This window comes from Halichoerus grypus, chromosome 15 (genome assembly GCF_964656455.1).
Source record: "Halichoerus grypus chromosome 15, mHalGry1.hap1.1, whole genome shotgun sequence".
Lineage (NCBI taxonomy): Eukaryota > Metazoa > Chordata > Mammalia > Carnivora > Phocidae > Halichoerus > Halichoerus grypus.
Window position 1 is genome coordinate 40039003 of NC_135726.1, and position 144179 is coordinate 40183181.

The following is a 144179-nucleotide window of genomic DNA, read 5'->3' on the forward strand; positions in this document are numbered from 1 at the left end:
AAAAAAAAAAAAAAAAAAAAAAAAACCCAAAACCAAAAAACTAAAGATGACCGGTGTCAGTGAAGATGTGGAATAATCGGAACCCTTGTGCACTGTTGGTAGAAATGTAAATGGTACAGCTGCTTTAGAAAACAGTACGAAGCTTCCTCAAAAATTATAAAAGAATTGAAATCGAGATCTCAGAGATATCTGCATTCCCATGTTCATTGCAGCATCATTCCCAATAGCCAAGATGTGTAAATAACCTAAGTGTCCATCTATGGATAAAGGAATAAAGGAAATGTGGTGTATACATACAGTGAAATATTCAGCTTTTAAAGAAGAAGGAAATCCTGCCATTTGAAACAACTGGATGGACCTGGAGGACATTAGACTAAGTGAAGTAAGTCAGGCACAGAAGGACAAATACTGCATGATCCCACGTATATGAGGAATCTAAATAGTCAAACATGTATCAGCAGGGAGGGACACTTGGGTGGTTCAGTAGGTTAAGCACCTGCCTTCGGCTCAGGTCATGAACCAGCCCTGTGTCAGGCTCCTTGCTCAGCAGGGAGTTCTGCTTCTCCTTCTGCCCGCGCCCCCCCCCCAACTTATGCACGCACGCGCACTTTCTCTCTGTCTCTGTCTCTCTCTCTCTCTGACAAATAAATAAGATCTTAAAAAAAACCAAACCACGTAGAAGCAAGGAGTAGAAGGGAGGTTGCAGGGGCTGGAGAGAGGAGGAAATGGGAAGTTGCTCTTCAAGAGGTATAAAGTTTCAATTATGCAAGCTGATTATGTTCTAGAAAGCCGCTGTGTAACACTGTCCCTCTAGTTAACAATACTGTATTGTGCACTTAAAAATCTGTTGGGGGGTAGAGCTCATATTCAATGTTCTTACCACAATTTAAAAAAGGAATTATTATAACTATTTTTCCTTAGATGTGGTGATATTCAGGTTATATTTTTTACAAAGTCTTTATCTTTTAGAGATACATGATGAACTATTTACAGGTGGAATGATATAATGTAGGGGGTTTGTTTCAAAAGAACTAGGTGGGGAGGCAGTAGATGAGGGTACAGATGAAACAAAATTGGCCATGAGTTGATGGTTGAAGCTAGGTGAGGGAGATGTGCAGTTCATTATGCTGTTCTGCTCTATTGGTCTGAAATGTTCTGTAAAAAAAAAATCTCCCCAGGTGATTCTGATGATCGGCCTGAGATGGGAACCCTGGGTTGGCTGATCTGCAGTCTGTTTCCCAGTTAACTGTTCTCCGATCCTGTCCAGGGCACGAGTAAGGAAAATTAGCCAGGCCTGGGCCATGTTCCCACCCCAGTTGGAGGAGCAGGGAGGAGGAGTCGTGAGATACATTCACAAGAAAAGGGTCTGGGGAAAAATTTCCAGACAGACAGATACGGTCCATGCTATCACCTGAACTGCATTCGGCTGGGGCTAGCATTCTGGGTCAAGGTTTCATTGTTCCCTAAATAAATGGCCTCTTTTCCCATAAAAAGATAGGAAGAGACCTGTTTTATTTTGAAAAAATGAAATAAATTTAAAAAATACTTATTAGTTCATCTATTTATTCAACAATTATCTATTGAATTCCTACTCTGTGCCAGACACTGTGCCAAGTTCTACTGAAATGGTTCTCAAAGTGTGATCCGTAGATCCTTGAGGGTCCCTGAGATATTTGCAAGGTAAAAACTATTTTACAATTTACAATGATTTATGGCAATACTAAGATGTTATTTGCCTTTTACACTCTTTTGATCTTCGCGCTGATGAGAGCAAAAGCAAAGTGTGTAAAGCTGTCGACGCCTGGGCGCTCACTGAGCCGGGACCCCCAAAGTACTAGTGATCATTGTGTTCTTCATGCCACTAGCTCATAAGAACAACAACAACAACAACCCACTTTTACTTAAGAAAGTCTCTAATGAAGCGGTAAACAGTGTTAGTAAATTTCGGTCATCGAGGACTCATCTTTTGAAGATTTTATGTGACAAACACAGAGCCATCCTGCCACATGCCAGGATGATGGTCTCCCGCTAAGGCGCTCTGCAAGTGTTTACACTGGGAGCTGGATTGGCTGCTTCTTTCTCATGGAATGCTATTTTCACTTCAAAGAAAACCTGACATGTAAAACTATGGTTATTCAGACTTGGGCGTTTGGCAGACATTTTCTCAAAAATAAACAAAATGAGCCTGTCAGGTCAAAGAAAAAAACTGGCAGTATGTGTGGCCGATGATAAAATTCAAGATTTCAAGTTAAATATTAGAGTTTTGGGAAGACTCTACCACCATGAGCTTGACAGCTTCTCAATATTTAACGGCTTTTCTGATGAGATTAGTGGTGATATTAAAACATTTGATTTTTGGGGCGCCTGGGTGGCTTAGTTGGTTAAGCATCTGCCTTCGGCTCAGTCATGATCCCAGGGTCCTGGGATGGAGCCCCACGTTGGGCTCCCTGCTCAGTGGGGCCTGCCTCTCCCTCTCTCTCTGCCCCTCTACCCACTCATGCTCTCTCTCTCTTTCTCTCTCTCTCTCTCTCTCTCTCTCTCTCTCTCTCGAGCTCTAGTGTTCACACTCTCTCTCTTGCTCACTCTCACTCTATCTCAAATAAATAAATAAAATCTTCAAAAAAAATGCCAGAAAAAATGACCCACCATCAAGGTACAAAACTATCAACAGAATCAGCTTTTTGATACCAAATAAAAATCTTTCAACATTTTTATTTTGTTCCAATATAAAAACTACTTCAGACAAACAAAAGCTGAGGGAATTTATTACCAACAGACCTACATCAGAAGACTTGTGAAAGAAAGTTTTCTAGGCAAAAGGAATATAGCATCGTGGTATAATAAATAATATATTTGTCTTTGTCCTCAGTACCTGGCAGAGCTCCCTAAACCCTTGGGATTTCCTCAGCAATGGGAGTGCCTTTTGTTATTCACATTGAACCTCTTGATCACACCTGAGTTTATGCTAATGAGGTGTCTTCATTGTGGGAATTCTCAGGATGGGGCTGGTCACCAAAAAGCCAGAGTGGTTAGAGGGCTGGAATTTCCTGCCCCATCCACAGACCTCCCAGGAGGGAAGGGGGATGGAGGTGGAGCTCTACAAAACTCCTGCAGGATGAGACTTAGGGAGCTTCCTGGGTGGTGAACACATCAAGGTGCCGGGACAGCACCAAAGAGGGCATGAAATCTCCATACCCTCCCCCCATCATCTCCCACCCTATGCAGCTCTTCCTTTGGCTCTTCCTGAGTTGTATCCTTTATAATAAATTGGCAAATGTACATATTTTCCTGAGTTAAGTGAGCTGTTCTAGGAAATTATCGACTGGGGGGGTCATGGGAACCCCAAAATTTGTAGTTAACTGGGCAGTGTGTGGGTAGGCTGGGTACGCCTTTTGCAGTTGGCATCTGAAGTGGAAACTGAGCCTTAACCTGTGGGGTCTTTGCTGATTTAAGGAGTTAGCGTCAGAATTGAATTCAGTTGGTGTCAGAGAAGTTGATGCAAAACTGTGAAATCATAAATTTTAAAAGTAATTTTTTAGTAAAAATATTTTGTATGTGCTAACATATTGTGGGTTTATTATTGTTACTTTTAAGGGAATTAATAAACATATATGTAAATTCTGTTTCGGTTTATAGTAAATATCAATTGATAAACCAACATAAACAGAAGGTCTTTGGTATCCTCGATAATTTTTAAGCATGTAAAGGGGCTGAGACTGATATATTTGAGAATGCTGCTCTAAAAAAACAGAGATGAAGGAGGCAAAGGACTGGAAACGACATACATTGTCATCAACGTCTTCATCTTCATCATCCGCCACTGAATCATCACATGATTCTGCTGTGCCGAGCACTACCCGAAGCTCTTCCCGTGCATCATCTCATTGACTCCTCACAATCACTCTGTGAGATGAGTGTGATTGCCATCACCCCATTTTCCAGATGAGGAAAGTAAGGCTCAGAAAGGTCTGGTAACTTTCGCGGGGTCCCATAGCAGGAAGGGGTAGATGCCAGGTCTGTCTGATTCCAGGGCATCACTTACGCTCTGGTCTTAGAGTAGGAGACTGGCACCTGTGGAGTTGAAGGTAATATGGGCTTCCCACTCATTTATTCCTTCTTTGGTAAATATCAGTACCAGTGTATGCCTTCTGTGCCTTAAAAGAGCCTAAACTGTTTTGGACATAACAGTTCAGATGAAACATAGACGCAAGCACTCACGTACATACACCAAACCCTGGCGTACTCGGATAGCTTCATTTCTCTGGAAAAGAAAGGACCCTTTGGGACCAGCTCCCTTCTCCACCACCCTGGGAGTTACAAGGGCCCCCATTATGATGTCAGGCCCCCATCAGAACTAAAGGCCATCAACACACTAGCATCTGTGGTCCTGGCTTGTTCTTGGGCTCACTGTCCCCTGAGGAATGGGTTTCTAAGAGGAGCTAACCAGACCTGGCAGAAGATGTTGAAATCCCCATTCACAAAGGGCCTGGGGTTCGCGTGACAAGCCCCCGACGACAGCTCTATTAAGTGCAGTGCCGCCCAGGAGAGGCCCTCGTAGAGGGAGCAGGGCCCTGGAAGGAAATATGCCCAACCCGAAGAATCAGCGTGCTAGCAACCACAGGCGTGTTCCCATGGAATTGCGACACCTGCTTGAAGCCCAGGGACCTCAGCTCCCGCTAGAGACGGGAGACCCAGATCTGGGAAACAAATGGCCTCCTCTGGAAACCCATGTGCTTCCCCGGGCTGCTCACAGCTTTTCCCCTGATACCTCGATGCTGTGCGGGAGATGTGACTGCCTATTCCCTGCTGTCCCGGGACAGCTCCGCATGTGCCTCCTTCCCGAGCTCCGCCCGGCCCCACCCGGGAAGCCTCCGTGCAGAAAACTCAGCAGTTCCCCGGGAGACACTCTACACCTGGTTGAGGGTCCGCACAGGTGGGTCTTACCCTTCAGACTGAGCCTTTCCAAGCGCAGGGAGAGAGAGGATTTTGTGTGTGCTACAGGAAGGCAAGTTTTGCCCTCATTTTGTTTTGCTTTTTGCTTAATAGCTACTATTGTAGCAATAATGTTTCCTTCCTTTTGCTCCTTCTTTCTAAATATTGAATATCTAAAACTGCCACTTCTCATAGACATGAAGGGTATGAAGAACTGTCTACCTGCCATCCTGCCTAAGAGAGAATACGACGCTGTGTGGCCGCCCCACTCCCATTCCCTCAACCCCACCCGCGGTGTCTGCTCTCCTGAATCGTGTGCCTCTCATGAGGATGACTCTTCTGAGCTTCACCTCACACCTCACTTGTTCAGTTTGGGCAGGTTTTGATTTCTAGAAATGGATTCCCGCTCTCCGTACTCTACCATGACTTCTCTTTCTTCGGCAATGTAATACATTTTGTATCCTAGAGGTTATATGCTTATTTTCCTGTGGCATTAGATAAAAATATACATAACTAGCACATAAGCTCATGAGTTCATGGACATTATTGCTAAATTAAATCTTTACATTAAAAAATATGAGCTGAGTTAGATTAAAAAAATACCAAGTAAATATTAGTACAGGTGGCAAATGGATATGGCAGGAAAAAAAATGATCCCATTGGAATGTGAATAAAGTTCAGGAAACATGGTTTTAAGTAAAGACAGATACATCTAAGATTGCTCTGGATTTTTGGAACAGGCCTGACCCTGGTAGTCTCCTCTATAAGCCAGGGCCCCCTGTCACAAGCCCTACCTGGGCACAAGGAAAAGGTGGTTGGGTCCATGCTTACTCCTTGCTTGCTTCAGGTCACTTTCGGCCAGCCAGCTTGGCGGCCTCTTTCCTCCCTGGTCTCTGCTCCCTGCCTGGGACTGCTCCACAGTGTGGCCCTGCTCCCAGCTCCTCCATGCATGGCCCGGGCCAACCCGCGCAGCCCACCTTAGATCAAGCTTTCTTCCAGGGCTCCACTCACTCAGGTGGGAGACTGCATTCACCGCCCCGTTCTTTACCACGCTTTCTGCCACATAACCGCAGTGCCCTCTCCTGCTGCCCCTGGGTGGGCCACAAGATCTGTGTTGGCTAACAGAATGAGGCTGAAGTCACAGTGTGCCCATTCTGAGCCTACACCTCAAGGGGTCCTGCCGGTCTGCTTGCTCTCTTGTGAACTTCTGCCATCGCTGGTCCTAGGTGGAAGATGAGAGACATGAGCCACCTGAGCCGAGCTGACCCAGCTAAGGTGTTCCGGCCGGGCACCACCATAGCAGGGCCCAGCTCACCCACAAACTCATGACGAATAAGAAATTATCGTTCTTTCAAGCCACTGAGCTTCGGGATGGCTTGGTACCCGGCAATAGCTAACTGGTACGTGGCTAAGGAGCATCTGGCTCCAGTCCCCATTCGTGGCCGTGCTCCACCCAGACCTAGAGCAGGAAATGCTTCCATAAGGGACTCGAGCATGTCCACACTTTCACAAACGTGCCCCGTGGCTGAGCCAGCATTAGCCTGCCTAGCGGCAGGGAGGGGGGACAGTGAGGGCAAAAGGAGCCCTTTTCGCTCAGTCCCAGGAACAAGTGGCCGCTCTCTTCCACAGCCTGCATGGTCCCTGACCATCTGCTTCTCAGCAGACAGTCCTGCTGGTGGGGACTGGAGCTGAGGCAGGATGAGAGGTTGGGGCCATGCGGTGTCCTGGGGATGCCAGGTGAGGCCTGGTGACATGCCCCTGCCCGGGACAGAGAACTGGAATCCTCATGTCTGCCAGATTCTAGAGCCCTCTCTGGGTCACAGGTGGGTATTCTTTCTGGGTGACCGTCCAGCTCTTTTCTGGGCTCCTTGAAGATCAGCCCCGAATGTTAACATGGTTCTTCTCCCCAGGACGCCGTGCCCCTGAGCTGCTTTCAGCCTGTGCGTTGGTGAGCTGAAGCTTACCTGCCTGACGGCTGCTCGGCTGGAGGACCATGTGAGCCCTTCTTCAAACATTGGGGTGTTTGCACTCATCTTCTGTCACGGCTCTGCCCGTTTCTCCACAAGCAGGGGCAAAGTTACCTGCAAGGTCGCGAGCTCCCGGCTCTTGTTCCGAGTACTGGCTCTGTAAGGAGACGAGGTGTGTTGTAGGACATTTTGCCACATTTTAGCCACCCAGCATCCACTCCCTGGTCCTAATGACATTGATTTCATTCTGGTGAATCTCCTCCGTCCCGCTGTGGGAACCAGAGGAGCCAGGGCCTCCCTCTCCCAGCCCTGGGACAGCCAGGGCTTGGGCCCCTAGCAGCTCCACTAATCCGACCTTGTCCTGGAACTGGGAGCTAGGGACAGGGACGCTGAAGGGGCAGACGGCGCCTGTGTGAGCCAGGCTGGGGGCTCACTCCTTCTGTTCACTCCCCCCAGTCCCACTCAGCCCTGGTAACACTATCCTGACTTCTAACCCTTTAGATGAGTGTCACCTCTTTTTAAGCTTCATACAGATGGACCCACACAGGATGTGCTCCCCCCCCCAACCCCGCCCCGGGTCTGGCTTCTTCCATCCGGTGTCAAGTTACCTCAGATGGTATTTTCCTCAGAGCTGGCTACAGAATTGGTGGGACCCAGTGCAATATGAAATGCAGGACCTCTTGTTGAAAAATTAAGAATTTGGAAATAGTGACAGTGGAGCCTAAGTCAAGCCTGGGGCCCTTCTGAGTGCCCGTGGGAGCCTCTTAGCCACATGCCCATGAAGCTGGCCTTGACATCAGTCAACTCTTTGCTTGTGCGTCCCCTCCTTGGGAGCAGAGGCTGGTCTGATGTGGATGGTGTGGCTGCTGTGAATGGAGCATGGAAAAGTGGGTGTTTCTTCAGGACTTCCATCGGAGCCTCACAGAGGCCCTGAGGCCCGCAGGGCTGGCAATCATTATAAGCATCAGGCCACTTCATAGATTAAGAGCCTGGACTAAAGATGCCTCGGGACCACCCCAGTCCCACAGTGAGTGCAGGGGCTGAGGCTCACCCCCAGGCCCTCTGGCTCTAGAGCCCCCTCTTGCCATTAAGCCATGCCCAGCTCTGCTTGTGCCAAGTGCTAGACTCAGGGTAAAGGGAAAAAAGACTTCTTGCCCACAGGAACTTACAATCCTAATGGAAAACAAAGGACTTACATGCATTGAAAATTATTATTAACCAAAACATTTCTTCCTTCAAGGGGGTCTTGTAGCTGCAAAAACTACAGGTGCTCTCTGTGTCTCCAGGCAAGAGGAATCAGTTGGCGAGGTCTGTGGGAGGACAGGAGACTAAGGGCAGGCAGATGTCCCCGGAATGCTGAAGGCTGAAGAATGGGACCCCAGCCTGGCTCACACAAGTGCGGGGCCAGGGTCGCTAGCTCACAGGCCCGGGACAGAGTCTGCATAGTGGAGCAGGTCAAGGGCCCAATCCCTGGCTGTCCCAGGGCTGGGAGAGGGAGCCCTCCCCCGCCCCCGGTTGTCACGGTGGGAGGGAGGAAATTCACCCTCTGTGTTTCTAGAAATGTTCTATTTTCTTGATCTGAAAGCTGGTTATATAGGTATGCTGACTTCATGAACATTCATCAAACTATGCACAGGATGTATGCATTTTTCTGCATGAACGTTACACTTCAATACCAAGTTAAGAGACAATTGGTGAAAGGGCCTGTGCGTAGTCAAGGGACACATGGGGTGCTGTGTTTGACCCACCTTTGGGTGCTCAGAGAAGGTTTCCCAGAGGAGGGTCTGAAGAAAGTCCTGAAGGAGGGAGCAAGAATTCCTTGTCAAGGGGAGATATGCCTGTAATTTGAGAGCTAAGCAATGCGCGGCACAGGGGAGCATGGGTTTGTAGGTGAGATTGGCTTTGCCTCTGAGCTTGAGGAGCTGGACAGGGCAAGAGGCACAAAGGCCAGCCTGTGTGGGCCTCCTAGGCCTTCTGGAGGCCTAGGATGGTCAGGTTGCCACAAATAGTTCTGAGCTTGAGACTCCAGTTCAGGGGTGGGATAGATGGGGTGGGCAACGGGAGGCAGGGAGACGCTGCCAAAAAGGCCACCAGACTCTTCTAGGTGAGCAGTGATGGTAGCTGGGGCTGGTGGAGTGTAGAATAGGGAATGAATCCCAGAGACCTCTTTTTTCAAATGGTACGTTTGGGGGTTTTAACATACAATGACAAGTTCTTTGACATTTGTCCCATCAAGAGAGCGAGTCTAATCGCCCACCTCTTGCACGTGGGCTGGCCTCAGGGACTTGGGATGAACTGGAAGTGACCGAAGGAGAGCTTAAAAAATTCCCAACACCCAGGCCAGATCCAAGCATTGATATTCTTTCAAGCTCTCAGTGTTCAGCTGAAGTTGAGAATCTAACCTAAGACCAAACCTAAGATGCCCTCCCATTTCTCCCACTTCCCCGCCTCCAGCTTCCTTTTGTCCTTGTGCCCTCGTTTCCATCTTGGGTTCCTGGCCCACGAAAGTGAAAGTGATGCTATTCTGCGGCAGGGATTTGAAATCAGTGCTTTAGTCCCCGCTGCCCGAGGTGTTTATTTTGAAAGCAATGTAGGTAAATGGATGTGGAGGGAGAGCAGGGAGACTCCCACAGGTGGGAGTGTGAAGAGGATTGCCAGATCGAATACAGGAGGCCCAGTTAAAGCTGAATTTCAGATAAACGACAAATTTGTTTTTAGCACACATAGGTTCCAGATAGTACATGGACATAATAGAAAATTATGTATTGTTACCTGAAATTCAAATTTTACTGAGTGTTCTATATTTTTATTTGTGAAATCTGGCAACCCTAAGTGTGAAGCCAGGTCAAGGTGATATTCGGGCTTCACCTGGGGACATCTATAGATTCCTGAGTCCTTCAACAGCAGGGTAGGATATACCTCAGAAATCCTCAGGTCACTGCCCTTTTTGGGGGAAAGTGAAGCTCCAAGACAGGAATTAATAAATCCAAAACAGGCTGTTCTTGATTTGCACAATATTGTGTTAACTAAACCCAACATGTTGGCACTGTGTCCTTGCTTTGCTGCAATAAACATTTACATGCACGTTTTTGTGTCGACATAAATGTTCAGATTTGCTGGGTGATGCCTGGCAGTATGATTGCTGAGTTGTATGTTAAGTCTGTGTTTACCTTTGTACAAAAGGGTCAAACTGTCTTCCAAAGTGGCTGCACCATTTTGCATCCCCATCAGCAGTAAGAGAGAGTTCCTCTTGCTCCATATCCTAGCCAGCAATTGGTATCGTCTCTTGCTTGGATTGTAGCCATTCTAATAGGTGTGTAGTAGTGTCCCTTGTTATCTTAACTTGCACTTCCCCAAGGACAAATGGTGTTGAGCATCTTTTTATATGCTTTTTGTTATCTGTATATCTTTGGTGAAATGTCTGTTCAGATCTTTGGCCCATTTTTAAATTGGATTGTGTGTTTTCCTATTGCTGAGCTTTAAGAATTCTTGATGCCTTCTAGATACAAGTCCTTTATGAGATACATGGTTTAAAAATATTTTTCTCCTGGTCTGTGGCTTGTTTTTTTCCCTCATGCTTTCAACAGTGTATTTTGAAGAGCAAATGTTTTTAATTTTGATAAAGTACAATTCATCAATTTTTTCATTGCCCAAATCATGGTCACACGGATTTTTTTGTATGTTTTCTTTCTAGAAGTTTTATTGTTTTGTATTTTGCATTTAGGTCTGTGACTTAACTTTTTGAGTTAATTTTGTGTAAAATATGAGGTAGGTATAGTGTCCTTTTTTTTTTTTTTTTGCAAATAGACATCCAGCTGTTCTAGGATCATTTATTGGAAAAAACGATTCTTTCTCCATTGAATCGCCTTTGCACCCTTGTAAAAACTCAGTTGGCTGTATTTGTATGAGACTATTTCTGGGCTCTCTACTTGCCCCACTGATCTGTGTGCCCACGCCTTTGCCATTTCCTCACTGCTGGGATTACTTTAGCTTTACAGCTCAATATACTCCTGTAGTACATCTTTTTAAAAAATATTTATTTGTTTATTTATTTGATGTAGTGTTCCACGATTCATTGTTTGCGTATAACACATATCTTTGACTTCAGGTAGTGTGAATATCTTTCCGGATGAGGGACCCACTTAAATGCACTCAAGAAGAAAAGGAGATTTGATTGAAAGGAACCAGGGACTTCTCAGATTGCTGCAGGCTAGCGGGTCACCTGCTCTCCCAAGAGTGGTACTGGGCTGAGTCAAGACCAGCTGGTTCTCTTGGGGGCGCTGCTTTTGGGCCTCATGGCCCAACATCCCTGCAGCCTCCCCCGCCTTTGTATCACTCTCCACTCTCTGCGGGCCTGTCTCAGCACCTCTGGCCCCAACGCCTCAGCCTACCCTCAACATGGACCGACCTCTCATAAACCCCGCAGACCTGTGTTTTTGTCTAGTACACAGTTTTGTTTTGTTTCTTAAGTTGCCGATATTTTAAAATTGGGTGATTTCACCAAGAAGTTGAGAAATCGGCTTCTCCTGGAGAATGGGATCATGCTGGGCCTGAATCCCATGAGCAGGCTGGAGCTAAGTAGCAGTAGGTCCCTGAGATGAACTGGATCTCCAGTTGGCCACCTCCCCCAGCCCTCCCCCCCCCCCCCCCCCGCTCATTTAGGGAACGGTCTGTCCCCTGCAGACCTGAGTGTACAATCTCTGGCCTCAGGCTTCAGGGTTCCAGTCTGACAGAGAGATCCAAGCAGAGCAGCCTGTTGAAATACCCTCCCCACAGTGACTGAGCAGTGGAGTGTGGCAGCCAGGTCTCTGCAGAACTTGTAATGCCCCAGGTGCTGATATGCTTGAAAGCCATTGTGAAGGCCATGCCTCCCATCTCATCACTGGGCATGGTGGGGATCCTATCAGGCCCGTTCCTGGGAGGCGTAGGACTCCTTGCATGGCCATCTTTGGCTTGAGGACTCCTCAAAACAGCCTTGTTGAACTTTCCTTAGAACTGTATTGCAGTGTTAGGTGTTTCTACCCAAATTTCTTTACTGGGTATAAATTTCGTACATGTTGATCTTGTTTTGGCATCTGCTTCTCAGAGGACCAGGTTTTAACATAGGGGCGGGGCTCACTCGGCAGGTAAGACAGAAGCAGATTCTTGGAGAAGGGGCTGTGGGGTGGGGAAAGCAGAGACCCTGACCAACAGGCTCACTCCACCCTGTCATTTGCTGGTAAAGGATAGAATTGGATTGGACCACAAATCTCCCCAGTCCCATCCTGGCTTCTTTCTTCCCCCGTGTTGAAACCATTCTGAGTTAGAAAGGCTCAGAGAAACCACAGGGCCTGAAGTGGGGAGGTGGGAAGCACAGCCATCAAGCCTAAAGTCCCAATTTGCCAACCAAATGCCCCAACTAACCATCTTTACCAAACTCCTGTGAGTACATGAGGTATCACAGACATTTGTTTGATTTTTCGGTCATGCAGCATCCCTCCCTCTCCCCTACAGGGCCTGAGCTTCCGGGGTGCATGGTGTTGGGTGCTAGTCCAAATTTCACTGTCCTCGAGCCACGTTATTGGCTCAGGACAGGGCATGTGACCCAGTTCAGAGCCTATGGGATGCTCTGAGCCTTTGGCTGGGAAAACCCGGAGACTGATGCTTCTCTTTCTCACTCAGAGCAGACAGAGTTACCCACTTGACCCTAGAGGTTGGGAGCCTGGAGCTCCCAGACAGCTGAGAATGATGTAGACACAGCAGAAGGCAGGGCTCAGAGAAGAGAAAGCAAGCCCAACTGTTGTTGTTGAAGCCACTTAATCAAGCCACACCTGAAAGCTGACCCACTCCTGAACTTTTCAGTATTAAGAGCCAATAAATTGTCTTTTAAATTAAGGCAGTTTGTAACACATTTGCAACTTAATAAATCCTAATTGACACAGGCATTTGATCATCCACTAAGTGGATCGTTTAGGACTCTCATCTTTCTTCTTCTGGTATTACTTATCATTTTATGGTTGGCTAACTTCTACACCAGGGAAAAGATAGGTTAAAAAAATAAAAATTTTGAAAAGGCAAGGAATATCCAGGCTCCTGGGGGCCAGCAGCTCTTGTTGAAGCCCTGAAGCTTATAGTGGGCATTTGAGGGTTTGCCTGCATAGCATCCTCTCCTATGTCTTCAGATTTTCTTTGGGAAGACACCTCATACCTGTAATCATTATGTTTGGAATGGAGTTGACCCATCCCCTCCTCTTGGGCTCTAGCTGTGGACAATGAAGCCCGCCGATCTAGGAAGAAAGAGGTATCTTCTTCCCAGAGTACGTTGATGATTTGGAATGTTGGGAGCCTCCATGTTTAAGGAAACTGCTTCAGAATAAAGCCAATGCAGAAGAAAGCACAAAGAGGAGCAGAAAGGCCTGTCCATGATGCTATAGATTGAGCTCCTGGGTCTAGCCTTATCTGAAATTATCACTGAACTTTTCAGTTACACGAGGCAACAAAGCTCATTGTTTCTTTGTGTTTTTTTTTAAGATTTTATTTATTTATTGGAGAGAGAGAGAGAGAAAAAGAATGAGTGGGGGAGTGGGAGAGGGAGAAGCAGGATTCCCGCTGAGCAAGGAGCCCGATGTGGGGCTCGATCCCAGGACCCTGGGATCATGACCTGAGCCGAAGGCAGACGCTTAACCGACTGAGCCACCCAGGCGCCCCTCATTCTTTCTTTCTTTCTTTCTTTTGGAAAATATAACATAAAATCTATGATTTTAGCTATCTTTAAGTGTACAATTGAGTGGCATTGAGTGCATTCACAATGTTGTATAACAACATTTAACCAATGTTGTTTCACCACTAGTTCCAGAACTCTTTTATTATTCCAAACAGAAACTGTAACCATTGAGCAATGACCCCCATCTCCCTTTCCCCCCTAGGCCTTGGTAACCTCTCATCTACTTTCTGTCTCCATGAACTTACCTGCTTTAGATATTTCATATAAGTGGAATAATACTATATTTGTACTTTTCATCTGGCTTAGTTCACTTATGTTTTCATAATTTCATATTTATTTTACATTATTTCATGTTTTCAAGATTCATCAGTGTTGCAGCATGTATCAGAACTTAATTCCTCATTATGATGATTAAATAATGTTCATATGCATATGTATACACACAGTATAAATATACACACCACATTTTCTTTATCTATTTATCTGTGGATGGAAACTTGATTTTTTTTTTTTCACCTTTTGTTTGCTTGAGTAATGCTGCTATGAACATAGATGTATTTGTTTGAGTATCTGTTCTCACTTCTTTGGGGTGTATGTCTAGGAGTGAAATTATTGGTTCATATGGTAACTCTACATTTAACTTTTTTTTTTTTAAGATTTTATTTATTTATTTGACAGAGAGATAGCACAAGTAGGCAGAGAGGCAGGCAAAGGGAGAGAGAAGCAGACTCTCCACTGAGCAGGGAGCCCGACATGGGGCTCGATCCCAGGACCCTGGGATCATGACCTGAGCCAAAGGCAGCCGCTTAATCGACTGAGCCACCCAGGCGCCCCTGCATTTAACTTTTTGAGAAACTGCCAAACTTTCCCATAGCAGCCATAACATTTTATATTCCCAACAGCAATGACAGAATGTTCCAATTTCTCTACATCCTTGCCAAAACTTGTTATTTCCTCTTTCCTTCCTTTCTTCTTTCCCTTCCTCCTCCTTCATAGTATTCATCCTAGCGGCCTTGAAGTGGTATCTCATTGTGGTTTGGACTTGCATTTCCCTAATGGTTAGGGTCAGTGAGCGTCTTTTCATGTGTTTATTGGCCATTTGTACCATCTTTTTTGGAGAAATGTCTATTCAAGTCCTTTGCCAATTTTTGAATTGTTTTCTGTTGTTATTGTTGAGTTGTAGGAGATATAAGCTTATATAGAGAGATAAACGTAGGTATAGGTAGATATTCTTGATATTAAACCCTTATAAGATATGATTGGCAAATATTTCCTTCCTATATTGTCTTTTCATTCTCTTGATAGTGTCATTTTTTTTTAATTTTGATGAAATCAAATATACCTATATTTTTTTTGTTGCCTGTGCTTTTGGTGTCATAGTTAAGAAATTGCCAATTCCAAAATCATGAAGATTTTCCCCTATGACTTCTTCAAGGAGTTTTAAAGTTTTAGGTCTTATGTTTAGGTTTTATTCATTTTGAGTTAATTTTTGTATATGGTGTAAGGTCAGGGTCCAATGTCATTCTTTTGCATGTGGACATCCAGTTTCTCTAGTGCCATTTGTTGAAGTGACTGTTCTTTCCCCATTGAATGATCTGGGAACTCCTGTCAAAAATCAATTTACCGTGGGGCACCTGGGTGGCTCAGTCGTTAAGCGTCTGCCTTCGGCTCAGGTCATGATCCCAGGGTCCTGGGATCGAGCCCCACATCGGGCTGCTCTGCGGGAAGCCTGCTTCTCCCTCTCCCACTCCCCCTGCTGTGTTCCTGCTCTCGCTATCTCTCTCTCTCTGTCAAATAAATAAATATCTTTAAAAAAAAAAATCAATTTACCGTATATGGGAGGGTCCATTTCTGGGCTCTTTATTCAATTCCATTGGTCTATATGTTTATCCTTATGCTAGTAACAGTGTTTTGATTACTGTAGATTTGAAGTAAGTTTTGAAATCAGTAAGTGTGAGATCTTTTCCAACTTTGATCTTTCTCAAGATTATTTTGGCTATTGAGGGCCCCTTGCAATTCCATGTGAAATTTAGGATGCGTTTTTCTACTTCTGCAAAACATGTCATTGGGATTTGATAGGGATTGCTTTGAATCTATAGATTGCTTTGAAGAGCATTGTTTTATTAATCTTCTTGGGCTATGATCCCAAAATACCACCGATTGGGTGGTTTAAGCAACAGGAATTTATTTTCTCAGAGTTTGGGAGGCTAGAAGTTCCTGATCAAGCAAGTTCAGTTTCTAGTGACAGATCTTTTCCTAACTTACAGATGACTGCTTTTTCACTGTGTCCTCACATGGCCTTTCCTCAGTGTGTATGAGGAGAGAATGAGCTTTCTGGTGCCTCTTCTTGTAAGGACACTAATCCTATTGGGTGGGGCCCATTCTTATGACCTCACTTAACCTTAATTACTTCCACAAAGGATCTCTCTCCAAATTCAGTACCTTGAGGGTTAGGTCTTCAACATAATAATTTTGGGGAAACATTCAGTCCATGACAATTCTCATGACCCTGAGATCCTGACCTGAGCTGAAACCAAGAGTTGGATGCTTAACTGACTGCATCACCAAGGCGCCCCTCTATTTACACTTAAATTATTGATAAAGAATGACTTAATTCTGCCAAATAGCTATTTGTTTTTGTGTATCTTTTATGTTTTCTGTTCTTCACTTCCTACATTTTTGTATTTATTAGATTATTTTGTAGTGTATCATTTTGATTCCCTTCTTTCCTTGTCTGTATACATTTTAGTTATTGTCATAGTACTTGCCTTGTGAACTATAATTAACATCTTAAACTTATAACACCCCAGTTTGAATAAAACCAACTTAGTTTCAATAGTATACACTGGGCTCCTCTACAGTTTTGCCCTTCTCCTTTATATTGTTATTGTCCCAGATCACATTTCTATACATGGTGTGCCCAATTAACATAGATTTATTATGATTGTTTTATGCATTTGTCTTTTAAATTGTAGGTGAAAAAAGAAGAATTACAAACCAAACCTACAATGATACTGGTTTTTATGTTTACCTATGTAGTTACTACTTTTATCAGTGTTCTCTATTTCTCATATGACTGAGTTACTGTCTAGTGTTCTTTTATTTCAGCCCAACAGACTCACTTTAGCAATTCTTGCAAAGCAGGTCTACTAGTAAGCAGGTCTACTCCTTCAGCTCTTATTTATCTGGACATGTTTTTTTTTTTTTTTAATTTTTTTATTGTTATGTTAATCTCCATACATTACATCATTAGTTCTAGGTGTAGTGTTCCATGATTCATTGTTTGTGCATAACACCCAGTGCTCCATGCAGAACGTGCCCTCCTCAATACCCATCACCAGGTTAACCCATCCTCCCACCCCCCTCCCCTCTAGAACCCTCAGTTTGTTTTTCAGAGTCCATCGTCTCTCATGGTTCGTCTACCCCTCCGATTTCCCCCCTTCATTCTTCCCCTCCTGCTACATTCTTCTTTTTTTTTTTTTTCTTAACATATATTGCATTATTTGTTTCAGAGGTACAGATCTGAGATTCAACAGTCTTGCACAATTCACAGCGCTTACCAGAACACATACCCTCCCCAGTGTCCATCACCCACTCACCCCATCCCTCCCACCCCACCCCCCACTCCAGCATGCCTCAGTTTGTTTCCTGAGATTAAGAATTCCTCATATCAGTGAGGTCATATGATACATGTCTTTCTCTGTTTGACTTATTTTGCTCAGCATAATACCCTCCAGTTCCATCCACGTTGTTGCAAATGGCAAGATCTCATTTTCTTTTGATGGCTGTATAATATTCCATTGTATATATATATACCACATCTTCTTTATCCATTCATCTGTCGATGGACATCTTGGCTCTTTCCACAGTTTGGTTATTGTGGACATTGCTGCTATAAACATCGGGGTGCACGTACCCTTTCGGATCCCTACTTTTGTATCTTTGGGGTAAATACCCAGTAGTGCAATTGCTGGATCATATGGTAGCTCTATTTTCAACTTTTTGAGGAACCTCCATACTGTTTTCCAGAGTGGCTGCACCAGCTTGCATTCCCACCAACAGTGTAGGAGGGTTCCCCTTTCTCCACATCCCTGCCAACATCTGTCTTTTCCTGACTTGTTAATTTTAGCCATTCTGACTGGTGTGAGGTGGTATCTCATTGAGGTTTTGATTTGTATTTCCCTGATGCCGAGCGATATTGAGCACTTTTTCATGTGTCTGTTGGCCATTTGGATGTCTTCTTTGGAAAAATGTCTGTTCATGTCTTCTGCCCATTTCTTGATTGGATTCTTTGTTCTTTGGGTGTTGAGTTTGATGAGTTCTTTATAGATTTTGGATACTAGCCCTTTATCTGATATGTCATTTGCAAATATCTTCTCCCATTCTGTCAGTTGTCTTTTGGTTTTGTTGACTGTTTCCTTTGCTTTGCAAAAGCTTTTTATCTTGATGAAGTCCCAATAGTTCATTTTTGCCCTTGCTTCCCTTGCCTTTGGCGATGTTTCTAGGAAGAAGTTGCTGCGGCTGAGGTCGAAGAGGTTGCTGCCTGTGTTCTCCTTTAGGATTTGGATGGACTCCTGTCTCACATTGAGGTCTTTCAACCATTTGGAGTCTATTTTTGTGTGTGGTGTAAGGAAATGGTCCAGTTTCATTCTTCTGCATGTGGCTGTCCAATTTTCCCAACACCATTTGTTGAAGAGACTGTCTTTTTTCCATTGGACATTCTTTCCTGCTTTGTCAAAGATTAGTTGACCATATAGTTGAGGGTCCATTTCTGGGCTCTCTATTCTGTTCCATTGATCTATGTGTCTGTTTTTGTGCCAGTACCATACTGTCTTGATGATGACAGCTTTGTAGTAGAGCTGGAAGTCCGGAATTGTGATGCCACCAGCTTTGCTTTTCTTTTTCAACATTCCTCTGGCTATGCGGGGTCTTTTCTGGTTCCATACAAATTTGAGGATTATTTGTTCCATTTCTTTGAAAAAAGTGGATGGTATTTTGGTGGGGATTACATTGAATGTGTAGATTGCTCTAGGTAGCATTGACATCTTCACAATATTTGTTCTTCCAACCCACGAGCATGGAACGTTTTTCCATTTCTTTGTGTCTTCCTCAATTTCTTTCATGAGTATTTTATAGTTTTCTGAGTACAGATCCTTTGTCTCTTTGGTTAGATTTATTCCTAGGTATCTTATGGTTTTGGGTGCAATTGTAAATGGGATCGACTCCTTAATTTCTCTTTCTTCTGTCCTGTTGCTGGTGTATAGGAATGCCACTGACTTCTGTGCATTGATTTTCTATCCGCCACTTTACTGAATTCCTGTATGAGTTCTAGCAGTTTTGGGGTGGAGTCTTTGGGGTTTTCCACATAAAGTATCATATCATCTGCAAAGAGTGAGAGTTTGACTTCTTCTTTGCCGATTTGGATGCCTTTTATTTCTTTTTATTGTCTGATTGCTGTGGCTAGGACTTCCAATACTATGTTGAATAGTAGTGGTGATAGTGGACATCCCTGCCATGTTCCTGACCTTAGGGGGAAAGCTCTCAGTTTTTCCCCATTGAGAATGATATTCGCTGTAGGTTTTTCATAGATGGCTTTTATGATATTGAGGTATGTACCCTCTATGCCTATACTCTGAAGAGTTTTGATCAAGAAAGGATGCTGTACTTTGTCAAATGCTTTTTCTGCATCTATTGAGAGGATCATATGATTCTTGTTCTTTCTTTTGTTAATGTATTGTATCACGTTGATTGATTTGCGCATGTTGAACCAACCTTGCAGCCCAGGGATAAATCCCACTTGGTTGTGGTGAATAATCCTTTTTTTTTTTTTTTTTTTTTTTAAATTTTTAAAAATTTTTTATTATTATGTTATGTTAATCACCATACATTACATCATTAGTTTTAGATGTAGTGTTCCATGATTCATTGTTTGCATATAACACCCAGTGCTCCATGCAGAATGTGCCCTCTTTAATACCCATCACCAGGCTAACCCATCCTCCCACCCCCCTCCCCTCTAGAACCCTCAGTTTGTTTTTCAGAGTCCATCGTTTCTCATGGTTCATCTCCCCCTCCGATTTCCCCCCGCTTCATTCTTCCCCTCCTGCTATCTTCTTCTTCTTCTTCTTCTTCTTCTTTTTTTTTAATTTTTTTATTGTTATGTTAATCCCCCATACATTACATCATTAGTTTTAGATATAGTGTTCCATGATTCATTGTTTGTGCATAACACCCAGTGCTCCATGCAGAACGTGCCCTCCTCAATACCCATCACCAGGCTAACCCATCCTCCCAACCCCCTCCCCTCTAGAACCCTCAGTTTGTTTTTCAGAGTCCATTGTCTCTCATGGTTCTTCTCCCCCTCCGATTTCCCCCCCTTCATTCTTCCCCTCCTGCTACATTCTTCTTCTTCTTTTTTTCTTTCTTAACATATATTGCATTATTTGTTTCAGAGGTACAGATCTGAGATTCAACAGTCTTGCACAATTCACAGCGCTTACCAGAACACATACCCTCCCCAGTGTCCATCACCCAGTCACCTCATCCCTCCCACCCCACCCCCCACTCCAGCAACCCTCAGTTTGTTTCCTGAGATTAAGAATTCCTCATATCAGTGAGGTCATATGATACATGTCTTTCTCTGTTTGACTTATGTGGTGAATAATCCTTTTAATGTACTGTTGGATCCTATTGGCTAGTATTTTGGTGAGAATTTTTGCATCCATGTTCATCAGGGATATTGGTCTGTAATTCTCCTTTTTGATGGGGTCTTTGTCTGGTTTTGGGATCAAGGTAATGCTGGCCTCATAAAACAAGTTTGGAAGTTTTCCTTCCATTTCTATTTTTTGGAACAGTTTCAGAAGAATAGGTATTAATTCTTCTTGAAATGTTTGGTAGAATTCCCCTGGGAAGCCATCTGGCCCTGGGCTTTTGTTTTTTGGGAGATTTTTGATGACTGCTTCAATTTCCTTAGTGGTTATAGGTCTGTTCAGGTTTTCTATTTCTTCCTGGTTCAGTTTTAGTAGTTGATACATCTCTAGGAATGCATCCCTTTCTTCCAGGTTATCTAATTTGCTGGCATATAGTTGCTCATAATATGTTCTTATAATTGTTTGTATTTCTTTGGTGTTGGTTGTGATTTCTCCTCTTTCATTCATGATTTTGTTGGTTTGGGTCCTTTCTCTTTTCTTTTTGATAAGTCTGGCCAGGGATTTATCAATCTTGTTAATTCTTTCAAAGAACGAGCTCCTTGTTTCGTTGATCTGTTCTACTGTTCTTTTAGTTTCTATTTCATTGATTTCTGCTCTGATCTTTATTATTTCTCTTCTGCTGGGTTTAGGCTTTATTTGCTGTTCTTTCTCCAACTCCTTTAGGTGTAGGGTTAGGTTGTGTACTTGAGACCTTTCTTGTTTCTTGAGAAAGGCTTGTATTGCTATATACTTTCCTCTTAGGACTGCCTTTGCTGCATCCCAAAGATTTTGAATAGTTGTGTTTTCATTTTCATTGGTTTCCATGAATTTTTTAAATTCTTCTTTAATTTCCTGGTTGACCCATTCATTCTTCAGTAGGATGCTCTTTAGCCTCCATGTATTTGAGTTCTTTCCGACTTTCCTCTTGTGATTGAGTTCTAGTTTCAAAGCATTGTGGTCTGAAAATAGGCAGGGAATGATCCCAATCTTTTGGTACCGGTTGAGACCTGATTTATGACCTAGGATGTGATCGATTCTGGAGAATGTTCCATGGGCACTAGGGAAGAATGTGTATTCCGTTGCTTTGGGATGGAATGTTCTGAATATGTCTGTGAAGTCCATTTGGTCCAGTGTGTCATTTAAAGTCTTTATTTCCTTTTTGATCTTTTGCTTAGATGATCTGTCCATTTCAGTGAGGGCGGTGTTAAAGTCCCCCACTATTATTGTATTGTTGTCGATGTGTTTCTTTGCTTTTGTTATTAATTGCCTTATATAATTGGCTGCTCCCATGTTAGGGGCATAGATATTTACAATTGTTAGATCTTCTTGTTGGATAGACCCTTTAAGTAGGATATAGTGTCCTTCCTCATCTCTTATTACAGTCTTTGGTTTAAAATCTAATTTGTCTGATATAAGGATTGCCACCCCAGCTTTCTTTTGGTGTCCATTAGCATGGTAAATGGTTTTCCACCCCCTCACTTTAAATCTGGGGGTGTCTTTGGTTCTAAAATGAGTCTCTTGCAGACAGCATATCGATGGGTCTTGTTTTTTAATCCAATCTGATAGCCTGTGTCTTTTGATTGGGGCATTTAGCCCATTTACATTCAGGGTAACTATTGAAAGATAGGAATTTAGTGCCATTGTATTGCCTGTAGGGTGACTGTTACTGTATATTGTCTGTGTTCCTTTCTGGTCTATGTTGCTTTTAGGCTCTCTCTTTGCTTAGAGGACCCCTTTCAAGATTTCTTGTAGGGCTGGTTTCGTGTTTGCAAATTCCTTTAGTTTTTGTTTGTCCTGGAAGCTTTTTATCTCTCCTTCAATTTTCAATGACAGCCTAGCTGGATATAGTATTCTTGGCTGCATATTTTTCTCATTTAGTGCTCTGAATATATCCTGCCAGTCCTTCCTGGCCTGCCAGGTGTCTGTGCATAGGTCTGTTGCCAATCTAATGTTTTTACCATTGTAGGTTACATATCTCTTGTCCCGAGCTGCTTTCAGGATTTTCTCTTTGTCCCTGAGACTCGTAAGTTTTACTATTAGATGTCGGGGTGTTGACCTATTTTTATTGATTTTGAGAGAGGTTCTCTGTGCTTCCTGGATTTTGATGCCTGTTTCCTTCCCCAAATTAGGGAAGTTCTCTGCTATAATTTGCTCCATTATACCTTCTGCCCCTCTCTCTCTTTCTTCTTCTTCTGAGATCCCAATTATTCTAATGTTGTTTCGTCTTATGGTATCACTTATCTCTTGAATTCTGCCCTCGTGATCCAGTAGTTGTTTATCTCTCTTTTTCTCAGCTTCTTTATTTTCCATCATTTGGTCTTCTATATCACTGATTCTCTCTTCTGCCTCATTTATCCTAGCAGTTAGCGCCCCCATATTTGATTGCACCTCATTAATAGCCTTTTTGATTTCTACTTGGTTAGATTTTAGTTCTTTTACTTCTCCAGAAAGGGTTTCTCTAATAACTTCCATGCTTTTTTCAAGCCCAGGTAGTATCTTTAAAGTGATGATTCTGAACTCTAGATCTGACATCGTACTAATGTCCATATTGAGTAGGTCCCTGGCAGTCGGTACTACCTCTTGTTCTTTTTGTTGAGGTGATTTTTTCCATCTTGTCATTCTGTGCAGAGGAGAGTAGATTAATGAGAGAACAAAATGCTAGCAGGGTAACAACATCCCCAGAAAATATACTCTAAAGAAATCAGAAAAGACCTGAAGCAGTGGGAAAAGAAAGGGGAGAGAGAAAAAAGAAAAAGAAAAAGATAAAAACAAACAAAAACAGAACAAAACAAAACAAAATGAAAACAGAATGTGATCAAATATGATCAGGTTGGTATATAGATCAGTGCCACACACTAGATTTTGGGTGTATTTTGGTCTGTTAAAATAAAGTGCCTCCCAAAATTTTAAAGAAAGAAAAACTTATATATGTACAAAAATAAGGGTTGATATGATGAAGGGATGGAATATGACTGTAAAGATGGAAATTATAAAAAATTTTATAAAAGGAATTGATAAGTTGTTTGAAAAAAGGAAGAAGAGGATTTAAAAAAAAGAAAAAAAAGGGAGAGAATGTGATCAGGCAGGGGAGTAGAAAAAAAACCATACATTAGAGATTTAGGGTATATTTTGATCTGTTAGAAGAAACTATCTCAAAATTTTAAAGAGAGAACAACTTATATATATATGCCAAAAATATGGGTAACTACTATGAATGGATAGAATATGACTCTAATAATGAAAAATAAAAATGTTTTTTAAAATAGGGATTGATAAGATGTTGGTTGAAAAAGGGAAAAAGAAAAATTCAAAAAAAAAGAAAAGAAAAAAAGACAGTTAAAAAAAATAATTAACTTTGAAAGACTACAGAATCATGGTAAAAAAGCCATGAATTCTATGTGCAGTATTCCCCTAGCGCTGGAGTTCTGCTGTTCTCATTGATCGGTAAACTTGGTCTTGGCTGGCTGTTCTCGCTGATCTTCTGGGGGAGGGGCCTGTTGCCGTGGTTCCCAAATGTCTTTGCCGGAGGCGGAATTGCCCCGCCCTTGCCGGTCCAGGCTAAGTAATCTGCTCGGGTTTGCTCTCGGGAGCTTTTGTTCCCTGCAAGCTTTCCGTACAGCTTTGGAGGCCGAGAGTGAAAATGGCGGCCTCCCAGTCTCCGCCCCGGAGGAGCCGAGAACTCGGGGCCCCGCTCCTCAGTGCGCCCCCAGAGAAAAGCAGTCAGTCACTCCCGTCTCCCCGGTCTCCGGCCGCACTCTGTGCTCACCCGGCCTGTGACCGCGCGTTTCTATCTCTGGCACCCGACCCCATGTGGAGTCTCCAAACCCAGCAGATCCCTGCGGTGCGCTTCCGCGCCGCTCCTCCCGGGGGAAGAAGGGGAGTCTCCCCAGATCTGCCGCTTGTCGGGTCCCTGCTGGAGGAGCAGTGGCCCGACTGTGCCGCGGATCATGGTTTATAGCAACCCCGAGCTGAGAGCCCGCGCCTCGGCTCCGTCTCTGCAGCCGGCTTCCCCGCTCCGATACCTGGGAGCTCTGCCGCACTCAGGCCCCCCCGGTCTTTCTGTGACCCTGAGGGTCCTGAGACCACACTGTCCCACAAGGGTTCCACCCCCCACTTAGCCACTGGAGTGACGTCCCTCAGCGGAGCTGACTTCTAAAAGTTCCGATTTTGTGCTCCGCGGCTCTATCACTTGCCAGAAGCGGCCGACGGAGGCCCCTCCCCTGCCGTCTATCCTCCCGAATATCGCCTCGGATTCACTTCTCTTCACGTCCTAACTTCCAGAAAGTGGTCGCTTTTCTGTTCAGAGTGTTGTTGCTATTCTTTTCTTCGATCTCCTGTTGAGTTTGTAGGTGTTCAGAATGGTTTGATCCCTATCCAGCTGAATTCCTGAGACCAGATGAAATCCAGGTCTCCTACTCCTCCGCCATCTTGCTCCTGTGTTTCCCTATCTGGAAATGTTTTAATTTCTCTTTCATTCTTGAAAGATAGATTGTCCAATATAGAATTCTTTGTTGAGAGGTAGTTTTTCCCTTTCAGGACTGAATATGCTCTTTGGCCTCCATGATTGCTGATTAGAAATTGTCTGTTAATCTTATTGAGGATTCCTTGTATATGACAAGTCACTTGTTACTTGTTGCTTTCAAGACTGTCTTTTTGTTTTTATGTTTCGACAATCTGACTATAATGTATCTCAGTTATACACATCTCTGAGTTTATCCTGCTTGGAGTTGCTTAGTCCTCTTGGATGTGTGTATTCAAATCTGTCATCAAATTTGGGAAGTTTTCTGCCATTATTTTTTCAAAATTTTTGGTCACTTTCTCTCTTTCTTCTCCTGGAACTCCTGTTGTGCAAATGTTGGTATGCTTAGTGGTGTCCCTTGGGCTCATAGGCTCTATTCCTATCTCTTCACGTTTTTTTCTTTCTGTAACTGACTGGATAATTTTGAGTGTCTTATATTCAGGTTTGCTGATTATTTCTTCTGCCTGCTCAAATCTGCTTTTTGGCTCCTCTAGTGAATTTATTATTTTATTTTTTGTTTATTGTGTTTTTCAGCTCTAGTGTTTCCATTTTGTTCCTTTTTATAATTTTGATCTCTTTATTGCCATTCCCTATTTGTTCATACATTGTTCTTGTGGTTTCCTTTAGTTCTTTGTCTATGATTTCCTTCAGCTTATTAAGTATATTTAAGACAGTTGATTTAATGTCTTTGACTAATATTTCCAATGTCTGGGCTTCCTTAGGGATGGTTTCTAATTATTGTTTCTTCTGTGAATTGGCTTTACATCCTTGTTTTTTGGAATGTTTTATAATGTTTGCTGAGGACTCGGCATTTTGAGTATTATTATGCGGTAACTCTGGAAATCCAATTTTCCTGCTCCTCAGAGATTGCTGAGTTTTGCTTGTTGGAGGTTGCCACCATTTGGTTAGTGATTTTCCAACCTTTTTTTCAAAGTGTATTCCTTGGTATGTACGGTCACTGAAGTTTCTGTTCTGTTAGCTCTGCAACGATTCAGTGATTTGACAAAGATTTCCTTAAAAAAAAAAAAAAGTGTTCTGTCCCTTAAATCTTCCAATAGATGCTGTCAGGGGAAACTGCCAGGATTCCAGAAAGCTAAAACCCAGACAAGAGTTGGTGCTGTCTCCACCAGTCTCTCAGGGAGCTGGTAGATTGACCAAAATGCATAACCCCAAAGTTTTGGAGAACAAGGATCTTACTGCTCACCCTGGCATCAGCCAACCACTCCAGGAATGCTGGCTGCTAATCCCACAGCTGCATGGTGGGGTGGCGGCTGAGGAATGGGGCTTGGCAGCTGGTTCTCACAAGCCCCTCCCCACCACTATCCTCTTACCAACAGTTAGCATCTCTTCCTTCATCAAGCACTCTCCTGGTTTTTGTATCTGTTCAGGTTCCAGAGTTGCAAAATAGTTGACTCTGAAGTGTTTCCTGTTTCTAGTTGATAGAAACTAGATGTTGTTTTGATGAAGGGACTGATCCGTAGGGCCTCCTACTCCACTATTTGCCTGATGTCCTCCTGAACCCTGCCTTTAAAGTTTTTTTTTTTTTTTTTTTTTTGCGTAAGTCACTCTAAGTTGGGTTTCTGTCACTGGCATCTGAGAGATGGCAACAAACTGCAGCAACTGCCATGCCTGTTGCTATGTATTTTTCAGATTTAAGGAAGATTTCATCCTTTCCTTGGAGGGGAGGCTGAAATGTACAGAAAAACCACATACTACAAGGATTAAAGTGATCAGTGTCAACCTAAGAATAAGCAGATGAAGTACTAGGGGAATTTCCTCGAGGGGATGATCTTTTGACCTGGGGGTTAAGGACAACCTTCCTATAGAATTGTTAGAACCTCATCTAAGGTCTGCAGCCCTCCCTTGACTCCAAGATCCGTGGACAATTCTGGTGCCTGCCTTGCTCCCCTCATGTCCCCTGTGCCCAGTGGAGGGCCTGGTACATGGAAGGGGGTCAAGAATATTTGCCGAAATTTCACTTTCTTTTGTTGAAGGTGTTTTGGGGTGCCTGATGTTCACCTGGATGAATGATTATAATTTGAAGGATTTTAGATGGATGGAGGAAGTTTTACAATTGTGATCACTCTCATTCTTCAAGCCAACCCCGCAGGTAGCACTCTAAGACCTGTTGTACAAGTTAATGAAGTTCAGAAGGATGTTAAGTGTCTTGCCTAAGGCTTGTCAGCAGGCAAGTGGCAGAGTTGGGATCACAACTTGGGTCTGTCTGGGTTTATAGTTCAAGTTCTTCTACTGTCACTTCTGAGCTCTAGGAAGCAGAAAGTGTCCATGGAATGTCTACCATGTCCCTGCTCTCATGGAGCTGGTGTTCTAGTGTGAAGAGATGGTAACTAGCATGGAAGCAGATAAAAGTGAGAATCCTAAAAAGTAGTAAGTGCTATGAACATTTAAAAAGTGAGGTGCTGGAGGATGCTTGGAGGAGAGGGGAGGGCCTTCTACGGGAAGGATGTCAGGAAAGCCTCTTCATTTGGATTGAGGCCTGAGTAATGCAAAGGGGTAGACCATGCAAAGATCTGGCAGAAGTACTGCAGGCAGAAAGATCAGCCAGTGCCAAGACCCGGAGGCAGGAGAAGGGAGAAACCAATTGTGATTGATATGAGTGGCAGGGGGCATGCAAGGAAGTGGGAAAGGTGGGTCAGATAATACGGAATTCTAGTAGGACATCTGGGTTTTATTCTAGTTGCAGGGGGAAGTCATGGAGGGCTCAAACACGGAGAATGACATGATCTGGTTATTTTTAAAAGCTCCCTCAGGCTGCTGAGCTGAGAATAGATTGGGGGTGCGTGAATCAGAGTCTTTGGCTGCTAGTGATAGAAAACCTGATGCAAACTGCTTTAATCAGTCAGGAAATTTACTGGCTTCTTTAACCAGAAGTCCAGAGGTAATGCAGATTTCAGAATTGGCTGATTCAGCCCTGAATCAAGTTCTGTGAAATAGTGAAGAATTCAAGTTCTGTCTCTTGGCTCTGCTGACCACAGACTCAACTACATTCTGAGTCTAGGGGATGTCTAGGCAGTCTTACTAGACCTGAAATATGCTTTGTACTTCCCCACCAAGGGATAGACTTTTTTTTTTTTTTTTATGGAAACGCTTCTGAAGAATGAGGGAGAACTTTTTCAGAAGCCTTCAGGAAACCTCTGTCTGTGAAGTGTCACATGCTCATTCCTGAATCAGCCACTTATGGGGTAAATGCATTGCCTTTAGACTGGAGCTGGGGGTGGGTCAGCTTCCTACAGGCACAGGAGTTGTGTGGGCTAGGGCTGACCATCTGAAGGAGGGAAGGTCGGTTGGGCAGCCGACCATGTCCATTTCAGGGGGCAAGAGTGGAAACAAGGAGGCCAGAGAAGAAGCTACTGAGGTGGCTGAGGTCAGAGAGATGATGATGGAGCTAGAGGAGGTGTATGAGCAGTCAGATTCGGCCTCTTTCAAAGATGTTGACGCCAACGTCTATGCAGTGAGGAAAAGAGAGGAATTAACATTTATCATTTGCCCAAGTTTTCCTTCTGTCTTCCTTTGAAGCAAATGGAAAAAGAGTGTATCTGGACTGGGGAGCAGGCCAGGAGAGAGGGAAGAGAAATAGAGCAAGCAGGCACACAAAGGTGTAAACTGCAGGTACCTCCAAGCCTATTCCCATCTGTACAATGCTGAAGGAACAGGATCCATCCATTTCTGTTACGAGTTGGAGCAGAGGTGTAAGGCCAAGGCCAGTTCCAGCCAGTAAGCATTCATTGGGTGCCTACTGTGTACAGTATGAGAAAAAGGGCATAGTTCTAAAATAAGAGAAAAAGAATGGGCAAAGTTATCCTTGAAAAATCTCTTAAATAGTCCAAACATAGCACTATATTAATATAAGCACAGTAATTAATACACGGCAAAGTATAATTGCATATTTTAATTCATTAAACAGGCACAGGAAGGAGTTGACTTTGCTAAAATTAAATGTTCTTACGAAACAGCTTTGGTGCATTATCCAAGCTCCTATCGCCAGATGCAGCGCTAAACGACTGGCGCATGGAGGATGAAGAAGGCGCAAGGATAAGACAGTGCCCACTTCCATGAGCGCTCACTGAGCGTCAATCCCGCTAGAATGAAAGCTTCCAGAGAGCTACAACCCACCGGAGCCTCGGCTGAGCCTACCCTAGTCCCGCCGCTCCAGCACCACGTGACCCACCGAGGGCGGGGCCAAGGGCGGAGGCTGCGCGCGCGCTTCCCGGCGTGCCGCGCGGGGCGGGGCGAGGGGTGGAGCTTACGAGGGAGGCGCGGAGGAGGCGCGGCCGCCACAGGACGCCCGACTCGGCCCGGCCACCGGACAGGCGCCTCCGGCTCTCAGCGGCCCGCCTGCTGCTTCGAGCCCGCGGCGGCGGCGGCGGCGGGCGGCATGCGTGTGTGAGATGCGGCCGCGGGCAGCCCGGACGCGAGCAGCGGCCGCCGCGGCAGCGGAGAAGGCAGGCGCGGCCTCCTCAGCGCGGGGCGCGCAGCGCATGAGGGCGAGCACGCGGGCGCTGGGCAGCCGCCGGCCACGCCGCCTCCATAAACATTTGTTTAGGACTCGTTCGCCCCGCTGAGGTCCCGGCGCCCCCGCCATGGAGGCCCCGCCCGACCCCGGGCCCCACGCCTCGGCCTCGGCCGCGGCCGCGGCCGCGGCGCCGCTGCGCGCCCCGGAGGTGGCGCGGCTCCGCGAGGAGCAGGAAAAGGTAACAGGCCGCGCTCCGGGCCCCGCGCTTCCGCCGGTGGTCTCGGGAGGCGCCCGCGCCCCCTTTCCCGGGGCTGGGACCCTCGTCGGGGTCCGATCCCCCTCCCCCTCGCCCGCCCCGGCAGCCCCCTCCTGTCCTCTGTGGGCCGCAGCCCTCCGGTCTGGGGCCCAGCTCGATCTTGACCCGGTACCGGGGAGGAGCACAGCCTCTAGGCCTGGAGAGAGAAAGTGTTGGGAGAAACTTTTGTCACGTGCTTTTGTTGTCTTTTGTCTGGAGCCCTTTGACCTTCGAGGGGAGGGAAGGGATGGGAAAGAGGGAGGTGACAATCTGTTTAACTTGCGTATCAAAGTGAATTTTTTGACTTAATGAATGCAACAATGCGTGGGAATTATTTTTGGTTTGGGGTACGCGGTAAATGGAAGTGCTCACCTTAATAGCTTTTTTAAAAAAATTGTTGCTAAAATGTATACTCTTTGTTGCTCTTTTATCTGATTGCATTTAGAAGTTTCATTAGTTTTGTAATGATAGCCTTCATGTGCAAGTCCAGCTTTGGTGGTTTAGTTTTTGTCAGGATAGGACGCTATTTTATTACATTTTAACTCCAGTCGTATCATACGTGAGTTTTAATCTGCCAGTGTAGAGAGAAAATTTTGCATTTCCTAATGGGATTGTATATGAAGAAGTATGCCCAGTTTAAGGAATACGGTGTTATTGTTTAATCTGAGATTTTTTCCCTTTGGATTCTGTAGCATTTCAGGTTCAGGTTATTTGCGGAGTTTGAAATTCTTACTTTGACAAGCAGCATTACTTTACTTAAAATGTCCTAGGCCATACTAAGAGTATCTTGGTTAAAAGGGTTAGGAAGTTGCAAAACTCTTAACAGTGGGAATCCCTAACTTTCTATTGAACATTCCTGTATAAAAATAACTATTTACATAGGTATATAAATATACTCAGTTCAGCTAGATGAGGGACTTTTCATAGAACCTAAAAAATTCTGGTTTGCTTGGAAACCACCTGTTAGGATGACTGTGGGAATCTTTCCTACTTATTTTATGCATTGTATTTCCTTTTCTGAGAGCCATTTTTTTTCTAGTGCCTTATACGACTGCTGGGTTTTAAACTTGGCTTTTTTTTTTAATCCAACAAGTATTGTGTATTTAAATTATAAGACGTTAATGGATCTTAATGTTTTTTTAAGAGAAAAAGAAAAGACAGCTCTTTATGAGAACAATTTGTTCATTTTTGGCAAAAGTATTTACATTTTTTGTTCTTTTAGGAAATGTGAAACAGACCCTCAGAAGATGGTGTTCCCATTGCCTGTAGTCTGTTCTGTAGAGAAATTACTCGTCTCTTTCATAGTATAACATGTGCATAATGCTGACTTTGATATGTTTTCTTCTGTTTGTCATGGTAAAAAGAGATATCCTTAGTTTTATTCTGATGTTAGTGTGGCTGAAATACAAAGGATACATTTTGGGGTGCTCTGAACAGCTTTCTGGTGTAATATTCAGTTACATTTGAAGACTGCCTTTTCAGTTACAGTCCTGTGGGAACCTAAATAACTATTTTCAGTAGACATTATGTTACCAAATTTCTGTGTTGTGTTAATGTTTTGGCATATAAAATAAGCATGTGTGTGTGTGTGTCATGGGTATGTAAAATCATTCCCAGTTGATGATAAAGCTTTCCCTAAATAGACTACACTGTATTTTAAAGGATCTGCTGCAGTGAACAGGAGACCCATAATGCCACAAAATATACTGGTTAGATAGCTATACTTTAATTATAGTTTAGTATAGGAAAACTTTACCTAGTAAATACTCAACATTTTTTTGTCAGGGACTTTATTTAGGCTTTAAAACCAACCCAGATATTGTACAGTAAAATAGAAGTGTTCGGACATTCTTAGAATGAAAAAAGGAAAAATGTCATTGTAGCTTTATATTTGTGTGACACTTAGTATTTTTTTATATAAATTCAGTTAATTGTGCTTTAGGACTTGGGTTTTTCCAATGGTTTTCCCAATGTGAGAAAGAACTAACACCTGAAGAAAATGATACGAGTGTGTGTGTGTGTGTGTGTGTGTGTGTGTGTGTGTGTGTGTGTGTGTACACCTAGCTAGTAGGCTTTAGATGCAGAGGAGAGAAATTAATTCATCACATACAGTGGATACCTTAGATTTAGGGCATTATTTTCACTGGGAGCCTTGTTTGAGAATGGCTGCCAGGTAATGTGGTTTAAATGTTGCTCATCATTGTTTTTTGGATTTTTTTTTTTTTCCCAAATTCAGCTAAGAAGTATGACAAGTTGGTTCCTCTCTCTTTTTTCCTTTGTTTATACTTTGGAGCAATGAATAACAAGTACAAAAAATTAGTGACTAAGGAAAAAAGACAAAGGAGGAGCATAAATGAGCCCCAGCCTCAGCAAATGGCAACATCTGTAATAAATGGACATGATCAAATATTTTAACATTGTTTTCATTTATAGTATCAAGGCTGAAACATTTTCAAAAACTTTTTTTTTTTTAGTTAAAGCTTTGTTTATTCCTTTTTGATTTAGCAAAAAGACATGTACAGAAAGGTTCCCTGCAGCTTTGTTTATAATAATGAAAAACTAAAAATCCAACGTTAGGATATTGATTAAATCATGATAGTATGAGGAGCTTTTATGCAGGCATTAAAAATTGTAGAGCAGTATGTGTAGTGTGGTTACAGTTATGTTTATATGTATGTAAGTATTCACAGTTTATATAGGAAAACACCATTAAATGTTTTTAAAGCACACAATTTCATTTCTTATTTTAGCTAAAAGTGAGTGAAATTGGATGGGATTTTAGCTCTTTCAATAAAGGCTGTTGATAAAACTTACTTTAATTAATTGTAATGAAACTGGGATGTTGTATCTTTAATTGCTAAATACATTCTGGGCCTGAAAAATGGCTCTTGGCTAGTTTGAACACCAGTTAATGTGGTTTATTTTCTTGGTTATTCCAGAATTGATAGATATAATTTATTCAAACATCCGTTCCCCAGTTGATTTCCTTTTTTTTTTTCCTTGGAGGTTTTATTTGCTCTTAATTCTCTGTCAGAAGATTACAGTGGGACAAGAAAGAACTTGGCTCATCTTTTTTTTTTTCCTTCTTTTAACTAAATATGTTTTTACCAATGGCAGTAAAATATTTGGTGGAAAAACGTGAGCTACTTTGGAGCTTTTCTAGACTGACCTATGCCATAAAAGTTATGATCTAGGACTGTAGTGGGCTGTTCTAGGGAAGTTTCCTGATACTCAGATCTTGTTAAATCTAGTTCTATCTTAGAGTTGCATTTGTTGAAATTTTGGTTTCTTGGCCAGGGTAATATTTCTACAATATCTGCATTTTATATTTCCAGGTACTATTATCTTTTATTAGCAGAATTACTGAGATTTTATTGTAATGTGAAAAAAGTGGTATATAGTATTGTTTTCATAGGTTTATAGGATAATAGTAACTTTGGAGAATTCATGAGTATAATATTATTTTGTTATGATTACTGCTGAGTGGCTCTTATAATTATCAATTGGAGTTTGGAATAATTTATACTTTCCTGATGTAGATCCTGGATTAATACTAAATCTTTCAAATTCTTCATAAAGCAGAACAATTAATTTAACTTAATGGAGGGTTTTCATATTTCTTATGATAAACTGAACTGCCCATAGTTTAAGAAACTGTCAGCCGTGTACCTCATACAACAGCTGTTCTTCTCTCCAAGCCCAGAATCCAAACATGTAACTTTTCAACAAATATTGAGTTGAATGCCACATGGCAGGCACATACCTACTACATGCCATCCTCTGCTGAGGATACAGTAATGAACAAAACAAAGTCCTTGCTTTTGTGGAGATTACATTCTAGTGGTAAAGGCATGGAGTAGGCACATTTAAAATGTCCGATGGTTTGTGATAGGTAAAACTAGGTAGAAAAGAAAGTTTTGATTAAGGAGGATATTTTGGAAAAGACATTTCTAGTCCCGGCAACCAGCTCAGAATGAGTCAAGGTGAGAGTTGTGCCAGGCTATTGTAAGGATTTTGGTTTTTATTTTTATGATACGAGAAGCCATTGGAATGTGTTTTGAGAATCATACTGATCTTCAATTATAAGCATCCATTTCTCCTGTGTGAAGAAAGGGATAATGGGACTGGGGGGTATTATATATAATATAATGAAAATTCTGTGTGTGCTAGGCTGATATTAGAAACTTCATTGACTCTCTTGATTTTTCGGGTGAACAATTTGGGTTGTTTGTACTTTTTGCCCTGAACTTCTAATGGGGTATTTGTCTTCAGTTCTACCTATAATGCTTGTTTTCCAAAGTGGTTATACCAATTTGTCAGCAGTGGGTGAAAGTTCCAGCTATTGCACGTTCTCATCACCACTGTTATCTGTTTCATATTGGCTAGCCATTTTAATATTGACTAATGGGGTTGATCACCTTTTCAAATATTTATTGGCCACTTGCTTTTTTGTTTTGTTTGTTTTTGGTAAAATACTTGCTCATCTCTTGTCCATTTTCCATTGGGATGTTCACCATATTCTAATTGGTTCATAGCAGTTCTTTATCTACTTTTGATATGAGTGCTTTTTTTTTTTTAAGATTTTATTTATTTATCTGACAGAGAGATAGAGCCAGAGAGCACAAGTGGAGGGAATGGCAGAGGGAGAGGGACAAGCAGGCTCCCCACTGAGCAGGGAGCCCGATGTGGGGCTCGATCCCAGGACCCTGGGATCATGACCCCAGCTGAAGGCAGGTGCTTAACCATCTGAGCCACCCGGGCGCCCAGATATGAGTGCTTTTTTAGGAATGCTTTGTAAATTTCTTCTCTAGTCTGTGGCTTGACTAACACTCTATAATGGTGTCCTTTGATGAAGAGAAGAAATTCTGAATTTTAACAATCCTTTATGATTGGTGGTTTTTGTTTTTTGTTTTTTGTCTTGTTTTTAGGAAGTCTTTCCTACCCTAATGTTCTGAAGATATTCTCTTATCTTCTAGCTTTATTGTTTTGCCTTTCATGTTTAGATCTACAGTCTACCTGAAGTTGATTTTGTGTATAATGGGGGATTGAGGTTAGGTTTCATTTTTACCATTTCTAGTTGCCCCATCACTATTTATTGGAAAGATTGTCCTCTTTCCATTGCATCATTATCTTTGTCATAAATAAGGTAACTATATGTGTGGGTCCATTTCTTGACTCTGTTCCAAGGGCCTGTTTGTCTTTTCTTGCAAACCTACACTAATTATTATAGCTTTATAAATCATTTTGATACCTGGTAGTGTAAGTTTTGTTGTGATTCCTCAAGATTGCCTTATTTTATCCTTCCAGGCCTCATGCTTTTTATTTCTTTTTCTTGCCTTTTGCACTGGCTAGAATTTTTTTTTTTTTTAAAGATTTTATTTATTTGACAGAGAGAGAGACAGCGAGAGAGGGAACACAAGCAGGGGGAGTGGGAGAGGGAGAAGCAGGCTCTCCGCCGAGTGGGGAGCCTGATGCGGGGCTCAATCCCAGGACCCTGGGATCCTGACCTGAGCCGAAGGCAGACGCTTAACCGACTGAGCCACCCAGGCACCCCTGGTATTTCTTAATAAACATTAAGATACAATATTTCAAGAGGGGGGAAAACCCCATTTTCATTATATCAGGTCTCTCCGGATTAGAGTACAAGACAAGAATAGTTCCAAAACTGATAGGAAAAGGGAAGAGGAGGTGCAGTCTATGCTTCAACCATAAGTGCTTGATGTCTTCTCATCTAATGTTTTTAGTATGGGTTTAAAAATCTTTTAGCTTGCATCATTCTTCTTCTCCAGATTGGTGTGAGTTCCAATCTTTTTACTCTGCCCTAGGGCAGTGTTTTTTTTGGGGGGGGGGCAGTTTTTTCTTTTTTAAGCTACAACTGTTTATTTTGAAAAATTGTAAAACAACAGAAAAGTTTAAAGAATAGTTTAGAGTCATCAATAATATTTTGTACCACTTGATTTTTCTTTATATGTCTGTATTTCTTTCTTTTTTTTTCCTTGTTGAACCATCTAAAAGTAAATTGCAGACATCATCATGTCTCTAATACTTAAGCTCATCATATTCTTTTAGAACAGGGTCATATTCCCTCATAAACATAATATCTTTTTTTCATACCCAAGATATGAACATTGGCACACAGTGTTATTATTTAATATACTCAGATGTCTTCAGTTTTTCTAAAAATGTCTTTTATAGCTGTTTTTCCATCCAAGATTCGATGAAAGATTGCATTTGGCTGTCTTTTCCCTTAGGCTCCTGACATCTACAACAACCCCCTTGCCATCTTTTTGTCTTTATGAATTTGGTATTTTTGAAGAGTTGATGGAAGTTTTCTTTTGGAATGGCCCACAATTTGGAGGTGTGTGTTGAATAAAATCATGAAAAAATTAAGTTAAACATTTATGGCAAGAATCCTATATAGATGATGATAGCTTCTCACTGCCTCACAGCAGGAGATACATGTTACATTATCCCATGATTGGTGTTGCTAATTACTTGTTTAAGGTGGCATCTGCCAGATCTTTCCACCATAAAAGTACCCTTTCCCCTGTATAAGGATTAAATGCTTGAAGACTATACATACCCTGTTCCACAACAACCCTTTACCATGGGTATTCCTTGTCTGAATTAGTTATTATGTTAATGTTTGCAAATTAGTGATTTTCTAACCATCTATGTTGATAGCTGGCAGTTTTCTGTAAAGAAGAGCCCCTTCCCCTCTTTTAGTATTACTATAAACTTTTTTTTTAACATTTAGTGTGTGATAATTTGTCATTATTCCTTCTAATGCTTAAATTGTTTCAGTTTGGCCAATGGGAGCCCCTTGAAGCTAGCTCTTGCCTCCTTTTGGCATGTTCCTTAATTCCTTGATGATTACTCTGGTTTTGGGCACAAGGTATCCCAGGCTTACCTTGTAGTTTTCTTGCCTGAGTCCTGAAACTGACTATTTCTTGGAAGAGCTCTGTTTCTTTTTAATGAGAAATGGTTAGAAATCCAGATCTGGGCTCCAGTATTGCTCATTGCTGCTGGGGTGTTAATTTCATCAAAGCCTTTCAGTGGATAGTGGAAATATATTAACTTTCAGTATACCAGGAAAAATAGTCACCACGTTTTTCAGGTCCTAGGTCCAAGGGATCCTTTTTACTTTTTATTTTTTGGAGTAATTACAGAAATAATTTACATAAGAATAAGGGATAATAATAAACAATCTTATTAGATATTTTAATAAGAATTTAAACATTGCTATCCTCTTTGTATTAAGTAAATTTTGGTATACAAAGATCATGTGAAATTTAAGAACACTGCCACATGTCCTTTTAGAAAAATGGGATAATCCAGGTTCTTGCTGCATGCTATTACATGATGAAGTTCTTGTTGAATGACTAATTGGATGGGAATACTCTTACTTCCTTTGTGTTCTTATAAGTATATCATTATTCATTCATTCATTTTTTTCTCCTCAGTTCAAATCAGTCATCTTGTTATTCAACATCCACTATATTCAATACGTGTAGTTCTCTTCCCAGTTTGCATGGTTTCCCATTTTCTAGGATTTAGGGAGATAACAAAGATAAACCATTACATAATCTTTGCTTTCAAAATTCATTTCCAGTGCTGTTACCTCCCCCACTCCCTCATTCTCTGAGTTTCTGACCTCAAGCAACTTACTTAAAACCTTGTAGGAGTGAAAAAAGAAATAGAATGTAGAGATTTTTTATTTCAGCAATCTTGTTTATTGTGATAAAATATATACAAAATAAAATTTGCCATTTTAACCATTTTAAGTGTACATTTCCATGGCATTAAATACATTAACTGTTTTGCAACCATCACCCCTGTTTCTAAAACTTTTTCAACACGCCAAACAGAAAGTCCATAACCATTAAGCAATAACTCTCATTCTCCTCTCTCTTGAGCCCCTGGTTACTTCTAACCTACTTTCTGTCTATATGAATTTACCAATTCTAGATATTTCATGTAAGTGGAATCATATGATCTTTGTCCTTTTGTGGCTGGCTTATTTCATGTAGTGTAATGTTTTTTTTTTTTTAAGATTTTATTTATTTATTAGAGAGAGAGAATGAGAGACAGCATGAGAGGGGGGAGGGTCAGAGGGAGAAGCAGACTCCCTGCCAAGCAGGGAGCCTGATGCGGGACTCGATCCCGGGACTCCAGGATCATGACCTGAGCCGAAGGCAGTCACTTAACCAACTGAGCCACCCAGGCGCCCAGCCATGTAGTGTAATGTTTTTAGGGTTCATCCATGTTCATCATCATCATTTCTGTTTATGACTGAATAATACTCCATTGTATGTATATACCACATTTTATTTGTTCATCTCTTGATGAGCACATGGATTGTTTCCACTTTTTTGCTCTTGTGAATAATGTTGCTATGAACACTGGTGTACAAGTATCTGAGTCCTTGTTTTCAGTTCTTTATGGTATGTACCTAGGAGTGGAATTGCTGAGTCATATGGTAATTCTGTGTTTAACTTTTTGAGGAACGGCCAACTATTTTCCACAGCATTTGCACAATTTTACATCAGCAATGCATGAGGTTTCCTATTTTTCCACATCTTTGCCAACAGTTATTGTTCATTGTTTTTAGCTATCCTAATAGGTGTGGAGCTATCTCATTATGGCTTGGGTTTGCATTTCTCTAATAACTAAGGATGTTGAGTATCTTCCCATGTGTTTATTAGCCATTCAAATGTCGTCTTTGGAGAACTGTCTATTCAAATCCTTTGCCCATTTTCAAGTTGGGTTGTCTTTTTGTTGTGTTGTAGTTCTTTATTCTAGATACTAAACCCTTATCAGCTGTATGATTTGCAAATATTTTCTCCCATTCTATAGGTTATTGTTTCACTTTCTTGATAATGTCCTTTGTACAAAAGTTTTTAATTTTGATGAAGTCCAGTTTATCTATTTGTTTTGTTGCTCATGCTTTAGTGTCGTATCTAAGAACACATTGCAAAATCCAGGGTCATGAAGATTTATACCTGTTTTCTTCTAAGAGCTCTGTGGTTTTAACTCTCATATTTACATCATTGATTCATTTTGAGTTAATTTTGTATATTGCCCATTGATTGTTGAGTTTGAGAGAATTTAGGATTTTGTCATTTGAAGATTTATAATCTGAGATTTAATTTATATTAATTTATATTATCATTTTTTACCTTTGTCTAGTGCAAATATGGTGGCCATTAATCACATGTGGGTATTAAGTTTAAAATTCAGAATTATTAAAATTAAATAAAATTTAAAAATTCCTCAGTTGAATTGACTACATTTCAGGTGCTCAGTAGCCATACATTGTTGCATTTGACAGTGCTGATTTAGAAGCTTTCCATCATCAAAGAAAATTTTATTGGACAGCACTGGTCAAGAGAGCTGCTATTTTTAAAATTCATATTCTAATTTGTTTAATAATTGTGAAATGTCTTCTTCTGTCACTTTTTTTCTCCTTGCCATCATGGACAGAAAATGAAAATTTCTGAATTGTCGGGGCGCCTGGGTGACTCAGTCATTAAGCATCTGCCTTTGGCTCAGGTCATGATCCCAGGGTCCTGGGATCGCACCCCACATCGGGCTCCCTGCTCCGTGGGAAGCCTGCTTCTCCCTCTCCCACTCCCCCTGCTTGTGTTCCCTCTCTGGCTGTCTCTCTCTTTGTCAAATAAATAAATAAAATCTTTAAAACAAACAAACAAACAAAAATTTCTGAATTGTCAACTGTATTTAAGCTAAAAACAGACTACAAAGATAGTGTCTCTTGGCCTTTATACCTTTTTTGAAAGATGGTGTAGTACTTTGGACAATACAATAAGAAAACTGAAGGATGATTTTTCACAATTGATTGCAGTATCCTTCTAGGTGGTTCCATGATTCCCCCCCCTCCCATTTTTTACTATATAGTTCTTTTTTTTAAAGCATAGTTAGGAATAATAAGTGATCGTGAAGTGTAAATTACTAGGGTGATGAAATAACAAGACACAGGAAAAATACAATCACTAGGATCCTATAATGTAACTTAGACTTACAAAAAGGTTCACTGTACTCATATAATAATTGTAAGATAAAATGAGTTTTATTCTTTTTTTTTTTTTTTTTTTAAAGATTTTATTTATTTATTTGACAGAGAGAGACACAGCGAGAGAGGGAACACAAGCAGGGGGAGTGGGAGAGAGAGAAGCAGGCTTCCCGCAGAGCAGGGAGCCCGATGTGGGGCTCGATCCCAGGACCCTGGGATCATGACCTGAGCCGAAGGCAGACGCTCAACGACTGAGCCACCCAGGCGTCCCGAGTTTTATTCTTTTACTAAGTAAATTTTCTCCATTTTTTTGGAAGACCTTTAAGAAGTCATGAAATGCCAGTCTTTGCAAATAATTAGAACTACTCAAAAAAGAAAGTTGAAAACTAAAATTGTTTAGTGGATCCTGAAACTTTTCATTCAGATCCATTACCATAGGGTTCTTCTTAAAATTTCTGCCATCTATATTTGAATCTCCTGTCTTCCATAGTAAAAACCTTGGTTCTCAACAACATCTGTATTTATTCATTTGTTCTATCCTACAATATACACAAAATAGTTTTAGAATTACTACATTAATACTATTGCCAACAGCAAACCTGTGAAGCGAAGCTCAGGATCTCCTTGCAGTTCCATTTGTCCTTATGAATTAACTCCCTTAAGGTTGTAGAGTTAGGATACTGATCTCAAAAATGCTTGAGTTATTATTACTTTTTCTGTGCAGTTATCTCTTGGATTTGATGTACAGTTTCTATTTGTATTGGATTGTAGTGTTTGCTTTTTTATCAGTTTGACTTAATTTCGTTTTATGAATACATAAAACATCTACATGGTGTAAAATCACAGCTGTGTCAAAAGATATACTGAGATAATTAATTCCATTCTTCTACCTATCCCAGTTAATATTTTCAGTAATTCCTAGTTTATCCTCCCTGTGTTTCTTCTTTAAAAATAAATATAAAAATATACCTATCTTCCCTCTCACCTTCTTACACACAAGGTAGCATGTTATATTTTGCCCCTTGTTTTTCTCATTAAATTTATACCTAGGAATTACTCTGGTTCACAGAGATCTTTCTCTGTGTATTTTATGGTTGTATAGTACTCTGTTGTGTGGTATCTTTTTTTCAGCTGGTATCTTTTTGATGGGCATTTGGTGGTTTTCAGTCTCTTGATAATGCAAATAATGTTTCAGTAGATCACTCTGTGTATGTTGTTTCTCATCTGTGAAGTGATTTCATGTGAAGTCCTAGAGGTGTGATTATTGATTTGAAGGGTAAACTGGTTTTGCTTTATAAACTTCTAGTTATCTTCTCAAAGAATATTACTCAATTTAACTTAAAATATTAAGTAAAAAGAGGTAAGAGGATTAGAAGAATAAGATGGTCAAAACCTAGAGAACAGTGTGTTTGGTTCCTTGAATTGGCTATTTCCTGTGATCTCTACTGCCATTTTCAAGGTATCATTTCTTTCTTTTTTAATTTAATTTAATTTAATTTAATTTTTTATTATGTTAATCACCATACATCATTAGTTTTCGATGTAGTGTTCCATGATTCATTGTTTGCGTGTAACACCCAGTGCTCCATTCAATATGTGCCCTCTTTAATACCCATAACCAGGCTAACCCATCCCCCCACGCCCCTCCCCTCTAGAACCCTGAGTTTGTTTCTCAGAGTCCATAGTCTCTCATGGTTCGTCTCCTCCTCCAATTTCCCCCCCCTTCATTTTTCCCTTCCTGTTACCTTCTTCTTCTTCTTTTTTTTTTTTAATATATAATGTATTTGTTTCAGAGGTACAGGTCTGTGATTCAACAGTCTTACACAATTCTCAGCGCTCACCATAGCACATACCCTCCCCAGTGTCTTATCACCGAGCCACCCCATCCCTTCCACCCACTACTACTCCAGCAACCCTCAGTTTGTTTCCTGAAATTAAGAATTCCTCATATCAGTGAGGTCATATGATACATGTCTTTCTCTGATTACTTATTTCGCTCAGCATAATACCCTCCAGTTCCATCCACGTTGTTGCAAATGGCAAGCTTTCATTCCTTTTGGTGGCTGCATAATATTCCATTTGTGTGTGTGTGTGTGTGTGTGTGTGTGTGTGTGTGTGTGTGTATATATATATACCACATCTTCTTTATCCATTCATCTGTCGATGGACATCTTGGCTCTTTCCATAGTTTGGCTATTGTGGACATTGCTGCTATAAACATCGGGGTGCATGTACCCTTCTGATCCCTACATTTGTATCGTTGGGGTAAATACCCAGTAGTGCAATTGCTGGGTCATAGGGTAGCTCTATTTTCAACTTTTTGAGGAACCTCCATACTGTTTTCCAGAGTGGCTGCACCAGCTTGCATTCCCACCAACAGTGTAGGAGAGTTCCCCTTTCTCTGCATCCCCGCCAACATCTGTCTTTTCCTTACTTGTTAATTTTAGCCATTCTGACTGGTGTGAGGTGGTATCTCATTGAGGTTTTGATTTGTATTTCCCTGATGCCGAGCGATGTTGAGCACTTTTTCATGTGTCTGTTGGCCATTTGGATGTCTTCTTTGGAGAAGTGTCTGTTCACGTCTTCTGCCCATTTCTTGATTGGATCATTTGTTCTTTGGGTGTTGAGTTTAATAAGTTCTTTATAGATTCTGGGTACTAGCTCAAGGTATCATTTCTTACTTGGAGGCAGTAATTCCTGCCTGGTCTTGGTGGTTCCACTCTTAGTTCCCTTTGGCCTATTTTTGAGAGCTGTCTTTTTTTTTTTTTTTTAAACAACGTAAGTAGAATTATGTCACTTTTATCATTCTAAGTCCCATTGTACTTAGCACAAAATCCAGGGTCAATAAAATGTGATTTGAGATCCTTGTATTGTCTGACTCATTTTTTTTAGGTTCATTTCTGGCTACTCCTCACTTATTTACTGTACCTTAAGGTAATGACATGTTTTTTGGGGGGTAGAATACTCTAAGTATGTTTCTTTAAAAATACGTTATTTGTGGGCGCCTGGGTGGCTCAGTTGGTTAAGCGACTGCCTTCGGCTCGGGTCATGATCCTGGAGTCCCGGGATCGAGTCCCACATCAGGCTCCCTGCTCAGCAGGGAGTCTCCTCCTCCCTCTGACCCTCCCCCCTCTCATGCTCTCTGTCTCTCATGCTCTCTCTCGCAAATAAATAAAAAAAAAAAATCTTAAAAAAATAAAAATAAAAATAAAAATACGTTATTTGTTCTAAAGAAATCCTAATAACAATATAGCAAAAAAATAAAAAAATCCTATTTAATCTATGGATTTGATTGTTGTTCCTAAACCTTTGATTTCTTTGATTTTTAAAATTTTTAAAAAAATCTTTTAGAGAGAGAGCATGTGCATGCACAAGCAGGGCAGGGGGGAGGGGCAGAGAGAGAGAGAGAATCTTAAGCAGGCTCCACCTAGTGTGGAGCCTGATGTGGGGCTGCATCCCACGACCCTGAGATCATGACCTGAGCTGAAATCAAGAGTTGGATCCTTAACTGACTGAGCCACCCAGGTGCCCCTGATTTTTTTTTTTTAATGAATCAAGTAATACTAAAGTAATTGCAAATGAGTGCTTTTTCCAGGGAACAAAAAGACAAGACTGAGTTTCGTTCCAGACACTGTGTTGGATACCGTGATACATAAGGTATTTTTTTCTGCCCTCAAGGAACTTACAAATTTATAGGGAAATATGTTAACGAAACATAATACAGTGTGATAATTTTCTCTTTTTAATTCTTTGCTTTTCATTTGCTTCTCAAGCTACTGTAAGCTAGCCTCCATCTTTTCATTGAAATTACTCTAGCTGAAGTTACTATATTTCACTTGCCAAACTCAGTGGACCTTTTCTCAGTTCTGGCCTTCCTTGAGTTCTGTGCTTCATTTGAAACTTTAATTGCTCCCTGTAAACTATTGAAACTGTGTACCTTAGGAATTTTTGTGATTTCACTTTTTTGGGGGGGGTCTTCTACCTCTTTATTGCTACTTAGTCTCTAGTTTCTTCATTCGATCCTTAAATATTAGTAATCCCTGTACTTTCCATTTTTGGCTGTCCTCACTTGTTATTCTGCCTGTGCTTTCTCATGTATTCCTCCTGTGTGCCCTCTGCTGTTGCCCACAGCTGTTGCTTTTTGGGTGGCTTCTGTTGGATGTCCCATAAACAGTTCAGTCTCATTTACTAAAATTGAATCGATCACTTTTGTCGCTAATCTACATGTTGTACATCCTTATCCCAATTCTGGGCAACACCATTTAAACCAGAGTCTTTCTGGCTTGTACTGATCTATCTCTTTAATTCTGCCAATTTACTAAATCTTGTCAGTTCTTTCTCAGTGATATATAACTTCTAAAGGGAACACTAGCTTATCTTAATTAGGCTCTTATTTGAAAAATAATGTCACATTTTTCTGTTAAATGTTACTATGTTAGATATTTTCAGTCTTTTTGTTAGCCTTCTTATGTTATCTCATTGTGCTTTTATTTTTGAAGTTCTAATCTGTGAACATGTTATTTCTCTATTTACTTAGGTCTTTAAATTTTCTCATCTATCACTTAGTTCAAATTTAGTTTTACCTATCTTACCATGTATTTTCCACTTGTCATACTTGTTCTTGTTCCTTCATTTCTTTTTCTTTTGTGTTATTAAGATATTTTATACTCTTAAACTCTGTTAGCTTTATATTTATATGGGTTTTATTTTCCTTTCAGTTATTACCTTAGAGATTACAATATGTAACATTTACTTATTACAGGCTACTTTAAATTGGTAGGAAATTGTTCATTGATCTTTTGAAATTTTGCCACTTAAGAAATAATTCAAAGAATTTTTGATAGTTTAATTTTATTGACCAACCCTGTCTCATTTGTGTTATCATATATTTTACCTCTACATGTGTTTTTAACCCTGAAACATTAGGATTATTATGGTTTTAAACATTGTTTTCATGTTTATTTAATATTAAGCTGGTAGGTTCACCCCTTCCCCCAACACTTTTAAGATGCCATTCCATTATCTTTTGACTTTCTTCATTTCTGTTAGTCTTCTATCAGTGATAGTGTTTCCTTCTCTGAAGAATTTTTTTTTTTTTTTTTTTGACAGAGAGAGAGACAGTGAGAGAGGGAACACAAGCAGGGGGAGTGGGAGAGGGAGAAGCAGACTTCCCGCAGAGCAGGGAGCCCAATGCCGGGCGCGATCCCATAACCCTGGGATCATGACCGGAGCCGAAGGCAGACGCTTAACGACTAAGCCACCCAGGTGCCCTTCTTTGAAGAATTTGTATATATTTTCCCCTTCATCTGCTTTAGGATTTTCTCTTCATCTTTGGTTCTGTCCTTCTTTGTATGCCAATTTAGATACCTTCTATTGAATTGTAGTATCTAATCTAGTAAACCCACCTACTAAATGCATAGTCTCAGTTGTCTTTACAGAATTTATGTTTTCTCGTTATTTAAGTGGATTCTAGGCCTCTATTTTCGTGAATATGTTTATCATAAAGTGTCTTTTAACTGCAATATGTAAATCAAGTGAGAGTCTGTTTCTGTTGTTTATTTTTACTCTTGGTTTTTCCTCACTTGCTCCTATTTTCATAGGCTGCCTTGTAATTTTTGATTGGATGCCAGACATTGTAGTGAAAAATGGTAGAGACTCTAGGTGATGTTACTTTTCAAACACGAGTAAGTTTTCTTTTAGTGGCCAGTTGAAATTTTGTTTGGTCTCTTTGAATATTGCTCTTATTCCTAGCACATAACCCTTACTCCTAAGGCATAGCTCTAATTCCTTACGGAGTATGTCTTTTTCATAAATTACATGATCATGTATATGTAATTCTGTTTTTCTTCTATTTCATTGTATTATTTGTCTCTACTGGCATGAATACCACATTTTCTTGCTAGGTCTTGGTATCTAATAGTAAATTCCTCTAACTTTGTTCACCTTCATGATTTCCTTTACTTTTCTTGAGCCTTTGCTTTTTCATGAATATTTTAGAATCAGCTTTTCAGTACTTAAAAAGTAACCTGCTGGTGTTTTGCTTGGAGTGCACTGAGTCTAAAGATTAATTGGGGGACTGTTGACATTTTTACAGGAAGTTTTCTAATCCATGAACATGGTATATCTTTCAGTTTTAGTTCTTTTCTAACTTCGTTCAGCATTGGCTTTTAGTATATAAATCTTGCATGTGTTTTACATTTATCCCTTGATATTTGGTACTTATACTTGCGTTTTGTAATTTATCTGCTGTTCGTCTTTTGCTGGTATAAGGTCATATACTTGATTTTTGTATATTGACTGTTAAATGTATATTCTGATAGTATGTGTATAGATATATACAGGCATATTGTTTGCATAATAGAAGTTTTATTCTTTCCAGTTCTTAAGGCTTTTACTTTATTTTTTCCTTATTGAATGATGTAGGACCTTTAATATAGTGTTGAATAAAAGTAGTGATAATAGGCTTCCTTATCTAGTTCTGCAGATCATGGGAACAGCTTTAAATATTTTATCATTAGAAATGATGTTTGCTGTAGGCTTTTTGTCGATAGTCTTTATAAAAATAAGGAAATGCTCTCCTGTTCCTAGTTTGCTACCTTTATCATGAGTAGATGTTGAATTTTATCGCATGCTTTTCTGTGTTGAGATGTTAATGTGGTGAGTCAATTTGATTTTTTTTTAATATTGAAACACCATTGCATTCCTGAAAAAATCCCCCTTGTTACGATGTATTTATCTTTTCATATAATGTCAGATTAAATTTCATATTAATTTGTTAAGGTATTTTGTTTCTGTGTTTCATGAGGGATATTGGTGTGTAGTGTTTTTGTTTGTTTTCTTGTAATGTTCATGTTTGGTTTTGGTTTCATGGTTATGCTGGTCTCATAAAATAACTCATTTTTGTGTATTTTATAAAACTTGTATACTAGTGGTATTGTTTTTAATGGAAATAATTCATTAGTCAAGTTGTCTGGACCTATTATTTTGCTTCTGTTGATATTTTAGAATAGGTCTTAATTTCTTTGTAAGAGGGCTATTCATATTTTCTGTTTCTAACTGTGTCAGTTTTGGAAATTTGCTTTTCAGGGACTTTTTCTTTTTATCTGAGTTTTCAAATTTACTGTCCTTGAGTTATTTGTAATATTCCCTTTTTAATATCTATAGATTTGTTAGTAATGTCCTATTTTTAATTCCTTTTATTTGCAATTTGTGTGCATGTGTTTTTCCCCTTAATTTGTCTTTCTGTGGGCTTAATCAGTTTTATCAATCTTTAAATTTTAAAGGAAGTTTTTGACTTTTTTCTCTAGTAAGTTGGCGCCCTACATCATTGATTTCTATTTTTATCTTATTCTTCCTTTTAAAAATTTCCTTTTGGGGGTGCCTGGGTGGCTCAGTCATTAGGCGTCTGCCTTCGGCTCAGGTCATGATCCCAGGGTCCTGGGATCAAGCCCTGCATCGGGCTTCCTGGTCTGCGGGAAGCCTGCTTCTCCCTCTCCCACTCCCCCTGCTTGTGTTCCCTCTCTTGCTGTGTCTCTCTGTCAAATAAATAAATAAAATCTTAAAAAAAAAAAAATAAAAATTTCCTTTTGGCTATGATTTTTTTCCAGTTTCTTGAGATGAAAGCTATTAGAGATGAAAAAGTCATTGATTTTTGTTCTTCTTTGTCATATATGCATGTTGAGTTTTAGCTTTTTCTCTAATCATTACCCTAGGTATCTATTGCCTTTCTACTTGACTTAATTTTTGTTTTTAAATTTGTAGTGAACTATAACATATAATTGTTTAAATCAACTTTAAGCATACTTTTCAGTGACATTAAGTACATTCAGATTGTTGTGCAACCATCACCACCATCCATCTTCAGAACTCTTTTTTATGTTGTAAAACTGAAACTAGGCATTAAGAAATCCCCATTATGCCTTTCCCATATGCTGGCAACTGCTATTTTATATTCTGTCTCTATAAATTTGACTACTCTAGGTATCTCACATAAGTGGAATCTTACAGTATTTGTCTTTTTGTGACTCTCTTACTTTACTCAGCATAATGTCTTCAAGGTTTACCCATGTTGTAGCATATTTCTGAATTTAACTTTTAAAGGCTGAATAATATTCCATTGTATGTATACACTGCATTTTGTTATTGATTCATTCATTGACGAACATGAATTGCTTTCACCTTTTCATCTATCGTGAATAATGCTGCTATGGACTGAGTGTACAAACATGTTTGAGACCTTGCTTTCAACCCTTTTGGGTATATAACCAGAAGTGGAATTGCTGGATCATATGGTAATCCTGTGTTTAGTTTTTGAGGAACCACCTTACTGTTTTCCACAGTGGCTGCACCATCTTACATTCCCACCAGTAGTGCACAAGAGTTTCAGTTTTTCTATATCCTTCCAACATTTGTTATTTTCTTTCTTCCTTTCTTCCTTCCTCCCTCCCTTCCCCTTTCCCTTCCCTTCCTATCCTCCCTCTCTCCCTCCCCACTCCTTCCTTCTGAGCCATCCTAATGGGTGTGAAGTGGTAACTCATTGTGGGTCTATTTGACCTGCTTTTATGTTCTTTTTCAGCCTTCCCTTGATTTAATCAAATATGTCATGTTGCATTTTCTCCCCGTATGAGCTTGTGATACATTTTTTTTTTTTACATTAAATATACCGTATACTTATACTGTATCCTTATGCCATCTTTTTTACTAGGGTAATTTTTTCTAGAGATCACAGCATGAATTCATTTATTCATCCTACTTCTTGCATTATTGGTTTCATGTGTTTTAATTCCATGTTTTAAACACCACAATACTTTATATAATTATTTGATGCGATCAATATTGATTTACCTTTACTTTTTAATTTTTTTTGATTTTTTAATTTTTTAAAAAATATTTTATTTATTTGACAGAGAGAGAGCACAAGTAGGCAGAGCGGCAGGCAGAGGGAGAGGGAGAAGCAGGCCCCCCGTGGAGCAGGGAGCATGATGCCGGGCTTGATCCCAGGACCCTGAGATCATGACCTGAGCTGAAGGCAGACGCTTAACCGACTGAGCCACCCAGGCACCCCCTTCCTTTACTTTTTAAAATTACCTGTGCAGTTGTTCTTTAGTTCTTTCTGCATTTACGTCACTCTGAATAGTCACGGTAGCATTTTTTCCTCAGCTTTATTGAGATGTAATTGACATATACCAGTATATAAATTGAAGGTGTACAGTATGTTGATTTGATAAGCTTATATATTGCAAAATGATTATCACCTTGGCATTAGCTAGCACCAGTAGTATTTCTTTTAGTGAAAATTTGCTGGTGAAGAATTTTTTGTGTGTGTGAAAATGTTTTTATTTTTTTCTTCATGTTGAAGGATCTATTTGCTGTACATAATTACCGATTTTCAATTATTTTTTTAGCACTTTAAGATTTTTTTCTCATTTTCTATCGTTTTTTTTGTTGTTGTTGTTGAAGTTCCCTTCTAGCTCTTCTAGTTGCTACTTTGAAGGCAGTATATTTCCTCCTTGCTCCTTCTTGCTGCTTATAAAATTTTCTCTTTTTTGGGGGGTTTCATTTGTGTAAGTATGTTGTTCCTTGATGTAATTTTTTTCTCTTGCTTGAGGTTCTTAGAGCTTTTTGAATCTGTTGGCTGACACCTTTCTCTTTATTTTAGAAAATCCTGTCATGGTAGGTTCAAATATTGCTTCTGTCACATTTGCTCTTCCTTCTCTTTCTGGGTTTTCAATTATACGGTGTTTCTTACATGTCTCTTACTGGTCTTTTCTGTATTTTCAATTTTTTGCTTTCAAATCTCTGGGCTTTAATTTGGAGGTTTTCTGTTGACCTATAATGAAGCTCAACTAGACACAAATGATGGTAAAAATGATAATATAAAATTAAATCTCAGATTATGAATCTTCAGATGATAACATCCTAAATTTGGCAATGGGCAATATACAAAATTAATTCAGAATGGATCAGTGATGTAAATATAAGAGAAGGAGACAAAATGATTGGTATCTCTGGTAAAACAGTGGGTATGCAAGCTGCGATTCAAGCATTATTTCACATTCAGAAATAAATACGGGTTACAATCCCCAATCTGCAATTCAGAAGTCTAAAAAGCACTGAAAACAAAGTTATTCCTAAGTGTGTGGCATATTCATTTGTTGACAAACTGATTGGAACTGATTTGAGTGAAGCACTTATTCCACTTACTTTGAATATTCATATGTTTTATTGCCAGTGTTACTGTATTTGATACAGAGTGGTGTTTCACTGGGGGTTGGTGTTTCATAATGTATGTTATGTGTACTGTATTCCTTTGTTAAGTTACGAAAATTTCTAAGTTGAGAAACATATCTGCTCCTGAGGTTTTTGGCTACGTGATGGTAGACCTGTACTTCTTTAAAAGAACTTGATGCATGTTTACTGTATGGCAGGTGAATATGTTGGTGAATAAAGTAGACATGACCCATAACTCACTGGGCTTTCAGCCAGTACAGTTTAGAGTTTCCTGGATTCCTAATTCAAATAATCCTAAAAACAGAACCCTCCTAACATCAGGGTCTTCATTTTTAGACATATTGCTGGATGTGTATGTTACCAGTCTCTAATATTTCCATTATGACAAAACTATCTTTATATTTGGTATTATGAGTAATAAATGAAAGAAAAAAGAGCCCTAATTTGTAGGTAGAACCATGAAGGGAATGGAATGTACAGTACCAAAGCATGTTAGGCGTAATCTAATGTTTGTGTATAAAGAGACTGGGTTCGAATGTGAGAAGTGCACTAGAAGCCTGTGTAGGAGAAAACTGGACTAAATGTAAAAGTAAGGATTAAAGATGATCATTTTGATTCCATCCTAACTACATTTTTGAATAAGGACATTTGAGTGTTTTAACAAGTGGCTCTATATAATTGGAGTTAAACTTTTGGTAGTTTTGATTATTTTTGATTTTCAGCATATTTAGAAAGCAAACTTATTTGAAATTTTTTTGTAGAAATACTCAGTTCATTGCAGTTTATTACTGTTTATTGCAGTTTTCTTTTTAAGAACCTGTAGTCAATTCCTTCCTTCTTTGCAGAGGCTTATTAAGAAGACTTGTAATATTTTACTCATTTTTAAAAAAGATTTTATTTATTCATTTGAGAGAGAGAGAGAACGAGCCGTGGGGAGGGATGGGGGGTGGGGGGAGAGAAGCAGACTCCCTGCTTCTCTGGGAGTCCGATGCCGGCTTGATCTCAGGACCCAGAGATCGTGAACTGAGCTGAAGGCAGTGGCTTAGCCCACTGAGCCACCCAGGTGCCCCTAATATCTTACTAATTTTGTTGAAGTATGCGTTTTGTATACGTTGCTAATGACTTTTATACATCTGTGTAATTAACTGACAAATACGTCTTTGAAGAATTTATTTTCAACCTTTTAAGTAATTGTCAGATAACAGTGCATGTGTACTATCCATTGGTTTTAGCCACCACTGATACTTTTCTCTTTTTGATTCAGCAGCTTTAAAACCCAGAATTGTACCGTCTGTCAGAAGACAGTCTAACAAGAGAAGCAAACTATAAATTTAGACAGCTCTGATTAATACAATCCTCAGATTATTATTCTGTATATGAATCCGTAGTGGGAGAATTTGAAATTGAAATACAGTTAGGGGGGTTTTAGAAGTGAAATGGAACATTTTTGAGAGACGTGTCCTTTGAGACTTAAGCTTACCCTTTTAGGCTTTCTGTTCCAGTCTAATTTTAATGTGGCACTGTATTTAACAGAGAAAACTCATGGGTTGATGCCCCCTTGTGGTCTCTTACCAGAATAAATGGCACGAATGGAAATAAGTAATGGAGATCTTAATACATGTTAAATCATTCATTCCTTCCTTTTAAAATAAGTTTTAGAAAGTTTCTTCTGAGGAAAAACAGCAAAGGAATTATAATCCCATATTCCATATAGTTTGTTGGCTTTAAAATTTATCAAATATTTAACCTTTTGCAACAAAACTTTCTTGTACGATAGCTGGACACTGACATAAAGAAAAAGAGGTTGTTGGGTTTGTTGTCTACCACTGTCATCCTGGGCATCTAACTCAGTCATAAGTGCCTCAAAAATATAATGAGATGTGATAGTAATTAGAGGCCTAGTGTTCTCCTCCCCCGCCCCTCAATGCACACAAAGAAATGGGGCTTGGGAAATCTGTTTATACTTAGTTACTTGACCTAAAAAGGGCCAGGAGCTATTGGAAAAAACGAGGGTTTTTATTAGCCAGTTGTTGAATTTAAGCTTATTTGCTTTTACTGACATTGGTAAGGTCTTCTTTGTGTGTGAATGTAGGTTTGTGGATGAAGTGGAGAAGTGGCTGCCGCAGTCAGTGTTTTAAAAAAGAAAGACCAAAGATGCAAATAACTGCTTTTCTTCTGTCACCCAATAAGATGCATGCTGGTTGGAGGTAGTCTAATCCAGTGAGTATGGGCTTTGAGATTAGATAAGCCTGGTTAGATAGACCTAGTTCTAAAACTGATTTTTTTCTTACCAGTTCCTGGGCGGTTGCATAATATTGGATAAGATACTTCAGTTTTGAACACAGGTTTCCTCTCTTTAAAGAAAGGTTAAAAACCTACCTTTACTGATTTTCATCCAATGAAGTCTTGGCATATACCACTGTTACTACTCTTAGGGTAAGGGCAGTTTTGAATTACAAATTGCACCGTGGACTTTCTAACTACTGAATTGTTGGTAAAGATTCTTAATGATAGAATGTATCTTAAAAAGTGGTAAATCAACTCATAGTCCTTCTTTACTGTGGACTTAATGCTGTACTACTGCATAAGCACATATTTTATTTATAAATTCCTGGCTCTAAGTGTGATTATATCACATTAAAGAATTTACTAGGTCAAGTATTTTAATTGTTGAAGCCTACTAACCAATTTTATTTTTTTTATAAAAATGATTCAATAAGATTTTTTTCTTCAGGAGTAACAGTTGCATGCTTTGGCAGGTTTAACTTAAAAAACTATTATTGTTGCTCCATAGCCATCTTACTTATTAAAAAAGCTTCTGTGAAGGACAACAAAGTAATGAAATGTTTTTCTGTTGTTTTGCTTTGTTTTTCAAGAGTTTCTTATAGAACCAGGTTCATTTTATTTATTTAATACTTAAAGGAATCTGAGTCCATTTTCAGAAGAAGTAAGATTATTTGGGTTTATTTAACTTAACAGAAAAATTAGATTTTTTTTAACCCATTCAGATTCAACTTAGAATCATCACATTTTTCTTTCTTCTAAAATTTGCCTTGGCAGCTAAAGTTCTAGAAATTTGCCAATATTTTCTTTTGAATAAATTGCTTTAAAAGAGAAGAAAACTGGAATGATCTCTCAAAATATCAGCCCAACTGTTTGGGTTTAAATGGTTTTTGAAAGTAAGTGGGTTATATAACGCATGTAGACAAAGATAACTGCAGTCCTATCAGAGGCTGTTCTAGGTATTATCATACCTGCCTCTCTCACCTTTTCCTTTATTTCTCTGGCTCTTGGAAAATGGAGCCTGTACCTTTGATTTTGCCTAACTGGACGTCTCTTTTGTTCTAAACCCTATATGTAACTAATTATAAGATTTTAGTGTAAGACAGTATTTTGGTGATTAAAATTTCTGTTATAAATTCTGAAATGGATTTTTGTTGTTTTATCCTTGAATGTCTGTTCTTGGGGAGACTATTTTAGGAAAGAAAGGGGGCGAGGGGGATGGTGCAGGGGGGAAGAGATAGCTAAAACAAAGTGGAGACTAGACTTGGGGGGGTGATGGCAAGAACACATGCCATTCTACTAGGGACTTGTTTTTTAAACATAAAAAGCATATGTGCCAAATTTACATATTTACTAATTAAAAAGGCTTCCTGGAAACATTAAGTAGACTATCTTCTATAACCTTTAACACTGTCACTAATGGATATTGCTTAGAAAATTTCATCGAAGGTCCTTTAAATAATGTAAATGATTATGAATATGTAACTAGTTAATATGCAGCTACGAAAGGATTATCATGTAGAGGTTAATGAACATTCTGCTCTTATGGTTTGCAGGGCTTTTCTTTTTGTGCTTTTGGCTCACTTCATGCTTGGAAACACATGCATTGGGATTGGAAAGCATCCTGACTGTTTTTTGGGTCTCATCTTTTAATGGGGTTGTTAAAGAGGAACTTTATGAAAAGGATTTCATGAAGATTTTTTTCTTTTTCAATTTACATTTAATTCTGTTTGTCTATTTTATAATTACTGCCAAATCAGAAACAGTGAAATGGATTGATGTAGTTTTAGCCTGGTTCTTCCAGATGTAAAGTCAGTACTCTGTTATATATTACCACTGTTATTAAGTGTTGCTCTGTGATTGATACTTACTGAGAGATCTTCATTCTAAAACGGACTTTTTATGCTGAGTTAATGTGTAGTATGGTTGGGTATCTGATTACAGCATGTATTTTCGTACAGGATTGCTGCCTTAGTATTTAAAATGTACCAAAGGAGGACATTTATTTCAGGAATTAAATGTTATAATAGGAATTTAGTCACAGCACCCCCCCCACCAAAAAAAAAAAAAAAAAGTCTTGTGATTTTGGGGTGAAACATTGAGCAAGAGAGACAGACAATATTGATGTTTAGAGTGGTGAACTTAAAGCAGTATGTTTCCAACAAGATAATGCTGCTCTCTTTTTCACATGGCCTTGTGTTGAGCATTTTGGCTTGTATCCCTTAGTTTCTCTGTCTCTAAAATGGTGCTACAATATTTGAGATTATTGTTTAAAATTTTTATTAATGGGCAATTTAAAAACAATTAGTAATCTTTCAAAACAGTGTTATTTTTTAAATTGCCATTCAAGTGTTTCTTTTCCTCATTGGTTAGTGTTCTTTTTTTTCTCCCAGCATTTTGAGAGTCTGCTGAAATATCTTTAAGGAAAGCAAATAACTTTTGTACTTAATTTTATTGTTTTAGTATTATAAACATAGTTTAAACTGGCTATTAAGTGTTTAAAATTTTATCATAATTCACTGAGGGAACAAATGGGCTGTTCAGAGCATCTCTTTATCCCAAGTATTTCTTCTTGAAAATGTTAGTAGAAAAATATCACTGAACTCATTTTTAATGCGTCAGAATAAAAATTACAGGTGAAAACATTTGGAGATATACTGACAAAATAAAATATTTTTACTACTGTCATTTTTTTTTTTTTTAGTGGTGAAACGTGGATGTTGCATCGGTTTTTTTGTTATTTATAACATTTGCGTATTCTACAAAATATGTAACATTGAAAGCAGGTCTGTAGATTGTACAAAATACTAGTTATCTTATATCATATGTCACCTAATAGTTATGAAGCGGGTTTTGTAGCAAAGTATGAATCGGAAGGCTGTAATTTGTTCTGCAGTTATCAGCCTGCATTAGAGGGTTATGATAAAGTGTGCTGCTTAAAAACTAACAGTCACATCTCTGTGCATTTGACAAATAAAAATGTATACTGAGATGCTATTAAATCTGTAAAGCCACTGTTCTCGTTTTCTGATACACTGATTTTGTAGTTTTGTGTATAGCCCTGTTTTTTCATGAGTAGTTATCTGTTTTCATGACAGGTGGTCACTAACTGCCAAGAGAAAATCCAGCATTGGTGAGTGAAAGATGGTTTTATATTATTTCTGAAATACTGATGGGGTCATCTCTTTGTTTTTAAATAGAGTGTGTATTATTTTTTTGTAACCCGTAATTGAATTCTTCTAGTAATCTCCATTTTGAATGGTTTTGATACTAATTTATATTGTCCTTCACTGTTTACTGAATTACGTGTTCCCTGATTTCCTGAAATTGTGTCACCATTTGTGTTTATTCTAATTGCCTTCTTTTTTCCTTTCTTTTCTTTTTTTCAAATTAGAATAATATTAATATCATTATGAGGTGGAGACTGAGACATTTTTGAACCTGGCTAATCACAGAGAGCTCTATTTGGGGAATATTCTTATATTTGTAGTAGAATAATAATTGGAATCAGTTGTTTTAAAATAATGATGGAAATATCCACATTTCCCTGAAGTTTGAAAAATCTAATTAATTGCCTACATCCCAGAGCTTTCTTTATGGACTGCACTTTTTTTTAGAGTGTAGAGAGAAAGAAAGCATATCTGTTTTAATGTGCTAATCTTTAGTTAATAGGACAATGCTTGGTAAATAATACACTTTCCTAAGTCTTCTGAGGAAAACACTCAATTTAATGGTGAATAAAATCCTATATTATGAGTTGTCATGAGGTATAGCTGTTGATCTTACAGATATCAAATTACAATATTTCCATGCTGTGTTTACGAAGATTTTACTCAGAGAACAACAGGAGCTGTCTTGATTATTGTCTGCAGGGTTATTGCAAAATCATGGTAACTGCCCCTTTAGTGGTGAGATTAAACCTTTGGTTATACACCATCAAGCATATAATATTTTAAATTTATTTTAAGAGGCTTTTTCTTCATGCCTGAGAGATCTCCAAGGAAATAATTTATAGTTAGTGTATATCAAATGTTTTTTGGTTTAAATGCACATAGGCTGCAAGCAGTGGATAAGAGTGAAAATCGGTACAATCTGTACACATCATCTTATTAAATTCTGACTATTGGCTTGCAGAAAATAATCTAAAACTAAAAATATCCACTTTATAAATAAAAATTCAGGGACTTCATTAATTTTCAATAAATGCAGTGTTGTAGTTGCATCTACTGGTAGTGTAAGTCTGTCAACATTTCCATGATGGACATTCACTTTTCATTATACATTCAGTCCAGGTTAAAACTTGAAATGCAAGTACTTGGCCAAAGAATTAACCATTCCCCCTCAACCCTCCACCTCCTGCTAATTTGGCCAAAGTGATCCATTTTACAAATAATTCCAGGGGAAGTTTTATTCATGTGGACTTCTCTCTCTTGGTTTGGTAAGGAATTCAGGAGATCAGTAAAAGGTTGGATTCACTAAGGACAGATACTAATTGAAGCAGATATGTGAATAACTTGCTTCTGGTTTGATTTGCAAGATTCTTTCCCTGTTAGACTGAAAATTCTTTAAGGCCAAGGGGCATGTTTTCATTTTTTTTATCCACAGCACCTCCTACTGTGTTTGGCATATTATAGGCACTTAATAAATGTTTGAGTAAATGAAGACCAAATATATATAATTATATATAACATTTTAGTTAGCATATACTGTAGCAATGCCCAAGTCTGGTAACAAATGAAATGTGACATTTCAGAGCAGGTTCATGTGACTCTCAATCTCAGTTTCCAATTTTCCAAAGCTTTCCAAACTATAGAAGCTTAGGTATTTACCTACATGTATCTTAAAATAATACAGTACCTTATTTATACTTTAAAAAATTAAACTAATTTTTCCAGTTAAAATTTGCTTTTTCCTCTGAATCATTTCTAATAGGGCTGAGGAAACAGACTTTTCTGTTTTTTTTTTTTATTTTTTATTTTTTATTTTTTTTCTGTTTGTTTTTAATGAGGATCTGATACTGCTAGAATCTAAATGGCCAGTGAACTCACTAATTTATTATATTAAAAAACTGAAACCAAAGTATCTCCATTCCTCTGAAAGCCAGGAAATAGCTATTTGGGAGCATTGTGGAATTCTCGTGGTATTTTTATTGTGTTAATTGCGCAAACAGTGATTGAGTTCCTACCATATGCCAGTATTATGTTGCTGTTTGGAATTGAACGACCCTGCCATGGAGGAATTCATAGTCGGACACTAAACAGGGAAATCACAATAATTTTGTGCTATTTACAGAGAGCTAGGAGGCAAGAACGGAAGCTGGAACGCTTCTTAAGGGTGTCTTACACACTGCTTTTAAAACCATGTTGCTTTTCAGTTTTCTTTAGCCCTTGGTTTTAGCCTAGTCTAAAATACAGTTCATATAGCTAAGCTCCCTTCTGCATGGGATACATATCAATATAATAAGGAAAAGCAAAATGGATGATTTTTAAAAACTGTTTTCTTAACGCTAGTGATGTTTATACTTGTTTGTGCAATTTTAAGGGATTCTTTTATTTAGGGACAAGTAATGAATATTGTAGGCTTCCAAAATGATCTTAAATATTTTTCTTTTTTTAATGTAGGGCAGAAGTAAAAATATTTGTAGAAAAGTAGGAGTAATAATGGGCTGGGGCAAACAGGATCTGCCCAAAAAAACTTTTCCAGAAAATTAATTCAAATTCTAGAACTTTGGTGAACTAGAAACATTTATAGCATTTGTTTAGCTAATAACAGATAATAAGGAAAGGTTTGAACCTAATAGTTGAGAATTTGTGCAACACTTTTAGAGCTAATAGTGGTTTTCAATTTAGTGAAGATTAAAAAAAATTTAAATACAGCATTTTTTTTTTCCCCTTAAAATCCTTTTTACTTAACTCAGGAAATAAGGTATTATAAAATCCACACACTATTTTCTTATTAAAATATGGATATACTTCCTACTGTTTAATCCACCAGGGCCTGATTATTCTGTTTGTAGATTATCTGTAATTTTTTATCTTTTTAATTCTTCCCTAAAGAGCGTGGGATTCAGAGTCACAGATCTACATTTGAATCCTGTCATTTACTAACTGTAACCTTGGGCGAATTACTGAGATTCTCAGTTTTCTCCTTGTAAAGTGACGATCATACTACTTAACTTGAAGATTGAGTGAGATAATGTCTATAGAACATCCAGGCTGACAATAAATAGCTCTGAAATTTTTTTTGAAAATTTTAATTGTCAGATGAATCAAGAAAACAAGAAAAACCTACCAAAGCTTTGTAAATATTTCTGAATATTTTGTATTCATGCCATTATCTTATTTTATCATGATGGAAAGAAGGCTTTTTAAGCAGTATTGTTAAAGCTTTACATTAATGTTTTTAGATAACTTTTTATTATGGAATAATTTCAAACAAAAGGTGACTGTATTGTGAATCCACATGTACCGGTCCCTCAGCCTCAGTAATTATCAACTCGTGGTGTCATCTGAGCTGTTGCATTTAAACAGCCTGTCCTACCCTTTTCCCCTACCTACAGCGCTTTTGAAATGAATCTGAAAACTATTCCATCTGCAAATATTTCAGTGTGTATCTTTAAGACAGAAAACTTAAAAATTTACACTAAAAAATTATAAATTTGGCAGAATATATAGTTCAAAATGTAGGAAGTTCTAAAGGGTATAAATGGGGTGTAGTTTTTCTCCTACCCTTATCCCCCAGTTCTCATTTATCTTTGTAAACAATGGTTTTTTGACAGTTTCTTATAAATCTTTTCAAAAATCATTTGCCTAAAGGGAGTGTGTTTGTGTATATGTGTGTGCATGTGTATTCATCCACATGTATTTATAGATTGTGCTCCTACCCTTTTTGACAAAAATGAAATCAGACTGTATGCTGCGCTGTTCATTTAATTCGTCCTTGGAGATTGTTCTCAATTATTAGTTAACTCTTATTCTTCATTTCATTTCCATAAATTTCATTGTGTGTCGAATGTCTAATTTTTAGAGTTACCAGATAAGATTTGGTACTGATTTTTTTTTTAAATAAATAATGGTGACCGTACTAAGACTATATGGTTTCACAACTCGAAATATATCCTTCCTAAGCTGTTATATCCATTATTTATTGTTCCTTAATAAAATTACTCCAAAACTTAGTGGCTTACAAGTACTACCATTTTTTGTGTGTTTGTGTATGATTCTGTGGATGTGCATATTGGGCTTGACTTACCTGTGTTCTTGTTCTGCTACTCTGTTTGGGCTCACTCGTGTGGTTGCAGCTTTTTGGTGGCTGGGTCAGCTGGGTTGTCCAAAATGGGCCTTAGCCACAAGTCTGGTGGCTAGTGCTGGTTGTTAGCTGGGCCTCTCTCCATGGGCTCTTCTCCCTGGGTCATATTACTTGATGATCTCAGGGCAGCAAGAATGGTGGCTGCCAAGGCCACATTATGTTGGTCAAAGTGGGAAATAGACTCCAGTTGGTGGGAGGAGTGATGAAGAATTTATGGTCATTTTTAATGCATCATAATAGATACTTCTATTGAATATGTCCCACAAGAAAAGAGTTCTATTACTTGTGTTGATTTGTGAGAATTTAATGAAAATAGCATGTAATGCCTGGCACATACACGTCATATGTCTGTTAGGCATTATTTGTAATCATAAACTGTATGCATATGAATTGCAAAAACTTTACTGTCTTCTTCCTTCAAATCATCTTAAAAAAGTTTTAAGTAGTAAAGATATCTATGAAATTACATGAAGCAGACTTAAGTGAAAATAAAAAGACATTTTACATTGTTCAAATATTTAATTTTGGAAAGAATAGCTTTAAATTTGGGCATATAAATGCTGAAACACTTGAGCATGTGAATTTATTTTTTTAAATTTTTATTTAAATTCCGGTTAACATATAGTGTAATACTGGTTTCAGGTGTACAGTTTCGTGATTCAGCACTTACTTACAACTCCCAGTGCTCATCACAACAAGAATTTTGGGAGAGGGATTCTTTTTTTTTTTTTTTTAAGATTTTACTTATTTGAGATAGAACGAGAGTGAGAGAGAGCACAAGTAGGGGGAGCAGCAGGCTCTCCACTGAGCAGGGAGCCCGACTTGGGGCTGGATCCCAGGACTCTGGGATCATAACCTGAGCCAAAGGCAGACTCTCAACCGACTGAGCCACCCAGGCGCCCTGAGAGAGGGATTCTAAAGCAAATACTTGGCATTTTTATTTTTCAAAGGAAAATAGACTGTTTAGAGGAAAAGAGTAACTAGTTTCTAGTATAGGTTATAATCAAAGTATATAGAGGGAAATAACCAAGAGAGCATACCTAAATAGTTAAAAAATACAAGTGAAGATATGTTTGAATTCTTTCAAGTGAATCAGTGTGGATGGGTGGATATGTGTATCTATCTCTATCTGATGTTTTGAGGGATTCTTTGCCCCACAAAAGCACCAAGCTATTTCATTATAACAATGCTGTAGTATATTTCTTATGAATTACCTGAAACAGTGCTTTCCTGACTTGCCTTCATATACTTAGATAAAATTTGTTTTATTTATTATGCATAATCTGTGAAATACTGATTTCCATACCTTTAAAACTAAAAAAAACTATTCATGGTGATGACTTCATTTTTCAGTGTTAAGTAAATTTGGAAACTTTTCAGTCAGTAAATTTTCAGACTCACCATTTTACTGACCACAAAATTTTTAGTCACTGTTTGTATAGGGCCTTCTGTTTGGGCTTTTTCATTTTATGTGTCTCCCCGACTCTCACCCTCACCCCCAGTAGAGCAGAGAGCAACTTCCAAACCTTCTGGAGATTTTACATGATTTTGTTGTTGGACTCTCTGTAGTTATTTATGAAAGTGTCCTTAGGGACAACGGCAAGAGGGAGGAATCATATATACAAATCCCCTTCTCTGTCATTTTTAAGTTCCTGCATAGTTTTCTTTTTTCCTTTTTTTTTTTTTTCTTTTTTAATGGTATGGTATTAGTACATGGGTTTGGGAAGTTAAGTAAGTTTTGCAATTTTTGCATGTGATATTTCAAAGCAAATTAAGTTGCAGAAGAAAAGGATTCAAGTTGAATGTTTTAAGGATGATATTTTTTTAAAAACAAAATCTGAATTAGGTTTTTAATTTTTTATCCTGAGTATAAAATGAATACATACTTATTTATAAAAAGGTTGAAATAAGAAAAGAATAAATTTACTCATAATTCTAAAGAGAAGCTAATTCTCCCTCTTTAAAACATTTTGTTTTATTCCCTTCAGTTTTTTAATTCTATATGTGTATTTATGTCACCAAGGTCAAAATAGTAAATGCTTTTTTTTCTTTTCTTTTTAAAAGGGTTAATGATTTTTAAATTATTAGAATTTGTTACTTCTAGTAGTCCCCTAGCCTTTGTATCATGTTTTTGTAAGAACCACACTAGTTTAATACTTGATGCTTTTTGAAAATGAAATGCAAAATAAATGCATTATAGGGGAATTTCTTATAGGGGAATTTTTAAAATAAGGGATTTTATAAAAAATTTGTAAGTACATCTCATTTAGAACATAGTCTTTGATTATGTATTTGCAGTGTCCATATACAATATTTGGTTCACAATTTCCCACAATTAGCTTAAATCCATTGAGTATCTGATTGATGCTATACCTCAATTTGACTTGGTATACCTAATGACTTTTCATCTCTGTTTTAACTGTATTAGGTTTGAAAACTACACCTCCTTGCACTTCGAGTTTTTTTAATTTTCTATTCATTTTATTTTATTTTTTATAAAAATAAGAGCAATCTACAATAAAGCTTTCCAGCTCAGGAGAGGACCATGTGAGGATGAAGGTGTCAGTATTGCAGCAACAGTGCTTGACTGAGAGGCAGGTCACTTAGTGATAATCCAGGGTGCTTGTTCTTGTTTTGCGATACAAAAGTCTAAATTCTAATACACTAAAGGCAGTGGGTATCAGTGTATGACTAAGGAAAATGTAGTCAGTAAAAAAACTGAGGCATGCATTCAATTTAACATTTTTACTAATTTATATTCAACTCATGACTGAACTGGGGATGGTTTTCCTATTTTTCTTTTATTTAAATCAACGGAGTTGAAGATCATTTTGAGAATTTTACATCTGATGGGTTTAAAACCAAGATTGCTTTTTTTTTTTTTTTTTAAACTGTTATAAGACCTCTTAAAAAAACTGACCTTGAGGGATCTGAGTGGCTTCTATTGAAATTATATGCCAAATGCAGGGACTTTTTCTCAGGAAAGAATCTAGTGTTTTTATCAGTTTCTCATAGGTATCAGTGACCATAAAAGGTTATGAATCACTGCTCTAAGAAAACAATACAGAAAAGTTTTCTTTTTTCTAAAAGAAAGAAAGAAAGTGTAGAAAGTCGAAACTACACCTATAAATTAGAATTAAGTAGAAACTGGCACAAACATTCAAAGCTTAAGTCGGTTATAAACTTATCATAGCTAAACTCCTCTTTTCCGAAAGGCCCCTTCTTTCTGATTTGTCACAAAAATTAGTGTCAGTTGTAGAGAACTCAGAGAATAAAGAAAATTAAAATGACCCGTAAACTCTTCACCTGAAGCTAACTGAACTAGGAGGCACCCTGGGGCATTTTTTTCAAACGCAGAGTGATGTGTTTTTGTATAATTTTTAAACTTTCTTACTTCAGATTTGTATCTCATTTTATTCTTAGAACAAAGGAACGCTAATGAGTGAAGAAACAGGTACCTATGATCACTGGCAAGTCTGAAGTCATATGTACATGTTTGTAGGCAGAGAGCATTGGAAGCAATTCATCTGTCCCAGCTTTGCTGTATATAACCCATTATACTCTGTTTTCTCATTGTTGAGAAGTTAAATTGAGGAAATCTAGTAGAATGTTAGCTGCATCAGTCTCTCTTTGACAATATTCTTTCATTAACTTTAGAATAATTACAAGTGTTTATATTTAGGTTCGTCTTTTCTCTATTTCCAGTACAATTTTTTGATGGACTCATAAAAATAAAGAACATGGACTATTTCATCAGCATCTTCTGATGACACAAGTTTCCTAGGTATAGAGTTGAGAAAAAGGAATATGCCACCATATTGCCTGAATTTTATCATAGATTTCACTTAGTAGTATTTTGCCATGACCATTTCAAAAAATAATACTAATTTAATACAGATATATTTTAATTTTTAATATGTTCCCTTTCCTGCCAAATTTCAGATCTTTCAACAATGTGATCCTTCTTTCAAGAATGTTTTTATTGTTTAATATAACTTTAATAATTTATTTAGACTTTTCAAGAGGATACTTTGAAAACAATCATCATTCCTTTCTTTAGTAATGAGAAGACTTTTCTCTTTACCTATATATAATCTATGCCTGAATTTAATATTCCTCTATTTTCTTAATTTCAGAGGTAAAAACCCAGGCATCCATCAAGCTAGTGGATCTTTAACAAAGAAGCAATGCAAAGAAATAAAAAAGACGTGCTATATTTGAGTGATGATCCCTGCAGCATATGGCATAAGGCTTGGTTGCAGAGGAGAAGCTCAATAAATGGTGAATTGAATTGAAACAAAGGTTTTCTTGAATTCTTAACAGGAAGTTCTAGAGTGGGTATGATAGACTAAAAATCATTTGTAAATAAGATTATATAGTTACTTATATTCCAAAATCTTTGGATTTTGTAGTTTCTTAAAAACTTAACTCTGCCCCAGATTAACCCAGGTAGTAATATGAATGTAAAGCCCATTTCTTTTTCCCTTTTTGATCACCACTTGCTGTTTCCTGCATTTTTTGTTTAGGACATTAGGTAAAGGGAGAGAGAATGATAAGAAATTAAAAACAAACAAACCCACAGGCTTAATGTCAACATTTCTGCCTATTCCAGTTTACTACTTTAAGTTGAAAATTAGCAAAATTAGTGCATCAGTGATTTAAATTTTATTTCCCTTTTTTGTTAAAGATGAAAATTGGAGACTTTCTTCTTGCCCCAAAGGATGTAGAACTTTTTTTCTTTACAAAGATTTGTCAGTTGCCTTTAAGAAAAAGATTAAAAATATAGTCTTGCTTTCATATTCCCCCATCTCCTTTTTAATATTCTGTTACGAAAATCTTTAAACATAAGTTGAAAGAATTGTGTAGGTGAAGCTTGATCATATATCTATCTTTATCTCAATCCATTAATCCATTTTTCCCAGGTGTATTTCAAAGTAAGTCGTGGACATCAGTTACACCTGTAAATACTTGAGCAAACACATCATTTAACTTGTTCTCATACTTCTCACAGCTCTAGGAAAATAAGGTGTTTCCCATGGGATCTATCCTGATCTTCATCCTTAAGGTTAAGGCTAATTTGTAGCATGCTTCTTGTGTGTCCTTCTTTGCTGCTGCTTTTTAATACAAAAGGTGCTTCTCAGAAGGCATATAGTGCATGATTACAAGATTCAAAAGAAAATTGTAAAAGTGTCTTATATATGACTTACAGCAGTGCTTTAGTTCTTATTTTCTGTAAGGAACATTACACGAAGATATTTGTTGCAAATTAAATCTTATTTATTGGGTAACTTTTTTAAAATTAAGAATTGAAGCCTGAACTTAATCTATAAGGATCAAATACGATGAAGACCTCCAGACAAGGAGGTCTATATGTTATAAGTAAAGTAGGCTTGAGTGGTTTACCTAACTATATCTGGGTTTTATTTTCCATTTGAAAAAAAATTAAGCAGTTGCCTCTTTTGATTACATATTTTAATATGACTACAGTATCTAAAAACTATATTTCTAAGTAATAAAACAGAAGAAACAAACTCTTCAAATTTTTGTGCAAATAAAGATCCCCTACTTACCTTCTGTAACACAGTAGTTCTTAGAATCATTTTTTGTATTTTCTGCTATATAGGCTTTGTGATCTTTAACAGGATTATTTAATCCCTGAATATTAGAGGGACTGTTTAAGGACAAATAGATAAACTCTGACCAAGGTGTTTGATCCTGCATATTTCCACTAGTGGAACCTTTAGGGAAGAGAGTTTCTTAAGCCGTAATTTCTCCTACAGACACTGCTTGTCTTGTACTTGCCTCCCTTCGAAAAGGACTTCTGCGTGGGCTGCATTTTAAATTATCTTTTTCTTTTTTCTTTCTTTCTTTTTTTTTGTTTCTGTATTTTTAGAAAACAACTCAGAATTTAGAAATAGGAACTCTGATCTTAAACCGTCCTCCAGTATGTCCACTTTTGTTCTAGAGAGAATTAGTGATAAGTCTAAAACTGAACATACTTGATTTGGAATACTGACATTGATCTCTTGTGTTACCTGTGGTTGAATCTACTATTCTTTTAATATACAAAAGAGGTGTTTTGTTAGGAAATCTCCTTTTTCCACGTGTAGTTACCAAAATAAGACATACTGAATGCTAACTTTAATACTAGCTTTTTAACAATCACAGGAACATTTAGACATCTAAGCTGATGTATAGGCCTTGAGCATTTGCTGAATTACTTATCTAAAACATACAAACTGTTAGTGTTCTGTAGATTTCATAATGAGTGTTTACATTGTGCCAAATCAGTTCTTTATAGATAGTATCCAATTTATTGCTCACACCAGCCCTATCTCCAAAAGCCCCCTCAATGGTAACATTTAGCTATACTGCCTTTCAATAAGTTGTACTCTTTTTATCAAACTGAATGAATTTAACATAATGGAATCTCAGCTTAGTGGGTAGTAGTCTTTCTTGAAAATTTTAGAATTGGTGTTTTTTGATAGTTTATGGAAAAAGGGGTATTGGATACTCAGTGTAGATATTCATTGCTAAACCCTTTGGATTTCTTTCACTTGAACCTGTGAGATAGGCATTTTACCACTGAAGATACTAAGACCAGGGTTAATTTGTGTATGTTAAGTGGTGGAGCTGGGATTCACCTTCTGGTCTGATTGTAATGCCGTGCTCTTTCTGGTATGTAGCTCTGTGCATGAAGTTTTTTTAAACCATTTTATTCTTAAAAAATTTATCCAGAAGGATGATATTTTTCCCTTAAGTAAATAGAATAAAGACATTTTATGTTTATAAAAAAGGATTTTGAGGGAACGTTTTGCAAAAGCACTTGAACCAAGAACACAGGCCAGAAGACCTAGGTTAAATTCACTGCTTGCATCTTTCATGACGGAGGAGGTCTGATTTCTCTTAAATGTGTGCTTTTTCCATCTTCCTTCTACTTTCTTTTTTGAATGAGGAAAATGTTGAAAAGTGACATTTACTACAGGAATATTTTTAGGATGAATAATAGTATAGATGTGAAATTCCTTGATATTCTTAAGAGTAAATGAGATAATTTTTATTAATTATGCTTCTCTTGCTTTAGGGGTGCTAAGGAGTAAACTGAATCAATTCCATGATGTTTATAGAGCAGTCATTTTTATTATCTGGAGAATGATTATCTGTGTTGCAATTTATTCTAATTTCAGTTTGGCAATATCTACATGTTTTTTTTAAATTGCTGAATTGGTGGGGTTTGTTTTTGTTATTTTTTTCAAACTGACAACACGCTTTTGCTTTCAAAAAATTTCAGTGCACTGGTTTAGCCTGCAGCTTACAGCCTAGCAAGGAACCCTTACGAAACTGAATTTTCAGAGAGGATTTGAAAACAGGCATCTGCATGAAGGACTATTCATTTCCAGCAGGTGTAAGAACTGAGTGCATAGTGCGGAAACATATGACCATCTCTACTCCTACAGAATGATAATCTTTTGGTTATTTGAAATTAATTTATTAGGTAGCTCTGTCTTGATATAACATGAAACAGGCTTCAAAGCCAAATCGAAATGCTTTTTTATATTACCTCTACCTAATTTCTTCTATCTCCTCATTGGTTCTCTCTCAGCTTAATCACATTAATATGAGTAACTGAAAGGTTATTCCACATTTTTCAGCTTTAAGTTTTCTAGGGACTGAAAATGTCTGGTCAGATTTTGTGTTCATGATTTCTGCTGTGCAGCCAGTGTTTATTCACCCACAAGTTTATTAAATCTCTTCTTCCTTCATCTTAAGTTCCTGTTTCCCTCTAAACATCAGGCCCTCCCTCAATGTCTCCTTTAATTTCTAAATTTTATTTAGTTCAGATGATCTACATTATGAAACACTAGTTCTAAAGATGTGTGTTCTAATTCTGAAACCAAATCCTTGAAAGTCTTAATTTTTTGGTGTGTGTATGGTTGAATAATGCCACTGCTAAATTTGGTAAACATAGAATTTTAAAATTTTTGAAATACTTAAATATTTAAATTGCTAAAATTGGATTTTTGATTAGTTTGTCTTTTGATACATAGTCTACTCAAGGAATTGTTAGTTTGTGTATTCATTTAGTATTTGCTATTTTTTTGTCAACAGGAAGAAGGTAGATAATGACTATAATGCCCTGCAAGAAAGACTCAGTACCTTGCCTGATAAGTTGTCTTATAATATCATGGTATGTTTAGTGTGTTGCTTTTAAAGCAGTATGTTGTTTACATATTAGTTATGGAAAGTAAGAAGATGTTTCTTTGCTTTATATGTATTGATTCACAAATGGCCAAGCTCTAATAGAAAGTATCTGAAGTAACTACCATAGCAAGGAAAGTTTTTGTTTTACTTTATTTTTTTTTTTGAAAGATTTTATTTATTTATTTTGACAGAGAGAGACAGCGAGAGAGGGAACACAAGCAGGGGGAGTGGGAGAGGGAGAAGCAGGCTTCCCGAGGAGCTGGGAGCCCGATGTGGGGCTCCACCCCAGGACCCAGGGATCATGACCTGAGCCGAAGGCAGACGCTTAACGACTGAGCCACCCAGGCGCCCCTGTTTTACTTTAAAATAATCCACTAATTGTTGTAATAGTTGGTATTTGCTTCTTTTCTTTTTTTTCAGATTTATATTAAGTTATCACATTATGGAGACACAAATGGCATAAATGTTAGCACAAAATTTGACAAATTTGGTATGCAAATTTACTGTGTTAGAAAACTGTAATTAAGACAGAAATATGGCACTTAGTCGTTTCCTGTTAGCCAGAGCAGGAATAGATCATAATGTTGTATAATTCACAGAATTACACCCTAGAACATTGATTTTATATAAAAAGGTACTGCTAATTTTTGTCTGAATGATCTTCATATCGACATAGTGATCCTTTCGTGAGCCCTGGATTAGATTCTTTCATCGCTTGAATATATTTTTTCATAAAGACTTTGTTCTTAATTACAGTAGTTCAAATGTTTTATAAATGTATTGTTTTTTATTATACTAGCCCAAATATTTTGTAAAATTTGTAGAGTCATTAAAGCTATTTATTTGTTAATTCCAATTTTGTTAAACAAATGGCTATTTTATTGGAAATAATTTTCAGGTTTTTTAATCAAAGGTATTCTTTATTAATATTTCATTGCGAGTTTGCTTTCATTTAGATTTATGAATGAACACGAAGTATAAACATTCAGAGACAGTGCTAATTTCTCTGAAAGCTGTATGTAAATGTGCTTATTCCTTAAAACTGTTTTAACATTGATTTATTAACCTAAAGCAATTTTCTGTAGGTTTTCTTAGTGAAATTTTAATGTTAAATTTCTATAAAGTTGACGTTTTTTCTTAGTCGATAAAAAGACCTCAACACAGAGCTTTTAATGCTGTTTCATAAAATGTATTTTCTTAGTTGATAAAAAGACCCCAGCGCAGAACTGTTTCTTAAAATGTATTTTTTAGTGTTTTTAATTTTTTGTCTTCTTTCTCCTTATTCCTCCCCTCCCTCCCTCCCTCCCTTCCTTCCTTTCAACAATAGGTACCATTTGGCCCCTTTGCCTTCATGCCAGGAAAGCTTGTCCATACTAACGAAGTCACTGTTTTACTTGGGGACAATTGGTTTGCAAAGTGCTCAGCAAAGCAGGCTGTGGGCTTAGTTGAGCATCGGAAAGAACGTATGTACCAATTATAAATGACGTATCTTTGCTGGTGTGTATCAGTTCACAAAGTGCCAAGCTGTTACTAAAAGTATCATCCATGATTTATTAGTCCAGACTATTTGTGATTTGGTTGAATTGTAGGTAGTTTGAGTAGAACCAACATTTGAGAATGTAAGCTGGAGAATGGAACATCTGGGTTGGAAATATCACCCACATTAGCATGTTTTCAGAAATGACAGAGTGTAAAAGTCCTTAACATGTGGTTTTATAGATAGAAGTTGGGAAGACATCAGACTTGGGCTCATTTTATATTTTATAACTGATTTGTTCTGGGTGCTTTCATATACTTACTTTTGCTTTTAATACTTGTAGTACACAGAGGGAATTTACTTTTTATTTATTGAACTAAGAAAAATACCTATCTGTAAAAGTAGAAACAATTTTTAAACATGCTTTTTGGTTTAGAAGAAGTCATATTTTCATCTTACAGAGAAGGCCAGGTGTGGAGAGGTGCTACCCAAAACAGTGCCCATATACTTATTCAGTGATGTGAGGCCTCTGTCTCATTTGATTGAGGTATTTCTTTAAGTTTTGTTTATCTATGATATTATTTGTTGGTGTAGATACATATCTGCATACACATTTTTTAGTTGGATGGGTTTGGCTTCAGTTCTAGCTTAGTTGCATTTTAAAATTAGGTTCATTTAATATCTATGTTCTTATTTCTATAATAAAATACTTAAATTGATAGTATAATATCACCCCTACCTGTTTTTTTAACCTTCTAGTTAAATGTGTATTTGAAAATAAATTTTTGAGGATTCTTCTGTATAAATGAGGTCATAAAGATAAAAAAACAGCTGAGTTTTCTACAGCTGAAATTATTTCACTTATACATGTGAGTGGGTACTAGTTAGAGAACTCATTTACTCACTGAAATTGTGGGATCTATATTTGGACACTCTAATTGCAAATCAACTCCTATAAGTTTATAATTGATAACATATTTGATCATTTGTGACACTAATCAGAATCTTATTGTTAGGCCTGTATATAATTTCTAGCAATGATAATTCTTTTGGCATTACTATACTAAAATAAGTCATGTACGTTAGAGGAAAAAGAATGAGCATAATTCTTTCTTAAAGGCCTTTCTTAATGGGGAAAGTTTTCTTATTTACTGGGGTAGCTCTGCTGATATGAAATCAGTTCATCGTCTGTTAAAGTTTGTTCACTCTGATTTTCATATGTGTATTTCAGCAAAGCAATCTTTAGAATCAGTTATGACTTAATATAATAATGGGAGAATACTTTTTTTTTAAGATACTTATTTTAGAGAGCATGCGCACGCGCGCTCAGTTGCGAGCAGGGGAGGGACAAAGGTAGAGGGAGAGAGAGAATCTCAAGCCAACTACCCACTGAGCGTGGACTCCAGAATGGGGCTTGATCACATGACCCTGAGATCATGACCTGAGCTGAAATCAAGAGTCGGCCACTCAACCAGCTGAGCCACCCAGGCGCCCCAGGAGAATACTTTTAATAGAATAGGAATAGAGCTCTAGAATAAAGAGGTATTTTTTGGTAAATCACTTTCCATTGTTGAAAATGGTTTTTGGAATTGACCAAAAATGATGACTTTTGGGATCAGTGTTTATCTAAAATAATTTTCAGGATATGTACCTATGAATTATGTTTGAGAACCTATTATGAATTCTAAAAAGTTGTTTTATTCACACAGTTTTATACTAATTTTAATAACTAAAGAAATGTTTAGGTATATTGTTGTATTTAACATTTATTTAAGAAAAGATACTTTATTTTTCTTATGGAAGAAGAAATATAACAAGTTAAACACACAGTCCTACCTCACTGTTGACAGGGTAATTGGGAAAGGTGGAAGGGGGGTCATTGCATGTTTAAAAAGTAGTCAAAATGAAGGACAAAATGGATTTAACACAAGTACAAAAGGATTCAGGGGAGGTTTCTCTAAGGAAGCTGATTTTTAAGCGTGCCCTATTCTTTGTGCTCACATCCTGCATTTTTGCCATTTAACATGAATATGACCAGCTTTTTAAAGTTAAAAAAATTTTTTTTAAGATTATCAGAGTGAAATTGACTTTTTATTTGGTATACTGTTCCATGAGTTTTCAATGCAAGTAAAGATTTTTTAACCATTGCCACTGTCAGAATATAGAATAGGATATAGGATACACTAGTCAGAGCCCAGGATCACAACAGAAACTCCCTCATGCATTCTCTTTGTGGTCACACCCTACCTCTACCTGTAAGGCCTGACAATCACTGATCTGTCTCTATCACTATCAATTTTACCTTTTCCAGAATGTCATATAAATGGAGTCATACACTATGTAACCTTTTGAGACTGACTTCTTTCATTCACCATAATGCCTCATCTAAGTTGTTTTGTATATCAAAAGGTCAGTCGTATTTACTGCTGAGTATTCCATTATATGCACATACCACAGTTTTTCTCTTCGTCTATTGGAGAACATTTGGTTTGCTTTCATTTTCTGGAATTATGAACAGAGCTGTTATAAACCTTTATGTTTTGGTCTTACTATAAATTTTCATTGCTGTTGATAAATACCTACAAGTGGGATTGCTACGTCATATGGTGGGTACGTGTATTCAGTTTTTAAGAAACTTTCAAGCTATTTTCCAAAGACACTATATTGTTTTACATTCCCCCAATCCCAGCAGGGTGTGAGAGTCCTAGTAGCTTTGCATCCTTACCAGCACTTGGTATTGTTAGTTTTAAAAATTTAAGCCATTTCAGTAGATGGGTAGGAGTTTTCAATTTGCATTTCCCTGATGGCTAATGATGTTCAGTATTGATTCAGGTACTTGCCTGCCATCTGTGTGTGTATCTGTCTTCTTTGATCTGTTGAAGTCTTTTGCCCATTTTTAAAAATTTGGTTGTATTTTTTCTTTCTCAAGTTTTGAGAGTTCTTCATATATTCTGGATATAAGTCTTTGTTAAGTGTGTGATTCGCAAATATTTTCTCCCAGTATGTATCTTGTCTTTTTATTCCCTCAACATTGTATTTCCAGAGCAAAAATTTTTAATTTTGAAGTCCAGTTTATTACTTTTTTTGTTTTATGGGTCATTTGTTTGGTGTCATATCTAGAATGCTTTGCCCTACCCTCAGTTCATGTAGATTTTCTCCTATGTTTTCTTCTATAAAATGTTCATTGTTGAACATTTTGCACTTAGATCTGTGTTCCATTTTAAGTTAATTTTTGTGTAAGGTGTGAGGTTTAGTTCAAGGTGTTCAGTCTTTTTATGTATAGATGTCCAGTTTTTCTCAAATCATTTGTTGGAAGTCCTTTCTCCATTCGGTTGCCTTTGTACTTTTGTCAAAAATGAACTGGTAATCAGAATCACAATGAGATACCATTTTATCCTTCCTACTATAGCTGTAATAAAAAAGGCAGACAGTAACTTGTAATAGTGAGGATGTGGAAAATTGCAACCCTCATATGTTGCTGGTGGGAATATAAATTGGTGTAGCCACCTTGGAAAACCGCTTGGAATTTTTCATAAAGTTAAACATTGAGTTACCATCTAGCCCTATTCCACACCTAGATAGTATTATACCCAAGGGAAAATAAAAACATACGTCTGCACAGAAGCTTGTATGTGAATATTAGCATAATTCATAATAGCCCCAAAATGTAAACAACCCAAATGTCTATCATCCAGTGAATGAATAAATGTGAATATTGCTTGGCAAGAAAAAGAAGTGTACCATTTACTATGACAAATGAAAAAAGCCAGCTACAAAAGACTATATATTATATGATACCACTTGTATGAAATATTTAGAATAGGCAAATTTATGAAACAAAAAGTATATTAATGGTTGCTTAGGGCTAGGGAAGGTATGGGGGAGAATGGAAAGTGACTTAGTTTTTTTGAAAAGGTTATATTTGGACATGATACGAATTTTAAAGGGTTTTTATTGAAAAATAAGTGTCCCTTTTCCTCCCTTATCATCCACTTGGATAACTTGGAGGCATTATCAGTATCTTACCATTTTGTGTGTTCACATCTTGTAGACTTACGCATTCCCAACCCATTATATACACAACCACTCAAATGGTAGCACATGTTTTTTGCATCTTTCTGTCTTTTCTTAATGGCTGCAGGGTATTATATGGATATTGTGTAATTTATTGTTTTCTTTCCTAGTAACCATCCTAAAGGTTTTGATTTCCAATTTTTTAAGGACTTCAGGATGTTTGTTGAGCATTTTTCATGTGCTTATTGGCAATTTGTAGAAAAATCTTTGGAGAGATGTCAGTTCAAGTCCTTTGCCCATTTTTAAATTGGGTTGTCTTTTTGTTGTTGAGTTGTATGAGTTCTTTATATATTCTGGATATTAGTCCCTTATCAGATAGATGATTTGCAAATATTTTCTCCCATTCTGTAGACTGCCTTTTCACTATATTGGTAATGTCCTTTGATGCACTAAAGTTTTAAATTTTGATGAAGTCATTTGTCTATTTTTTTTCTTTTGTTGCTTGTACTTTCAGTGTCATATCCAAGAAATCATTGCCAAATCCAATGTCATGAAGCTTTTCTCCTGTGTTTTCTTCTAAGAATTTCATAGTTTCAGTTTTCATTTAGATCTTTCATCCATTTTGAGTTAATTTTTTGTATATTGTGTAAACTAAGGGTCCAACTTTGTTCTTTTGCATGTGGCTATCCAGTTTTCCCAGTAGTGTTTGTGGAAAAGACTGTCTTTACCCCCTTTGAATGGTTTGACACCGTTATTGAAAATTGTTTGGATATATATGGGAGGATTTATTTCTGGGTTCTCTACCCTATTTTATGATCTATATGTTGTCTTAATGCCAGTACCATAGTATTTTGATAACTGTACCTTTGTAGAAAGTTTTAAAATCAAGTAGTATGAGATCTCCAACTTTGATCTTTTGTAAGATTGTTTGGCTATTCAGGGTCTCTCAAGATTGCATATGAATTTTGGGGTGGATTTCTTCTATTGCAGCAAAATTGTTGGGATTTTGATAGGGATTGATTTGAATTTGTAGATTGCTTTGGGTAAAATGATATCTTAACAATATTAAACCCTCTAATCCATGAACACAGGATGTCTTTCCATTTACTTTGTCTTCTTTAAATTCTTCCAGCAACACAATAAGTCTTGTGTCTTCTAGGCTAAACTTACTACTAAATATCTTTTTAATGGTATTGTAAATTGAAATTATTTTCTTAATTTTCTTTTCAGATTGTTCATTGCTGGTGTATAGAAATGCAACTTATTTTTGAGTATTTAATTTATTAGTTTTTTAGCTGTGTGTATGTAATATTTCAGGTTTTCTACGTATAAGATCATATCATCTGCCAATAGAGATAATTTTACTTCTTCCTTTCCAATTTGGATGCTTTTTATTTTTTTTCCTTGCCTAATTGCTTTCGCTATAACTTTTTTTTTCTTATGGACTCCTAGTTATTTATTTATTTATTTATTTATTTATTTATATTATTAACATATAATGTATTATTTGTTTCAGGGGTACAGGTCTGTGATTCATCAGTCTTATACCCATTGCTCATTACAACACCTACCCCCTCCCCTCCAGCAACCCTCAGTTTGTTTCCTATGATTAAGAGTCTCTTATGGTTTGTCTCCCTCTCTGGTTTCATCTTGTTTCATTTTTTCATCTCTTCCCCTATGATCCTCTGCCTTGTTTCTTAAATTCCACATATCAGTGAGATCAAATGATAATTGTCTTTCTCTGATTGACTTATTTCGCTTAGCATAATATCCTCTAGTTCCATCCACGTTGTTGCAAATGTCAACATTTCATTTTTCTAATGGCTGCGTAACATTCCATTGTGTGTGTATATATATATATACAGTATATCTTCTTTTTTTTTTTTTTTTAAAGATTTTATTTATTTATTCATGAGAGACAGAGAGAGAGACAGAGGCAGAGGGAGAAGCAGGCTCCCCACGGAGCAGGGAGCCCGATGTGGGACTCGACCCCAGGACCCTGGGATCATGACCTGAGCCGAAGGCAGACGCTTAACCGACTGAGCCACCCAGGCGTCCCATACAGTATATCTTCTTTATCCATTCATCTGTCGATGGACATCTTGGCTCTTTCCATAGTTTGGCTATTGTGGACATTGCTGCTATAAACATCGGGGTGCATGTACCCCTTTGGATCACTACATTTGTATTGTTGGGGTAAATACTCAATAGTGCAGTCGCTGGGTCGTAGGGTAGCTCTATTTTCAACTTCTTGAGGAACCTCCATACTGTGTTCCAGAGTGGCTGCACCAGCTTGCGTTTCCACCAACAGTGTAGGAGGATTCCCTTTTCTCTGCATCCTAGCCGACATCTGTCGTTTCCTGACTTGTTAATTTTAGCCATTCTGACTGGTGTGAGGTGGTATCTCATTGAGGTTTTGATTTGTATTTCCCTGATGCTGAGTGATGTTGAGCACTTTTTCATGTGTCTGTTGGCCATTTGGATGTCTTCTTTGCAGGAATGTCTATTCATGTCTTCTGCCCATTTCTTGATTGGATTATTTGTTTTTTGGGTGTTGAGTTTGATAAGGTCTTTATAGATTTTGGATACTCGCCCTTTATCTGATATGTCATTTGCAAATATCTTCTCCCATTTTGTCGATTGCCTTCTGGTTTTATCAACTGTTTCCTTTGCTGTGCAAAAGCTTTTTATCTTGATGAAGTCCCAATAGTTCATTTTTGCCCTTGCTTCCCTTGCCTTTGGTGATGTTTCTAGGAAGAGGTTGCTGCGGCTGAGGTCGAAGAGGTTGCTGCCTGTGTTCTCCTCAAGGATTTTGATGGATTCCTGTCTCACATTTCGGTCTTTCACCCATTTTGAGTCTGTTTTTGTGTATGGTGTAAGAAAATGGTCCAGTTTCATTCTCCTGCATGTGGCTGTCCAACACCATTTGTTGAAGAGACCGTCTTTTTGCCATTGGACATTCTTTCCTGCTTTGTCGAAGATTAGTTGACCATAGAATTGAGGGTCCATTTCTGAGTTTTGTATTCTGTTCTATTGATCTATGTGTCTGTTTTTGTGCCAGTACCATACTGTCTTGATGATGACAGCTTTGTAGTAGAGCTTGAAGTCTGGAATTGTGATGGTTTTCTTTTTCAGCATTCCTCTGGCTATTCGGGGTCTTTTCTGGTTCCATACAAATTTTAGGGTTATTTGTGCCATTTCTGTGAAAAAAATTGATGGTATTTTGATAGGGATTGCATTAAATGTGTAGATTGCTCTAGGTAGCATAGACATTTTAACAATATTTGTTCTTCCAATCCATGGACATAGAACGTTTTTCCATTTCTTTGTGTCTTCCTCAATTTCTTTCATGAGTATTCTATAGTCTTCTGAATACAGATCTTTTGCCTCTTTGGTTAGATTTATTCCTAGGTATCTTATGGTTTTGGGTACAATTGTAAATGGGATCAACTCCTTAATTTCTCTTTCTTTTGTCTCCTTATACAGAAATGCAGCTGATTTCTGTGCATTGATTTTCTATCCTGCCGCTTTACTGAATTCCTGTATGAGTTCTAGCAGTTTTGGGGTAGAGTCTTTTGGGTTTTCCACATAAAGTATCATATCATCCGCAAAGAGTGAGAGTTCAATGACTTCTTTGCCGATTTGGGTGCCTTTTATTCTTTTTGTTGTCTGATTGCTGTGGCTAGGACTTCTAGTACTATGTTGAACAGCAGTGGTGATAGTGGACATCCCTGCCATGTTCCTGACCTTAGGGGAAGAGCTCTCAGTTTTTCCCCATTGAGAACGATATTCACTGTGGGTTTTTCATAGATGGCTTTTATGATATTGAGGTATGTACCCTCTATCCCTACACTGTACATACTGAGGTATGTACCCTCTATCCCTCTAAAATCCTAATCAAGAAAGGATGCTGTACTTTGTCAAATGCTTTTTCTGCATCTCTTGAGAGGATCATTTGGTTCTTGTCCTTTCTTTTATTAATGTAATGTATCACATTGATTGATTTGCAGATGTTGAACCAACCTTGCAGCCCAGGAATAAATCCCACTTGGTCGTGGTGAATAATCCTTTTAATGAACTATTGGATCCTATTGGCTAGTATTTTGGTGAGAATTTTTGCATCCATGTTCATCAGGGATATTGGTCTGTAATTCTCCTCTTTGGTGGGGTCTTTGTCTGATTTGGGATCAAGGTAATGCCTCATAAAACGAGTTTGGAAGTTTTCCTTCCATTTCTATTCTTTGGAACAGTTTCAGAAGAATAGGTATTAATTCTTCTTTAAATGTTTGGTAGAATTCCCCTGGGAAGCCTCTGGCCCTGGGCTCTTGTTTATTGGGAGATTTTTGATTTTCTCCTTTTTTAACGATTTTTGATTACAGCTTCAATTTCCTTGCTGGTTATGGGTCTGTTTGTTTTCTGTTTCTTCCTGGTTTAGTTTTGGTAGTTTATACATCTCTAGGAATGCATCCATTTCTTCCAGATTGTCTAATTTGTTGGCATATAGTTGCTCATAATATGTTCTTATAATTGTATTTCTTTGGTGTTGGTTATGATCACTCCTCTTTCATGTTTTTATTTATTTGTGTCCTTTCTCTTCTCTTTTTGATAAGACTGGCCCAGGGGTTTATCAATCTTACTAATTCTTTCAGAGAACCAGCTCCTAGTTTCATTGACTTATTCCACTGTTCTTTTGGTTTCTATTTCATTGATTTCTGCTCTAATCTTTTTTTTTTTAATTTTTTTTCAAGATTTTATTTGTTTGACAGAGAGAGACATAATGAGAGAGGGAACACAAGCAGGGGGAACAGCAGAGGGAGAGGGAGAAGCAGGCTCCCCGCTGAGTAGGGAGCCTGATGTGGGGCTTGATCTCAGGACCCTGGGATCATGACCCGAGCCGAAGGCAGATGCTTAACGACTGAGCCACCCAGGCGCCCCTCTGCTCTAATCTTTATTATTTCTCTTCTCCTGCTGGGTTTAGGCTTTATCTGCTGTTCTCTCTCCAGCTCCTTTAGGTGCAGGGTTTTCTTGTTTCTTTCTTGTTTCTTGAGAAAGGCTTGTATTGCTATATACTTCCCTTTTAGGATCTTTGCTGCACCCCAAAGATTTTGAACAGTTGTTTTCATTTTCATTTGTTTCCATGAATTTTTTAAATTCTTCTTTAATTTCCTGGTTGGCCCCTTCATTCTTAGTAGGATGCTCTTTAGCCTCCATGTATTTGAGTTCTTTCCAGCTTTCCTCCTGTGACTGAGTTCGAGTTTCAAAGCATTATGGTGCAAAAATATGCAGGGAATGATCCCAATCTTTTGGTACTGGTTGAGACATTATTTGTGACCCATCGCTATAACTTCTGTAACTATGTTGAATAGATAGAATAGTAGACATCCTCATCTTGTTCCTGATCTTAGGGGAACAACTTTCAGTCTTTCACCATTGAGTATGATGGCAGTTTGGGTTTTTCATATGTGGCCTTTATCATATTTAGGAAGTTAGCTTCTATTCCTAGTTTATTGTTTTGTATTGTGAAGTAGTGTTGGATTTTGTCAAAGGCTTTCTCTTCATCAATTGAGTTTTGTGTGTATGACGTAAAGATTTTACTTACTTACGTTGTGAAATGTTTACTAAAGTAAGTTTTAGTAACATCTGTTACCTCATATACATAGAATAAAAAGAAATGGACAAAAAAAAGAAAAAATATTTTCTCATTATTTGTAATGGCAACCGTTAGAATTTACTATCTTACAACTTTCATATATATCATAGAGCAGCAGTAACTATAGTCATCCATTGTACATTACCTTCCTAGTTTATTTATCTTATAACTGGAAGTTTGTACATTTGGTCCAACTTGCTCGAATTTCCCCAGCTCCCCATTTGGTAGCATTTTGTTGAGGATTTTTGCATGTATACTCATAAGGGATATTAACCTGTAGTTTTCTTTTAGTGTGTGTGTCTGGTTGGCCTCACAGAATGTGTTCCTTCCTCTTTAATATTTTGAAAGAGTTTGAGAATTGATGTCAGTTTTTTCTTGAATACTTGGTAGAGTTCATCCATGAAGCCATCTATTTCTGGGCTTTTCATTGTTGGGAGGTTTTTGATTACTGATTCAGTCTCCTTACTTTTTACAGGTCTATTCAGATTTCCTATTTCTTCTTGCATCATTTTTAATCGTTCATTTGTTTCTAAGAATTTGGCCACCTAGGTCATCCAGTTTGTTGGCATTCAGTTTTTCATAGTATTCTCTTATAATCCTGTTTATTCTATAAAATAAATAGAATTGTCTCCACTTTTGTTTCTGATTTTAGTAATTTGAGTCCTCTCTCTCTTTCTTTTTCTCAGTCTAGGTAAAAACTTTGTCAATTTTGTGGGTCTTTTAAAAAAAATCAACTTTCAATTTTGTTGATTTTTTTCCTATTGTTTTTCTATTCTCTGTTTATTTCCACTCTAGTCTTAGTTCTTCCTTCCACCTGCTAGCTTTGAGTTTAGTTTACTCTTTTTCAAGTTCCTTTTAAAGCATACAGTTAAGTTATGATTTGAGATCTTTCTCCTTTTTTAACGTAGGTGTTTACTGGTATAAATTGCTTTCTTAGCAGTGCTTTCACTGCATCCTGTAAATTTTGTTATATTGTATTTTCCATTTTCATTGGTCTCAAGGAATTTTCTTTCTTTCTTTTTTTTTTTTTTAAAGATTTTTTATTATTTGACAGAGCTACAACGAGACAGGGAACACAAGCAGGGGGAGTGGGAAAGGGAGAAGCAGGCTTCCTGCCGAGCAGGGAGCCTGGTATGGGGCTCGATCTCAGGACCCTGGGACCATGACCTGAGCCGAAGGCAGGTGCTTAACGACTGAGCCACCCAGGCGCCCCTGAAGGAATTTTCTAATTTCTTTTGTGATTTCTTCTTTGACCCCTTAAGTCAGTGTTCTGTTAAATTTCCATGCATTTGTGAATTTTTCACTTTTCCTTCTCTTACTGATTTCTAGTTTCATTTCATTGTGATTGGAAAAAATACTTTGTATGGTTTCAAAATTTTAAAGACTTGTTTTGTGGCCTGGCATGTGGTCTTTCATGGAAATGTTCCATGTTCTCCTTAGAAGAATATGTATTCTTTTTTAAAAGATTTTATTTATTTATTTGAGAGAGAATGAGATAGAGAGCATGAGAGGGGGGAGGGTCAGAGGGAGAAGCAGTCTCCCTGCTGAGCAGGGAACCCGATGCGGGACTTGATCCTGGGACTCCAATATCATGACTTGAGCCGAAGGCAGTCGCTTAACCAACTGAGCCACTCAGGTGCCCCAGAAGAATATGTATTCTTTTGGATAGAGTGTTCTGCACATATATGTTAGGGTCAGTTGGTCTATAATTTTGTTCAAATCTTCTATTATTGCTCTTATTTCCAGTTGTTCAATCCTTTGTTGTAAGTAGAGTGTTGACATCTCCAATTTTTATTGGAGGACTGTTTTTCCTTCGGATTCTGTCAATTTTATCTTCATATATTTGGTGCTACATTGATAGGTGTGTATATGTTTATAACCGTTATATTTTCTTGATAGATTGAAATTTTTATCAATATAAAATATCGTTTGTTTCATATAACTTTTTTGATTTAATATCATATTTTATCTCATTATATAGCCCCTCCAGTTCTCTTTTGGTTACTATTTGCATGGAATATCTTTTCCGTCTTTTCACTTTCAATCTGTGTCCTAAGATCTAAAGTGAGTCTCTTTTTGACCACATATAGTTGGATCCTGGGTTTGTTTTTTTTTTTTTTGTTTTTGTTTTAACTTTTAAAAAATCCATTCTGCCAATCCATGCCTTCTGTAGGGCTTATAATAACTATTTATAGGGCGGGATTTACTTTTGCCATTTTTAAAATTTGTTTTCTCTATGTCTTACACCTTTGGGTCTCATTTCCTTCATTACTGCCTTCCTTTGTGTTTAGTTGATTTTTTTGTAGTAAAACATTTGATTCCCTTTTCACTTCTTTTATTAATATTTTATAGATATATTCTTTGTGATTACTGTGGATATTACATATAACATCCTAAGGTTATAATAATGTGTTTTGAATAGATTCCAACTTAACTTCAGTCACATGTGAAAACTCTATTTCTGTACAGCTCTGTCTTCATCTTTAAATTATTGATGTTACAAATTACATCTTTATACATTATGTACCTGTTAACATAGATTTATAATGATTTTTTATGCATTTCTCTTTATATCCTGTAGTAAATAAAAAGTGGAGTTGCAAACCATAATGACAGTAACACTGGTTTTTGTTTTTGCCCATGTTTACCTTTAGTGGAAATTATTTTTACCTTCAAATGGCCTCGAGTTATTGTCTAGTGGCTGTTCATTTCAATCTGAAGAATTCTCCTTAGCATTTCTTGTAGAGCAGGTCTAATGATAAGGATCTCCTTCAGCTTTTATTTATCTGGAAATGTCTCCATTTCTTTCTCATTTTTGAAGGATAGTTGCTGGATATAGGATTCTCAGTGGATCGTTTTTTTCTCTCAGCACTTTAAATGTTTCAACTCACTGCCTTCCAGGTTTTAAGGTTTCTGCTGAGAAATCTGCTTATATTCTCCTTGAGGATCCCTTATATGTGATAAATTGCTTTTCTCTTGCTGCTTTCAAGATTCTCTCTTTGTCTCTCAAGTGTGATTATTATCTTGGTGTGGGTGTCTGGGTTTACTTTCCTTATAGTTAGTTGAGCTTTTTGGATTTGTAGGGTCATATCTTTTGTCAAATTCTAGAACTTTTTGGCCGTTATTTCTTCTAATAATCTCTTTGCCACTTTCTTCCTTTTTAGACTCCCTTAATGTGTATATTGGTCTGTTTGATAATATCCCATATGTCCCCTGGGCTTAGTTCCCTTTTCTTCATTCTCTTCTCTTTCTGTTTCTTAGACTTTGGTAATTTCAAATGCCCAGTCTTCAGGTTCACTGATTGTTTCATCTGCTTGCTCAAATATGCTGTTGAGTCCCTGTGGTGAATTTTTCAATTTAGTTATTAAATTTTCCCACTCTAGAATTTGTTTGGTTCCTTTTTATAATTTCTGTCTCTTTCTTGATATTCTCATTTTGTTCATGCATTATTTTCTTTATTTCCTTTAGTTCTTTTTGTGTTTCCCTTCAGCTCTTTGAGCATATTGAAGGCAGTTATGTTCAAGTCTTTGTTTAGTACACCTGATGCCTTTGTTTCTTTAGGGACAGTTTCTGGAGATGTATTTTGTTCTTTTGAAATGGGCTGTGTTTTCTTATTTATTGTATGCCTTTTGATTTTTGGTGAAATTTTTAATTTTTGATGGGCATTTGTGAAAACAGCTATTTTTCCCAGTCTTTGCAGGTTGATGAGGGTTTCGGAATAAGGTAGGTATGCTCTGAGCTTTCTTATCAACCCAAACTGAAAGGTTATGGTCTTTCCTGTTTTTCTGAGCATGTAATGTTTCTTGGGCCTGTGGGATTTTCTTAATATCCTGTATACGTAGCTGCTTTTGAATATTTTAATTTACAAAGATTCTCCCTCTGCTTCTTTTTGCAATCTCAGGTTGTATGTTGTGTGGCTTTGCCCCTAATTTTCTGTGCCTGGTGTCTGTGGGTCTCTAGTCTCCCTGCAGTCTCCCTGCAGCTTTCATGATCAGTGCCAGTTAATTTCCTCCCACTGAAGTCTGCTTTAGGTAAGACACATACCAGTTCTTTAGTCAGCCCCTAGACAAATTAGAATGTTTGCAGATAAGGTCTAGTCTATTCTCTGTGGTTCAAGGAAGGGAATTGGGATCTGGGCTGCCACATTGCCCAGACCAAAACTGCTTCCCACTGGGGAAGAGGGTGGGGAAAGGCAAGTAAAAATGCCTCGAAATTTCCTGCTGTTTTGATTGTGACTTTTTCTTGGTTGGGTGTTTGCTTGGTTGATGTAGACCTTTGACTGTTTTCCAGAGCTCTTGTAGGTATTTTAGTTAGCTTCTGGTTGTTCTTGGATGTTTTATGGTTGGGAGGGTGGGGGGATAAGGGCTTAGAGCTTTTTAGTCTATAATTTTGCTTCTTATCATTGTTTTAAGGGAAGATTTTATTTTCCTTTGAGCATGGGAAATTTTTGAGCATGTTTGTAGTAAGTGTACTGAGTGATTAATGGTTCAAGAGAAATGATAAAAGATCCTGGATGCGATGACATTAAAAACACAGAAAATGTAGCTTTGGAAAGTGTCCATGAAAAAGAGAAGGAGGCCAGGATGGATGAAGAATATTTGAGTTAGAGAAGTTAAAGATTTAAATTTTCACAGAAATAAAATCAAGTTTATTCAGAAGTGGGAGAGATTAGAGGGTTTGGAAGTATTTGTGGAATATGTGTTTTAGGAAATGTGATATGGCCGTCAGCAGTTTTATGATTTATTTTATGAGGCAATATGTGTGTTTTTGAGTATCTTCAGTGGGGCATACATATTTTAAGTGCATTGATATTTTGTTATGACTTATGATTTTGGTTTTATAATTTATAATTTGGTTTTATCTCTATAATACTATGTAATATTTATATTTAAATATATGTACTTATGATTTGGGTTTTATCTATATAAGAAATGTATATAGCTTGGGGCCCTGGGTGGCTCAGTTGGTTAAGTGCTCAACTCTTGGTTTTGGCTCAGCTCATGATCTCATGGGGTCATGAAATCGAGCCCCACATCAGGCTCCGTCAAAGCTCTGCACTCATCAGGGAGTCTGCTTGAAGGTTCTCTCTCTGCCCCTCCCCCCACCTTCAATCTCTCTCTCTCTCTCTTTCTCTCTAAATAAATCTTTTAAAAAAAAAATGTATGTTGCTTTAAAACATCGTACATCTTCTTAAAACATAATGAAAAAGTATCAGGGTCTTACTCAGCTCCCATTTCCTATTCCCCAGAGGGAATTATTTTCAGTCTTTTGGCTGTTCTTTTCTTTTCTTTTTTTTTTTTAATTGTTCTTTTCTTTTTATCAATATTTCCCATGTTATTTACATATTCTATTTTCTTGACCTTTTTTCAGTTTTATGTAGTATTTGTTAGCTCCCTGCCTATAGTTAAAGACTAGCATTTAGATCATTTACATGCCCTTCTTTCAGTCTCTGCTCCCCAAACTTTTTAATATTATTTTATTATAATTTTTGTTAAATCAGTGTTCATGTTTACATGTAATTCCATTTCCATTCTTATATAGCTTTTCATTTGAAGTTAACTGCTTTTTATTTGTTTGTTGTGTAATGACATGTGTCTGTTCACTCATACACTTTGATTTTATTCTTAGAGATCTCTGTACTAGAGTTCTTCATAGGCTTGCTTTGATTTGGACTAGCTTCCATCTTGAAAAAAGGACAGCTATCTTCCTGGTATCTTCCTTTACCATTATACCACGTCTTTATCTCCTATTTATTCTCTGTTCGTTGGTTCCCATGGCATCTTCTTTTAGGTCTTATTCATTTTGTTGGGGTATGTAGCCTTTAGTAACTTTCTGGGAAGGTGTGTAGGAGATATATTTTTTAAAATTTTGCATGTCTGAAAATATTTTTTATACTCTTTCTGTAACCAGACTGTGATAATTCTATGTTTTAAGCAATTTTTCCTTCAGAAGTTTGAAGATAGTATCTTGTTACTTTCTGTCTTGTATATTGCTTTTGCAAAAGCTGATGCCATTCTTGTTTCTGTGTATGTAACATGTTTTGTTTTTGTTTTGTTTTTTAGAAGCTCTAGGTTTCTGTCTTTATTCCCCATGATCTGAAATGCCACATTGATATACCTTGTTGTGTATCTTTTAAAATTTGTTTGTTGGGTTCTTCCAGTGTGGAGATGCATGTCCTGCAGTTCTGGAAAATTTTTAATATTATTTCTTTAATATTTTCCTTCTCCTGTTATTCATCTCTTTCTTCTAAGTTTTGAAGTGATTTCTTTTTATCTTTGGAATCGTGGATTTTTAAAAAATTTCTGTATATTTTAATTCCCACGAGCTCTGTGTTTTTGTTTTGTTGTTATTTTTTGAACCCTTTGGTGTAGCATACTGTTCTTGTTTCATGAGTACAATACTGTTCTTTTAGGAATTAGAGTTTTTCTTTTAAAGTTTTCTTTATGCATTGCCTTTGTTTCCTCTACGGTGCTTCTTATATTTTTTCCTCCCTCCCTCCCTTCCTTCCTCTTTGACATTAATAGTGAAGACTCTTCAGATATTTGGTGATCCTTGGCTAATCATTTATACTTAAGAGGCAAGTACTGTTAAGAAGCTGTGTGCATGGATTGAGTTTGATTATTAGGCTTTTATGTAGAGAGTTCAGGTGGCAAACTGATTTTGTTTCATTAAGGAATCTACAAATATCTGCCGTTTGGGGCTTAATCAGCATCCTACAAAAGAATTTTCTAGTCTTTATCTTAGTGTTTTGGGAATCAGGCTAGATATTTCAGGACTGTTTTTAGTAAGACTTAGTAAGACTCTTCAAACTTTGATTCACATCTTTGTTTTAGCTCATGCTTTCATTCAGAAGTATTTCCAAGAGAATTCTTTCCAGGTCTGACAGCCCAAATTGACTTGCTGCAGCTTTCCCTTGCTGCAGTTAGGGTTCAGCATTTTCTGTTGAACAAAGTCAGTTATCACTTGTCCAGTTTCCAAAACTTGGTTGACATCACTTGTCATTTCTTTTCTCTTTTCCCATTAGCTTTGTCTTTTATGCCTTTGATAAAAATACTTAGTGTTGTTTTAATGAGGTATGGGAAAAAAGTAAATATGAAGTGCATGAATTCAATCTCTTGTTAAAGCAGAAGTATAAACCTTGGAACTAGTTTAAGGAGAGATCCTGTACAGAGGTTTGTGAGCATTTCCACCAGGGGGCATGTCCTATTGAAACCGTTGAAAGAATACTGAAAAATTTCAGCACACAGAAGGTTGAGAATGGAGTGGTCACAAAGGGTTCAGAAGAGAGTTGTCTTTATAGACTGGATCCTATTTAGTACATATGAGTATATGGCTAGGTAAGAAGACCGCTCTCATGAATGATGTTTGTAACTTTTATTGAGGCTTTGTAAATTTCATTACATCCATAACTTTGTTCCTTTCAAATATATGTAACTCCACAAGCTGTAAACTAAATATTTCTAAATATTTGGTCCTACTTAGTGAATAGTGTATCTCATTTATCTTAGATGAAAATGATTCTGCTCAAGTTTTTAAGAGCTTGTAGATTTTCTTTTCTAGTTTAAAGATGGTCTTTAGAATTTGCACTATTAGTTTGCTTTCAGTCTCCCTTTTCATAGTTGGTGCAAAGAATCTCAGCTCGTTCTGGACAAATTATACTATAGATTCTGAATTAGTGAAGATTTTAAAATATTAGGTTATACTTGGTGCAGAAATAACATGCAGCCTGGTTTTGTCAGCAGAACAAGTAATGACTGTATTGAATTCTTTACTTTTGAAAGCCTATAAAATTGATTTCTAATTTTTAGTTAAAATTATCATTGTTTGAAAACAGTCTTTTGTTCTCCTTTCCTCCAAATTATTTTCTTTCTCAAATTTTAGTTGTTTTTATTTTTACCTTTTTTTGGTATATATGGAGTCACAGGTGTCCCATTTTTTGAAAGTTTGTGTTAGTCACTTCACTTGTATGACAGACTGATGTTAGTACCTTGTTTTTCCTAACTGAAAGAAATCTGAAGGGAATTTTCACTTTTATGAAGAAGGGTGAAAAGCAAAAATAGCATTTAAAAGTGCTTATTTTGCAGCAAGCCTTACAGGGCCAGCATGTACTCTAAACACCTCCAAGCACCTTCCCTGGAATGATACTCAGCATCAAGCCACCATAGCTTTGAACTCTGTGGGCAGGCGTGCTTTATCTTGTTAGCAAGGTGTGTCCTAAGGTATCAGAAAAGCCTAATAGATTATTTTTTAGGTCTGTGAATACTCAAAAACTTTTCCTTATATGTTCATGGTAATTGCTGCTTCTCTTTATACCATTTTGGCTTACAAAAGTTTTCGTAGGAATGCTGTGGTTTCAGATAGTGGGGGAATCCTGTACTTTCTTCTGTCCTTTTCACAGATGTGTGTTTGATCCAACTGAACTTCAGTTTTCTTTTGCCCAGAACAATTGATTATTAGAATGTATGAGATTAAAACTAGTACAGATATTGTCCATATTAAAAAGTATATTTTCTGTTCTCTAAACAGGTTGTTATTCACTATGATTTCAGTGTGGTTTGAAATCTTGCTTAATAGATTTTAACTGGGTTATGTTTAGGATGTTAAAAATGATGGAGTCTATTTACATGATTTGTTTTTAGTGACCTATGTCTATTTCATCTCTTAACAAAAAAGTTTGGAGAATAGGGTACAGAAAGCTTTAGTGAAAAATTTAAAATCATGGTTAATAATGTTAAGTCTCAGAGTTAGAGAAAGAAACATAATTAAGTTATTCTGATTTTTTTTAATATTATTCTTTTGAACTAACCTGTAGATAATGAATTTTATTTTGACTTGTTATTTATTTTGTGCAAAATCAGTATCTGCACTTATCCTGCTGTATTTTACCCTTATTCTGAGCAACCAGCTTCTTGTTGCTATTTTTTTTTAGCACTGGTCCAGCTTTCTTTTTTCTTGTCTTAAAACTTCTATATAGTTATCTAATTTTTTGTTTCTGAACATAGAACTTACATGATGTTTTCGTAGTATTATACTCAATAGTATCTGTGCCCATGTTTAGTGTACATCACAGATAGAATGTACATCTGTGTATTAAATATATTCGTGATGATGATGGTGGTGGTGGTAATTGGAGTTATTTCTGGGATTCTGTTATAAAATACGTGATCTTGAGATCTGATTCCCTAACTTTCTGATAGTGGTTCATTATTAATGTATGGTTGAAAAGAGCTTTTCTCAATTTAAAGTGGGAAATATAAGTGTGTGATATATCTTTTGTTTTCCTAATTACCCTTTCTATAAAACATTCTTTAGCTTCTTAAATGGAATAGTCACACAACTTTTTCTAACATGTATGACTTAGGACGAGTTTCCTTTAAAATCAACAACAGTTGATTGAAAGTTAAGTCCTATAATATATAAGGGCCTCAATGAACAATCTGTTCTCTCCACGTTGACAAGCCAAGGCTTCCCGGGATACCTTCAGCTTAGTTGCACAGTATTTAGATGTGGATAGACTTTTAAAAATGTACTTAGCTTACCTACCTGCCATTTTTAATATTTTCCAGTCTTCTTGAAAAAAGTTATTGATTTGACCTCCTACCTAAAATCATGTTCTTTGGATCTAAAGCTGGTTAGACACATTATCTGACTGAGTTTACTGAAGCAAAAACATTCCATAACCTTAACCTTTTCCCTGACCCCCTGCTTTTAACAACTGCCGACACAGTTTTATGCTGTTCTGTGACCATGCTCAGATGAAACCTGTCAAACAGCTCCTTGAGTTATTAGGCTGTCTGAGTCTGACCTTTCTGCAATCAAAGATATATGACTTAAGGGCTCAGATTTGCCATGGCAACCGCTCCAATTTGCTGCCGTGAGAAAAGGTCTAATTGTTGCAGGAATTTAATGATCTACAGCGGCATCGGGGCTGCGAGGCTTTATGAACTGTTTACACCGTCATTTTCATTTGGTTAATGCAGTCTTTTCTTTGTAACCCATTCATGGCTAGAGCACAAGTGCTGGTGTTTCATTTAAACTAGCATTGCGTATCACGAGAGCTGTGTCAGAAAATGTGCCGCTGTTTGAAAAGCCCTTCACATGGGCTGATATTTCACTTTGAACACCCTGCCTTATTTTCATGCTTTTAAAAGGTATTTTAACTGCTTAGACCTTTGCCAGACCTACATTCATCATTGGCAGAGAAGGGACTGTATACTTTTCTCCTCCATCCCCTCCTGAGCTGCTTACTGATTGAGTGCCTGTTGTCAAACAGTAGGAAATCACCCAGCATCCGGGGGAGGACGTATCAGATTACTCTCTATTATTCTTTATCAGTGCCTGTCCTTAAAAAAATTCTATATTTGGAGATCATTCAGCTTATAATTATGATTAGAAATCCCCTGCATTTTGGATGGTGCTATTGGCTGCATAACAGAGAGATTTCTACTTCAATCCGAGAAACATGAATTACTTGTTGCATTTGTCCAGTATTAGATAGAGAAATGTTTATGTCCATTCCCAAATTAAGTTTTTTCTTCAAATAAATTAATGGAGGGTGATATTTAGGAGAAATTGAAAGTGTATAGATTATATTACTATGCAGTTATTAAAATTTAAAGTTGGAAAATGGATGATAATATGCCATAAAAATTTTATATTTTCAGTTGTTTAATTCAGGAATATTTCTGTACTGAAGCAAAATAACAGATTTCAGTCTGTTCTATCCTTTTGTTATAAAGCTGGATAAAAATTATACAAACTATTGTGAAACACTGTGTTATGTGTGATAGTCCAAATAGGTGGTGGTTCTGGAGGAATTTGGTCGTACCGTGCAACATCTGTAATCGCATTCTGCATTCTGTAATGTAGAGAAAAATGTTAGTAGACAGACACTTTAGTAACAGAGTCACATACTATGTATATCACAGAAAACCCACAGTGTGACTATACTGTTAAGTTCATTGAAAATGAAAATAAAGATAAGGTAAGAGTCTTTTCTAAAGCATTATTATTTAGTCATTATATTTGCAGTATGATAGGAGTATAGTTAAAATGATACCACGTTTTACATAATGGTTGTGTTGTTTATTTCAGATGTAAGAAAAACAATAGATGATTTAAAAAAAGTGATGAAAAATTTTGAATCCAGAGTTGAATTCACAGAAGATTTGCAGAAAATGAGTGATGTGAGTATTTGTTTTCAATCGTCTAGTTTTTTAAGAACAGTCTTTATGTTGAAAAAAAATCTTACAGCCCTGGAACAAATCCCTTGTTTCAGTTGCTTTCAGGCATTTTTCTAGGTTGTATGATTGCACTTATAAGAATTTTAATGTATTGAAGATTCAAATTGTTAATGGGCTTTTTTTGTTTAAAAAATTAGGCTGCAGGTGATATTGTTGACATAAGAGAAGAAATTAAAAGTGACTTTGAATTTAAAGGTAAGCAGTAAGATTGTTTTATGTCTGGGTATTTAAATATTTGCCATTTGTGTTGATTTTCAGGGACTCTTATGTGAGATCTTTAGGATTATATGATACTGTTTCATTTATTCTTTATTATTATTATTATGTTTTTATAACTTTGGTATAAATCATTATATGTTTTAATGTATTTTAAAATATAAACATGAGAAGAGAAATAACTTTTTGATGAAAAACTTGATTCCTGGTTGATCTATTTTAAGTGGTGAGATGACATGGCTTTCTTCAAAGTTGTGATGATCCAAATATCTCAAATTCAGAAGATGTATATTCTGTACACTGGTCTGCTCCTAATTTGATCATTGACTTTGAGTCATAATATATCTTTTGCTAGTTCTTCTTCTTTTAAAAGTTTAGCTTTAGATGTTGGTTTTGGAAGAAAGAATGAAGACAATCTAAGCATTTCTCAGCCATTCATTTTGTGTTGCCTGCAGTGGCATTCCGGACACAGGGGCTTTCCCAGGCTCACCTGATAGCCTTCTCTTGCCAAGGATGGGTTTATATGCTTGGGTTTACTTCAGTAAAGGCAGCGAGTGAGTGATTCCCCAGTCAGTTGTAACGTGTTACAGTAGTGAAATTTTTAAAAGTATTACATAAATGATTTATAATTTGCTGCTGTAGAAAACTGTTACTTTTAACATTATTTTGATTTTTTAAAGTCCATTTTTTTTAAGTAATTAACTCTGAAGAGAACTTATTGGTTGAAACAGAGATAATTTTAGAAGCCATATTCTAGTCATACTATCTTTACTAATAGGGCATCAAAATTAATATCAAGTGGCTTTAGAAGGTGAAATAAAGGAGACATATATTAGTTAAAGAACAGAAAGACAAGTTACAATTTTTGTTTGTGGTGACCAATGAAAGATTTTTGTGTTTTACAGGGCTGAAATATGAAACTTGCTAATACTGCTTTATCAATGATAGTTACAGAGAATAATAGGCCATGAAACATAATTTTGGTATTTTCAGATTTAGGAGACAGTGTTGTACTTTTGAATATATGGTGGAGGTCATCTATTAACCATATCTCATAACAGCATTTTAGACTTCTTCCCCATTGCCTTCTTCAAAGCTATAATACGCTTTATAAAAAAGTCCATTTTTTTCAAATGAAAAGCAAATGGATTTGAGTTCAGATTTTCTTTATCTCCTGCCCTCACATGAGAATTACAAATAAGATAAAGCAATTTAAAATGTAGAAATGTTCATATATAAAATTATAGTCCAACTTTCCAGGGATTAGCCTCCATAGATTCCTCCTAGGGTATTCATGCCTGGCAGTGTCTTAGAGTTGAAAGTATCATGTGACAAGGCTTTGATGTGTTACTTTAGTAACTAAATTCTCTTGAGTAAGAATGGAAGATATGTATTATTTGTGTTGAATTTTTTGTTATAAGAAGGGTACCTTGTGACCATTTCTACTTACGCATTTTTGAAGCTCTCAGGTAGCTCTTCACGGTCTTTAATGTGCATATGAATCCTCTTGGGCTCTTGTTAAAACACAAGGTTGTGATTTGGCAGATCTGGGGTGGCCCTGAGTGTCAATACTTCTGAAATGTTCTGCAAGGATACCAGTGGTGCTGGTCCTTGGACCACACTTTGAGTAGCAAGATTATGAGATAGATACATCTTGGAGTTGTCTTTGCTTACCTTTAAAACCATCCCTCTCTCTGTCTCAACATCCCCTCTCCCCTAAAGAAAGTCTCATTAAATCTACGTTTATGCCTTTTTAAAGTTGGCCATTAATAGCCATGTCTTTCCTTTTTTTTTTTTTAAATAGCAAAACACCGAATTGCGCATAAACCTCACTCCAAACCAAAAACTTCAGATATTTTTGAAGCAGATTTTGCAAATGATGTAAAATCCAAGGATTTGCTTGCTGATAAGGAACTGTGGGCTCGACTTGAAGAACTAGAGAGACAAGAAGAATTGCTGGGTGAACTTGATAGGTACCTAATGACAAATTATCTTTCCAAGAGAATTTGTTTCTAAACACATTTCCTTGTTAATCTCTTTCCTCATTAATAAAACATGTTAATTGAAGAAAATATAGAAAAGTATAATATATTAAAATATCAATAATCCTACCACTCTAAAATAAATATTAACTTCTTTAGAATATTTTCTTTTAGGGCTGTACATTCATGTACATGCCCATGCATATATGTGTGTGTACAGAAATACTTAATATTCCTGTTTTTTTAATTATAAGATTTCAGCCATATTTTATATAATGAAGTCCTAAGTTATATCATATAGTCGACTTCCAATAACTATGGATGTTTTATATATTACATTTTAAATGAAATATTTTTATACTCTAGTCAGGATAATGCTGTATATTTGAATGACTTGTTAAAGAAAAACTTGCTCTGGATTTGTTACTGTAAAAGGTTTATTCTTGCTTTCCTTTGCAAACTTTTCTGTTTATTGAGCAGACAGTTTGTAATCTGGTCAGGTAGTTATATATATGAAAAACTTTTCCAAACTGCTGTTTGAAATACACATTAGCACTCACTTGGAATTGTCACAATGCTCAATGAAATCTGTTACTAGAGAAGTTCATATATTATTTTGCTTAATGATGTACCATATGCAGTAATTAGTTTCTGTGAAAAATAGGACATGAAGCACAAAGGATATATATTTTTTTCTACCATTTCACTTATCAATTCTTAGGTCTTTTTGATTAACTGATACTCTTTCATTTTTTTAGATCAGTCTTGAATCTTGTTATTTTCTTGGTCATGATTCTCTTTCTATTTTTGCATGATGTTATTTCAGTTCTATTGCATTTTTGGTTTTGTTATTTTTGTAAGGTCTTCAAATCCTTCAGAAATGAAGCATGAAAAATGTACGTGTGTGTATAAATATAATTATATTCATGTGTGTACATATGAATTCTTCTTTTTTTAAAATTACAATAATACATGCTTGTAAAATATTCCAAATATAGAAGTAGGAAATAAGAATGTGTTACATGTTCTGGGGCTTTAATTTCTGGTCTTTAAATAGAGAAACATATTCTCTGTGAATTTCTTACAAATCTCTTGATTGTATTATTTATATTGTGTTGTGGGTGGCCATGTCCTCTTGCAAAGATAAAAAAAATCATCTATATTCTACTTAGTGTTTTAGTAAGTACAACATACAGAATTAGCGTAGGGGTTTTTTGTTAATTTATTTCAAAACATTTTTATAGACTTAGAATTCTAGTTAAAAATATATCTTATTCAATCTTAATTTCTGCCCATTGAAATGAACTGAGAATTAGAATATGGAGAATTTTGACGTGTTTGTTAGATCTTGTTAATTTTCTTTTTCTTTACTAGTAAGCCTGATACTATGATTGCAAATGGAGAGGATACGACGTCTTCTGAAGAAGAAAAGGAAGATCAGAATATAAATGTGCATGTGATGCATCAAGTAACAGACTCTGTTACTTCGAACAGCTGTTATAAGGATGTTACACATTCAGAACTGTTCGGTGGTCAAATGAATGGCATTCATTCAATGAACGGTTCAAATTCTTACCACAGTAATGAGGAGGATGATGATGATGATGACGATGATGTTGGTGGTGATAATGAAAATGAAAATGACCATGATGCTTTAGGGGTTGGAGATCATTCTATACCAACAATATATTTTTCTCATACTGTCGAACCTAAGAGGGTTTGTATACTTTTAACTTTATTAATTTTGCATATAATTTAAATATTCAGTATCATCTATAATACTCTTTAAAAAAGAACAGTGTCAGCAGTGATTAATATTGTTGATAGTGCCAAACAAGAAAACCATCTTTTGCCTCTTATTCTGGCCAATTTTTCTAAAAAGAAAAAGGGTAGGGAGGGAGTCTAAAGTCTAGATAGTTGGTTTTGGTCCATTGTTCTCTGAAGCCACAGTAGAATTTGAATTGTTTGGGGTCTGGAAAGGGATCAGATTTGAGCAGCAACCACTGTAACTCCACCTGTCCTTCATTCAGAGAGTTTTCTTATGAATTCGAGAGTTAATTATATTGTGGGTGTTTTGGTGTACTTAGGATGTTAAAGTGACTGCTTTAGTTACATTTTTAATTATGCCAGGTTTTTATTTTCTGTGTGGGCACAATATGAATAGGAGCACCATGAGCAAAGTGGAAAAATTTAAGAGGAAGTAAAAAGTAGCTCCTTTTCTGATAAAGTAAATATAAACATCTGTGGATAATCATGACTTTAGAATTTTGGCATTTTAGACCTGAGGGTTACTGTAAAGATCTTCTAATACAGGGTTTGTGAGCGTTTCTTTAGTATCAAAAGACTTTTTATTCCCTTCGTACTTATTGTAAAATCCCAATATTTAAAATAGATCAAAACAGGTTGGTTCTGATTGGAGGAAGGATAGACTACCTTAAACCCATTCCCTTGCTCCACAATGCTGCTCTGAGGAGCAGCTGGGAATTTATCTTTCTAATTCATCTTTCTCAAGGAAACTTGAGGCCTAGAAGTCCATAGAGCTGGCTAGTAATAAAACAGAAAGTCCTTTGTGTCAGTGTAGTGCTCTTTGTACCACAAGGTACCTCTTCAGGGATTGCCTAGAGCAGAGTTAAGGGTCCGTGGTATCAGTCTTAAGTATCCGTGATTATTATTTAATGAAACATGTTTAAAACATATTTGATATTTCTTAGGTCCCTTAAGTTATCCCTGCTCTAATATGAAGTGAAATTATTTATTTATTTATTTTTTAATACTTCAGGCTAAAGGGAGCATCTTGTGAATTCTTTGGAAAAAATTGACCTGATAACCAGAAAAAGAAGTTTATGATTCTTATTTCAGGCTTTAAACTTTTTCTTATTTGCATGTCAATAAAACAGGAAGAAAAAGTAGTATTTTTAGGAATGTTATGAGGAAGAGCAGTCATTCATGTGGAAAGTGCAGTATAAATGCCAAGTAGGAATAGAAGAAAAACATGATAATCCTTCAGGGTTTTTTTTTTTTTCCTTCACTTTCTAAAAACTAGAGGTATTTAAAAAATTCTAAATAGTTAAATATTATCTAATATAGCTTTTATGACCTAAACTTTATATTCTTACCAAATATTTCTTTTGGTTAATTGTGCTCTTTGTTTTGAAATGCATGATTTAAGCCAAAAATGTACGTCAAAGTAATGGGGTGATGTGAAAGCTTATAATAAATCAATCATTTAGTGTAAATGTAATTTGCTTTCAGTACAATAATAAAGTCACTGAAGACCAGAATTGGTCATTAAAGACGATATAATTTAATGTAGTAGAAGTATGTTAAGGTAAGGACTTTTTAATCCCAGTAATGCACATCATTTCATGAGTGTCAAAAAAATTTAAACTGTCTCTCTTCTTTACTTACAGAGTTTGTTTTAGTTTTGGCTTTGATTTAATTTCTCAAAAGGGTTATTTTATGCTGTGAAATTTTTAGGTCCGAATAAATACTGGAAAAAATACCACTTTAAAATTCAGTGAAAAGAAAGAAGAAGCCAAACGTAAACGAAAGAACAGCTCTGGTGGTGGTCATTCTGCCCAAGAGCTGCCTACTATCAGGACTCCTGCTGACATTTATAGGTGAGTGGTATTCACAGGCAACAGAACAATCTGCTGTTCCCTTCCCTCTTTTTGTAACTGAACATTTATAGCAAAAGGTTGTCTGTAATACAGAAGGCTGTATCTATCACTGAAAAGTGAGGTATTCTGATAGAGCTGGCTTAGTATTTCAAAGACTCTCACAGGGGCTACTGAGCTACCATAGGTTCCCAGGTCAAAGCACTGGGAAAAGTGCATGATCTTTCCCTTTCCCCCCTCTTTGCCAGTGCTTTTAAAACATTCCCAATTGATCCAGTCAAAAAATGTTGTATGTTAACTTTAGAAATACAAGTTTGTGTTTCTAGTGGGCTGGAGCAGTACTTTCCTGCCATAGCTGTGAAGATGCTTGGCATGTGGTTTACCTTTTCACAAAGCAGGAGTCAAGTATTGCTGTTCCAATTTTTTGTTGTGTTGTTTGTTGAAAAAGTTACCATTTAAAAATACCTACTGTTTTCATGACCCGTATTTGTAAAATAGTTAAAATTGCTAAATTGTCTTCTAAGTAGGCCTAAATTTATGTGGAATTTTGGCAAATCAGGTGTCACCCAGAACATGGGTATAAAAAAAGTACTCTATTAGGCCAAAAAAAATCATGTTTTTAAGAATATAAAATACATCATTTGAAGCTAAAAATTATTTTGATTGTGAAAATTTTAGATGTAACTTTGAAAAAAGCATTGTAGATTAATTTCTAGAAAAGATTTTTTTAAATCATTATAAATGTATCCTCTGTTTTTGAGTTACCCAAAGTGGCTGTGTATGTTTTTGGATATTGTAGAGTCTTCGTTGATGTTGTGAACGGAGAGTATGTGCCTCGCAAGTCGATCCTGAAGTCTCGCAGCAGAGAGAACAGTGTTTGCAGTGATACCAGTGAAAGCAGTGCTGCCGACTTGGACGACCGGCGGGGAGGCCTGAGGAGTGTCAGCTGCGAAGAGGCCACTTGCAGTGACACTAGTGAGAGTATTTTGGAAGAGGAACGAGAGGAAAACCATCACAAGAAACTTTTGTCCTTATCAGGAACGCCTGAGGTGTGTGTGTGTCTCTGCCTCTTTTATTTCATATAGTATCTTTCCTCAGTTTTTGTGAGATCAAAAAGGTGGTGGTAGGTCCATTTCAGAAGCGCCTATGATTCACTTTCCCGATTTCACATAGATAATTTTTGGAGTTGAAAAGACATTTCTTTAAAAGAGGCTCTCCTCTGCTTTTTTAAAAATTACAGGTGCTGTATCTCCCAGATATGGTTTATAAATTATTAGTCTTCTACTCTTTAAATTACTTTATCTTATATAGTTATTTATTGAAGTTAATCAACTGGTTAATGGAATTGTTTATCTTATAGCTTCTTTATACATACATTTAATCTCAAAAGTTATGAGACCTAATTCATTCTAGGCTTGTTCTTTTTCAATAATTAATAATTTGTAAAAAAATGAATAGTCATTACCAACATAAATGAGGGTCTTGTAAAGTTAACATAATTCAAGAAAACTTTTGCAGGGGGAAAATATTACCAATCTTAAAGTTTTATTTTTGTGAAGTAGGAATTTTAAGGTATCTCAGTTTGCGTATGTGTTACATTTTTGGCTAGAAGATCATTTAGCAGCTTACTTTAAATAAATTACCACTAGACCAAACCATAGTCATTTCATAATAGTTCAAGTAGATGACTATACACTTCTTTTATATGCTTTAGTTGAGTTAAAAGAAAAAATATATATGGCAGATAATTATCTGAAGTCCTGTGTTTTGGCGTGTGCCAGGGACATATTTACTCTTGGGGGTTATGGAACCGTTTTACAATTTAATGAAAGCTGTAGATCCTCCCCTCAGAAAAATGAGTGCACACAGACACATTCTTATCTACCACATTGTACACACTTTTGTGTGTGGGGGGAAGGGGTATTGGGAGATCCCAAAATAAGAATTCCTGTCTTTGAAATAGTCATATGTTATGGTTGCCATTATTCCCAGGCACGATTTCTAAATTGTTTTGTTTTGTTTTGTGGGTATTTCAGATTTTCAGTTTATAAGGTTCCCACTCACACCTGTATCAAAGTGACATACCCATTTGTGTATACATCAAATACATCTAGAAATATATATGTTTATATATAAGCAAGCATATCTAAAACTATTGCTTGTACTAAATAGTAACGAAATGGTGATAATTGTACTAAATGTCACTGGGGATGGAAATCATTAGCATTTAGAGACAGTATATATGATCAGTATATTCTCCTCCCCCCTACCCAATACAGTGATCTTAGTTGCCCTGGAAAGTATCTCATTTAATAGTCTTCCATACTATTAGAAAAACAGGTAATGGATGTAGACTTTTGCTATTTTTAAGTTTTTGAAAATTAGGTTTTTATAAGGACTTAATGTATCATGGTATAGCTAGAGCTCAAGATTGGAACTTAGTTTTATTTCATTCTTATTAGCTTTGCATTTTGTATTGAATTGTTGTCATTAGCATTCTAGATGCTGTACATTTTTTTTTTTAACATCAAAACAAATAGTTCATCCATATGGTAAGTATTTGAAAGATACCCTTTTCAGTGTCTTTAAATGCTGAAATAATGTCTTCTTTTTGCAGAAGCATTTTTTATATAAGGCTCAATGCTCATCAGGATAAAATAGGAGTTTTGAGAAAGTAGACTTTGAGTTTCTTTTAAGAGCTTGGATTCCACCCAAGTTCTTGAAATACTGTGGGAAGGAAGGGGCATTCTTGTTTTGTTTCTTTGGTGGGGCAAGGTGGAGGGGCGTAGCTTTCTAAAGTATTCAGGTGATACATTGTCTTAACTAAATTTGTACTCTTGGTAGACAAAGGGAAGCAATATATACGTGAAAGTTTACATGTCAGATTTTACTTTGTATGTAATGAGTTTTAAAAGATGAAAGGGGCAATCAAATACCAGAAACTTTAAGAATAAAATCCGTACCAACTCCTTGGTTTTTATAGATCTTATTTATTCATTCATTCATTCCTTCATTTATATTTATTTACTTTAAAATATTTATTTGAGAGAGAGTGAGCGTGTGAGAGAGCACAGGTGGGGGGAGGGGCAGAGGGAGAGGGAGCAGCAGACTCCCCGCTGAGCAGGGAGCCCCATGGATGCAGGGCTGGATCATGACCTGAGCTGAAGGCAGACACTTAACTGAGCCACCCAGGGGCCCCTTTATATAAAAAGATATATAAAGATATATCTTTGGTTATATTTCCAGCATTTTGTACGCATTACTTTTTTTTCAATTGAACACATAGTTGGCCAGATTAAGTCCAGCAGACATCCAGTTGAAATTAAAAGAATCTTTTTTTTTTTTGTGGAACATCTGATTTTCATTATTGAATTATGATAAATTTTGAGACAGATGCTTGTCTCCACTAGTATCAGCACTTAATTTTTCAGTTTACACTGATCTCTTAAATAAAATTGAGGCGCAAGATTCAATAAAATTCTCAAGTAATTGCATAAATGAACACCACCTAAGAAATGTCACTACTGCTGAAAGTAAGCTATTGGCTAGCGGGCAGCATGGCCTCCATAGGATAGCTCATTCATCAGCTCATGTTTGACACCCTAATAGCATGTTTTAGTTCAATACATTATTTTTCACAGCATGGTCTGGACATAAATGGAATGTGTGAAAGTTGAGGATATTTTATGTACCCATTTTTGTTTGATACCAGATAAAACATTCATTTTATATTTTGCTTTCTTATAAAAATCTACTTATATTTGGTGGTGTAATTAAGATATATTTTAATAGTACTTGATTTCTCTGAACAATTTGTATTTTGTGTATTTATCCAAAAATCTTAAGAATTTACTTTTAACAAAAAGAAATGTCTAATTGGCAAATACAGGATAAAGATTTTGTGGGCATCTTACTTACGTTTTGTTACCATAATCTGACTTTTGTCTTCTAGGCTTTTTCTGGAACTGTAATAGAAAAAGAATTTCTATCACCCTCCTTAACACCACACCCAACCCTGGTTCATCCTGTGCTACCCACCATTCCAGAACGAAAAGAAGTTCTGTCAGAAGTATCAGAAGAAACTACAAAGAGGGTTTCAAAGTTCAAAGCTGCCAGATTGCAGCAGAAAAACTAGGGCCTGCCTAGGCAATGGGAGTTTACATCCTGGAACCTAGTTTTGCATTTCTTTAGAATCTATATTGCAAAATATGTTACGTGTAGTTTGAAATAGGCATCCAGAATTCATTTGGCAGCAAGATCTTACTGTTATCAGTGGTATTAAAAATCAAAGTAAATGTTTGAATACTTCAATATTCAGCTTGTTTTGTTAATTCTCTGAATACTGTCAATACTGTTGTCTAAGTTTTCTTATGATGCACTGGCAGTATTTAGAATTATTTTTCAAAGAATACTGTCCATGTGCATTGTTTTTGTGTTTTGAACTAAATACAGGCAGTTTTGTACCAGCTGTGAAGTTGTGCATACCATATGGACCGTTTTAAGGAAACTTAAAAAATTTCAAGTAGATTGAACAATTATGTTACTTGCTTTAGCATTTTAAAGGCACTTTAAAAAAAAATCTACTTCTGGTAGGTTTTGCAGCTAGGTGGCTATTTAAAAAAACTCTCCCCTTTGACGGTCATTATATCATCTCTGAGGCAGAAAGCTACATGTACCCTTTGGGAAAGTTTCTTTGATTAGAAGAATGGTATTTTGTAAAACATTTTTTTTTCAAGTAAAAATTTTATGAAACCTGGTCTTTAAAATGTTGTGAAGTTTATGATTCAGAATTGAATACAGAAATGTCTTTGATTCATATATATGCTACCTGCACCACACAGTGGTTCTTTGAATTCGTATAATTCCATAGGCAATTCTTCTCCCTTGGTGTGTTCACTTTTAACTGGAATTATATTTTGGGAGAGAAGGAAAGGTTGTGTAGATGCTTAAAAAAAAAAAAAATCCAAGATTTTTTATATAAGGAATTTTATGTTTTAATTTTCCAACATTTTCATTCTCTAAGGCTACTTTCCTACTAGTAAATAATTGAAATAACATATTGACTGTTAGCAAAAATCCTTAAAGAGAAATTTATTCTAACATTGAAAATTACACTGCAAGTGTTAATCATTAGCTTGATGCATGTTGAAATGTAGCTTTTAAAAAGCATTCTGCATTAGTACTAAAATAAGCCATCAATGCCAGTCCACCCTCTATTCATGGCTAAATATTTAAAAGTTATTTATAGCTTCTTTAATGAATTCTTGCTTAAACAAAGTGAAATTATGTCCTAGAAAAGTAGAAGCTATTTGTAACTAGAACAGCACAACTGTAAAAGTTTTATGAATATGTATTTTAATAATACGGGGGTGAGCCTGAATCTCCACAAGTTAATGGATAAGTGAGAACAGAGGAATGATTTTGAAAGATAGCCTAAAAATGTAGAAGATTTGTTCTTTAGTAAATTTTAATCAACTGTGCATATATTTTTAGTTAAAACTGTTTTCTCTCAGCCCATTCCCCCGCAAAAATCAAACCAAACCAAGAGTACCATCACATACACACAGAAGAGTCCTGACTCCCAATTGCTATTCAAGTGAGCCCTGTTAGATATTCCCCCAGAAACAAACTTTATTGTGGGACTATTGTGATATTCTTTATGGGCATGTAATTTCAAGAGTACTGTCATTAAATAATTTTTCATAATTTGAGCCTGTTGTTTATGTAGTTTATGTCACTTCTTGCAAATAAGATGTTCCCTCATAGAATAAGATGGTGGTAGAAGCAAAGAAAAAGTGTTCGGTAACATTTTCTTATGTTCTGCTGAAAACCAAATGAAGTGGTGTGGCCCCATTTCATGGCTTCAGTCTTACAACAAAGTTTCGATTGTAATTTTACATTATAGCTTTATTTTTCATATTAAATTCATGTTTCAATGGGATAAAATGAAGCTGGTCATAAGTGTTCTCTTTTAAACCCTTGTAAAACAGAATAGCAGAAGTTTTTTTGTATGTTGAACAAATTTTAGACTTACAGAAAAATTGCAAAAATAGTATAGTTTCCATATACCTCTTCATTCAGCTTCCCCTAATATTATTATATTTTGTATAACCCTAATGCAATGATTAAAACCAGAAAATTTATGTTGGTGCAGTACTATTAACTGATCTACAGATCTTACTTGAATTTCACCAACTTTTTCACTAAGTGTTGTTTTTCTGTTCTAGGATCCTATTTTGCATTTATTGTAACTATCCTAGTTTCCTCCAGTCTGATAGTTTGTTTTCTTTTATGACTTTGACATTTTGAAGAGTACTGGTCAGATATTTTGTAGGATGCTCCTCAATTTGAGTTTGTTTGATGTACTCGTAATTAGAATGAGGTTTTGCATTTTTGGCAAGAATGCCACAGAAATGCATCATATCAAGAGGTTCATATCAGAGATGCATTCTAGTGCGTCATTTCAAGAGGTCCAAAATTTCAGTGTTAACCTTGTTAAGGTGGTGTCTGCTAGGTTTCTCCACTGTAAAGTTACTATCTTTTCCTTTGTAGTTAATAAATACTTTCAAGGAGATACTTTGAGATTATGCTTTTTTTCCTCCTCAAACTTAAGCCCACTAATTTTTGCATTCATTGGCAGATCTTGTTGGCAACAGTTATTACTGTGGTATTTGCCTAATGGTGATTTTCTTGTTTGGGCTATTTCTACCTACCTACCTAACACTCTGCTCTGCCTTCCCTTCCCCCTTTTTCCCTCCCCTCCCCTCCCCTGTCCCCCTTCCTTCCTCCTTTTTCCCCCCTAATGTAATCTAATGTGATAGAGGGGCTCCTGTGAAGCTATTTCAGTGCTCCTGTCAAGAATTAATTAGCTTTATTAGCATCAAGATGTCTGGGTACTTTATTTTTTTTACATTTATCTCTTAGAATTCTTTTGTAATGAAAAGCTGTGCCATTCCCCTTCCTGCTGTTTATTTATTATTTATATCAGTATAAACTTGGATATTTATTTTATTCTGTGGGTTAAGATCCAGTTACCATTGTTTTGTTTGCTCAAATTGTTCTATATTTGACCATTAGGAACTTTGAGTTGGTTCCTGAATTCTTTCACAGATCTCCATGTTTTTGTTTGAACATTTTGACTCCACAAAATGTTACAGGCTTATCTTGTATTTTTCCTGCTCCAGTCTTCAAATCATCAGCCACTTCTCCAGGGAGCCCTTACTCCTTTTATTGGAGAAAGGTGTTTAAAAACCAACATTTCTCATATGGGTGTGTGTATTGCCATTGTGGTGCCAATTGCTAGAAGCCTTTCCTCGTAGATAGAGCTAGGAAATTATGTATACTAACCAAAGCATATGTTTACATTTACATATTTGTCTGTTTATATATATTAAAAAACATACAAGTTTATACTGACACTTCTGATTTTAATCAAACACCACAGGATTTGTTCCAGTTTTTACTTATTTGTGACTTCTTTCTCGAACAGTGAGAAACCTGGCTCTTATTATCTACAATGTATTTGCCTGCTTTTTTTTATTTTTAAATCTACTAGACACATAAAAGTAGTTTCAGAGTGCTAATCCTTACCCCCAGGAGAAACACATTTATTAACTATAGTGCACTATTTATGTTTTTTTTTTTTTTTTTAGCTAAGTATGAGTCAAACTTTTCCAAAGTTGCTTAGGTTAGTGTTTTTTCTTTTCCCATTCCTTTCATTGTGATTGTGTATTTCAGTTAGGTTCATTTGTTACCATTTGTGTTCCATTTTGGGTTGTCCACATCCTTGTTGGTGTTAACGGTGTAACTTAGTGGTATGTGAAGGGTGTGTGAACATCAGTGTGCTTCTAACAGGTAAAACTACAAAAAGGTAAAAACGGGGAAGTGGCACACCCCCTTCTTTCCTGGTACCCCTCTTCCTGTCCCATCTTCTTTCTATCACTTCCCCACCTACCTGCTGTGTATAACCAATTCCTATTTTCTCATCTCATTTTTTTTTGTTTGTTTCTTTAGCACAAATACATCCATATGCATTTTCTTATTCCTTTCTTTCTGGCATGAGGATGACAGGTGTAACTTCTCCACCGCACTTTTTTTTTTTTTTTTTCCAGTTAATAGTATGCCCTGGTAATCACCATATGTCAGTTTATAGAGATCTTCCCTTTTTTTTTTTTTTTAAACAGAGATCTTGTATTCTCTTGTGTAGATGTAACATGGTTTATTTGGCACTTCCCTATGTATGGGCACTGTTTCTGGTATTTCGCAGTTACAAGTAATGATGCAATGAGTAACTTCAGTGTATCTATATCTTCAAGGGAAGAGTCCTAGAAGTAGGATTGATGGGCCATTGGCACAATTACTCAGTGATTTCTTTTAAACACAGGATAAGGTCTGTTTTGAATGTTACTTGTTCTCTTATTGAAGACATAGTTTTAATACGTTTGCGTATCTACATTTCATTGATGATTCTTTGATAATATCTTTGGGACACTGTACTGTCCTAAAGGAATTTCAGAATCATTAAGGAATATTAAGTATATATAGTGATCATGTTCATTTTCTATATTTTTTATTTCTTTTACTTTTTTGAGGAAATTGGTCTTGCGTATAATTTATAATAAGTTTCTATTCATTGGAGTATTTCCAAATTTCAGAAGTACAGATACCTCATTGTATTTGATTTGTTTTTCTCTTCTGAGGAACAGCTTTTCGAGGATACTAATCTTTATCTGTGTGTTCTTTCGGTGAGTAGCATATAGGCTTTCAGTTGAATGCCTGTTAAATGAAATCTTCAACTACAGCAGATACTTACGGTTTATATGCTTAATCCGTTGGTCAGTATTGTCGAGTTTTTACATTTTACAGTGTTTTCTCAGTTTAAATTTCATTTTATAGGAACATCATTAGGATATGAAGTTTTTGTAGTTCCCTTACCTGATGAATTGTAAAGAAATAATATTTTTGAGCACTTACTATGTATCAAGCATTTTCCATATACTTTATATGGACTATTTCTTGTAATGCTCATAGCAGCCCAGTGAGGTAGGTACTGTGGTTTTTTATGTTTTTTTTTTAATCACCTCTATTTTAGAGATGAGGAGACTAACTCAGAGAGTAAGCAACATTTGAAGTCACACAGCTGTTAAAAGTGGTGGAATTGGGGTTTAAAGCCAGGCAGCTTTGCTCCATAATCAGCACTCTGAGCACCCTTCTCTGACATGTAAATTGTTTGCCCTCTAAACAAGTGCACGTAACTCATAAGGAAATAAGTGATCTGTAGAATATCCGAATACTCGCTTACTAATTGTGAGGTCACCTTTTTAAAAACCCAAATTGGAAACCTGCTCTGTTTCTTAAACTTCACGCATTAAGAGAATTCATTTTGACTTGCTGGAATGGAGGTGGTTTCAACTATATTATTTGGCCATATGCGTAAAAGAAAGGAATGTGTAGATAGAGAATAGGAAAAGTGTGAAGAGAAGTAATCAGTGTAACAGTATTTCATTGAGAGACTTCATTTTTTAAATACGAATTTAGGCATTATGTGCATGGAAGTACAGAATTAGTATATTCATAATCCAGTGGCTTCATAGTGACTCTCCTTGTCCTTAATGATAATTTTTTTGCCTTAAAGTATTTCATATAACATTGATATAGCTAAATATTTTTCTAGTATAATCATTTCCATTTTGTGTGTGTGTATGTGATATTTTTGTGTTTTGTCTTTTTGTGTATACATAGATGCCCATAGTAGTGATGTTATAATGTTAGTGTAAACAGTTTTTAGCCTACTCTGGCAATGTTTTATAACTGTCAGGTTTAGTTTAGGGTTGTTGTAATTACTCTTATTGGGACTTACTCTACTATTTTGGGCATTCAATTTACTCTGATTATTTATCACCTCCCTACAACTCCCTTTACTACTATTCAGATGAAGTGCTTTTTGTTTTCCTGTTCTCTCTACTGATTTGGAAATTATATACTTGCTGTATTTTAATTTTTTGACACTTTCCTATAAAAATGTGCACTTTTATTATAGCTCTGCTCTTCCCAGACAGTATGATCACTTTAGCATTTGTAGTACTTTGGTTCCATTTTTTTCCTAACAGCTTTATTGAGGTATAATTTATATACCATAACATCCATTTTTTAAGTGTGCAGTTTGGTGGTTTTAAATTTCAAGTCATGCTACTATTGCTATAACCCAGTTTTAGAACATTTCCATCGTGCTAAAAAGATCCTTTGTACCCATTTACAGTCAGTCCCTATTTAGATCCTCAGTCTCGGGCAACCACTAATTTGCTTTCTCTGTATGGATTTCCATTTTCTGGACAGTTAATATAAATGGAATCACACAGTATTTAGTCTTTTGCATCTGTCTTCCAGTTGGCATCAGGTTTTTGAGGTTCATCCATGTTGTATTAATGCATCAGTAGTTCCTTCTTATTGCTGCATAGTAGTCCATTGTATGGATATACCACATTTTGTTGATTCATTCACTAGTGGTGAACACTTGAATTGTTCACTTTTCTGGGTATTGTGAATAATGTTACTGTCAACATTCACATTGCAAGTTTTTGTGTAGACGTATGTTCTTTATTTCTCTTGAATAGATACCTAGGAGTGGTGTTGCTAGATTGGATGATGAATTTAGGTTTAGCTTTTTAAGAGATTGCAGTTTTTCAAAGTGGCTGTATAATTTTACATACCATCAATGTATGTTTCCGGTTTGTACATATCCTTGGTAACACCGTATGGTCTTTTTCACTTCAGCCATTCTAATGGCTATAAAGCTCTTTCTTTCTTTCTTTCTTTCTTTCTTTCTTTCTTTCTTTCTTTCTTTCTTTCTTTCTTTCTTTCTTTCTTTAAATTTGCATTTCTGTAGTGACTAATGATGTTGAAAACTTTCATGTACTGTTAGCCATCGTTTAGTACTTTCATGTTTAGTACTTTCACATAGTACTTTCATGTACTGTTAGACTCTGAAGTGTCTATTCAAATTTGTTGCTCACTTTTATTTTTTTATTTTTTTATTTTTTAAAGATTTTATTTATTTATTTGAGAGAGAGAATGAGAGAGAGAGAGCATGAGAGGGGGAGGGCCAGAGGGAGAAGTAGACTCCCCGCTGAGCAGGGAACCCGATGTGGGACTCGATCCCGGGACTCCAGGATCATGACCTGAGCCGAAGGCAGTCACTTAACCAACTGAGCCACCCAGGCGCCCCTGTTGCTCACTTTTAAATTGGGTTCTTATTATTGAGTTGTAAGAGTTTTTTACGTGTTCTAAATACAAGTCTAATATCAGATATGATTTGCAAATATTTCTCAAGCCTGGCTTGTCTTTGATTTTTTTTTTTCATGGTGTTTTTGAAGCACAAAAGTCTTCGGTTTTGAAGAAGTCCAGTTGATAAATCTTTTCTTTTATGGATTTTTCTTCCTTTTTTTCCTCTTTTTCTTTCTTCCCTCCCTTCCATCCTTCCTTTCTTTTTTCTTTTTCTTTTTTTTTTTCTCTTGGTGTCTTATTGAAGAACTCTGCCTAACCCAGAGTCACAATGATTTTTCTCCTGTGTTTTCTTCTAATACAGGTTTAGCTCTTAAAGTAAGGGCTATGATCATTTTGAGTTAATTTTTGTCTATGATGTGAGACAAGGGTTTAAATTCAGTTGGATACCCACCCAGTTGTCCCAGAACCTCTTATTGAAAAGATTGTCCTTTTTACAAGGAGTTATTTTGGCTTTCTTTTTGAAAATCAGTTGATTGTAAGTATGAAGCTGTTTCTTTGTGAACTCCCAATTATGTTTCATCTATTTGTCTATCCGTATGTCAGTACCAAATGGTCTTTATTTACTGTGGCTTTCGTAATTTTTCACATAGGGAAATGTTAAGTTCTCCAATGTTGTTCTTTTTCAAAATGTTTTTGGCTATTCTGAGTCCTTTGCGTTTCGATGTAAATTTTAGGATCATCTTACCCACTACTGCAGAAAAGCCTGCTGAGATTTTTACTGGGATTATATTAAATCTACAGATGAATTTGGGGAGAATCACCAAGTTATTATTGAGTTTTCTTAATCGAGGAACATAGACTGTATTCTTCATATATTTGGATCCTCATTAATTCAGTAATGTTAAGTAGTTTTCAGTATACAACTCTTATACTCTTACTAAATTTATTCCTAAGTATTTCATTATTTGTGATGCTATTATGAGTGGAATTGTTTCCTTAATGACATTCTTAAATTGTTCATTTCTAGTATGTAGAAATGTGGTTGACTTTTGTATATTGTTTTTGTATCCTGCAACTTTCCTGAACTCAGTTATTAGTTTTTGTCACAAGGATGTGTGTGTGCGTGTGTGTGTGTGTGTGTGTGTGTGTATTCCTTAGAATTTGCTACATAAAAGATCATTTTATCTGTGAATAAGAAGTTTACTTCCTTTTTTTCCCATCTGAATTCCTTTTGTTTTTCTTAACTGATTGCACTGGCTAGAACCTCTAGTACAATATTGAAGTGGTAAGAATGGACATCTTTTCCTTATTTCTGATATTAGCAAGAAGCTGTGCAATATGTCACCATTAAGTGTGATGTTTGCTGTAAGTCTTTAATAGATACCTTTTATTAGGTTAAGGAAATTTCCTTTTATTCTTGGTTTTTTGGAGTTTTCTCTCATGAATGGGGCTGGATTTTGTCATTTTTTTCCTGTATCTATTGAGATAATCGTGATTTTTCTCTTTATTAATACAGTACATTATATCAATTGATTTTTCTGATGTTAAGCCAACCCTGCATTCCTGGGATAAATCCCACTTTGTATAATCTTTTTTAGATGTTATTATATAATCCTTTTGTTGTATAATTCTATGTTGTGTATAGTCCTTTTTATGTGTTCTTGAATTTGGTTTGCAGATATGTTGTAGGGGATATTCATGAGAAATACCGGTCTGTAGTGCTCTATTCTTGTGATGTCTTTGTCTGGCTTTTGTATCAGGATAACACTAGTCTCGTAGAACAAGATGGGAAGTTTTTCTTACTCCTCTGAATATGTTTATGAGGAATTGGTATTATTTTTATCTGTAAGTGTTTAATAGAATTTGCCAGTGAAAACATCTGGGCGTAGGCTTTTCTTTTTGGGGATATTTGTAATTACTACTCAGTTTCTTTACTTGTTATATTTGAATTTTGTATTTCTTCTTGAGCCCATTATGGTAATTTTGGCTTTCTAAGAATTTGTCCATTTCATGTAAGTTGTCTGATTTGTTGGCCTAAAGTTGTTCATAGTAGTTCCTTATAATCCATTTAGTTTCTGTAAGATTAGTAATGATTTCATTTCTGATTTTGCTGATTTTTGTCTTCTCTCATTTTTTGGTCAGTCTAGCCAGAGCTCTGTCAATTTTCTTGATCTTTTCAAAGAAACATTTTTGTATTTCATTGATTTTTTTTCCCTCTTGTTTTCTATTTTATTGATTTCCACTCCAATCTTTATTATTTCCTTCTTTCTCCTTGCTTTGGGCTTAGTTTGGTCTTCCTTTTTAGTTTTTTTAATGTGCTAACTTAAGGTATTGGTCTGAGATTGTACCTTTCTCATATAGGCACTTAAAGATATAAATTAACCTCTAAGCACTGCTTTAACCACATCCAGTGAATTTTGATCTGTTGTATTTTCATTTTCCTTTAGTTCAAAGTATTTATTATCTCTTGAGATGTCTTGTTTGATCCATGGATTATTTAAATATGTATTGTTTAATTTCCAAATATTTGAGAATTTCCCAAGTATCTGTCTGTTATTGATTCCTATTTTAATTCTGTTGTCTGGAGAACATACTTACTATGTCCTTAGTCTTTTAAAATTCATGAAGACTTTTTTATGAGTAATGGATACTCTCTCCTGTGTTTTTGGAAGAATCTGTATTCTCTTGCTCTTAGAGTATCATGGTATGTTCATCGATATCACTGTCTTCTGTATTCTTGCTGGTTTTCTGTCTACTTGCTCTGTCCATTATTGAGAGTGGGTTATTGAGGTCTTAAACTACTATTGTTGAGTTGTCATAGCTTTTCATTTTTGGTAATTTTAGCTCCATTTGTTTTTTGACTCTGTTGTTAGGTGCATATATGTTTGTCATTATTATAGCTTCTTGATGAATTAATACTGTTTTTATTACAAAATGCCCCTCTTTTTCCTTAGTAATATTTTTATCTTAAAGTCTATGTTCATGACCACTTTGGCTCTATTATGATTACATTTACGTAGTGCTCCTTTTAGGTCCAACCCATTTGTGTCTTTGAATTTAGCATTCATGTTGTGTAGATAGCATATAGTTGAATCTTGCTTTTTAAAAATTATTCTGGTAGTCTCCCTTTTGATTACATGAATTAATAATTATAGATCATTTACATCTGCCTTTTGCTGTTTGTTTTTTATATGTCTTATGTCTTTTTTTTTCTTCTGTTTCTCCTTGATTTTCTTCTTGGTGTTAAGTAAATATTTCTTTTAGTATAACCTTTTAATTTCTTTGTTTTCTCAACTATTTCTTAGTATTTACTGCTTCCCCCCCCCCCAAGTGTATAGGCCATACTTTCCTTTTTAAAACTGGACATTTTAAATAATGCATTTTAACAACTCTGGATTCTGATCTCCTTTTGCCTGGAATAATTGTGTGGAATTTGTTTCTTCCACAATGTGTGGCCCCTGATGTCTCTTCATTTTTTTTTTTTTTCTTTAATTCTTGTTTTTATTTTTAAGCCCAGCTTCTTTTGGCATTCTTGGATCAGTATATCTTAGTGGCCAACCAGTGATTGGTCAGAGGTTATAGTTAAATATCTTGAGCCATTAAGGCTCCCATCATTTGTCAGTGCACCTGTGTGTGGTTTGGAGCATGCATTCAAAATTCATGCAGTTTACAAGACTTCCCCAGTTTTTATTTTTACTTCATTCCAGCTTTCCTGTGTCTCCTCTGTGTGTATCTGCATGTGTGTGTGTGCATGATACGTGCAAGGCCTCAGAGGTTCTATAAACAGAGCCTTCTCAGGTACCTCATGAGCATGTATGTATATACCCTAACATGCCCCCAGTCTTTCAAAATGTCAGCTTATCAAGCCCTGTGGGTGTCTCACTCCCTAGATCTTCCAGTGAAATTTCCAGCCAGACTGCTGGTCTCTTGGTTGCATCAACTAGTGTTGCAACCTCAGGTCAGCTGTGATGTGAGCCTTTCCCATCTGTTTTGACAAAGTTTCTGGTCATTGGGATTTCCCACATTGTTCCAGATCTAGTCATTTCCAGCCCAAGTAAATGCTTCTGGTTTTCACGAACTGTCCTGCCCTACTAGAACCAGTGTTCAGAAGGAGCTGGGTGAAGGAAGGTGGCTAACATGTCACAGACTACGTCATTCTTACCCAGTGCTCAGTTTCTTGTTTTATGCCTTTGGTCAGTTTTCAGAGTTCTGAAATAGTTGTTTTTGACAGTTTTGTCCAATTTTACCCTTGCTCTTTGGGGAAAGTATTAACAAAGGCCCTCACTTTGCCCTTCCTTTCAATTGTCTGTTAAAAAATTTTTTTAAAAAAGATTTATTTATTTATTTGAGAGAGCACCAGTGGAGCAGGGAGGGACAGAGAGAGGGAGAAGCAGACTCCCCGCTGAGCAGGGAGCCTGACTCAGGGCTCAATCCCAGGGTCCTGAGCAGAAGGCAGTCGCTTAACTGACTGCGCCACCCAGGTGCGCCCCACCCCCCAATTTTTAATGTATGAAAATCTTTAATGTCTGTTCCTGAATTTACCATTTCTCGTCTTTTCATTATTTTCTGTACATTCAAATGGTTTCCACCTGATTTTTTTTCCTCCAGCCTACAGAACGTCCCTTAACAGTTCTTTTATTTATTTATTTTTTTTCAAAGACTCTACTTATTTATTTGAGAGAGAGAGAGAGAGAGAGCACATGAGAGGGGGGAGGGCCAGAGGGAGAAGCAGACTCCCCGCCGAGGAGGGAGCCCAATGCGGGACTCGATCCTGGGACTCCAGGATCATGACCCGAGCCGAAGGCAGTCGCTTAACCAACTGAGCCACCCAGGCGCCCAACAGTTCTTTTAGTGTGACAGATGAGTTGACCGTTTTTTTATCTGACCAAGTGTTATTTGGTCTTCATTTTTGAAAGATATTTTTGCTGGGTAGAGAATCCTTTTGATAGGTTATTTTCCTTTAGCACTTTGAAGATATTTTTCTATAGGCTTGAATTTTGTGGTTTTCGCTATTTTTGTTGCTCTGTATGTGATGTTTATCTTTTTTCTGTGGCAATTTAATAATGATGTGCTTAGGAATGATTTCCTTTGTGCTTAGTCTTGTTGGGGTTTGTTGAGCATCTTGGATCTGTGGATTTAGAGTTTTGTTTTCTCAAATTTGGAAATATTTTGGCCATCATTTCTTTAAATATTGTTTGCCCCCCAACACACACTCATTTTGTAATACCAATCACATTTATGTTATATAGCATTTATTGTCCCCGGAGGTCATTGAGGCTTGTTCAGTTTTGTTCAGCCCTTCTCTCTGTTTTCATTCTGGGTAGGTTTTACTGATAGGTTTTTAAGTTCACTGATTTTTTTTTTTCCTGCAGTATCTTTTTATTTGCTCTTGATTACATCCAGTAAATTTTTTGTTTCAGATATCGTATATATTTTTTTACCTCCAGAATTTCCATTTGGTTCTTTTTTTTATTTTTATTTTATTTTTTTAAAGATTTTTATTTATTTATTGAGAGAGATAGTGATAGAGAGAGAGCATGAGAGGGGGAGAGTCAGAGGGAGAAGCAGACTCCCCGCTGAGCAGGGAGCCTGATGCGGGACTCGATCCCAGGACTCTAGGATCATGACGTGAGCTGAAGGCAGTGCTTAAACAACTGAGCCACCCAGGCGCCCTGGTTCTTTTTTTTTTAATATAAAAATCTTTTGGGGCACCTGGGTGGCTGTCAGGCGTCTGCCTTCGGCTCAGGTCATGATCCTAGGGTCCTGGGATCAAGCCCCACATCGGGCTCCCTGCTCAGCAGGGAGTCTGCTTCTTCTCCCCCCTTGCTCGTGCTCTGTTTATCTCCCTCTCTCTCTCTCAGGTAAAATCTTTGAAAAACAAATATAAATCTTTCATTTCTCTCTTTATTATCTTAATGATTTCCTTTAAATTGAGCATATTTGAATAGCTGTTTTAAAGTTCTTGTCTGCTAATTGTGTCATTTCTAGCATTTTTACGTCATGTCTACAGCTCTGCTGACTGGTTTTCCCCCTGATCATGGGTCCCAGTTTGCTGCTTATTCTCATGTTTAGTAATTTTTTATTTGATGCCAGAATTCTTTTTTTATTTTGGATAAATCTAGATTTACAGAAAAGTTTCAAAGATAACTCAGAGGGCTGTCATACATCCCTCGCCCAATTTGTTTCCCCTTAATGGTACCATATTACATTACCAAGGTACACTTGTCAAAACTAAGAAGTTAGTTAGCACAACACAGTATTAACTAAACTCAGACTTCATTTGTATTTTACCACTTCTTCCACCAATGCCATTTTTCTTTCCAGAATCCATGGCAGGATGCCACGTTGTGCTTAGTTGTCATGTCTTCGGTCTCGTCCTATTTGTGACAATTTCTCAGTCTCTTGTTTTTTCATGACCTTAATAGTTTTGAAGGATATTGGCCAGGTAGTTTTATAGGATGTTCCTTGGTTTGGGTTTGTCCATTGTCTTCTTCTGCTTAGCCTGGAGTTAAGAGTCTGGGGAAGAGTATCATAGAGATGAGGTGCCTTGTTCTTCGCATCACATCAGCATGTTGATCTGGATCACTTCATGAAGTTGTTGGCTTCTCTCTCATAAGCTCAATCTTATTTGCTTGGATTCCTCCTCATGCTGTGGTCCAGAAAAATGTCTCTTGAGAAAAACGGGGATTATAGGACTCACCTCTTTTGTTTCCTTTTGTTTGGGGATCTCAGTCTTGTACTACCCGTTGCTCTAGTGTCTGAAAACACTTGTGTCATGGATTTTGTGCAGTTTCCCAGCTGTTTATGGCAGAAGGACAGATTCGTACCAGTTTATTTCAAGACTAGAATCAAACTCCTTGGCAGGACCTCTTTCTGTTACGTCCATTGATCAGGTGTCTCAGTTCGTTTCATTGCCTGTGGCTCCTCAGAACCCCATCAGGAGGAGGGCTAGCTTAGGGTTACACACTCCCGGGGGACTCCAGCGCAAGCCACCCCGCCTAGAGCTCAGGCGGATAGGAACAAGTTTCTTTGGTGTGTCCTCTTGGTAGTGGGGAAATTTCTCCCCGTCTGTCCTTTTACTTGGCTCCAGCTCTTCATGGGTCCTGTCTTAGTTCTGACTGACTCCCTCACTGACCTCAAGGACTTGCCTCCGGTTTCCTGAGATTTTAAAACCTAAACCTTTTGGTTGGCTTCCAGAACAGCTCTAACCTGATGATAATGGTTTTAGCTTTTTTTGTTTTGTTTTTTTTAATCTTTACTTTTTTTAAAGCCACTGGTGATTTGTTATTTTCTTTCTTATTTGCTCTTGATTGCATCTACATTTGAGAAGACGTTTGGCTTATTTTATCCAGCATTTCTAGAGATTTTGTAGCAGGAAAGCTGACAGAATATTTGTTTATAGTATCCTTGAGCATTTTCTCTGTGTAAAGTACCATTCTAAGCCCTAAAGAAGTGATCCATTGCTTTCAAGTGGTCTATCTTACTTGGGAAGGCAGGTCAGCATCTGGGTCAAAGAAGAATACCAAGACGGCTCTAGGAGATCCACAGTGAGGATTCAAACTTAGAGTCCTGTGTCCTCTTTGAGATAAGGAAATTGGCAACTGCTTCATGTCAGAGGAGGTACTCTCTAGGTGGGATAGTGCTCAGTGGGATTTACAGGATGGAAATAATCCTGATATTCTTACTGGGGACAGAGCTAGTAAAATTAGAACCTACCCAGGGATTTTATTTACACTATGTTCAAGTTATAAGAACCTGAGCCTTTTAATCAGTAAACATATAGTTTTGGAGATTGTTCTCTTGGGATCCAGCGTTGTTTTTGTTTTTGTTTTTTTTTCAACCATTGTACATTTGGGGTTTGGAAGCTAAACTGAAAATAAGAGTGGAATGCCAGTGATGATTTGGTGAATCCTGTTTGCAAGGAGGGAATGGTTCAGTTTGGTGGAAATTACAATGAAAACAAAATATTTGTGCTTTAGAGCAGGCTTTGAGATTCTAAGATAGCAGTATATAGGCTAGATCCATTTGTGGCCACGAAGGCTAAAATAGTAAGTTTAATTTTTTCTACAAGGAGTAGCAGGCAGACCTTCAGAAAAGTGAAGTTTGTAAATACTTGTTGAAATGTAACTGTATTTAAAAATGGAGGGCCTAGTATGATCTCTGTAGGCTTTTTGCAGGGCCCAGCTCTGTGTTCTGCATTCTGGTGTTTCTATCCTAAACGACTCATGTGTGTCTTACGCACGGCTGTTGCATCTCTAGTGGGTCCTTTACTGAGAGCAACTCTCCAAGGCCATGTCAGTGTTGGAACTGCAACATGTCTGAATTAGGGAACTTTTTGGAAATTTGTTGATTCCTGAAAAGCAAAGAGATAAGTCGTCAGTAACCATACCTAAAATTGATTATTGGGAAGAAAACATAAAAGAAATATATCTGTTGATTTTAAAACTGTACAGTATTTGTGGAAAATTACTTTTTATGTTGCAGTGCAGTCAGCTAATTAGGGCCCGGGGTGGGAAGTTCCATGATGTGTGGTATCCGATGCACTAGGGAACATTCCCTGTGACATTGAATCTGTCAGGAACACTGCAGCATCCGAGGGTTCTGAGGTTTGAGCCTGGACTGACTGCACCGTGGTCGAGCTGTGTGCCTCCCCGTTCTCGCTTTCACACAGCCTCCACCTTGGTGATATTTAATCTAGCTTCAGCAACCTCTGCGGTGATTTGTCTTTCTTCTTCTGAACTCTTGAACTGAAAGAACTCTCGACTTTGAAATGCATTGACCAGACAGAAGGAGTGAGTCCCAGGGCTGAAAGTGTGGCGGCTGCGTGCTGGGACCGGTTGGCGTCAGCGGAAATACCCACCCTCGGGGGTCCGGGATTGGGGCGGAGGACGCCGTTGGTCACTTGACGCCTTCTCAGTCACCAGTGCTTGGCTCATCACCATGCCAGCATTCTCTTGCTTTGGAAATTGAAAATGGCAGATTTCGGTGTCCTAAGAGTGGTGAATGCAGCTGTTTTTGTTGTTCATTTTAGGAAAGTAACGACTTCTGTGAAAAGATGAACCAGGGTTAAAAGAAATCAGATGTGTGTATTTGGTATGCAATATTTTTGTATTACAAATAGCTACATTCTAACCCACATTAACCCCATGATATGTGAATTTTGCCAACTCCTGCTGTGTCTTTTAAATCAAATCCAGTAAATCACTATGAACGTTCTAATTTCTAAACAAACTAGTCTTCCAGTAGAGGTGGTTTAACGCTGTACTGCAAATTAGACAACCTAAGATAAATGGACCATCTTTGTTAATTATGTAGTTTAATTGATCAAAACTACCAGATAGGATTTTATTTATAGCAGTTTTGCTTAGTATCAAGTTCCATACTATTAAATAGCTTGTGAGTCGTACATCTGGGGTCATTAAGATATATGCTTTTATTTAGCTTCCGTTAACCTTATTAAGTACCTTTTTTTGGTCTCGCTCATGTCACAATATGAAATTGCTTTTAATTGAGATGACCAGCTTCCATTAGATTGTTCAACCCCCATTGTATACACGAACACAAAGCACTTTTCATTTTTGCTCTATTGATCGAGCAGCAATTTGCTTGAACTATATTCAGAAACTGGTGGAGGAAGATGGGAGAAGGTTTCTCTAAAGGTTCTCTCTGGTGGTGGTTCGCTCTGTGGCAAACCCCACTGTTCGCATGTAAGTCATCTTGCCAGTAGGTAGCAGTGGTGAGCAAAGGCACCGACAGAAAGCTGCCAGTCAGCGGTTATAAATTATTATTCATTTCTGTTATAGGTGGGGTGTGCAGTCAGTTACAGTAATAATTACCAGGACTAGAGGGTTTCCTAGGCAACCAATTTCCCCCCTCATTCATGCTGTTGCTGAGAGAGTGCCCGTAAAGCATGACATTGCTGTATTCTGAGGTTTGTTGGCCCCCTGCTGCTCCAGGTTTGAGGTTAGTTACAGCATCATAAGGTGCTCTCAAGCATAGAGAGCTCAGGCTGGGCTGGAAAGCACGCTGGCGAGGGGGCCGCCTCCACCGTTTCACTTTTAAAGAGCAGGGCTCTGAAAAGGCAAATTCCACATTCTGCTTGATAACATTGCTAAGATCTCTAGAGTTGTAGAACATTTTATTCTCTCTTTATTTTGGAAATAGTGGGTCATTTCAGTTTTAAGTTTTATTATTTAACAAAAATGTGCAGAGACAGACCTGGAACCAGATCTCTGCTTAGGACTCGAGTCAAATAAATCAATGGGAACCTGTCATAGCTAATCATGGATGTGTTCGTTGTTTCTTCAGTTTTATGAAAATGGTTCATAAAGAGGAAGGTAACACATTCTTCCTGCAGGAGCAGGATTAGTTCTTTATGTGGTAGGAAAATAATAGAAACCACATCTCTTATCAGGGATCTATACATAAATCATATCCTACATTTTGGGGCTCTCTAAAATCTTTCATTTTAATGAACTTACATCAAGTGCTTTGCAGTGATAAAAAGTATTTGTTTGTGTCTGCCATGAAAAAGATAGGGGATTCATGTTTCAGTCTTACATGGAGATGTGAAATGTTTATCCATTTACAAGGCAGAAGTCACAAACCCAGACATGATGCATCCAGATCTCATTCTCTGCTAGATGATTACAAAGGTGTTCGGGACCCCACATCGGACCTGTGTATTTATTACCATGCGTCCTTGGTGAGATGTAAGCTGTCTTCTACTGAGTGTGCATGGCGGAGGGCATGCGGTTTGTGGGGGCGGGGGGACACCAGAGCTGCTTGGGACATTATTTCATTGTATGTGGACCACGGGCAGGCTCCTGTGTTTGTGGGGCTTCTTACACTCCATGCAGGCTCCTCCTTTCCGAGAAAGAGAACGTGAAGGAACCTTCTCTGTCCCCATTACAGCCCTCCCCTGCTCTCAGCCATGACTCCGCCTCTAGCAACTGGCACACCAGTGTCCCATTTCCCCTTAGAGGAGTCTAAGCACCGCCTGCCCTGCCCCACACTCCTGTGCAGGGTAGTGAGCCTCCAGTCAGGTCCAGAAGCAGTGAATGTGGACGTGGGCTGGCTGGGTCCTGCCAGAGGCCGGAGCGAACAGCCCTATGACTCACTTAGCCTTCCCTGTGTCTGGGGAAGACTGCCTTCCACTGACCCAGCTCTGTCCCGCAGCTCCAGGATATGGGCCCTAAGGCTCACCTGCACTGGACCGTGAGAGCATGAATTTCCCACTTCCCACGGGAGGGAATCCTGAGGTCCAGTTTCCTGACAGCACTTCAACTGTACTAAACACAAATGTTTAGTCGTTCTGTTGGAGGTGGCCTTATGGAGGGATTCATAAAAATATATGTGGACTATGTTTTTGATAATATAGATACTATAAAATGTAATTGGCTATACAAATCTATCAGGATGGGTTCATCTGAAGTTTAGGTGTGCTTTAAATAGTTTAATCTTTTAAAAAGTATTTATAAGCCCAAACTATGAGGCTAGCACCTGCTCGCCCAAAGAGTTTTATGAAGAAATCTGTTTTCCTCTGAATGGTTTAACAGCCTCAATGGAAGGGGGTGAATTTCCTGAAATGTAGTGATCTGATATACTTCAGGCGAGGACTTCTGCCCGACTAAGCAAAGGAAATCATTCTTTATTTCATATTGCATATTCTGTAGTGTAAACTATCTAAACTCAAGTGCGTAGCTAATGTTACAGATTAGATAATGAACTGATAACATGTTACACAGTGAGTTAAAGACATACAGCGAAGTCATTATTTACTGAGAGACAACTATCCTTGCAATAGGGAGTCAGAAAAAGGGGGTGATCTCAAGTGAGTCCATTCTGAACTCTAGATTTAAAAGAATCCCTTTTTAAAAATTACATCTTCTGCATCTCTGGTTTCTGGAGAAAGAAGGAAGACCTTAATCTTTAGAAAGAGGCCAGTCTCGTGTTTATAAAATAATAAAATAGAAAAAGTTGACACCTCCTTGATTATAAGCTTGTTATTCTGTTTTGTTTTGTTTTGTTTTTAAATAATTGAACTGTTTTCAGGAAACATTGTTAAAATCTTAAGGTTAAAACATTCTTTTTTTTTTTTGTCTAAAGATCACTCTGCACCCCAGACAAAGGAAATATTTAAACTGTTAAATTTGAACAAAGATACAGTCTGCATATGACTTCTCTGAAGCCCTATAAAAATTCTTTAAAATTGCCTATTCACTCAAATTTACTGAGTGTAGCAAAAATGTCAAAGGCATAAAGTCAGAGAAGATTGAATAAAATAATGCAGAAAGACAGATTAGTCATGCACAGACCCACACAGCCTTTCAGAGCACACAATACCACTTTTTATTACCGCTCTATCTTTACAAAGACTACGTTCAATACATAGAAGATGATACATGGTCAGCCATGTCATCTGCCTTTGATTCCAGGACTCATTTATCTGGGCCCTTTTCACAATGACATTGATGAGAGATCTCAGTGTTTTCAGAGCATTGTTTTATTTATCATATATAATGGCTGGTAAAAAAAAAAAAAAAAACAGGATTATGTCACCAATGGCACATAAAAGAGTTGCATAGAAAATTCTGTGACAAAGTTTGGTAAAACAGAACAAGGAGGCTCACGTAACTGTTCTTTCCACTGCCTTCTCCCCCCATTCTAATCCCCCGAAGATCTGCACACTGATAAATGTTAAAAATATTAAGAAAATGTGTTAAGCGAAATAGAGGTTACCCCCAGTCGTTGTAAAACTCTTTGGCAATTACATTTTTGTTTAAATTTAGAACATTTTAATTACTGTAGAGTTGCTGACCAATATTTATGCATTTGCAAAGGGAAAAGAGACTATTTGTCAGTCAGTTTTGTATCTTGCAAATTTAATAAAGAGCAGCCCTTAAGATAGAATTTCTTAGGCTGCCACAATTGACAAAAGCCAGCTAATGCTGAAATGTCAACAGCAGACCTCATCAGCAGGCTGCACTGCTGTGCAATCAAGAGCGAGCCGTAGCTCCGTATAAACAAGTGTATGTACCGTGCATGTGTGGGGCTGAGGGGCCCGGGGTCCCAGCGCCGAGGGGACCCAACAGCACGAGCTTGCGGTGCGAACATGTTGAGAATTCCTCCAGAAAACAGGTTCCCTCTACCACTTCTAAATTTTAAGGGAATCAGTACTGTGTATATATTACTCAGAGAAAGTCCCCGGGAGAAGGGGCCGAGGTGGTGACTGACAGCCGCCTTAGAAAAGGTTATCTGGCTTATGTTCTTTGGGGGGAACTTCATTTCCATGCCCAGGGGGGAACGTCTTTATCTTTCTGTGCCTTTGGTGTTGTCGGCGAGAATGCTTGAGAACTATTTAGGGGAGTTTCACTTTTTTGGATTGCTGAACGCGAAGGTCCTCGACAGCGTGCACCTGCGGGGTGGAGGGCAGGCCTGGGGGGCCGGGGAGCCCAGTCTCACCGCCCCCCTGGCCGTGCCCATCTAGCGGGTGGGCCCTTGGGCAGGTTGCCGGACTTCCGAGCCATGTCCTTGCAGACGTCAAGGTAGCACACGTGGAAGGCTGTGTGGCTGGGGAGGCAGGGGTTTGTGTGTGGTGCTCGCGGGGAAGATGGGGAGGGTCAACCTGCTCTGGCTTCTGTTGCCCTTTGAAGACTTGCTTTGGTCCTATTTCCTTGATCCAGTGAGCTTGCCTTCCTGTCCCATCACCACGTCCTGTGGACTGGCGCCGGGGATTCACAAGGCCTTCAAGTGAACGGAGGCCCGGAGACTTGGAGCGGGAAGAGCTTTCCGCAAGGCCCCCGTGTTCAGTCTGTAGACCTTCCTTTAGCGCTCGAGGTCGGACGGGGAGGGGAGCTGCAGGTTGCCTGGTTAGAAGGGAGGATTCCGTGGAAGGAGAGGCTCAGGATGTCTAGCTGTGTGCCCTGCTCGCCCACAGCGCTCATGCACCCCCTTCTCCCGGTCTGTCTAAACAGAAATCTAGCCCAGTGCTGCCCACTGACTGCCGGAGTGAGTCTAGGGCCTGCAGCCTCTGTCCGTGCCCACCGCTGGCTGCCCCGGCCCGGAGCCGCCCCAGCTAACCCCTGCCGTCTGCAGCCCATCGGCTCCTGGGAGGCACGGAGAGAGGGACACACCTGAGCTAGTTTGGCAGGGGCTGTGGGTCTCGTTCAACCAGAACATGCGTTTAGCCTCCACCCTCTCCTTCCGGTCGCGGGGCAGTGCCCCGCATGCCCTGATGTTCTCCCCTTCCCCCGTCAAGGCTCCCACGGGCAGCAGTCTGAGCGTGTATGGAGAGGGGTGCCAGTGTCGCAGGCGGCCGCCTGTGTGGCTGTCCTGCCCTAGGAGGAGGCTGCTTCTCCGGGCTTGGGTCCCTGACATTTGTTTAGTCAAAAGTCTTTCTTGAGCCCCTATAATGCCGTGGGTGCCGGGGATAGCACAGTAAGCAAGATGGGTCTGGGCACTGCCTTCATGGGACTTTGAGTCTAGTGAGAAAGCCAAGCACATCCATGTAAAATGGGCCGGGGGTCAGGAAAGGCCGCGAGATGGGGCGGCAGCCCCAAGATCTGAAGGATGAGTAGGAGGGAGCCTTGGGGAGTAGCTGGGAGGAGGGAACAGCCAGTGCCAAGGCCCTGAGGCAGGCACGCCTGGCTGGGGGGCTAGGGCGTGGGGTGGAGAGAGGCCACGGGTGTGTCTGGAGGGTCACCAGGCTCTTGCTTGCTGAGGACGGGGCTTATGCTCGGGGCAGTGGGAAGGTTCTGAGGGTTCTGAGCAGGACAGTGACTGGGTCTGACTCCCATTTAAAGAAAATCACTGGGTCTGCTCCTTTCGGATTGTGGGAGGCTGGGCGTGGAAGCGGGGAGACCAGGAGACTGTTATCACAGGCAGACTGTGTAGACGCTACAACAGTGGAGACAGAGGGAACAAATTTAATATATACATTGTGGTCGGAATTGGGGGGTGCTCACCGACAGATGCCTATTGGGGGAGCCAGAGTAGCTTAGTCCTCAGCGGCTGGCTGGGGCACAGGGTGAGGTCGCCACAAGGTGAAGGAGATGCAGGAGCCTGGGAAGAGGAGGGTGCTCAGCATCACCCCACATTCTGGAAAAGAACAGGCCACATGAGGCCCTCAGGAAACACACTGCGCCGTGGAGAACCCAGCAGGGCACCCGGGCTCTTGCTTCTATGTCAAGACTCAAGCCAGCCCTCTCCCACCTCTCCTCTTGGGAGCCCCCTCGTCGGTCCCGACCATCCTGGACTCCACTCACGTGGCGTTCGCATGCTGGTGGGTGATCCACGGGCATGGAGGGACACCGGCCAGAAAGGGGAGCCGTGGCCCTTCGCTGTGCTTGGGAGGCTAGAGGAGACGGTAAGTCATGGAGGCCCGAGGGAGGACAGAGGACGGGGAAACTCCAGAAGGGAGGTCATGGTGGAGGTGAGGCTCCAGGGGGAGACAGGGGCTGAGGGGTGCTGGAGAGGGGGCTGGGCACACCTGCTCCACAGGGGCGAGCCCAGGGGCCCAGCCTGGTCACAGCCAAGGGGCCAGAAAGGCGCCCCCAAATGACAGGTCACCCTGCTGCCACCGGAGAGGTGAAGCTCCTGCCCACGGGGGTCAAACCAGGTCTAGAACTCGAACACTGGGCCCTGCCCACCCATCCAGTGTCTTTTCACTAAGTCTCTCAAAACTAGGTTGATCAGAGATGTAAAGATTATAACCCCAGCCCGGTAGTTGCAACGTTACATACAATAGTGAAATATTGGCAAAATCCAAGTGTCTGATAATCAGGATCTAGTTAAGAATGAAATATAAAAATATGCATGGCTATTAAAATAGCTTTTAGAGACTTTAAACAGTGTTGGCTAATGCTCGTGATGTATTCCATGTTGTATGAAAGCCCTATTTTGTAAAAAGGACCTAAATGCAAATATATTAGTCAAGGTTCTCTAGAGAAACAGAACCAATAGGATGTATGTACATGTGTGTGTGTGTGTGTGTGTGTGTTTGTGGAGAATGGGGGGGGTTATTTTAAGGAACTGGCTCATGCAATTGTTGGGGCTGGCAAGCCCCAAATCTGGAGACCCAGGGAAAAGTTGACGTTGCATCTTGAATATGAGGCTTGTCGGGAGGCAGAATTCCCTCCTCCTTGGGGACCTCGGGATTTTTCTCTTAAGGCCTTCAACTGATTAGATGAGGCTCACCCACACTATGGAGAGTAATCTGCTTTACTCAAAATCTACTGATTTAAATGTTAAGCTAAAAAGTACCTTCAAAACAGCACCTAGACTGGCATCTGACCAATAACTGGGCACCATGGCCTAGCAAGCTGATACATAAAATTAACTTAGAGTAATGACCGAAAAGACTAAAAGGAAGAACGTCCATGTTAGAGGGATTCTGGGGCATTTATTTATACTTTTCTCTCTCTTCCCCAAATATCTACAAAAAACATAGCTTTTAAATTTTAAAATATAAAATATAAACCATTAAAATGATAAATAAACGTGTCCCCTTGGCCGGTATGAGGCAATAACGCTTTCGATATCTGCACAAGAGGCCTCTACATGCACCAGCTGCGGTACCGTTTCTTTTATTATCTCTTACATTTTAGAATCACCTCAAAAGTCACCTGTAATCTCACCACGCTATATCAGAGTTGTAGTGGTGCTCCCACAGGACATTTTAGTTTTTTTCCCCTACAGTGAATGTGTGCACAACGTCTCACCTCACTTCTCAAAATTTCTTTAGCATCCCATCGTATGATGGCACTTTATGATTATTCAGTCAATCCCCTATTGTTGGACATTAATGTTCTTTGTAGTTTTCTGCTATTAGAAACAATCTGGTCCTGAACAGCTTTGGACACAGCTCTGCGCACACACACCTGATTCTTTTCTGTTGGGTCAATGCCTGCATGAGGAATTGCTAGACCAAAGCATATACATTTCTGCAGAACTGGCCCTGCATACCTAGAATGGATCTGTCACAATCCTTGGTTCCTACACACTCATCCTTGGACCCATACGTGGTGTCATTATTTAAGTGATATTTTAAATAACATGAGCCCCCCCATCCAAAACACAAACTAAAACCTTGACAATAATCTAAGATTCCCCCTACATCCCCACCTCCCTCACCCAAGGTAACCATCTTCTCAATACTCTGTTCATTCCTTTGCTTTCCTATATTGCACTCGTAAAATGAAATATTTTTATTTTGTTGTTTTGAACTTTCAGAGGGTGCCATCCTAAACGTCACGTGTGGTGACTTAGTTTTTGCAATTAATAGTCAATCGCTGAGATTCTCCCACATTGTTGCATCTCAACATGGTTCACTCATGTCTAGTGTTCCACCGAGTGAAAATACACACCATGCATCTAGTCTCCTGCTGATGAGCATTTGGGTTGTTTCCAGAGTCTCGACATGGTGAACAGTGCTGCTACTAACATTCTTCTTGTGTCTCCTTTTGTACATGTGCAGGACTTTCTCTTCGGGATACACACCTAGGAGTAGAAGTACCGTGAATATTCAACATTAGGGGATGATTACAAGCTGTTTTCCTAAAGGGGTTGCCTCTCCAACAATGTACAAGAGCTTCTATGGATCCACATCCTCTCCAATACTTGGTGTTATTAAACTGTTAATTCTTTGTCAGTCAAATAAGTATAATATTGTGTCTCATTATGGTCTGGATTGCATGTTCCCGATCACCAATGATGTCAATCTGTCTTTGCTTGGGCAGGGGGGCTTAAACAACAGACGTTTATTTCTCACAGGGCTGGAGGCTGGGGAGTCCCAGACCACGGTGCTGGTGGATCTGGTCCCCGGCGGAACTGGATCCTGGCGAGGGCCTTCTTCCTAGTTTGCAGAAGGCTGCCTTCTTGCTGTGTGAATCCTCACTGTGGTGGAGAGAGAGAGGTCATCTCTCCCCTGTGTCTTCTCATAAGGGCACCATCCCCTTCACATGGGCCCCCACCCTCGTGACCTCATCAACTCCCAAGGGCCCCACCTCCAAATACCATCACGTGGGGCATTAGGTTACAATGTGCGCAATTTGGAGGGGCGCAAACATTCAGTCTATGGCATCCTCTCTTAATATAAACATATTGGCCATATTTATTTACTTTTCTGTGAAATGCCTATTTATGTCTCTTGCCTATTTTCCATTGGGTTGCTTATGCTCTTCTTGTTGATAATGTAGTTCAATACATTGGTGATACTAAGTTTTTGTCAGTTATGTCTTTTGACTTTCAAAGTTATTTTTTGATAAATATAAAATTATTAATTTTTTAAAAATTTTTAATTTTAATATGGTCAAATGTATTAATCTTTTTCTCTCTAGTCACTGATGTTTGTCAAAGGAAATCTGTTCCTACAGTGAGCTCTAAGTGACATTTAGACATATTTTCTACTAAGATGCTTAAAGTTCTGTTTTTAACATTTAGGTCTTTAATCCATCTGGACTTGCTTTTCCAACATGGCGTGAGAAGATACCATTTCTGCTGTTTCCAGACAGCTAATCACTTTTTTCCGCAACTTCATCTATTTGACAGTTCCTTTCGCTCTCTGCTGTTCTGACATGACTTTTGTCATGCACCCAATACCATGTCCCTAAGTGTGAGGTTCTGTTTCTGGGCTCCCTGTTTCTCTGGTGGGTTTGTTTCTCCGTGCACTATTATCACACTGTTTGAATTACTATAGCTTCACACTGAGTGCCGATGTAAAGTGGGACGGTCCTTCCTCTCTACTCTTCCTCTACAGAGGTATCTTGGCTATTTCTGGCTTCTTATTCTTCCATATCACTTAACAAGTTTCCTTTAAAGTCCCTGTTAGGACTTGGAATGGAATAATAGTGAGACAACTGATGGGAAGAAGTGACATCTATGCAATGTTATACTTTCTTATCCATGAGTATGGTACATTTCTCTATTTAATTGAGACATCTAAGAGCTCACAGTCAAGTCCTGTAATTTTTCCTGCAGAGGTTATAAACATATTTTGTGAGATTTCTTCCCAATCACTTGATCTTCATGGATCTTTTTGCCATGTAACTCCCCAAGCTGGTTCTGTTTATTCCCCTTGTCCCTCAGCAGAGTATGAGAAAGAGGCTGTTGAGAGCTTGCCTGAGAGGCTGTTTCAGAATGGAAAGTCTGGCCCATTTGCTGATGCTTGAGTGAGCTAGTGAGGAGCTCTGCTCTGGGTCCGTTTGGGAAGACAGCATCTGCTCTTCTTGGAAGGGGAGCCGTGGGTGCCCTGCTGATCCAAGGAGGATCTGTTAGGGGAGGAGCACCCAGCCAGGAGGGGCCCCGTGGGAGGAAGAAAGGGTTCCTGAGGTCCAGGCTTGGGTTCTGGCTCTGCAGCCTACTGGCAGCCTTCCTTGTAAGTAAAAAAAAAAAAAAAAAAGGCTAACTTCTTCGCTCTTTATCAGCAAAGGGGCTCAAAGGTGACACTCACTAGAGGAAAGACCTGCATGGAGTTTAGAACTATCTGAGAGATTTTCTTCTTGTCTGCTTACCAGCTGAGAAGGGGGAGCCCTACATCGTCAGAGTGTCTGTGACCAGCGTGCAGCCATGGCGGCAAAGCTGGGCTATAGATCATTGTGGAGCAGGGGTTTCCACCCCCTGCAGTTGTGGCTTTGTGGGCTTCGAAGTGGCAAGCATCCTCCAGGGAGCACGCGTCAAGGGGATGGACAGCAATGCCACGTCTGGGGCTCCGAGTGACAATGGAATGCGTGCTGCATGTTCCCTCTAGGACACAAGGCCCATGAGAGGAGAGTGGTCCCTGCAGAGCTAATGGAAACCCCTGGGGGACCACACGTGGGGGATCCATCCCCCAGCTTCATTTTAGGGCGGCCCCCAGGGGGCCCTGCCACAGCCCACATCCCTGGGCTGTCCCCCTTTAACACATTCTTAGGCTTGTCATCGGTTTTCTCACATAGTCCAACAACTGGGGATTCTTGCCTAATGACGCCGGGCAGTGTTCTGAGCTCCCCTAGGGCCCCCGGCAGCCTTCCCCAGAGCGCTCGGGTGGGCGCTGCCTCTTAGAGTGGCTTGCAATGCCTTAGGGCACCGTGGGCCAGCTTTTCTGGCCTTCCTTGGGGATTCCCTGGATGCCCTTCTCTGAAGCAGAAGGTTTCAGGCAGGACCCAAGACTCTGTGGCAGAAGCTTCCCTGCCAGGAGCCAAAAAGGCTCCGTCCTCACCGGATTCATGTCCACCCGAAAGGAGCCTGCACGAGGCCGATAAGTCATAATCCAGAGAGGTGATGACAGTCGTCTCCATGTCCATTGATTAATGAAAACAGGGCTAGTTGGACACAGAGTAGATGGTTATAAATGGTGCTGTCAGGGAAAAATAATTATTGTATTAATAAGGAAACGGTTCAAAAACAGGCTCTAAAAAGGAGAACTGGCAACTTAGCATCTCCGTGGGCTGGTGCGGCAGACTCGTGGAGATGCGGGGGGCACTTGGGCCACCCCTTTGCTCTCCAGACTCCAGCCTCCGCCCCGCCGTGCCCGAGCCCACGCCCCCGGGTGTCCGCGCCTGGGGGTGTGTGTGGACGCGGTCGGCCTGACCCGGCTCTCGCGGGATGCCACGGTCCGCTGGGGTTGTTTGAAGGCATCCGGGACCACTTCCAGCAGGAACGGGGAAAAACGAGCATATCTTATTGTACCTGAAACACTCTATGATATGTACTAAATATTATGACTACTCGGGGCTTTGCAATAATTGATTCACCCACACAGCCATTTAGTCTGCGAGCTGTTCGTTTTACAAATTCTACAATCTTTTAGAAATTCTTTCAGTGCGGAAGATTGCTGCCTGGCCTCAGATTCATTATGGTGATTGAATCCTCTTCAATAGAGAACGGTTTAAAGAGAGCACATGCCCGTGTGTCTCACTCAGAGTGAAGGCACATAGGTTAAAAGCTTGTCTGGGTGGCATAATTCACTGCCGCTATGCCAAACAATCACGTCTTATTGTGACCTTCATAAGATACAAAAAGGCAACAGGATGGAGCTCGGCTTTTTTTTAAACCCACTCACAGATTTAGCTTCCCAACATCTGAAGCTTGGAGAATTCCTAATTAAATAACCAATTAATAATGTAGAATAGAAAAAGCTATTTTTTTTCTGAAATGCAAAATCATAATTAATCAGAGTACAAAAAGCTGCCTGTCTTTATATCAGAAAAATATAGACTAGGTATTTAAATATTCCACCACACCTGAACCCTGGCCATCCGTCATTGTTATGACTTAAAACATCTCAGACTAAATTAGGTTTTGTTTGTACAGAGCAGTGAAAGTCAGATGGCTTGAATGACAAAATTAGAACATGCTCAAATCACTGAGACAAAACCGCATAAAGAGAAAGATGTGCAGGAAAAGGCTACCAGTGTGGAGCAGAAATCTTCCACTGATTTTTTTTTTTTTTTAAACGTATTCTTTCCCACTCACCCCAACCAATCGGTGTAAGTATAAATTCCTGGCCCCCAAGCAGACATTCCAGGGAAAAAAATTTTATCCCTGCCCCGTTGTTAATTGTCCCAACTAGCAAGCCAGGCTGTTGGAGGAGGCGCCCCCTCCCCTCCACTCCCCGCCGAGCTCCCTGCCTCCGGCTGGCCCGGGTGCCATTTACCCCCGCGGCACCCGCCCGCCCACCGCTCCGCCGCCCAGCCCGCGGCCGGCTCCCCGCCCACCAATTATTGTCAGCAAGACAGGCAGGAGCCACTAATGATCTAAGGTCCCCCCACCCCTCCGCACTCTGCACCTCTGGCACATTTATATTTTAAAAGAAAAGCTTGCTTTTATACTTTGTGCCACCTCCACAATTTATACTTTGCCCGTGAAATACCCAGAACCGGGAAGTAAATTTTCCAAGGGAGAAATGTACAAAACCACTTTCATTGATTGACTAGATCAGCAGACAGCCGCCACCAGCCGGGAAATTGAGGCTCACATCGGGTGCCGTGGGCCCAGGGTCGCCCCGGGGTCCCCCAGTCACGTGCTGGATTGTGCCAGGCGCGTGCCATCACCTTGTTTTCTGAACGTGGCACTCATTTTCTTGCCTTCAAGCTTTTGCTCCTGCCGATGGAGGTGAACATAGGAACCCAGCTGATCATCAAGAGGTGGCCCAGTTGTCACTCTCTGAGGACATCTTCCTGGCCCACCTGGTCAAAATTGACGTCTCTGGCTTTGGGGTGCCGGCACCCCATCACCTGCTCCCTTGTGTTCCTGGGTGTGAACACTGCCCCGGCTCTCACTGGCCACCAGCTTGTGCTCCTGGGAGGTGAGGCGCTGAGCCCCTGCTGAGGAGGATGTGGTCCGGTGACTGTGGGACAAGGCCTGCCAAGGCTGGTTTCAGAGGGACCCTCACCTTGGCCCCAGAAGCCACCAATCTGTCTCTGGCGTTCTGTCCAAACCCACCATCACAGATCTCCTTCAATATATAATTTGCTGTTATCGTAGCAATAAATAATTTTTGGTGATAGTTTTACTGTAAGACTGTGCGGTGTTTTTTTATTGACAAAACCACTATGAATCAACATCCATGAACACAATAAAAATGTGAGAAATATCTGCATTACGGCAGGGGTTTTGTCAATAGGGCAGTTCATTGATCTCTGCTCCTCTTTGGGGTCCGTGAGCAGAGCGGGTTTCAGAACTGTGCCGCTCTGGAAGAGCACCCAGGTGCCACTCCCTGCCGCCCTCCCTGGTCCTTCCCTGATGACCCGCCCTGGGGGCAGAGGTTGCAGAGTGGAGGGGGCGCTGGTAGAGAGCTCACTTAATCCAATCCTTCCTGCCTGCCTGCCTGCCTCCCTCCCTCCTTCCATCAGTCAACCAAGCAAAGAGTCTGCCAGGTGATGAACCAGGTGCTGTGTCCTGGGAACAGAGGAGGGCCAGACTCCAGCCAGCTCACCGAGTGCTCCCCTCCTGGTGGAGGGGACACACCTGTCTCACTTGCCCCTCACGCTCCCTAACTGAATGCCTCAACAGGCCAGTCCTGGGCTGTGTCCAGGGACCCACCTCAGCTCCTGCTTTCCAAGTGTTCATGGTCCTGCAGGGTGGACGGCAGAGGTTGCACACATAAATAGTAAGGAGTCTGAGGGATCCACCCCCCCAACTCCTTGGAATGGCCAGAAGGGGGTCTGACCTCACTCTGAGCAAAGGCTTCCTGCAGAAGCATCTGAGCCAGGGGCAAAGGGCAGGGAGTTGGCCAGGCCAGGAGCTGAAAGGCATCCTGGCAGGCAGAGCAGCCTGGGAGGGAGCCCAGCGCATTCGAGGAGCTGAGAGGAAGCCCAAGTGGCCGGGAGGAGGCTGGGGTGAGGGGTGGCAGAGTAGGGCCTGGAAGCTTCCCAGAAAAGACACTGGGGGGCTGGGGGGGTGCTGGGAGCTATCATGATGTGATGCTCGGTAACTGTGCCACCCCCCCCAACTGCAACTGCAGTGGTCATGGCCATGTCACCTCTAGAATCCCTCAGGTCTTACCCCTCCACTTTCCCCACCTGCTCCCTCAGCTCCCAAGTGCCTTCCAGCCCTCGGTGGGGGCCCAGCAGGACTGGCTCTGCCAACTCAGGCCTGCACACTCCTTACCTGTGTCTCCTGAGTCGCAGGCCTGCCCAGCGCTCACCCACCCAGCCGGCAGGGACCCCACCACACAGTCCCTGCACTGGCCTTGCCTCATTCCCGCCACCCCCATCTAAGTCCTGCCATCCTCTGTGGAGGCCCAACAGAGCTGACCTCCTCCAGCAAGCCCTCCTGGATTGTGCCGCATTGGTGTCTCTGGACTCCGTGCTCTGTCTTGCCCCCTGGCTCAGGGGAGAGGGGGCCTCGCTCAGCCCAGGTTTCTCGGTAAGATCTGGGGTTCCTGGTTGTGGGTTCCAAGCTTGGCTCCACCTCTTGGAGAGAAAGGATGGGACTGAGCAGTCACAGAATTGCGGGCTTCGGAGCCAGGCCTGTGAAGAGTTCGGTCTGGGAGGGCGTGGGGAGGCCTGTGGCCAGCAGCGTGGATCCCTGCCTGCCTAGGGCCGCCAGACGGCCTTCCCCCTTCTTGTGTCTCTTTGAGTGACTCTGCTTGCCAAAGCAAAGGCATCCGGGGGCTGCCCATTAATGTCTCCGTGTCGAAAGGGACACAGGGCCACCTAGGCCTGGAGGTCTCAGCGAGGAGCCAGTTGCAAGGCAGGGAGAGCCCAGTGTCCCCCTACTCTGGTCCCCTCCAAGTGCCAGCCGACCGAGGGCACCCCCCCTCCCAGAAGCCCTGCCAGGCCCCTGTGTCATCCAGCCCCTGGCCCTCCCCGGCTCCCTCCCACACCATCCTGTCCTTCCTCTCTGGCAGGGATCACTGTCCAGCTCAGTGGTTTACTTGTTTGAGGGCCGTGTTCCTCCAAGCCCACTCAGAGCTCCAGGGAGCAGGGTCCAGGGACCTTCCTGGCGGGGGGAGCGGGAGGGGGGCAGTGTGTTAGCTCATCAGAAGGCAGAGGACAAAGTGGCACGTGCATGGCAAATAGAGAGAGTCGGTTGTGCCCGGGCAGGGAGGGGTGGTGTTGGATGGCGGGTGGGCTCCGGTCCCTCCAGCCTGTCCTGTCTGACTCAGCAGTGTTGCACTGGCGCGGAGGGCTGCCCTGGCCCAGGTGCCAGCCGGCCTCACCGAAGGGGGAGGCACTCTTTCCAGAACCTGCCAGTCACCGCACACGCCAAGGGTAGCCGGCCCTTTCCTGGTCCCCGGCACCTTGGCCGGGGTCCCCTGACACCCTGGAGCTGGCCAGACAAGCGGGGTTTCCCTTTAAGGGTGACGCCTGCAGCCTCCACGGGCTGCCCTGCCCGCCCCCGCCAGCATGGCACCTGCCACATGGCACCTGCCCAGGGCGCCGGCTGTGCTCCCGCCATCCTCCTGACGTCAGCCGAGGGGTCGGTCGCCACCCGCTCCACCACACGTTGCTCACAAAGTGTAGGCAAAAGGCAGGTGTCCAGTTGCTGCGGGTGAGGAAGAGAAATAATTTGGTTTCTAAATCAGGACTCAGCACCCAGGGATGGATCCCTGAAGGGCTATGGAGCGGCTGCTCCTGCAAATGGGGGGGTGGCCTAGGCCCCCGCCCCCAGGGGACTTTAGGGGCTCCCCTCAGCTCTGGCCCCTGGTACTGAAAGCCCTGAGAACAAGCCATCTGAAAATTAGGATTCTGCGTCGGCCTGTCAGTCCCCAGAAGCACACAGCCTTTCATTAAAATCCGCCTGACATTTCTGTTATGCTCAGAAATCCCGAAGATATGCCAAGCGCCTGCTATTTGCCATCACATCCGCCTGGGAAGCTGCAGGGCCGCCAAGCCCATTGTGCTGAGCTCCCCCCAGGAGGTGGGCGGCCGGCTGTGCAGGGCCCTGGCAGGGGCGCGGGCCGGGCTGCTCGCGGGGGGCGGCGGGGGTGCCCGAGAGATGGCGGGGGGGCTCCCGGGCCTCGGGGTCGTGCCCTCCGGGGGCCGCATTCCACGAGGGGCTCCGAGGGCAGGAAAGTTCCTGCAGAAATGACGAGGGCCTGCTGCTGCACGGGGCGGGCCTGCAGGGAGCCCCCCCACCCCGGCCCCGTGCCAGGGCCTTGGGGGCCGAGGGGGCGCGGGGGGCGGGACGCGGGAGATGGGTGATGGGGCGGCCTGGCGCCGAGGAGGAGGAGGCGGGCAGGCGCTGTCGATATTGGGCATTGACCCGGGTGTCTCTGAGGGAGGGCCTGTCATTTGGCCAGCGTGCCAGGAGCAAATGTGCCCGAAAGGTCGCAGAGACCACAGAATGTGTGATCTGAAAATGCAGCCATCCCGAGAAGGCAGGGCAAGCCCTGGGACGAGAGGGAAGGAGCACATTGTCGAGCCAGGGAGATGGCCACCTCTCGGCTCTGACGCCGAGGGCCACAGGGGTTCGGGGGACAAATCACACTCCTGCACGGAAGTGCGCGCCTACCCCGGATAAGCATGGGATAGCAGGAGGAGGGGGAGGGGAGAGGGCAGTGTCGGGGTTGAGGCGGCCAGCCAGACTTCCTGTGGGACTGGCTATTGCACTCAGGATCGAAGAAAGCAGTGGCCATTTGGGAGGGCCCAGATCCCAGAGGATGGGAGTGATGCTGGCCCTGGGATCTGTTATGGTTCCAGGAGTCTGGCTGCAAGTGACACAAACCCAACTTTGGGCCTTCACCAAAAAGGGGACTATATTGGTTCATGCTGCCTTCAGGCATGGCTGGATCAAGGCTCCTGAACAGTGAAACTAAGGTTCTGTTTTTCCTGAACATTCTTAGCTCTGCTTTCCTCTGTGAGAATGGCTTCATTCTCACCAGCAGCAGATTCTATCACGTTAGCAACCCAAGGACAATTGCTCCGGTAGAAGTCACATGGGTCCTTCCCTGAGCCAGTCACCGGCCAGGGTGATGTGGTGTTCTGATTGGTTAATCCTGGGTCATGGAACCTCCCACCCACAGAGCATGAACTGTTACCTGAAGAAGAGGAATGATGGAGGGTGGGGGGTTGGAGGTGGGGAGGGGGCTTCCCCAAAGCAGGTCACACATTGTCATGCCTGAGTTTTTACACTTGTCCTGGAAATCTTACTCTTCCCAAGGCCCTCCAGCCTCGTGCAATCAGTCCTAATGAAGCCATAATTATTGCACATCCTCCTGAGCCAGGCTGGGCCTGGGAGATAGAAATGAAGAAGCAGGTGGAGCCAGCCACTGGGCTTTCACCCAGGGACACCACTTAGTGGCGCTAGGACAGGGAGATGGCTAAGAGGAGGTGATGGGACCACGTTGGCTGACATCTGCAGCCGTCAGGACAGGCTTCCGGGAGGAGCTAAGGGGTGGGAGTACCAGCTAGGTCCTGGTAGGTGGACGGAGTTGGGCGGAGAGTCCCATTTTCAATCTTTCCAAACATTTCCTCTTGCACAACCTGGGCTCCTGGCTGAGACCTTCACCTGGAGCCCAGGTGCAGCCACGTGGCTGATAGGAAGACTCAGAGAAGCACTGTGGAGCTCGGAGTTAGATGACAGTCAGCTTTCCCACCAAGGGCGATGGTGGGTTTTTACAAGGATGGCTACCAACAGAGCCGCTGTGCACCCACAGGGTGTTGGGTCCCGCTCTGCACCGCACCCTCCCACTCTTTGCAGGATGAGCCAGGAGATAGCATTTTGTCTGCTTTAGATGGGTAGCAAACAGCAGCTCAGGCACCTCAGAAGCAGGCCTCACGGGCTGGAGCAGCCACCCTGAGTGTGCTGCAGGCCATCCACTTTCCACCAGGCCTTGGGAGAAGAGAGATTTCCAAGAGGGGAGGAGCATGGGGTGCTAGTGTCCCCCAGGATGGCAGGATGGCGGTGAATAAGATATGGAAGTGTGTAGGGGGCAAAGATAGTGGGTCCAACCTGGTGGAGCAGAGGGATCCTGGAGGACAAGAGGGGAGGCCATAGAATGGCCAGACTTGGGATGCTGGGTGAAGTTACAGGCTGAATTCTATTGCTCCCAGAGCAAAGGAGTGAAAAGATAAAGCAAGAAGAGGAGTCTGGCTGAGTTTACTGACTTCCTCCCTCCCCCTCCCCATCCACCCATCCATGCCTCCATCCACTATCCATCCATCCATCCACCCATCCATGCCTCCATGCCTCCATCCACTATCCATCCATCCATCCACCCATCCATCCCTCCATCCCTTCATCCACTATCCAACCACCTACTTTTCCTTTGGGGGCTGCCCAGGGGCAGGCCAGCTCACGGCAGCCCACCTGGGTGTCTCTGGTGGGAGGTAGGTATGGTTGGATGGGAGCAGTCTTGGGAAGTGACACTGGCCTCTCCCTTAATAAACTGTCCTACTTGCTGTCCTACTGTTTTCTAAAACACACCACCTACTTTGCAACTCTGGGCTTTGTCCCCTGGCCTGAGGTTCTTTCCTGGGGCCATTGTATCACCAGCTCGGCCTAAACATCACCTCCTCCGAGAAGGCACCCCTGACCACCAAGCAAACAGGGCCGGTCCTCCGGTTTTCTCCAGTAGCGTGCGCAGAGGGTTCATCCTGTGGCGGGTGTCCTGGGGTCAAGCACACCTCCATCCCTTCATCCACTATCCATCCATCCATCCACCCATCCATCCATCTATCCCTCCACCCACTGCTCCCAAGAGTTCACACACTGGGATATGACCTTCGGAGGGTCTTGGTGAATGGGTGCCAGAGGCTGAGGGACAGCCAAGAGTGTTTTGCAGTTTTGTTACCACTCTCTGGCCAGGAGAATGGACACATACAAGTTGTGTTGTGTGGCAAGCAAACCCCTCCATCTCACCAGCTGCCAGGAAAGGGAGGCTGTCACACGTCAGCTGGCTGATGAGATGTGTCCAGCTGGAAAAAAGGACCCCAAACCCGACCAAGCTGAATGGGTAGGGCAGGGGGCCTGGGTTCCCAGTCATGTCCCACTCGACACATTCTCATGACTGTGCAGGAGGGTGAGTGCCCTGAGAGTGGACAACTCGAGTTCTCCACCTTCCTCCATTTGATAGACACGTAGTAGGGCGTCCTCAGTGCCAGACCCCAGAGATAGTGTGGTGGGCCAGTGAGACCCAGCCCTGGCCCCTGGGAACCTGCAGTTCAGTGAGGGGAGAAACAGAGATAACCATTACCCACCCACGTCTAGGTCTGCCCTGCCCCAGGCCTCACTCACTGGCAGATACTCAGGGAGGAGTGAATGAAGCCAGGCTCCCCGAAGGATAAGCCAGATAAGGCAAACTTCCCTGCCCCCTGTGTGTTGTGGGTTGGATTATGTCTCCACCCCAAATCAAAGTCCTAACGCCCAGTACCCCAGACAGTAACCTTATTTGGAACAGGGGTTATTGCAGGTGTGATTAGTTAAGATAAGGCCCCCCTGGTGCAGGGTGAGGCCTTAATCCAATGTGACTGGTGGCCATATAGAAGGGGGAAATCTGGACACATATATGAAAGGGGGGAAGACGAAGCCTGGAACAAGCCATCCGAAGGACAAGCTGGGCCGACACCTTGGACCTCTAGGTCCGTGAGACGATACATGTCCATTGTTCAAGCCACGTAGCCTGTGGCATTTTGCTCCTGCATCCTCAGGAAATTGGTGTAGCATGCCAGTTGGGGACCCTCAGGGGTGTCCATAGCCAGGTCCTTGTGGGTTGGGATTGTCCAGAGGCTGGCTGCACCCCAAGTCACACAGGATCTCCCTTCCCCACTCAGTGACCCCCAAGGACTCTAGCTACTTTTCCTTTGGGGGCTGCCCAGGGGCAGGCCAGCTCACGGCAGCCCACCTGGGTGTCTCTGGTGGGAGGTAGGTATGTTTGGATGGGAGCAGTCTTGGGAAGTGACACTGGCCTCTCCCTTAATAAACTGTCCTACTTGCTGTCCTACTGTTTTCTAAAACACACCACCTACTTTGCAACTCTGGGCTTTGTCCCCTGGCCTGAGGTTCTTTCCTGGGGCCATTGTATCACCAGCTCGGCCTAAACATCACCTCCTCCGAGAAGGCACCCCTGACCACCAAGCAAACAGGGCCGGTCCTCCGGTTTTCTCCAGTAGCGTGCGCAGAGGGTTCATCCCGTGGCGGGTGTGCTGGGGTCAAGCATTTTGGTTGTCGTGGCGGCTACTATGTCCTCTGTGTTCAGAGTGGTGTCTTAAATGTAGCCAATGTTCAATAGATGTTTGGGGAGGATGGATGGACGGATGGGTGGAGGGATGGCTTAGATCCCAGGGTGGAGCAGAGAGATCATGTGGCTGTTGGGTTTTTGTTTGTTTGTTTTTAGCAGGGCTGTTCTCTGTGAGGCCCAGGGCAGGGCAAGAGGGCAGTGGGAGGGGGAGCAGACACACAGGGCCCAGTGTCCCGACGTGGCTCTGGCCAAGGCCTGCCGATTTTGCCCAGTGGCCACGGCACCTGCATGGAGCCCCACTCCATTCCTGCGGTCTTCTGGCTCTTTGGCTCCTCTGAGGGTTGGCTGCTCTGGGGGGAGGCAAGGGAGGATGGTCCCCTAGAGGCTTCAGAGGGAGCGTGGCCCTGGGCATGCCTCCTCCCAGCCCAGGGCCCTCGGCCTGCCCCCGGGGAGCCTCTGGGACTCGCCTCCCTCAGAGGTGCCCATGGCCCCAGGTGGCCGTGACTGCAGCTCGGTGGGCACAGAGGCGGCTCTGGGGCTGTGTCTGGCTCTGGGGAGAGTGAGGGGTTCCCGGGGTCTGTCCTGCTGAGGGGTATGGTTCCAGCCCCCACTGGGGCCCCAGCGCCTCAGCCGGGCCCTCCCGGGCTCCACTGCTACCAAACACTCCAGTCCCGCAATCTTGGAGGGCACAGCCCGCCAGGCCACTGCGGCGGGGCGGGGGGGGGGGGTGGGGGACAAGTCCGCTCGTGGCCCGCGCTCACGCCACGGGTCAGGCAGGGAGGGCCTGGGCTCGCTGCCCACTTGGGTTCTGAGTGTGAGTGTCCCCCAGGGGCAGCCCCAGGCAGACAGCCCGGTGGCCAGGAGCGGGCTGGGGCTGGGGGGTGGCTCAGGTGGCCCCAGGCTCCCGCATGGAGCTGCCACCTCCCAGCCCAGAGGCGCCTCTCCCCGGAGGGCTTCAGGCAGTTGGGACAGGCCCCGCAGGCCAGCTCAGAAGGCAGCACACCGCCCCCCATCAGGTAAGGGCCGCCGCCCATCCTCTCCTCCCCAGTCCAGCCTCCAAAGCTGCAGGAAAAGCCAGCTCTGGGCTTTGTTTATTTTTGGAGTTTTAACTGGCTGGGTGAGGAAGTGAGCCTTGTTAAAGGGGATTTAACTGTGGGTCACTGTGAGTTTGAGGGGCTTAGGAAGAAAGAAAGAAAGGGCTTTCCCCTTCATCCTCCCTAGAGCAGGGGCCCCTTGCTCACAAAGACGCAGACCCCTGAGCCGGGACCTCAATGCCAGCCCAGCTGGAGGGAGCCTGTTAATGGGGAAGAGCTTAAGTCATTTATGGGAACCGGAGAGGGATTTCTTAGCACCGAAAAGAAAGGCCTCCCCAGGCCGGGAGCCGGGAGGGCCGAGGGCTGGGCCGGGGGGATTTCCCGGGCTTTCTCCATGGGCCCCTCGAGGGGAGGGTTGTGCCTCTGCCCTCTGGAACCCAAAGCCAGCGCTGGTCTCACGGGCCTGGGGTGCACTGGAGACCCATGCCCCTTGACCCCCCTAACCACTGGGACCTGAGCCAGGCAGGCCTCAGAGGAGAGTAGGGTCCCAGCTGGCCCCCTAGTTGACTGTGGAGACCCTCCTGGGTCTTTGCTCTGAGCACAGTGCTGTGAAGGAGAGGGGTAGGAGCTCCGGGCCTGGCCTGGGGTGCGCTGTTCCGGGCACCCCCTCCCCCTCCCTTGTGGCTGAGGGCGGGCCTCCTCTGTCTGTCTGTGCTTGGGGTCCCAGCATGTAGGACCCCCTCGCTGAGGGGGAGAGGTGCCTTTGGGCTCCCCGCTGCAGAGGGGGCAGGGGCAGGGCTCTGGGGCCCTCTCGCCCCCACCCCCTCCCCGGGAGCTGGTACATCCCCCCACTTTGTCACTCTTACTGTTTCCTCCAACCTCCCACTTCTGGGCCCAAGTCCCAAGACAGCCCTTCGTCAGGGCGGGAGGGCTTCTTGCAGTCAGATCTCACCCTGGCCTCTGGAGGGTTTTATTTTTATGGGAAACAGCCAAAGTGGTGGGGAGGGGGGCCCATCATCTTCTGCAACCAGATAAAATAGAAACAACTAAATAAAGCACCCTTGCTGCTCAAGGGAAAAATTCTGCTTGTCAATTATGATTTATGAGCGATTGCCAAATGGGGAGCTGGCCTGCCTGTCTCGGAGGCCTGCTTCTGCCTCCCCCCAACTTGGTGGGCGGTGGGCAAGGCTGGGGGTGGCAGGGCTTTTCTGGGAGAAGGTGGGTCCTTCCACAGCGCTGCCTGTTAACCCCTTGTTGCCTGCATACCCAGTACCCGGCCGCTGGAGGGAAGGGAGGGGACCTCGTGCCCCCGGTTTGGCACAGAGGAGGGGAGGGCATATGGACGGCGGCCACTGGCGACGTGCCCACGCCAGGCCTTGGCTTCGGTCCCAGTGTGAGCTTGGGACGGTGGCGGGTAAGCTCTCTATCCCTCTCTGCCCTATAAAGTCCCTGGGAGGGCCTCCCCTGCACGCTCCCGTGCTCCCCGTGGAGGGGCACCAATGTGTCCTCGCTTGCGACTGCTCAGGCCAGATGGTGGGTGTTTCCAGGCCACAAAGTCCTCTGACCTTTGAACAGTTGTCGCTGGATTTCAGTAATGAAAGGGCCTCTTTTGAATATGTACAAATGAGACGTTATATTTCCATACATTTTATTTCCAGCCTCATCTGCGAATCTAATATTGACCCGGAGTTATCTGTGATGGGGAAGTTATTAATTCTGACAGATATAAGGGAGAAGCTAATATTCGCCTTTTACAAACACCTAATATTAATCTCGGCGCTGTAAACGAGTGCCGGCATGGGGGAGATGACACTAGCTCGGAATTTGATAATGAAAAATGGGGAAGTTTAATTTCAGGGAATGGATAAAAACGTTGGCCCGCTGTGAGGTAGGCAGCACGGGAGGGTCCGGGCAGGGCTCCCAGAGGACAGGGCAGAGGTCTGGCGGTGCCCTGCCTGCCCCAGGGCCCGGGTCCCAGGGGCCCTGAGCGCCCTAGTGCTGTACCCCCCCACCCCGCCCCGGAGGCGGAGACCCAGCCTCAGAGTTGGCCCCCGGGGGAACCTGCGGGCTCAGAGCTCCTGGGGGTGCACGCAAGCTGGGCCCCCCGGCAGACCGGGCAAGCGGGCAACAGAAGGGAGGAGAAGCCAGAGTGGGGCAGAGAGCTCGGGGTCCCAGCTCCTACAGTAGAAACCGCCTCCAGCGTGCCCTTTGCCCTCGGGGCCCTGCCTGCTCTGCCGACCCCTCATTGCACCCCCAGGCCCCCCGTGTTTGTTACGGGCTTCTTTCACTTTTCTGGCCTGCCTCTTCTCTCTGCCTCTACTGCTTCCGGCTTCTGCCCTGCAGGGCCCAGTTCCGAGCCCCTTCCTGCGGGAGGCCATCCCGGCGCCTCACCGAGTCGAGCCCCCTTCCATAGACCCCTATAGGGCTAAGGGCTGACTTGTGTCCAAATTCCTATGTCGGAGTCCTACCCCCCAGCACCCCAGAACGTGGAAGCGTTTGGAAACAGGCTTGGTTCAGAGGTCACGTGGGAGCCGGGGAGCCTCTGATCCAGTATGACCGGTGTCCTCATACAAAGGGGACGTGTGGGCCCCAGAGAACGCCCATGAAGACGAAGACAGACACGGGGTGACGTGCACTGAGCCAAGACGCACCAAAGTTTGCCGGCAAAGCCCCAGAAGCCAAGGCAGAGGCGCTCAGAGGCACAGCGGCCCGCACCCCGCGCACTTCTCTGTCGCGGAGCCCCTCGCTCGGTGTCCTTCGCCAGGGCAGCCGGGCCGTGCTCACACTCCCAGCGCGGCTGGGTCACCAGGAGTGCAGATTACACCCCGTGAGCTCCCCCGGGGGACGGTCCTGTACTCCGAGCGTGCACCTGCGTGTTCCCAGCGCCGGGCACGCTGCCGGGCACATTGGCGGCGCCCTAAGAGGAGGTGGTGGGTAAGTGGCTGAGGACTGTGGTTGCCTCTGCCAGAAATACAGCAGTAAGCATTCATTAGGCTCCTTCTGTTTGCCCAGAATGGTGCCAAGGGCTGGGCTATGTACACAGGACATACCCTAACCCCCGACCCCCAACCTGTCCTGGGGGAATGTTGTCTGGTATTTCTTGTGGGGCCTACCTGTGCTGGCAGTCTGGTCAGCTGAGGGCTCTGCACTCCAGCCGGGGGCAGGAGCCCTGAGCGCAGCGCTCAGCTCGGGCAGAGGAGGTGGCTTCGGAGGACCCAGGGACAGCTGGAAGCTTGGGGTCCCTCCTGGGGATGAGCAGGCCTCGGCAGTGCGCGCCTCCTTGGCGCACCCTCACTGTGGGCCTTTGGGGCGGCAACCAAGAAGCTGCGCAGGGGGTTCGCACAGGGCTTGCCACTTGACCCCTGCAGCACGGCATCTCTGTGATGTCACAGCCGAGCCTCACTGTCTGGTGCCTTGCACTCTCTGGTGGGTGGAGCTTACGTCATGGGGCGGATTGGGTGCCTTAAAAATCTCCAGCTGCTAGAACCGGGAAGAACCTCAGCTATCACTGAGTCTACTCTACCAAGGTGGCAGGTGAGGAAACAGAGCCCAGAGAGGGGGAGTGACTTATCCAAAGCCACACAGCAGGTCAGGGTCTGAGCGCGAGAGGACACAGCCCCTGGGCTTGGGACTCAGACACTCACTCTCCCAGGAAGAAGGGGCTGAGAAAGCATCAGCTTTGATAGGAAGAATGCAGGAGAGGGAGGTCAAGATTTTCCTTTCTGCCTTTTTCCTTCCCCTCCATTAAATCGTGAGTCTTAAGTGTTTGCTCTGCAGAGAAGCATTTGAAAGAATCCGAGGAGCTGCCTGCTCCCCAGGCCAGCTCATGTGCTTCCCTTGCTCACTCTGTTCTCCCTCACACACCCTCAGTCCACACCTGCTCACCTTCACACCCTGCGCGTGCGGCTGGACGAGCACATGAGTCACACACACACACACACACGCACATGCACGCACACCTATGTGCGGAGCAGACCCTGAGGACAAGGGTCGGGTGCCCGGGAATCCTGGGCTACGTGTGGCTCTGATAGCAGAAGAAAGGTGGGATCCCGACTGCTTTTCACGGTTGCGCATCACAAAAGCTCTCTGAGGATGTAGGAAGCCCGCGGGATTGTGAGTGTGAGTGCGTGTGCGCGAGTGTGCGCACGCACAGAGCAGGGAAGTCCAAGCAGCCACGGTCCCCTTTCTTCTCCCAGGCGCTCCTGGTCATGGTGTCACCTGGCCTGTGTCTCCGCGCACTCTCCCGTGTGATCATCAGTGGTGCAGGTGATGTTGGGGGGAGGACAGAGGTCCTTCGGTGCCTCCTCCGCACTCCCGGGCAGGTCTTGGTCCCTCCCGGGTGCTGGTGATGCCCGGCTGGGCTGGGCTTTGGCAGGACTTTCCAATAGGTCCCGCTCAGGCGAGCCTGGCCCATCCGGCTTCCCCGTGGGCCGGACCCAGCTGCTGTGGCCCCCGTGCGCCTCTCGGCTGGCTCCTCCCTGGGGGGCCCGGCTCCAGGCGCGAGCCCCGCACGGCCGTGGGTGGCCTCTCGCCCGACCTTTGTGAGCTGAGGCTGCGTTTATTGTTAGAAAGATGACTAAGAAATCCTCGACATATCGTATCATCAGCATTATGATTGGGGAAACAACACCTACAAAATCTATTATTCATTAAGTGTAACCAATATATAATTTAAAACAGTGGGTTTTGTCAAATAATGTTAGGTCAGCATAATTTTCTGCCTATTACTAATATCTATAACATCTTTGCCTTAGTCAGCTCTATTTAAATATGCAATCATTTACAGCTTTTGAGAATATTTCTGTGCACTCCCAATTTCCAATATTCAACTACGACAAATTTTATGCTGACATCAATAGCAAACTATTAAAGACAGTATTTCATTATTGGTTTTTCATCCCAAAAGTTATTTACAATTATATACTAAGCACTCATATTAAAGGAAACCATTTAAATGAGGTGCTATCTACTTTAACAATATGTCTGTCACAGAATGAGATTGTGTTTAAAGATTTTATCAAGAAATGGTTGTTTGCTGAGGTTATGTTTTGTCCATGAAATATGCATTTCATATCTCTTTCATTTCATTAACATAATTTAATTTGTGCTTTGCATTTTGTGCATAATACATATTTGATTTACAAAACAAATATTTCCATTAGAAAATGAATTTCATGCAGGCAAAAAAGCAGAACCAAATGATGTATTGAAGGAAAATAAGAAGAAATGAAATGCATTTTCTCAGTCTATTAAAAAATCTATGGCATTGACAGAAAGTGCACTTAGTGCTACATTTAAAAAATAGCACATATGTCAATGTATTAACAAATAGAATTGGAAATACAAATATTTCCCTATATCAAGCCAAGAATCTCTTTATTTTAATTGAGTTGATTTAAAAGCCCAACTACAATTTAATTTTTATTTCATGATGTGGTGCTGGGGCTGGTGCCGTTGGAGCTGTGTGGGGTTGGTGGTTGATGGAAGAAGATAGTTGACCTTAAAAATGGCTTTTATTGACAATGGAGAGACATGGTTGAATAGGAAGCGAATGGGAAGCAGGCCCTTTGTGATCCGGGAGCAGGGAGGGGAGGGTGAGGAGGGCAGGCTTCTGAGCAGCTCTCGCTCACTGCTCCTCGCCGCCCCTCCCATGCCCTTCTCTCCTGCACCCAGTGCACCCTCTCTCCCCTGTAGGGCTTGCTGGGGTCCCAGAAAGTGGGGAACTGGAGTCTTTGTTGGCCCATGCATGAGAGGGAGGCTGGGGGATAGGGGGCTGTGGATCTCCAAGCTAGGACTCCTTTAGGCCCTTGCTCCCCTTCCCACCACAGAGGACCCTCCTCCTGGCCAGGGCCATGGCCCAGGCTGTGGTCGGGGCAGGCACACCCCTGTCAGTGCTCGCGTGCAGGCTTGGGCCCACCGTGACAGTCAATGATGGAAGACACGGGAAGATATGAATGAGACGTCCCCGTCGGTCACTGAGAGACACTGGGCAGCAGGTGGGCCCTCAACCCAACAACCCCGGCTTCTCTCCAACCCCGTGGGAACAGAGGGGTGCTGACCCTTCAGGAGAGCTGCAGGACGGGAGCCTGAGGGACAGACCACTGCAGTGCAGCTCCTCAGGAGAGGACAACTTTGCACAGTGAGTCTGTGGCCGAGCTGGCCACCACACTGGGTGCCTAGTCTCTGACCTGAAAGGTTTTTCCTGCAGCCCACAGATCCATACCCCAGGCCCACTCATACCCATCCTGCCTTGGCCTCCCACAGAACAAGGAAGCAACCCCTGGCCTGACAGCCCTCAAGACAGGTGAAACAGGGTCAGAGGGATCTCAAGTATCAGGTTGAGGCTGTTTGGAACATCCCCAGGGCCTCTTTAGAAGAGAACAAGGGCTAGTCTTGGTGCTGTTATTATTGAGGAGCGTTGCCTGGAGCTCACGAGACCCTCCTGTTTATATATGCAAAGGGCAGTGATGACATTGGGGGCCCTGA

At 40.3% G+C, this 144179-nt stretch overlaps 1 protein-coding gene across 2 annotated transcripts; it reads left to right on the top strand.

The window, feature by feature from the left end:
- The first annotated feature begins 29059 nt into the window (after window positions 1-29059).
- On the top strand, window positions 29060-101542 carry URI1 (URI1 prefoldin like chaperone). Of its 2 annotated transcripts, XM_078063233.1 has the most exons (11): window positions 29060-29522; window positions 55221-55255; window positions 67540-67618; window positions 68960-69095; window positions 89868-89959; window positions 90154-90211; window positions 92037-92205; window positions 93589-93931; window positions 95692-95834; window positions 96631-96880; window positions 99784-101542. In XM_078063233.1, exons 1-11 carry the CDS (start codon window positions 29412-29414, stop codon window positions 99964-99966), a joined length of 1599 nt encoding a protein of 532 aa, XP_077919359.1. In that variant the 5' UTR covers window positions 29060-29411; the 3' UTR covers window positions 99967-101542. The 2 variants fall into 2 exon arrangements, with proteins under 2 accessions (XP_077919359.1, XP_077919361.1); XM_078063235.1 differs by lacking the exons at window positions 29060-29522; window positions 55221-55255 and adding an exon at window positions 63564-63711.
- The last annotated feature ends 42637 nt before the right edge of the window (window positions 101543-144179 follow it).

Coding starts and splice junctions, on each gene's coding strand:
- URI1 (XM_078063233.1), top strand. CDS start 29,412: ATGGAGGCCCCGCCCGACCCCGGGCCCCACGCCTCGGCCTCGGCCGCG. Junction 93,932..95,691: donor ATACTGTCGAACCTAAGAGG/GTTTGTATACTT, acceptor TGAAATTTTTAG/GTCCGAATAAATACTGGAAA. Junction 96,881..99,783: donor CCTTATCAGGAACGCCTGAG/GTGTGTGTGTGT, acceptor TTTGTCTTCTAG/GCTTTTTCTGGAACTGTAAT.